This window comes from Geotrypetes seraphini, chromosome 8 (genome assembly GCF_902459505.1).
Source record: "Geotrypetes seraphini chromosome 8, aGeoSer1.1, whole genome shotgun sequence".
Taxonomy (NCBI): Eukaryota; Metazoa; Chordata; class Amphibia; order Gymnophiona; family Dermophiidae; genus Geotrypetes; species Geotrypetes seraphini.
Genome location: NC_047091.1, coordinates 83,406,551 through 83,550,729, shown reverse-complemented (window position 1 = coordinate 83,550,729; position 144,179 = coordinate 83,406,551). Strand labels below are relative to the sequence as shown.

The following is a 144,179-nucleotide window of genomic DNA, read 5'->3' as shown; positions in this document are numbered from 1 at the left end:
TTAGAGCAGTGTATCTCAAACTTTGCCGCGGCACACTGGGGAGGAGAGGCACCAGTACCAGCTGAATGCCTACAGGATGTGCCTCTGATGGTGAGAGGCACATTCTGTAGGCAATCAGCAGATGCTAGCACCTCTCCTCTCCAGCCCTCTACCCTGCTAGCAACCCCCACTGGCATATCAGGGCCCTTCTATAGGGCCTTCATGCATGCACGGCTATCGAAGTGATGAAGTCGCACATGCACGTGATGTCATCACGGCAACATCTGCGCACTTCCAGGTGCCTCAAGCCACAGCCACTAGCTTTAGTGTGTCGCAGCTTGAGAAAGTTTGCGGGACATTGGGTTAGAGGGATGTATGGCGGCAGCATACCTTGACCTAAGAACATAAGAGGCCAAACTAGATCAGAACACAGCATCCTATCCCTAAGGATGGCCAGTTATATAGTTATTTATACAAATTAGGCCCTGTACTTGGGCCCGCATTTTATTCTTCCCCCCTCCCTATCTATGCCAGGTGGTTTCTATCTTTCTCTTTACAACTCTAGAGCCTCTGAACTCTGGTACTCTCTTTGCCTCCAGTAGAATATAGGCCCACTTGTGCATCAGTCTGTCCATTGATTATACCTTCTGCTCTTCTTCTAACAAGAGGTTCAAGGGGATTTAAAAATGTCCTTCCACAAGAAGAGGTTGCTTTGCATAACTTATTTAAATATACTACAATAATCCTCTTCCCCCAATCTTTTTAACCCATGCATATTTAAAGGACCTCAAGTCTCATCTTTGTCATACTGTATTTCCCTTAAGGTGATAGTCAACATTCAAAAACAAAGTCTGCAGAAATCCTTGATGTACCAGGAGTGAACCCGAAAAGTTTTTCGTATTGTACTTGGCTGGCCTTAAGTGACCTCTTCTGCAGTTTAGAGCACAGTTGGTCCTTCAAGTCTTATTGTTCATCAATTCCTGCTAACAATTGCCCTTGTCTCCCAGCATGCAACCAGTCCTTGGATTGACCAACATCCCACTTCTTGAGTCTAGAACTTTTTCAAACTTTCATATCCTCAGGCTATTAAGATCATATCAACCCAAAGGATACACTTTATTTAGCCCCCTTCAGTCCTAGCACAAGGGGCTCTCGGTTCAGAAAGCACCAGGTTAATAGAACTCCTCTGGGCTGTCTAATGCTTAGAGCAGGGGTGCCCAATAGGTCGATCGCGATCGACCGGTAGTTCGCCAAGGCAAAGTGAGTTGATCAACCATCAATTCTGCCATTGGAGAGGAAGTTTGGGCCAGCCAATCGCTGCCTGGCTAGGCGGAACTTCCTCTCCGACGGCAGAATTGATGTCGGGGAGAGGAATGCTGGTCGGCCCAAAGCAGGGAGAGCTTGGGGCGGCGGCGGCTTTGGGGCCTGTTATCCATTGGTGGCGGTTTGGGTCCTGTTCCCCGATGGCAGCGGCTTGGGGAAGGGCAGGGAGAAAGAAAGAAAGAGGGCAGGCAGGGAGACAGAAGGAAAGAAGAAAAACAGAAAAAAAGAAAGGGAGCATGAAAAGAGAAAGAAAGAAAGGTCAGGGAGAGAGGAAGAAAAAGTTGGGGGAGGGAATGAGGTGTGGAGGAGAGGAAGCATACAGGCTGAAAGAAGGGAAGAAAGATTGGATGCACAGTCAGAAGAAGAAAGTGCAACCAGACTCGTGAAATCACCAGACAAGGTAGGAAAAATGATTTTATTTTAAATTTAGTGATGAAAATGTGTCTGAATTTATATCTGCTGTCTATATTTTACAATATGGTCCCCTTTTACTAAACCGCAATAGTGGTATTTAGCGCAAGGAGCCTATGAGCGTCGAGAGCAGCGCTGGGCATTCAGCGCAGCTCCCTGCGCTAAAAACTGCTATTGTGGTTTAGTAAAAAGGGAGGGGATATATTTGTCTATTTTTGTATGGTTGTTACTGAGGTGACAGTGCATAGAGTCATCTGCTTTGACCTCTTTGAAAAAACCCCGGAATAGGAATGATAATTAACATTTTCTATGCGTACAATGTGCGTTGTGTTTTTTTAAAATTTTATTGTTAGTAGATCATTTTGACTTGGTCATTTTAAAAGTAGCTCTCGAGTCAAAAAAGTGTGGGCACCCCTGGCTTAGAGCAATGGGTGATAACCTAGGGAGACCTGGGTTCAAACCTCACTTTTTCCTCAGATACTTTTTGGGACCCTGAACAAGTTCCATTGCCTCATGTGCCCATTTATTTTTAAGCTCTATGGGGAAGGGACATTGTACTTGGGTTACTATTATAAGCCACCATTAGCTTAAAGTAGAAAGGCAGTCCTCAAAACTACAATAAGCTTCAAGAATTACAGCACATTTCAGATGAGGCCATACTACTGTTAGGAGGTTTAACCTTTCCCAACTTCAACAAGGAACAAGTCAGCAGATCTGAACCAGAACAAGTATCTTAGTCATAGGGAACCCCTCCCCCCCCAACACACGCACACAGATCAGAATCAGCCACACTGGGTTTCAACCTAAATGGTTTGCAATCACCACCATGGTATCACAGAACAGATTATGAACCAGCCTGTACTGGTCACAGGACCAAAACGGATCAGAACCAATCATTCTGGTTCTCATAAATGGCTCTAAGTAGTATTTGCCAAGGCACACATATTAGAAGGAAAGCAGGAAACAAATGAGTCAGATTTTCTGAAGGGCAGGAGAGAGAGCAGAAAACAGATGGGCATTATTAAAACTGCCCAACTTCCCAGTGTCTAACTCAAGCTCACACAAATCAGCCTCTGTGAAAAACAAAAGGCTTTTCGATCAAAAGGACGATATAAAACCTACAACTACGGAAGGCACTTAATACTAGCCTTGGACTTGACTGTCATGAGTTCAAACTGTGCAACCTCTCCCCTCTTAGGCTGAGGCATACATGCAAAGGTTAATGTGTTCCCTTCTCTGCCTATGCTCATTGCTAGGGGGCATGGTACTGTGTTAAGGTTAATCATTTTAGGGAAAAACCATGATTTATCATAAGGAGAAATTAGGTTCTTAACTGCTAATTTACTTTCTTTTAGCTTCTCCAGACCAGTAGAGGTTAATCTTTACGAATGGGTATATATCCAATCATGACCAGCAGGTGGAGACTGAAAACAAAACTGTGGGACAGTATATAATATACTCCTTTCTCTATTTACATCAGTCTGCCGAATAGCCAAGCAGAACTAAGAACTGGAAAACAGAAAGAAAACAATACTCCGAACAGGAGTAACAAATAACATACCCAAATGCTGTTGGAAAATGCAGAGGAGAAATACCAGAAGGAAAATGTCCCCACAGTTCGCCAGCTAAGCCAGCCGAGCCACAGCCGCTGTTCTTTAATTCTCCCCGGCCCTAGAAAAATACTAGAACCCGCAGCAAAAAACAAAAACTGCCCACGAAACAGCCCCAAGCACAACAACAATAGACAGGGTGGGGACCTCTACTGGTCTGGAGAAGCTAAAAGAAAGTAAATTAGCAGGTAAGAACCTAATTTCTCCTTCTTTAGCACTCTCCAGACCAGTAGAGGTTAATCTTTACGAATGGGACGTACCAAAGCAGTCCCTCACACGGGCGGGACCCCCGAAGGGCCGACACCAGAACACACACACCGAATACCGCGTCCTAACGCGCCAGAACATCTACCCGAAAGAGTCTGACAAAGGAATACAAGGAAGACCAAACCGCAGCCGTACAAATGTCCACTGGAGGCACGAGCGAAGACTCAGCCCAAGAAGCCACCTGACCCCGAGTAGAATGAGCTGTGAGAAACTCCGGAAAGGGCTGCTGCCCCAGAAGAGAAGCAGAAGCAAAAGTCTCCTTGATCTAGCATGCAATAGTAGCCCTAGAAGCGCCAGCCCCCCTAAGAGGACCAGTCAGAAGGACAAAGAGATGATTTTATTTCCTGATCTCCTGGGTCCGGTGCACATAAGAGCGAAGGACCCGACCAACATCCAACATGCTCAGCTGACTTTGCTCAGAAGAGCCCTCCCAACTACCCAAGACCGGGAGGACCACAGATTGATTGACATGAAAAGGAAAAACTACTATTGGCAGAAAAGGAAGGAACAGGCCTCAAGACAACCTGCTCCCTAGAAAACTCCAAGAAGGGAGCCCTACAAGAGAAAGCATGTAGCTCAGAAACACGCCTAGCGGAAGAAATGTCCACCAAAAAGACCGTCTTCAGAGGAAGGTCCTTCAAAGAGCAGCCGCCCAACGGTTCGAAGGGCGGGTGCATCAGAATAGAGAGAACCAGACTGAGATTCCAAGAGGGAATAGAGGACCGCACGGGAGACCTGAGCACCTTGGCCGCCCGCAAAAAGCGAATCACATCAGGAATGGCTGTCAAACGCTGACCCGTCACAAACCCCCGAAAGGCTGACAAGGCCACAAGCTGAACCCGGAGAGAAGCCGAAGCCAGGCCTCTATCCATGCCATCTTGCAAGAACTCTAAGAAGTTAGGCACAGAAACGCGAAGAGATACCACTCCCCGCACCTGGCACCACCCCTCAAAGAAGTGCCAAATCCACACAGAAGCCTGAGAGGTAGAAAGCCTCCAGGACCCCAAGAGTGTAGAAATCACCCTATCTGAATACCCCTTCTTACCAAGGCGACCCCTTTCAAAAGCCAAGCCGCAAGACAGAAGGGAGACGGGTCGAACATGGGAATGGGACCCTGCGTCAGAAGGTCGCCCAAGGGAGGCAGAGGAAGAGGATCCGCCACCAGAGTGTCACCAGATCTGCGTATCACGGATGTCGAGGCCAATCTGGAGCCACCAGAACCCCCAGACCCGGATGGCGAACAATGCGGAGAAGAACTCTGCCCACTAATGGCCACGGAGGGAACCTGCACAACAGCCCCTCTGTTGGCCATGGTTGAACCAGAGCATCCAGACCCTCGGCCAGTCCATCCCTGCGACGACTGAAGAAGCGGAACACCTTGGCCTTGCCACTCGAGGCCGACAGGTCCATCAGGGACTGACCCCAAGCCGGCATATCAACTGAAGAGCCACAGGGCTGAGACACCACTCTCTGTGATCTAAGATGTGACTGAGGAAGTTCGCCTGAACAACCTCTACCCCGGCCATGTGAGAGGCCGAGAGGTCCAGAAGGCGTGACTCCGCCCCAAAGCATGAGCCGAGCTGCCTCCTCCGCCACCTGAGCGCTCTTGGTGCCTCAACGATTGACATAAGCCACCGCTGTGGCATTATCAGACCGGACTCTGACCGACTTGCCCCTCAAGCGGGAGCAGAAGGCTAATAGCGCCAGAGGGACGGCTCTGGTCTCCAACATGTTGATTGACCAGGATGCCTCCTCCATGGACCAGGTGCCCCTAGACACTGAGCCCCCCCATCCGAGGAGATTGGCATCCGAGAGAAGCACCGTCCACTGCGAAAGGTCCAGACTCATCCTCTGGACCAGATGAGAGGTCTGGAGCCACCAAAGAAGACTGCAGCGCGTCAAGCCTCACAGAGGGACAGGGACCTCCAAACTGAGCCACTGGGGTGACCATCTACGGAGCCGAGCATACTGAAGAGACATGTGGGCCCACCACACAACATCCAGGAACGCTGCCATCGACCCCAAGACTTGGAGGAAATCCTGCGCCCAAGGACACCGGGACGCCAAAAGAAGGCGAATCTGAGATTGCAATTTGCTTACCCGGGCCTCTGGAAGGAAGACCTTCCCCAAGGAGGTGTCGAACAGAACTCCAAGGTACTCCAGATACTGAGCGGGGACCAACCGACTCTTGGAAAGGTTGACCACCCAGCCCAGCGACCGGAGAAACTCAACCACCCGAGCCGTAACTCGGGCGCTCTCCTGCAACGGCTTCGCCCGAAACAACCAGTCATCCCAGAAGGGGTGCACCAGAATGCCCTCTGACTGCAATGCCACCGTGACGACCACCATCAACTTGGCGAACGTCCGGGGAGTCGTGGCCAGGCCCAAGGGAAGCACCCAGAACTGATAGTGCAGACCCAATATCGCCAAGCAAAGAAAGAGCTGAGGAGCGGCCCGAATGGAAACAGGCAAGTAGGCCTCCGCCAGAGCGAGAGAAGTCAGGAACTCCCCCGGCTGAACCGCCAGAAGGACAGACTGCAGTGTGTCCATGCGAATAAAAGGGAATTCTGAGAGTCCTGTTGACCTCAGTTTAAACCAAGGATGGGCCGAAAGGTCCCCTCCCTTTAGATCCCCATAAAGGAAATGGCGTACCAGCCGATACCGCACTCCTGAGGGGACACTGGACAACTGCTTAGAGATCTAGCAAGCGCTGAAGTGTCTGGCGAAAGGCTAGCGTCTCCCATGCCACCTGACATGGAAAGGCTAGATATGATCCGGCAGAGAGTGGATAAAATTCAAGTACATAACCGTCCCGCACCACCACCAGGACCCACTGATCGGACGTGATCTTGGCCCACTTTGGAAACAAGTTGCGAAGCCGGGCACCCCCGGGAACCAAAGGGGGCGCCGGCAAAGAGACATCGCGCAGGACGGGCAGCAGGGGAACCGGGGGGGAACTCCCAGCCCCCCGATGGGCCCCCTGAAAAAGACTGCATGCGCTAAGCCAACCGACCCCGGGGAAAAACCGGAAGCCTGGAAAGAAGCAGTCCCATGCCCCAGGCGAAACTTGCGAAATTCCCGCAGATGCCCCCGGGCAATGCCAACCCGAGAAGCCAGGCGGGCACGGTCCTCAGGCAGACGGGGCACCTCCGGGTCCGTCAAAGACTGAACCACCGGATCTAAGACCTCTCTAAACAAAAAACAACCCCCGAAAGGGAAATTTTGGGAAGTTCAGTTTTGGACGCGGCAACCGCCAACCAAGCGCGAAGCCACAAGGTACAGCGTGCGGCCACCAAAAGACCCAGACTTAGCAGCACCAAGTCACAAAGAACAACCGAGAGGAACGAGGCAGTCATCTCAAACTTCACCACCTCCAGATCCACTAAGGACCAGTCATCAGACTCACGATCCAGGACATGCTCAGACCACCGAAACACGGTGCGAGCCACCAGCCCCACACAAATAGCTGCCGGGACCCCCAAGGCAGAGACATCAAAATTATACTTAAGAAGTGTCTCTAACGTACGCTCCTCAGAGACCCTAAAAACAGATCCGTCCATAACAGGCACGGTATGCCGCTTAGGAAGTGCCGAGACCACCGCGTCCCCCAATGGCGTAATTAAGGTAGCCCTATCCCCCTCCGGGATGGGATATCCATGAGCCAAGGCGCACACCAAACGAAACGGCGCCCGTAGGCCACTGCGCCAACACAAAATCCCGAAAATCCTGATGCACAGGAAAAGAGCGGGAAACAGGACAGACCCCCTGAAGCAGAGGGGCCCCCATACGCGGGGTCTCCGGTAGCGCAACTTCGAAAATGCAGCACCAAGGAGACCTGCTACATCAGGTCTAAAAGCTCATCCCTCTGAATAAAAAGCGCACCACGGACGCATCTGCTCTGGAAGACGGGAAAACCGCCGCCCCGCTGCCAGCGGGCGTCCCCTCTAGAGGATCCTGGAAGCCCGCCAAAGCAGCCAGGTCCTCAACCATGCCAACACGCTCATCCGACCACCAATTCGCAATCCAAGCCCCCCCGCGGTCGCTTGGATGAGGGAGGAGGAAGAGGGGACGCCAAACGAAAAGAGGGAGGCAAGCCATAGGGGGCGCGGAGGGAAAACCACCCCCGAAACCCCCCAGGTGCACGTGGGACCCCCAATTGTCTGCACAAAGATAGAAATTAAATTGGGGACAAAAAACCCCTGGGGATCCCCAGGGACTCCCTGCCCCAGCAGGGGTCCCTGCTGAAACCTGCCCCTGTGTTTGCAATACAGGGGGAAGATCACCTGAGGTTGCAGACAAAATGGAGGGGCCAGACAGAGAAAATGGCGAAGTTCCCGCAAAAATGCTCCCTCCATGGCCTGTAGCGGCTGAGAAGGCTGAACAGTCCCAGCCGCTAAAACAGGCAAGTCGGCATAAGCTGTCAAAAAATCAGCTGAGGGAATCCTTCGGCGAATCCCTCCGTGGGCGGTTGGGGAAGACCGGGCTTCCCCACTGCTCCCAGCCGACTCGCAAGGCACCATCGGCGGGGAGCTCTGGGCGCCTGCAGCCGCTGCCGACGGAGCTCCACCACCTCACCGACCCAAACCGCCGAGTTCAGGCCGGCCGCGAGTGACTCGCAGCTTGACCTAATTGTGTCCCACTCCCCCAGAGAAGGGCACAATTGCTCCATACGCGACCTAGCTAGAAAAAAGTGCCGGTTAGATGAAAAAATACAGTAAAATACAGTTTTCTTAAAGGGAAACAACCCTTCAGACCGGCACTACCTCATGATTTTTTTTTTTTTTTTTTACAGAACAGACTCCACAGGCTCTCGAAGCAATATGCCTTGCTTGATTTAGGGGGCAAGGCTTACTGCTGAGGCTCCTCTAAAAAAATGTGGGGAGGTGGAGGAAGTGGGGGGAGGGACCCCGCTCGAGACCCGCCGGGTTTGACACCCCCGAGGTCGGACGGACCCCCAAACAGGGCCCGCCCAAGCTCTGTCCGGCCAAAAACAGGGACTAGAAACCCCCTAAACAAATTCCAACAGCCCTACCAAGGGAGATGGGTACAGATCACTCAACACCTGCTGGAGACTGAAAGAAAACTGATGTAAATAGAGAAGGGAGTATATTATATACTGTCCCACAGTTTTGTTTTCAGTCTCCACCTGCTGGTCATGATTGGATATATACCCATTCGTAAAGATTAACCTCTACTGGTCTGGAGAGTGCTAAAGAATAGTGTATTGTCACTTTAAAAACCTGGACACTGCCATACCACCCTCAGCAATGCCAGCTCACGGGACCTTCAGTTCAGTAACAAAGCTAAGAAGTCAACTAGTAAGAGTGCCTCAGGGATCGGTACTGGGACTGATTCTGTTTAATATGTTTGTGAGCGACATTGCTGAAGGGTTAGGTTAAGGTTAGCCTTTTTGTGGATGATACCAAGATTTGTAACAGAGTGGACACCCCAGAGGGACTGGAAAACATGAAAAAGGATCTGCAAAAGTTAGAATAGTCTAATGTCTGGCACCTAAAATTCTATGCAAAGAAATGCAGAGTGATACATTTGGAGGAGTAGAAATAATATGTGCTGGGAGGTGAGAGGCTAATAAGCATTAAAGGAGAGAGGGACCTTGGGGTGATTATGTCTGAGGATCTAAAGGCATCTAAACAGTGTGACAAGGCGGCGGCTGTAGCCAGAAGGATGCTAGGCTGTATAGAAAGAAGAATAACCAGCAGAAGAAGGGTGTTGATGCCCCTGTATAGGTTGTTGGAGACACTGCACTTGGAGTATTATGTTCAATTTTGGAGGTCATATCTGATGAAGGATATAAAAAGAAGTGGTCCAGAGGAAGGCGACGAAAATGGTAAAGGGCTTGAACCAAAAGAAGTATGAGAAGAGACTGGAAGACCTAAAATATGTATACTCTGTAGGAGAGCCAGGACAGGGGAGATGTGATACAAGTGTTTAAATACTTGAAAGGTATTAATATAGAATCAAATCTTTTACAGAGAAGAGAAAATGGTAAAACTAGAGGGCATAATTTGAGGTTGCAGAGAGGAAGACTCAGGAGCAATGTTAGGAAATTATTTTTCACAGAGATGGTGGTAGATGCCTGGAATGCCCTCCTGAGAGAAATGATGGAGAGGAAAACAGTGATGTGGGATAAACAAAGGATCTCAAATTAGAAAATGAAGGACGTAAATTAAAGAACTAAGGCCGGTACTAGAAGGACTTGCACGGTCTGTGTCCTATATGTGGTGATTTGGTGTAGAATGGGCTGGGGATGGTATCAATGGGAACTCCACTAATTTGGAACATAAGGATGTTACTGGCCAGACTTATGGTAGATATTCTGCAAACAAGATGGTGGATGGTTGGATAGGCTGGAGAGAGCTTGGACAGCAACTTCAGCATTTGGAACCTAGGACAATACCAGGTGGACTTTACAGTCTATGACCCAGAAATATCAAAGAAGAGACAAGTTAATTTAATCATTAATTTTTAATGGATATAACTAATGGGCAGACTGGATGGTCCGTTCAGGTCTTAATCTGCCATCATTTATTATGTTACTACGTAACTAGGAAAAGTGCAATGGTTGTGAGAATATCTTTCTACTGCCCTCAGATAACATCTGCTACAAGTAGCTATGCTTTATCTGAGGAAAAGCAGGCAACATATTCTCACATGTGGGACTCCCTAGGTTCCAGGATCATGCCTCCAAGAAGAGGGTTACTGATAACTACCCTAAGTCTAGCAAAACCAAACAGGTTAGAGCAGGGGTGGGCAACTCCGGTCCTCAAGGGCCGGAATCCAGTCGGGTTTTCAGGATTTCCCCAATGAATATGCATTGAAAGCAGTGCATGCAAATAAATCTCATGCATATTCATTGGGGAAATCCTGAAAACTCAATTGGATTCCGGCCCTCGAGGACTATAGTAGCCTCCCCTGGGTTAGAGGGATGTTGGTCTCTAAACCGAAAATAAATTTGTAGAACTGATTGGCTGAACTGGCTATCCTATCTGTAATGATTCTCCAAACAGTTGGATGTGAAGGTATGAATTGAAGACCAGATATATCCTCAATGGGAGTGGAATGTAGATGAGCTACTGAAGTTGCCATTGCTCAAACTTTATGTGCTGAGACACGATCTTCAAGTGTCAGCCCAGCCCGAGCATAGCTAAAAGGAGATATGGTTCACCAGTCATGTGGGGATGGTTCTCTTGATGACTGGAGCTCCAAGTCTGTTAAGATCAAATGACAGGAACAGTTTAATAGAAGTTCTGTGAGGTTTAGTCCAATCCAAGTAATAAACCAATGCACGTTTACAGTCTAATGTATGGCATGAAGATTCACCCGGGTGAAAATGTGGTCTTGGAAAGACAGGGAGTACTATAGACTGATTCAGATGAAATTCCGATATGATCTTCAGGAGGAACTTTGTGAAGAAACACCCTATCATGGTAGAATGTTGTATAAAGTGGATCTGACACAAGTGCTTAAAATTCACTGATGCAATGTGCAGAAGTGAGAGATATGAGGAACATTACTCTCCAAGTGAGATGCTCGAGAGATGAAGTCGAGAGTGGTTCAAAGGGAGGTTTTATCAGAGTAGAAAGTACAATATTAAGGTCCCAAGTCACCAGAGGAGGCTTGGTATGATAAAGACCCTTCCTAAATTTGGAAACAAAGGGATGTGCAGAGGTTTTTTGTCCAATGTTGAATGAACTCTTAACTGAAGTTTTGAGACCAGAGTTAGAGAGGTGCAGAAGACAGTCCAGAACCAATGGGAGAGGACAAGTGATTGGATGCAGTGAGTTGAGATTGCACCAGATTGTGAAATGAGTCCACTTGAAACAACAGCAATGTTGTGTGGAAGGTTTTCTAGAAGCTTCAATAATGGCCGAAACTGCTGCTCGGTGGGAGAGAGAAACCATGCTGCGAGAGCTAAGGAACTTATATTGGGATGAAGAATAGAACCCTCGTTTTGTGAGATCAACATAGGGAAAGGGAATGGGGGGCTTGTATACCACCTTTTTGTTGCTTTGGCATTACAAAGCTGACATTCAAAGCAGTGGGCACTGGAGGATTAAGTGACTTGCCCAGGGTCACAAGGGAAAGCACTGGGGATTTGAACTCACAACCTCTGGGTGCACAGCCAGCAGCTCGACCAGTAAGCCACACGAAGTGTAACGGGTTCCCGTACATTGAGTTGAAGGAGAAGAGGGAACCATGTCTCACACGACCACCAAAATGCTATAAGAATCATGGTGGCTTGTTCTTGGCGAAGTTTGAGTAAGCATAAAGAAACTTGTTTCACCAATCAAGCAGGAAAGCATCCGACTCCAAACAACTAGGAGTATAGATCCTGAAACAAAAGCCTGGAAGTTTGTAATGGTTGGGGGGTGGCAGAGAGATCCCCTTCTGGAGTTCCTCAGTCCATAATATCTGATGCAAAATAGTTGTATTGAATGATCACCCGTGAGTATGCTAAGATATTCTGAGTCCCTGCTAGGTAGACTTGTCTTCAGGAATATGATGTGTGGAATCGCCCAGGACCAGATTCAAATTGTTTCTTGGCAAAGTGGGCAAGAGGCTGTACTTCCTTGTTTGTATACATAGTACATAGTGTTTATCAGGCTTGAAATACCACCTTTGTTGCAAAGCAAACCAAAGCAGTTTACAGTTAAAAATCTCAATAGAATTAGTATTCCATTAAAATAGGATAGAGACAAAATCACACAAGAAACACACATTTAAAACAAGCTGCTGCAAAGATGAACTCTCATGCCTCTTCTAGTTAAAAGTTAACTGGTTAATTCTTTTTAAAGAGAGAAGTTAAGGCAACATGAAATTTGGCAAACGAATGTTCTAAACGTAAATGAGAGGGCAAGTAGTTCCACAAAGTTGGGACAATTGCAAAAAACAAAAACAAACAAAAAACTTAATTTCTTGTTTTCGGTCAATAAAAAAAAAAACTGTGGAGAAGATGATGTTCAAGATGCAGGCTTTATTAAAAATACAATTCAATAAGCCACATAAAAATATCTAGGACCCAGAACATTGCTGTCTTCCTCAGGGGTCCCTGGAGGTCCTGAAACAGAGGTGCAGAGTTACGTCCAAGATTGTTTTTAGTCTGTAATCCACGAGCCTCTGTATCAGGACCTCCAGGGCCCCCTGAGGAAGACAGCATCATCGAAACATGGACTGTGTTGGGTCCATAGTCCCCAACATTCAGGGTCCTAGATATTTTAATGTGGATTATTGAATTGTATTTTTAATAAAGCCTGCATCTTGAACATCACCTTCTCCGCAGAGTTTTTTTTATTCTTGCCAGCCTTCATTTTTGTGGAGCACCAAGGGTCAACCTTTTGTTTGAATTTCTTGTTTTCCACTTGGTTTTGGAAGGATGAAGAATGACACGCCTATTATCCATCAAAGAACAGAGTATACAAGTCAGTGAATAAGATATGATCATAGCAGCCAAATAACTTGGAGTTCCTGAGTGTAATACTTTCTAAGTCATTGCTAAGATCTTGAACTGGATATGGCAGCAAACAGGTAGCCAGTGTAATTGTCTTAGAAGTGGTGTTACATGATCATACCATCTAGCATTATATAGAATTCTTGCTGCTGTATTTTGGAGTGATTGAAGGAGTTTCAGTTGGAATTCAGCTACTTGATTGTCTCCTCAGATAAGTACAACTTGATTGAGAAGGCGATCTTGAAATGTGTATAGAGCATTATAGATTGCTCTGATCTCTAGAAGATTGATATGGAGAGTTTTCTCTTGAGGACTCCAGATTCCTTGGATATGGAGGCCGTTGAGGTGGGCTCCCCAGCTGAGTATGGAAGCATTGGTGTATGTGGTGGCTTATGGAACAGGAGGCCTCTGGAGAGACAGGCCAATGATCACCACCAATGAAGAGACTGGCGAAGAGCTGGGGTTACTTGTAAGTGTTGAGAAATTTTTCTGGTGGATTGAGACCATTGGGTCAAGAATTCTATGAGATGTAAACGGACACAAAGAGTCAAATGAACCATAGATGCCATGTGGCCAAGAAGTCAAATCATTTGGCGTGCAGTGATGTTTTGAAGAGTTAGGGCTTTCTGGCAGATATGTATCAGAATATGGATCCTCTGATGTGGCAGAAAGGCACAAGCCTGAGTTGTGTCTAAGAGTGCTCCAATGAATTCTAGAATTTGAGTGGGTTGGTGATTAAGACTTTTTGTGATTCATTGCAAATCCAAGAAGTTCTAAGAGACACATTGTTGAATTCATGGCCCAATGATCTTCTTGATGTATTGGGACCTTGTAGCAACCAGTCGCCTGGATAAGGGAATACATGAAAACCGCATGACTGGAGGATTACAGCCACTATTACTAAGAATTCATGAATACTGGGGGTACTGATGCCAGTACAAACTTTGTGCTGGAAGTGGCGTGTTCACACTCAAAAGCAAAGTTATTTCCTGTGGACTGGAAGGATGGTAATGTGAGTGTAGGCTCCTTTGAGATACAGAAAGCAGAGCGTCGTTCCCAGAGCAATAGGGCTCCCAGAGAGACCATTCAAAATTTCTTTTTCACCAGGTATTTGTTGAGAGCACAAAGGTCCAGAATTTGACAGAGACTTTTGGTCTTCTTTGGCATGAGAAAGTACTTTGAGTAGAACCCTTGTCCCCTCTCCTGCAAAGGTACATATTCTATTGCATTGAGTTGGAGGAGGACTGAGAGCTGAAGCATTTGAGGAAAACATGCCTATGCTTCTTAGCTTTCTTACGAGGTTCTTCAAAAGCAGATAGCACCGACAAAGTAGAAGTGAATGGATTATTGATACAGTCTGTGTCATCGGTGCCAGCGTTGATGCTGGAGTTGCTGGATGTTGAGCAGTGGCGGTGGAGTCTTCAGCCATCTTCGATGTAGATGAACTTGACCCGAAAAGTTTATCATTCTGCAACTTCCTGGCTCTTCTGCAATTTTGAGCAGAGTTTGCAAGATGTATCTCGGTGTTCAGGATCAAGGCACTGGATACACTAATTATGTGGTTCTGTGCCTGATATGTTCCTTTGGCACTGGGTGCATTACTTAAAGCTGCTAGGTGCCTTGGACATCAAAGAAAAACTGCCCGACATGAGGTCAAAGGACTCTATGGTCCAGGGAGATAAAAGTAGATGGTAAACTGAAAAAAGTTTGATGCTCCTGGCCTAAAAATAGGCTGCAAAGAGATCAAAAACCAAACTAAAAAATTTGACAATGAGAAGGAATAGAATGAAAGTTTGACATACTTAGAGAAACTCTAAAAAGCATCTTCTCAGCTCCGTGGAAAATTGAGAACTGAAGGTCCCGCAAGCAGAAAGGCACTCACACATGTGCAGTAAGGGCAATCTTAAGATTTTTAAAGTGACAGTACACTTTTACACTGTCCGTACCAGGCTCTGTGGATGACGTCATCTATATGGGAGAATATGCTGCCTGTTTGTCCTTGGATAACACCAAGACCTCTTCACTGGATAACTGTACACTAGGTGGCAGCAGGCTGCTAAGAGTGGAAAGACAGCCGGCATATGGATGCCAAGGTTCTGATGATGTCACAGGCAGCATGGACAAGGAAAGCAGGCTCAGGAAAACAATCATGAGTGTGGGCAGGTAAGAACCTTAACACTTGCAATTTGACAGAAAAGAATCATATAATCCCACCACCCAAGAGGACGTGATTTATACTACTCACAGAAGCCTAAGGTAGACCAGTAAATGCATTCCACCAAGGATGGCATAGAAGAGAAATCTATATGTCCCCCACACTCCCCAATCGTATTACAGACAGTGATAGTTCCATTGTCATTAACCTGCTTTATTTTTCATATGCTCACTTAATTTATAAAAGTAACAGTCTGATGTTTCTCCCATCATAAACGATTCTTAGCTGGTGGCTTTCTGATTTGGCTATGGCGTGCTTGCTGCCAACAGGTCAGTTTGTGCATACTGTTGAAGGCCAGCCAATTACTTGAAGATCTTTCCTTGGTTGAAGGGTTTACCGATGTGTTTGAAGTCCCCTTCCCATAGGAAATATTCCTTCACTAGTGTCTTACACTCTTCACTGTCTGCATCCAGTTTTCGCCAGGTATATGATTCATAGTCTATCTGCCAGTCCTCACACAGCTGTAAGAAACAGAAGAGATTCAAATGGAGAGGAGACTTGAGAAACCAAGAGCTTGGGACAATCTAATAACTAGTGAATGGTACTCCACACTCACACAGCCCCCACATTTCTTCGATTTGTGTATCCAGAAAACGTACATCACATCTTACAGTTATCTAGAACAGGGTTGGAGAGTGTCCCAGTGATCCTGAGCAGATGCTGCTCAGCAGAAGACAAAATATCTGGTAGGTAACATATTCACACTGTAGACCAGACTCCATGCTCCTTGCAGCCAGTTGACTAACACTGAAACAAATCTTAAAAGATAGGAACCCCTCCCTTACTTACTGTGAAGGCCAAATCATGGCCACGGAAGACCCAGATCCCAGAGATAATGCTGTCATTATTGTTGCCAGAGAGAATAACACTGGCAAAGGCAGTCTTCCGTAGCTTATCCAAGCGCTGGAACATTCCTGAAGGGAAGGAAGGGAGAAAGGACATGATGTCAAATCTCCAACTTCCAGGGAAAACAGAAAGCTGAAGGGCTTTCTGACCCAAAAAGATAGCAATCATAATAATGTACACACCCCTTGAAGAGCAGTCCCCTCCCCAGTAATCCTCTCCGAGTCCCCTGCTATTCAAGAATACACACCAAAAGAACATACATAAAACCACGAGAAAACAGAAATATTGAAACTGCATGAGAGAACATAGGGAAGAGAATAAGTCAGATACAGCCAAGTCTAGTGAACTTTTTATACTGTACAGTCAAAAAGGGAGCTGCTAGCCAGGTACCTGTGATGAGGTTACAGCTCATGAATGTCTGAGTCAGCTCCTCAGGGAAACGGTACTCGGCATACCAGATGGACCAGCCCTCTTTATCAAAGTGCTCCCAGAAATAGGGCAATGCCACCGTCAGTGTGTCCTCATTCGAGTATTTACGCTTAAACTCATCCATGATAAAAGAGCTGGTGCGAGCCAGAACAAGACCATATCAGTTAAAGGCAGCAGCTACATCAACAGCATTTGGCTTAAGGCATTATCAGGTTTGATTGAAAACTGTACAGAAGGGACACAATCCCCCCCTCCTCCCTACTAAAATAATAAAGCATCTTTCTCTAAGCAGGCAGTCAAAATCAGAATGGAGGAAGGAGCTCACACGACAGAGGTCAGAAGGGGTGCCACAGGATTGGAGTAGGAAGGGGTATGACTATCCAACCTAGGGGGTGGTAGAGCAAGGCAACTGTTGTATCCCATCCTGATAATTTTCCTCTTGTGATTAGACTACCAGAACAGGACCACATACACAAAGATGAAAGAGCAAACTGAGGGATGAGGCTAAAAGCCATCCATGTATATTCAAATATCTTGTCTCCACTCAATACTAGCAGCTTCTGTTGCCTTATAGAACTGCCTCCTCCCCTGCCTCTCAAAATCTTTTCATCCTGCTGCTATACCCCTAGGAATGTATGCTACTGAAATTTTGTTATGGTATTATTCATTTTCTTGAGACAAGCTCTGCCATAAGAGCAGGATTTAAATTTTAAAAAATAATAAGTTGAGAGGTAAAGAGAGAGTGAGCATCCCCTCAAATCTCTGCAACACTGGAGCCCTCGGGGAGAACCCTGCTCTCCCTGTCCTGCACACCAGACCCTGGTCCTGTCCTATCTGCTCCCAACTGTTCCCATCTCTCTCAGCTTCATACAGTCCCCTTTGTCACTCCTAACTCTGCACTAAAGTCCCAGGAGAATAACAGGCAGCTTTTGCCAACAGAAAACAAACAATGTGAGCTCCCTAGCTTAGTACTTTCAGAGAAATATTTGAGGCATGCAAAAGGGCGTTGGACAGCTTATTCTGCCTATTGAAGATGTAACTAGTGCCCCCTTAGGGTCAAAAATGATATTGACCAATATTAAAAATGGCTGTTGCTCATAACTCCAGTTCAACAACTAGGTCCTCCATTTGCCCAGAATTTCAACAAATAGTCCCACCACTGGTTTGCAAAAGGTATTCTGTACCTCTTAGGTAGATGGGCGAAAGGATCCTTTGACTTAGGCTCTGCAGCTAGAACCTCCTCACATTCATCAAGGTCCTCATCAGGGGCCTCTTTCTCCTCTTTCTTTTTTTCTTGTTTCTTTTCCTCTTTCTTTAACTCTTTAGGTGTTTTCTCCTTTTTAGATACTTCTTTCTTGGGCTGGGACTCTGCAAATTTCTTAGCTGTAAGAACAAAGAATGAAACCTAGGCTACCTCATCCAAAGAATGTTCCTCGCTGCAAAGTGTAACATGCTTACCCTTCCTCTATAGGGGTAGTGAGCTCTCTACTGCATAGATCACATGTGTACCCCCTCCTTCATAGGAAAAGATCAATTTTTTTCTATTTACTGTATGTTGACTGCCAGTCCGCTAGAGAGCTGCTGCTTTGTCTGAAAGCCACAGATTTGAGCTGCTAGAAGAACAGACACCCTATTACCCCCCTTTTCCAACCCCGAGTCCCTTACCATCAAACTGTGCCATCTTCTCACAAAGTTTAAACTCCCCAAGGACACTCTGAAACTGTGGCTGATTCACACAGGTCACAAACCAGCGGGTGACATTGCCATAGGGCTGACGAAAAGCGGGCTCCAGGACCTTGCGGAGAAAACCAACAAAACATGAAAGACTCCCCTATCTTCTCAGATCACCAGCATTAACTTTAAACAGCACACACAGACCCATCCCTTCTACTTGGGAAGCAGTCCTAGAACAACATAACTGCATCCAAGCACAGACTGAGTTAGGAAGCTGAAAACAATACAGGACCTCCCTCCCTCCCTTCCTATAAACATGTACATCTCAACTAATAAGTAACTAACAGTCAAAAGCTATGTAAGAAACAGAGGAAGGTAGATATCCATCATCATCAACTTTGATATTTTGTCTTGGGGTAAAAGTGGTTTACAAGGTCAATTTATTCCAATACGCTGCAAAGTTAGCACTATATTAAGAAAAGAGAGGTGATACCAGGAAGGAGGGTGAGAATCACAGACTCCTGTAATTAAAATAAGGATAGCCAAGAGCAAAGTCTACCATAAGGCAGTCCACTTCCTGTCTGGAGAGATGTCCCAGCTCTAGCTGTAAGACAAGGTGGGAATGAATAAATCAAGAGGAGACACCAGAGGATGGCAAGACAGAGCCTGTGCCTTACCTGTTTATAAAGCCAGAGCAGAGAACAAACCACAGCAATGTCTGCCAGGGTGACCCTCTCACCCACCAGGAAGGTGCGCGTCTTGAGATGGGCATCCAGGACACTCAACACTCTCTTAACCTCTTCCTTTGCTTGTTCTGTGGCCTGGGAATTCATAAGCCAAATGGATGGAGATCTTTAAATTATTCACCTTTTCAAATCCATGAACAGCCAAAGATAGCAGATATCCCAGTGGGAGAAGAGATGGAGATGCTGTAGACCTCCCTAAACAACCTACTGGAGGTAGCTGAGATCAGAACACTAACATAGAACTACAGAGCCATTAGCAGACAGAGCACTGTTCCAAGATACACAGTACCCAACATTATTTTTTATTTTTACAAAAGATCACTCTTGTCCCATTCTGTCTTGCAATGGCTTTATGCCAAGGACATTCACTATTTCCAAACAAAGCGGGGGGGGAGGGGGGGAAGGCAGTGGAGAATATCTTAATTTTAAGTCAGACCAGCAGCAAACAAACTTTCCAGTATCCTAGGCTAGGGGTTGTACCCTTCAATGATGTGAAGGCCGAGTTTCCCTGTGCACATTCCATTTCACAGCCCATTCCACCCTTCTCGCATTATACACATTCCCCCAGTCTTATCCCAACTTGTCTCAACTCCCCACCCGTCTCCTTCCCCAGTTTATTAATCCACTTGCCTTTTCCAGATGTTCGATGCCAACACTCTATCAGGGACAGCATTATATGTTTCTCAGTAATGGAGCTGTGCAAAATCCAAACTCCTGCCCTACTCTTAAGTACTGAGAAGTATGAAAATTCAGGCACTGCACTGCTCAAACTCACTCAGAGCTGTGCAGTGCTGGAAGCAAAATAGTTGATTTAGAGTGAGCGCTGGCAGCAAGCCATTAGGGACTGGGTATTGAGGAAACAGATCCAGAAAGTTAGCATCGATTCAGTTCATCTCTAACTTCCAGGTGATGCAATGAAAAGCAAACTACGGTTACCCACCTGCTTGTTGTACTGCATGATGCCCAGTGTGGGGAAGACCCAGGTGCTGGCAGGTGGCATAATCTCACTATCAGCAAAGCTCACCCACTGGAGGACTTGGGCAGCTGCCTCCACAGTGTTGCCTCGAAGGTCTTCGTTAGCAACTAGAAAGAAATTGCCCATTAATAGACCAGAAATCAGAACTAATGACAATCGCTAGAAGACACAGAGGATGGGGCTAAGGCAGGGCTTGTCAAACCCCAGGTAGGTCACCAAAACAACTAAAAATTGCATTCAACAGATAGCTGGCCATATTTTCAGGCTGCAAAATCTGAGTTAGCCTGTGGCCAAGAATAGCAACAGGCTCTTTGCTCCTCTATCCCTACCTCCAGTGCAGACATGCTCCTCCCGCCCCAAGTGGTACTCAATAGAAGTAGAAGGAAAGAAGAGCAACTGCATATCAGGGCACAGACTCCTCTTCTGCCACCTGGTATCGAATATACAAATTGAACCATGTGATTTAATTTTTGCATTTAGTGCCAAAATGGCAAAGAGGATACTGCCTGAAGTGCAGCCGGCTCTTTCCGTCTGCTTCTGATCCATGCTGGGCTGGAGCTGCAACCCATATGCTTGAGGGGGGGGGGGGGCACTGGATGTCTATGTTACAGGGAGGGGAGGGAAAGGGAGATTTCTGTACTGCCTCAGTAGTGCTCCATGGTAAAGCCATTCCTCGAGTATTGAGTATTACTTAGGTCACTGCATCTCAAAAAGATATATAGTAGAACTGGAAAAGGTAGAGAGAAGGGCAATCAAAATAATTAAGGGAATGGAAGGACTCTCATATGAGTAAAGGCTAAAGGAGGTTAGGGATATTCATCTTGGAGAAGAGATGGCTGAAAGGAGATATTTACTCCAATAATTAAGATTCCACAAAAGCGCTGAAAATACAATTTCTAAAGTACTATAGGGGAGTTCAGACTTCCACCCGAATCAAATAGTTCCAGGTGGTGGTATTCTTCATTATTCCCAGTACTTATTCTTTTTTATTTCATTTTTTATCCTTATTTCTTTTTTAATTCTTTAAGGCTAAAAATGAATTTAAAAAGAATTAAAAAGAAATAAGGATAGCTCTTGGAGATATAAGCAAAACAATCTAGAATATCTGAAGTAGTAAGGGTTAAACCAATATCCCTTCACCAGCTCTGAGCTAGGGAATCTAGATAGTGCAACCCCTTTTCCCCCTGCCCCACTTTATACCACAGCAACATCAACGTCTGAGCTGGAAATATGTGAAAAAGGGAATGTGTGAAATATTTCAACTCCTTTGCAATACTTCATGATTAAGAAAGGATCCCTGTCCCGCTACCTCACACTCAGGGCCGCTATCAGGGCAGTACTACCAGTCCTGCATTCAGGGGCCCGGAGGTGACAGGGGGCCCGGGCTCCCCCAGGGTCCTAGGCAGTGTTCCCTCTAAGGCAGCGGTCTCAAACACGCGGCCCGCGTGTGGCTCTCCAGGTTTTATTTGTGGCCCGCGGTCTGGAGGCGATCATTCTCTTCCTTTTGGAGCAGCAACCGGCTCGTTTGTTCAAAGCCGCGGGTTGGCGGCTCCTTGCGCTATCCACTCCTGCATCGGAAGCCTCTCTGATGTCACACCATCAGAGAGGCTTCAGACGCAGGCGCGGATCTCGCAAGGAGCCGCCATCCGCGGCTTTGAACGAATGAGCCGGCCAGACACGCTGCTGCTCCAGTGGCGTACCAAGGGGGGGGCGGTCAACTGTTCTCCTTAGCGTGTGGCTCGCGGCTCGTCTAGAGCAGTGGTGCCCAACCTGCTTCCCTTCCCTTTTCACTGCTGCCATCGGGGATCAGGCCGGCACCGTGTCTTTGATCTCCCTGCTGGGCCGACCAACTCTCGCGGCGGCCCGATGTCTATTCTGACGTCCAGAGGACGTTCTGGCTAGCCAATCGCTGCCTGGCTGCCCGGAACGTCCTTTCCGACGTTAGAATTGACATCCGGCGGCGAGAGTTGATCGGCCCCGTGCAGAAGAGAAGCAGGGAGATTTCGGCCTGTTCCCGATTGCGGCAGCAGCCTATTCCGCGGCGGTGGTGGCATGGGGAGGCAGGAAGGAAGAAAGAAAGAAGGTGTGTGTGTGGGAGGGGAGGGGGGACAGGGAGCCAGAAAAAAACAACAAAAAATGGGGCACGGAGGAAGGAAGGAAGAAAGAAAGAAGGGGGGACAGGAAACCAGAAACAAAGCAAAAAAATGGGGCACAGAATCAGAGAAAGACAGACATAGAGAAAGAAAGAAAAAGTTGGGGGAGGGAATGAGGTCTGGAGGAGAGGAAGCATACAGGAGGCTGAAAGAAGGGAAGAAATATTGGATGCACAGTCAGAAGAATAAAGTGCAACCAGATGAAATTACCAAACAAAGGTAGGAAAATGATTTTATTTTCAATTTAGTGATCGAAATGTGTCTGAATTTATATATGCTGTCTATATTTTGCACTATGGCCCCCTTTTACTAAATCGCAATAGTGTTTTTTAGTGCAGGGAGCCTATGAGCGTCGAGAGCAGCGCTGGGCATTTAGCGCAGTTCCCTGCACTAAAAACTGCTATTGTGGTTTAATAAAAAGGATGGGGGGTATATTTGTCTATTTTTGTATGGTTGTTACTGAGGTGACAATGCATAGAGTCATTTGCCTTGACCTCTTTGAAAAAACCCAGAATAGGAATGATAATTAACATTTTCTCAGCGTATAGTGTGCTTTGTGTTTTTTAATTTTATTTTTGGTAGATCATTTTGACTTGGTCATTTTAAAGTAGCTCGCAAGCCCAAAAAATTTGGGCATCTCTGAGCTAGAGCGTTGAAACTGTGTATTTCTATTTTATCCCCCCTTTTACAAAACTGTGGAGCGTTTTTTAGCACCAGCCGTGGTGGTAGCAGCTCTGATGCTCAGAATTCTATGAGCGTCAGGGCTGTTACCACCGTGGCTAAAATCCACACTACAGTCTTGTAAAAGGGTGAGGGGTTAGTTTGTGATGACATATTCCATTCTAGGCGAAGGTGTTTTCTGTGTTCTGTGTGTTTGAAAGATATGGTTTTCTGTTAGGATTGACGATGTAGGATTGATCTGTGCTGGTCTGGCTTGTTTCGTTTTACAATGGGTATATTGATGTACTGCTCACTGCAATATGTAAGATGCTGCCTTTTCCTAGGTACTCATGTGTGACGTGTGGTTTGTTACTAAAAATCATGTTTTTCTTACAGATGGGGGGGGTGCCAAAAAATGATGGGCCCCGGGTGTTACATATGCTAGGTACGCCACTGTATGTAAAGATACCAGAAAGCTGGCGTAGCAAAAACTTTAAGTAAATTGTTATTCTTCTAAGTTTTGAGTATTTAACCCTCCCACAATCTCACGGGCACTCGTTTCAAGTTTATTGAGATTTTGATTTAAACGCAATATCAAATATTTTCAATGCGTATAACAAAAATAAATTTGGGGAAATAAATAGAACCATTTGAACAATAAACATACAAACATATCCATAGATGATTAAAAATACATAAGGAGTACAAGGATAAACTACATTTGTTTAAAAATGTGTCCTCCGTGCCTGCTCATAAATTTGTGGAGTATGTAACTTGTCGCTCATGCATATTTTTTTTTGCACACACCTCATCAATCCTTAGAGGAAACATTGGTCCTAGTAGAGAGCTGCACGGGAACGGGGACGACGGGAATCCCGCGGGACCCGCGGGCATCCCGCGGGTTCCCCCTTTGGGTCACGGGGATCCCGTGGGGACGCCCCTAGGGTCGCGGGGATCCCGTGGGGACGCCCCCTAGGGTCGCGGGGATCCCGTGGGGACGCCTCCGAGGGTCGCGGGGTTCCTGCGGGGCTGGATGTACTCAGTCGCGCGGCTCTTCTCCCTACCTTCTCTGCTTGCAGCACAGAGCCGAACGGAAGTCTTCCCGACGTCAGCGCTGACGTCGGAGGGGAGGGAGGGCTTAAACAAAGCCCTCCCTCCCTCCGACGTCAGCGCTGTCGTCGGGAAGACTTCCGTTTGGCTCTGTGCTGCAGGCAGTGCAGGTAAGGAGGAGAGTAGCCTCGCGGTTCGAGTGGCTACCAAGGGAGGGGGCGGTCCGCCCCGCCACACCCCGCCCCGGTTGCAGCACAGCCGGCCAGGTCCCCTTACTTTTGTGGCACTTCCCCGACTGACCGACCAACAGCCCCGATCCGACAATCCTCCCTGCCCTGTAGCCGCGAATCTAAATTATCTTCTTACAGCAGCTGTAATAAGGTAATTTAGATTCGCAGTTAAGGGCAGGGAGGTTTGTCGGACCGGGGCTGTTGTCAGTCGGTCGGGGAAGTGCCACAAAAGTAAGGGGACCTGGCCGGCTGTACTGCACCCGGGGCGGTAGAGAAGGAGTGGGGAGAAGGACGCTGAAAGGCCATGGGGAAGACGGGAGGAGGGGGGGAAGGACTCTGAAAGCACTTGAAGACAGAGGAGGGAGAAGGATGCTGAAAGCACATGGGGAATACAAAGGGGTGGAGAAGGACGCTGAAAGGCCATGGGAAGGGTGGGGGGGGTGAAGGAATCTGAAAGCACTTGTGGAAGACAGAGGGGGGAGAAGGATGCTGAAAGCACTTGTGGAAGACAGAGGAGGGAGAAGGATGCTGAAAGCACATGGGGAAGACAAAGGGGTGGAGAAGGACGCTGAAAGGACATGGGGAAGACGGGGGTGGGTGGAGAAGGACGCTGAAAGGCCATGGGGAAGACAGAGAGGGAGAAGGACGCTGAAAGGACATGGGGAAGCAGAGGGGGGAGAAGGACACTGAAAGCACATGTGGAAGACAGAGGGGGGAGAAGGACGCTGACAGGACATGGGGAAGATGGGGGGGAGAAGGACGCTGAAAGGAAATGGGGAAGAGAGAGTAGGGAGAAGACACTGGCAGGGAAGAAGACAGATGCCAGACTATGGGGGAGCGGAGAGAAGAAGATGGGTGCCAGACCAATTTGGAAGGGGGAAGAAAGGGAGAGGCACAGTAACAGAGCAAATGGAAGATGCAGAAGGAAGAGAGACAGTGGATGGAAGGAATTGAATGAGAACATGAGGAAAGCAGAAACCAGGCAACAAAGGTAGGAAAAGAATTATATTTCTTTTTTTTTATTTTGCTTCAGGATAAAGTAGTATATTAGTTGTGTTGATAAAAATTTATAAACATTAGAGGCTCTGGTAGAAACCCATTTGCAAAGTATGTATTCTTCCCAATTAATATTTTCAAATTAATAAAGTCTTTTTGCTTATTTGTAAATGGGTTTCTACCAGAGCCTTTAATTCAGAAGCATAATTAAATGAAATAACTATTTCTGAAGTTTATATGGACGGGCGGGGACGGAGGGGATTCCTCGCGGGGACGGGTGGGGACGGAGGGGATTCCTCGCGGGGACGGGTGGGGACGGAGGGATTCCTCACGGGGACGGAGGGATTCCTCACGGGGATGGGTGGGGACGGGTGGGACTTTGGCGGGGACGGGTGGGATTTCTGTCCCCGCGCAACTCTCTAGGTCCTAGGCCACCATAGCACAAATTCCTGTATTATGCTTCTGCTGTGCACAACAATAAACAATAAACAATAAACACTGCTGTCATACTTTTTTTTGTCCCCTGCCGATTTCCTGATAGCACCCCCCCGGACAAAAGGGGGGGGAAGGGGTGCGTGGGGGGGCCCAATAGGATTGCTCAGTAAGGGGCCCAGAAATTTCTGATGGCGGCCCTGCTCACACTGACCCATGTATACTCCCGTTCCAATCTGCGGAGTTCTCCTATGGACTACCCCACCTCCTGGCGGAAAATCCAGGTTATCATAAAGGGGTAAAAAACAAAAAAAAACCAATTGTTACAATTGCCTTCAACAGATCGCCTCTACCACTTCCACGCCTTTCTCACGGCCTCAAGGAAAGGAATGGATGTCTGAGAGCACCACAATCTCAATGACACACAAGCCAAGAGATGGAGGAGATATCCAATGAGCAGTAAGTACTTGTGGTGCATAAGTCCTTGTAGTGCTTATTAGAGAATGATACGGTGAGAAAATTCATCACTGTTCCTGTCCCCGCGGATAACCGCGGGGAACCATCTCCATGTCATTCTTTAAGGAGAGAGGGAAGAATCAGAGTATGAATGGGCCCAGCCACTGGCCCTCAAGCCTTGCATTGAAGAACGCTGGTGTAGAAGGACTGAGTTTGAGATGGATACTAAAGAATGGCACGGAATGCTTTCCCACGGTTAGCCGCGGGGACGGGAACGGTGATGAATTTTCTCACCGTGTCATTCTCTAGTGCTTATCTCGAGCCACCTGCATGAAGCTCATGCAGCCATCACAAGAGCTGCCATGTTGTATAAGTGAAGGTCAGCCACCTTGCATACTCATGCATACTCTGAACCAATTTCCTAAAACTGATTCTAACCCATTTGAATGCCCACACAAAAAAGAGCCCACCAGAGACCTAAAAGCTTTCTCCTCCCCATTCCGTATCCACAGAGGAATCATCTGCAAAAAAATAAATAATTTAAGAAAGACCATTTAAGTTTGCGCAACATGGCCCAAGAGTGACAAAGATAGATCTCTCCATCTTGTACAAAAAGTTTTAAGGACTTCCAGCTTATCCAAGATATTTCGCTTATACACTGTGGACTAGTTCGCACTTAGATAAATCCCAAGGTATTTCATCTCAGAAGAGGACCACCACAAAGGGAATTCAGGCTCCAACCGAGATGAACAAAGGCTAGTCACCAGCATAGCTTCCAATTTACTGAAATTGATACACAAACTGGAGAAGGACTCAAAGCGGGTGATCAAAGAGATAAGTTTTGGAATCGTGCAATGAGCATCCCTAAAAACAAGAGCTTATCATCAGCAAAAAGTGATTTTACACTCCGCCATGCCAACCTACAACCTGGGGAGATCTGGAGTAGAGCGAATCTTGATTGTCACCGGGTCAAGTGAAAGCAGGAAAAGCAGCGGGGACAGCGGGCAGCCTTGATGGGTCTCTTTATTTAATGTGAAGGGCTCCGTGCAGCATCTATTTATCAAGATTTGGGCCATAGGCGTTTTATATAGATTAAGTACCTACTGTCTGAAGGACCCTACGATGCCATACTGTGAGAGTATAACTCACAATACTGAGATGTAGAGATCTACATATAAAATATAACCAGCACCAACAAATGATCTCAAACAAAGTCCGAAATACAAAAATAACAGAGAGGGAAAGGTCTCAGTAACCCAGAAAATGATCCAATCAGGATAAATTAGTTTGCATTAGTAGGGTTCCGGTATCTTTCATTGACCTTGAAAAACCTCTCAGAGAAGAAGTATTTAAGCTTCCATCTTATTTAAAAGATTCTTCCAATTTAATTAACATCTTAAACAACATTCCACAAGAAGATTTTCCATTCATCTTGGTATGTCTTGATGTAAAGGCGCTCTACACTTCAATACCATAAGATGAAGCTTTTAATGTGGTAAAATATTTAGAGAAAAGTACAAGACCATGTTTTATACCAACAAAATTCTTGATGAGTTTAAGATGTTTGGCAATAAAAGAAAATTTCTTCAATTTTGATCACCAACTTTATTTACAATGATATAGGCATGGCTCTGCTCTGTGAGCAGAGACTCCCCCCTTTTCCTTGAAAATCTGCACTGCCAGCGTCAGCCCAGCATGTTCTCACAGTATTTTGTAAAATTCTGGACCCATACCTTCCGGGCCAGGTGCCTTGGCCAATTTCAGCTTGCCTATGGTCTGATTAATTTGTTTAACAGTGATAGGAGCATTCAGAAGGGCCAGCTGATCCAGTGATACCTGAGGGAGAGTAATATCGCTAAAGAACTGGTCTCGTTAGGCTTCATCGTAGGGACCTCTGTCACAGAGATCTTTAAAAAAACCTGTACAAAACGATGCCTAATGGAATGCTCACAAGTGATACAATCACACACACTCATCTGCAACCAAGTAATATGGGAGACCAGTCTTCTAGGCTTCACCAAGGTAGCAAGAAACTTACCTGCCCTATTCCCCCAAAAGTGAAATTTGTACATATAGGTATCTATATGGATTAAGTGTTCTAGTAGTCAAGATGGGATTTGTTTATGGGTGTTAAGGTACCGCTCCCCTATCTGACGCCTATGAATCTCCAATTGTTAAGTAAGCTCAAGCAGAGTAGCCACTGCTCGCTTCCGTTTGCCAACATAGAAACATAGAAGATGACGGCAGAAAAGGGCTACAGCCCATCAAGTCTGCCCACTCTGCTTACCCACCCCCTGTCTATGCCCTAATGACCCAATTTCCTTATCTTGACCCTCGTAGGGATCCCACATGGGTATCCCATTTATTCTTAAAGTCTGGCACGCTGTCTGCCTCGATCACTTGCACTGGAAGCTTGTTCCAATGATCAACCACTCTCTATGTGAAGAAATACTTTCTGGTGTCGCCATGAAATTTTCCGCCCCTGAGTTTGAGCGGGTGCCCTCTTGTGGCCGAGGGTCCCTTGAGAAAGAAAATATCATCTTCCACTTCGACACGTCCCGTGAGGTACTTAAATGTTTCGATCATGTCTCCCCTCTCCCTACGTTCCTCAAGAGTGTAGAGCTGCAATTTGTTCAGTCTCTCTTCGTACGAGAGACCCTTGAGCCCCGAGATCATCCTGGTGGCCGTCCGTTGAACCGATTCAATTCTGCGCACATCTTTACTGTAATGTGGCCTCCAGAATTGCACACAGTACTCCAGATGAGGTCTCACCATGGCCCTGTACAACAGCATTATGACTTCAGGCTTTCGGCTGACGAAACTTCTATTGATACAACCCAATATCTGCCTTGCCTTAAATGAAGCCTTCTCCACTTGATTGGCAGTTTTCATGTCTGCACTGATGATTACTCCTAAATCTCGTTCTGCTGAAGTCCTAGTTAAAGTTTCTCCGTTCAAGAAGTATGTCCTGCATGGATTTCCGCTTCCGAGGTGCATGACCTTACATTTCTTAGCATTGAAGCCTAGCTGCCAGGTTGAGGACCAACTTTCCAATGTAAGCAGGTCCTGCGCCATATAATTCTGTAAACTGCATTCACTTACTATATTACATAGTTTGGCGTCATCGGCGAATAGTGTTATTTTATCTTGAAGCCCTTGAGTCAGATCCCCTATGAATATGTTGAAAGGAGTGGACCCAGGACCGAGCCCTGCGGCACTCCACTGGTCACCTCCGATGTTTTAGAGAGGGTACCATTAACCACCACCCTCTGAAGTCTGCCACTCAGCCAATCATTGACCCATGCAGTTAGTGTCTCTCCTAACCCCATCGATTCCATCTTGCTTAGCAGCCTGCGGTGTGGGACACTGACAAAAGCTTTCCTGAAGTCCAGGTACACGACGTCCAAAGACTCTCCCAAGTCCAACTTTCTTGTTACCCAGTCAAAGAAACTGATGAGATTGGATTGGCAGGACCTACCCTTGGTGAATCCATGCTGACTGTGATCCCTCTCAAAAACCACTCTATTCACACCTAATCCAGACATCACCCATTCCAGCAGCACAAGTACAAGCAACCCACCCCACGCACTACTCCCCCATCTCCCCTTATACAATCACTCCATATGCCCACATCCATAACCCAAACAACAATTCTGGAGATCACAAATGGCCACAACAGCTCCAGTGGCACGAAGCAACTCCTGCAAGCAAGGGCCAGCCTGCAGGCAGCAAAATAACAGGAATGACATTAGTCCAGCACTGTAGTCATCCAAAAAGTGGCAAGGTGGAGCAATTATATGTCAGGTGGAATTGTCAGGTTTTCACCGTCTGCCAACCTGGTACCCCCAGTGAAAAAGAAAGCCAGACCATCGCTGTCAATGCAGGTGAAAACTGCACTCCAACCCACAAGGTGTCCCGTGCACATTCTCGCAGGGCCTCAAGTGATTCTAAAGACCTTGCTCCGTCAGTCGCAAAAACACAAACCCTGGTGTGAAACTACAGAGAACTTGATCCTCCTATTTTTCAGCTCCAAGCAATACAGTGCCAGTGCCCTACAACTTGTAGCCACAGCTGCAGAATAGTAATTGAACAGAAGAACTTTGTTTATTTTTTAAATTTCTATTCTGCCTATCAACTAGGCGGATTACAAATGAACGTACATAAAATGAGACTTACAAAAAATACAAATTCAACTAAAAACATACTAAAATACAAACTCAGTAAAAAAATTAATTCAGCAAATAAAAAGATACTAGGAAAAGTACATTAAAGCAGAAATTCCTTATTCTTAGAAGGCTTTTACAAATAAGTGGTTTTTCAATAGTTTTTTGAATGACACACAAAGTTGGAACATAATCTTAATGATCCATTTAATGCATTCCACAATTTTGGGCCAGATAAAGAAATAGCTGATAATCCAGGTCTTTTTATAATGCACATCCCAGACACATTCGAGTGACAGTTTCATTGCCAATTGTAAACGCAACTTACGGGTTGGAATATGTTTTTTTTCAGGGCCTAGATCAAGTATTGTGGTGCTTTCCCATAAAGTGCATAGTGTATGACTGTCAATATTTTATACTCAATGCGATATTCAATAGGCAACCAATGGGAGAAATGTGCTCATGAGTCACCCCTGTGATCATACTTGCAGCTGTATTTTGCACAACCTGCAAGGTATGTACCCTTGTTTTTGAAATACCCAAAAATAAAGCATTACAAAAACCTAATTTTGTAATTACAAGACTTTGGATCACTATCTGGAAATCCAACATTGAAAGCATTGGTCTTAATCTGGATAGTGTTCATAATTCCATTGTTAAATGACTATCCAGATATACACCTAGCATTCTTATTGAGGGGAAACTGAAAGTTGTACCTCTGGTAATCTGATCTCACATGACCTCTATTTTGTCTAGGTTTAACACCAACATACTTCTATCCATCCACACAGACCATCAATCTAGTCTTTGCTTGATTAACTCCATTTTCAACTGGGAAGAAAAAGCAGATATCATCGGCATAAATTCGATAGTGGACATTTAATTCTGTCAAGATTTGTACTAGTGAGGCAATGTATATATTGAAAAGCAGTGCAGACAATGCTGATCCTTGCGGCATAGTACAACTACATAGTGGAAGAAGTGTTTCCACCACTTTGCACTACAAACATCCATTCAGTCAAAAACAACTTGAACCATTGCATCACCATACCCCCAATACCTCCTATCTGCAGTTTCTGTAACAGAATCAAAGGATCCACTGTATGGAATGCTGCCGAAATATCCAAGGAAATAACACAAAATGTTTTTCCAATGTCTATGCTCTTCGTAGCACATCTAAAGTTGACGGCAATACGCAACCTTAGAATTTTACATGGTTCTAAGTGACAAAGCACAGTTACTTACCGTAACAGGTGTTATCCAGGGACAGCAGGCATATATTCTCACATGTGGGTGACGTCATCTACGGAGCCCCGATGCGGAAGCATTTTCAAGCAAACTTGATTGAAGATTTAAGTTTGCTCTGCTGCTCCACGCATGCGTGCCTTCCTGCTCCACTAGGGGGTGCATCCCCTCGTGGTCTCCAGTTCACTTAACTAGCAAAGAAGCCAACCTCGGGGAGGTGGGCGGGTTGTGAGAATATATGCCTGCTGTCCCTGGATAACACCTGTTACGGTAAGTAACTGTGCTTTATCCCAGGACAAGCAGGCATGATATTCTCACATGTGGGTGACCTCCAAGCTAACTGAAAAGGGATGGAGGGAAGTTGGCAATTTAAGCAAATAGATTTCGCAATACCGATTGGCCGAACCGGCCATCGCTTCTGGACAGTGAGTCCAGACAGTAGTGGGAGGTGAAGGTATGAACCGAAGACCACGTGGCAGCCTTGCAGATTTCCTCAATAGGTGTGGACCTGAGGAATGCTACGGAGGCTGCCATCACTCGGACCTTGTGTCCCGTTACTCGACCATGCAGCGCGAGACCAGCCTGAGCGTAGCAAAAGGAGATGCAATCGGCCAACCAGTTGGACAAGGTGCATTTGGAAACTGGGTGACCTAACCGGTTTGGGTCGAAGGACAAAAACAGTTGTGGGACTTTCCGGTGTGACTGAGTGCGTTGGAGGTAAAAGGCCAACGCTCTCTTGCAGTCAAGAGTGTGGAGCGCCACTTCTCCAGGGTGAGAGTGGGGCTTGGGAAAAAACACAGGCAAGACAATGGACTGATTGAGATGAAAATCAGACACTACTTTAGGTAAGAACTTTGGATGGGTGTGGAGTACCACCTTGTCGTGATGGAATACCGTGAAGGGTGGGTCCGCTACAAGAGCTTGTAACTCACTAACCCGCCGGGCGGAAGTGAGCGCGAGCAGGAAAATCACCTTCCAAGTGAGGAATTTTGGATGGCATTTGTCTAGGGGCTCAAATGGAGGTTTCATTAGTTGAGCCAGAACCACGTTAAGGTCCCAAACCACCGGGGGGGGGGGGGTTTGAGAGGAGGGTGGACGTTCAGAAGACCCTTCATGAAGCGAGAGACTAAGGGATGGAGCGAGAGGGCTTTCCCTTCCAGGGGCTGATGAAAGGCTGCAATCGCACTGAGGTGTACTCGAATGGAGTTGGTCTTTAGGCCGGAATGAGATAATTGAAGTAAATAGTCAAGGACCAGAGGGACGGGGACCGACACCGGGTCCTGGCTGTGGGAGGAGCACCAGGTTGAGAATCTGGTCCACTTTTGGGAGTAGCAGGTTCTCGTCGAGGTCTTTCTAGAGGCCTCCAATATCTCCTTGACTGATTGAGACACGGGGAGAGCAGTCAGGGGGAGAGAAACCAAGCATTCAGATGAAGAGATTGAAGATTGGGATGTAACAGCGAACCCTGACCCTGTGATAGTAGAGAGGGAAACAGAGGCAGAGGCAGTGGATCTCTGACACTGAGTTGAAGTAGAAGGGAAAACCACGGCTGGCGTGGCCAGCGAGGGGCAATCAGGATCAGGGTGGCTTATACTGTTTTCAGGTGGACAAGCGTCCGCAGTATCAGAGGAAACGGCGGGAATGCGTACAGGAACCTTCCCTCCCAGTCGAGGAGGAAGGAGTCGGCCTCGAGCCGATCCGGGGAGTACATCCGGGAGCAGAAGAGAGGCAGCTTGTGGTTGTGGGGGGATGCGAATAGATCTATTTGAGGCGTCCCCCACTTTTCGAACACCTGTCGTAGGATCTGAGAGTGCAGTGACCACTCGTGTGGCTGGAGGAGGCGGCTGAGTCTGTCCGCCAGACAGTTTTGTTCTCCTTGTATGTAAACCGCTCGAAGGAAGGTGTTGTTGGAGATTGCCCATTTCCAGAGGCGCAGGGCTTCCCGGCAAAGGGACCAAGACCGTGTTCCCCCTTGTTTGTTTACGTAGTACATTGCTACTTGGTTGTCAGTTCGGATGAGAACCACTCGGTCGTGGAGCAGATGTTGAAAAGCTACAGCTGCGAGATAGATGGCCCGAAGCTCTAGCACGTTGATGTGGCAGCGACGGTCTTCTGCTGACCACATCCCTTGAGTGCGTAGGCCGTCTAGATGGGCTCCCCAAGCGTACTCCGACGAGTCCGTGGTGAGTATCTTGCTGTGAGGTGGGGTGAGGAAGAGAAAACCTTTGGAAAGATTTGAAGAGTCGGCCCACCAGCGGAGCGATTGTTGCAAAGAAGGCGTCACTGTCACGGGGCGGTCGATCGGGTCCCGGTCTTGACGCCATTGAGAGGCCAAGGTCCATTGAGGAATTCTCAGATGGAGGCGGGCGAAGGATGTGACGTGGACGGTGGAGGCCATGTGGCCTAGAAGAGTCATCATCTGCCGAGCTGATACCGAGGTCAGCAGGGAAAACCTTCGACTCAGACTTACTAACGCCTCTAGACGCAGAGGGGGGAGGAAGGAACGGAGGCGAACCGTGTCCAGCGTGGCCCCGATGAACTGCAGGGACTGGGAGGGGTGTAGTTGGGATTTTGGGAAGTTTATCTCGAACCCCAGACTTTGTAGGTAGGTAATAGTCTGTTGGGTCGCTGAGATAACCGCTTCCCTGGACGGGGCTTTGATCAGCCAGTCGTCCAGGTAGGGGAATACCTGGAGGCCCTGGGAGCGTAAGCTTGCTGCGACTACCACGAGGCACTTGGTGAAGACCCGAGGTGACGATGCTAGGCCGAAGGGGAGGACACGGTATTGTAGGTGCCAGTCCCCTACCTGAAAACGCAAGAACTTGCGGTGAGTGGGGTGCACTGGGACATGCGTGTACGCCTCCTTCAAATCGAGGGAGCAGAGCCAGTCGCCCTCGTCGATCAGGGGGTAGAGGGTTGGTAGGGAAAGCATCCGAAATTTTTCCCGTACCAGAAATTTGTTGAGGCGTCTCAAGTCTGGTATTGGGCATAGGTCTCCCGTTTTTTTCGGTACCAGGAAGTAACGGGAGTAGAAGCCCTTCCCCCGTTGGTCGGGGGAAACCTCCTCCACTGCTCTCAGGTGAAGCAAGTCTCGAGCTTCGGAGAGGAGTAGGGGTAGCTGCGTCCGGTTGGGAGGGCAATTCCTTGGGGGGTTGTCCGGAGGAATGGCCCGAAAGTTGAGAAAGTATCCTGATGAGATCACGCCAAGGACTCATGCGTCCGACGTGACTTGTTCCCAGCGAGGGTAAAAGGCTTTGAGGCGACCCCCGATGGGAAGGAGACCTGGGACTATGGCGGAGGGGGCCCGCCCCCTTCCGCGTATCCCGTCAAAAGGACGGGGATGGTTTGGTAGTCGCAGGCGGTTGGGACTTGGGCATGGCCCGGTGGTGGGCTTGCGGACGCCTGGGTGGAGGCCGCGAGAAGGCAGGGGTGGATTTTTGTGGGTAGCGGCGCAGAGGGGCCCTGTACGGCCTGGACGCGGGCGGTTTAGGCTTTTGCCGGACGAGGGAGGCAAACGAGCGTTCGTGTTCGGAGAGGCGTTTTGTAGCCGCCTCGATAGTGTCATCGAACAGTTCTTTTCCCACGCAGGGGAGGTTAGCCAACCGGTCCTGCAAGTTGGGGTCCATGTCGACCAGGCGCAGCCAAGCTAGTCGGCGCATGGCGATAGCAAAGGCTGCCTCTCTGGAGGAGAGTTCGAAGCCATCGTATGCCGCGTGGAATAGATGGAGGCGCAGGTTGGAGAGGGACTCTAAAAGCAGGCCAAACGCTCCTTGCCGGGAGGCCGGTAGGTCAGTCTCAAAGGCTCTCAATAGTCCAATGAGGTGTTTGAGGTAGGATGTGAAGGTGAAAGTGTAGCTTTGCACCCTAGAGGCCATCATTGCATTTTGATATAGTCTCCTGCCGAACTTGTCCAGGGTTCGGCCTTCTCGGCCTGGGAGGAACGCAGCTGAGACCCGGGATGGGTGAGCCTTTTTCAAGGAGGATTCTACTAGCAGCGACTGGTGGGAGAGCTGTGGTTGTTCGAATCCCGGGTAGGGTACTGTGCGGTACTTGGCCTCCATTTTGGAGGGTACGGCTGTGACCATGTAGGGGGTCTCCAGGTTCCTGAAGAAGGCCTGTTGGAGTACCGGGTTAGGTGGTAAGCGAAGGGACTCTCTGGGCAGTGATGGTATATCCAGCTCCGCTAGGTACTCCTTAGAGTATCTGGAGTCGGACTGGAGGTCTAAGTCCAAAGCGTGGCCCATGTCCTGGAGAAAGCGAGTGAAGGATGGGCGGGATGTTCCCGGGGCCCCGTGCGGAGTCGGTGAACGAGACCTCCGTCGGGTGGAGAAGGATGGGGAGGCTTCCCTCGAGTATCGAGGTTCCTGCTCCGATCCACGCTCCGAGACCGGGGAAGCACTGTGAGAGTGTTCCGGGGTCGTCGATCTTTGGCGTCTCGAGGAGCCCCTCGGAGACGATGCCGGGGTTCGGGGTACCGATCGATGTCGAATCGGTGACCTCGACCCGGACTCCCTCGGAGAATACCTGCAACCTCGGGTCGGGGTCCCGGTCCGAGAGGGAGTTCGGAGGATGCGCGGGTTGGAGAGTGATAACTCAGCCACCCTTAGTGGTCCCGTACGAGGTGTAGGAGAACGGCCTCGTAGAGTTGGTGAACCTCGGGCCTTCTTGGAGGTACGGCGGTTCGAGGTTTCTGTCGTTTTAGCACGACTTTTTGCCCCGCGGCGGTCTGCGGAGGGAGAGCGTCTCGGGCGCCTCGGCGAGGAGTCCGAGGAGGATGGGATGCGGCGAAGCTTGCGCACTTTTTCCCGAGGTTGCTCGATGCGAGGCTCAGGCTGGTCTGGCACCTGCGGGGTCGAGGTCGAGACCGATTGTAACTGGGCCATTGCAGCGGACAGCTCCGACGAGATCATCGCTCGGAGTAGGTCCTGGAAGACCGGCACGGACAGCATCGAAGGCATGTCTACTGCCTCGGTGCACTCCACCGGGAGCGACCTCGTATCAGAGTATTCCCGTGTGGTGGAGGCACGGCCCGAAGGCTTGGAGGGCTTAGCCGAGGCTGTAAGCATGGGGCTTCCGCCATGCATCGACGGTGTCCCCAAGGCTGGCTTCTTCGATGTTACGGAACCTGAAGAAGGAAGAGGGGACTTACCCAGGGCCGAGGCTTTCTGCTGTCCCGAGGGCTTCGGATTCGGGTCTCGGGGCGATGCCGAGGTATTCGGGGCCGAGGTCAAGGCCGGGGCCGAGGCCGACCTCGAGGCCAAGGGTTGGTCCGGAGCAAAAATGTCCGCCATGCGGGCTTTTCTTCGACGGAGGGCCCGGTTCTGGAAAGTAGCGCACTGGGGGCAGGAGTCGGTTGGATGAGCCGCCCCCAGGCAGAGGATGCACCGGCGATGCGGGTCTGTGATGGAAAGAAGCCGCTCACACCGGGTGCACTTTTTAAAGCCGGTCAAAGGCCGGGACATAGAATCGAAAGTAGACGCGGCTCGAGTAGCCACGCGGCCACGGGGACCCGGAAGCCTCCAGGTCGTCAAAAACGAAGCAGGAATCAAGTTGAAAAGTAAAGAATTCGCGCACAGCGACTTAATCGAGAAAAAACAAGAAAAAATCGCGGTGCTAGAAGGCAGTTGGGGCAGAGCCTGAAAAACACGACTTCTAGGCTCAGCGGAAAATTTTGAACTGGAGACCACGAGGGGATGCACCCCCTAGTGGAGCAGAAGGCACGTATGCGTGGAGCAGCAGAGCAAACTTAAATCTTCAATCAAGTTTGCTTGAAAATGCTTCCGCATCGGGGCTCCATAGATGACGTCACCCACATGTGAGAATATCATGCCTGCTTGTCCTGGGATAATTTTTAGTATTTTTAACTCCAATGACTTCCGAGTTCTATTTGACATGTAGATGTTACAACACTCACAAGGATTTATTACAACTTAACCGTTCCTTCATTTCATAAGAAATTGCATGGTTCTATGTACAGAAATTAGTCTATGCATGGGATTACAAGGTTCTAACAGCGAGAATGACTTTCGGTAGTTAGAACCATGTAATTCTAAGGTCGCAAATAAGGTCTTCACCCCATGTCCTTTCCTAAACCCATATTGATGGTCATCTAACCAGTCATTTTTATCTAAAAGTTCTTCTAATACTTCTAGCACTATCTGTTCAATTACAGGCATCACTGAAATTGGTCTATAGCTTCCTAAATTTCCTGGGTCACTATTCTGTTTTTTAAATACAGGTTTAACTGTGGTGGTCTTACAACAGGTCGGAACCTTTTCAGTTTACAAAGATTTATTAACAATCTTAGTCAACATCATAACGATGTTGACTATAACTGCTTTTATTAGCGCAGAACATGGATCAAATAGGGAGTTAATCCCATAACAACTCTCCTATCCCTTTCCTCAGATAGACTGTCAAATTGGCTGGAATTTGAAGATGTTTCTCCATTTACAGTATTATCCTGAGGTATCCCATGATCTTCCTGGAAATGTTTTAATTTATCAACTTTCTCAATCATATATTTGCCATAATCATTAGGGTCAATGCTTACACTCTCAGTCCCTTCATAACCTTTTACTAAGTAATTTACTGTATGAAAAGGTTCTCTTGGATTATGCTGAGCCGCCTGGAGTTTCTTTTTATAGAATTTATTTCTCTCTTCATTACAAAACGTTATATATTCATGCAGTTTTATCTTACAGCTTTTATGATCATCCTCACTACCAGATTTTCTCCAAACTATCTCTGTCTGTCTTAATTCTTGCCTCAATTTTATAATTGGTTCTGATATCCATGGCCTTGGTTTATAACCTGGCCTCACCATTATTTCTCTTATATGTGCAACTTTATCCATTGCCTTTTGCAATCTTACATACAATTCTGTTAGCATATCCTCCAAGTCAGATTCCTTATCTATTTGCAAATTCTCTCCAACTTCATTTCTAAAGTCTCCTATTTTCAAAGTTCGATCTAATCTTAATCTTGGTACCTGGTTTCTCTCCTCAAGTTAAGCCCTCAGAGTTCTGTATAACAAGGCTAATGATCATATGGTCAGATCAACTCACTAATTGCCCTACAGGAGACTATGTAACCTTTACATTAATTCTTTCCTCAAAAAGACCAAATCTAATATATTTCCTGCTTTGTGTGTCGCAAAATTAACTATCTGCTTCAAATCACAATTTGCTAGTACCTGACTAAACAATGAGTCTTTATCTTGTTCAGAATCATATTCATATGGTATATTAAAATCTACAAAGTTTTTCTAAGTCAACAGAGTCCTAAAATAAATTCTAAAAAAGATGAACAATCTAATTTTAAAGCACTTGACATACACAAAGATGTTCACCAGCTAAAACAGCCCCATAATCTTATCTTTGGCCGCATAATTCAGGATCCGAGTGATGGTGGGATATGGTCGATCCACTCCTTCACGCCACAGCCCCACTCGATGTACCCTCTCCACCGTAAGGCTCATGCTGAGACCCACCGCCTCCGGAAGCCAAGTCTCCACTAGGGGCCACAGCTTCGCATCCGATACTGTCTTGGGGATTACAATTAGACAGATTTCTGCGACCCCGATTTTTCTGATCCTCCAGCTGGGATTGCAGGTGCTGACATTTGGTTTCCAGCTCGCGTAGTTGCGTCACCATAAACTCATAAGGTTTTCCTGGCCCAAAACCTGATTTTCTACTTGCTGGAGACGCTGTGCTGTGTTTGCCCCTCCATGCTGTTACGAAGATCATCAATGGAGACTTGTAATTTGGCAAGCTTGTCATCCAGCATGACAGAAAGATGTTTCACGAGTTCTCGAATAGCATAATCATTGGTAAGGGTGAAGCCTCTGGCGACATCATCTTGGATGTGTGATCCCGCTTCTCTTTTGCAAGCCGCTGTGTTTTTATGGGCATAACTCTGCACTCGTGAAAGCGAAAACTCTGCAGATTGCACAGTTCACAAGTCACTATGTTTTAGGAGCGATATTTGTGACCCAGGCTTAGCTCAGTAGTCTTAATCCGTGGGTAACTAAGATTTGAAGCAGTGTGGGACACAGCCAAGGTTAAGAGCCATCGCTCAGCCCTGCGTCATCACGTGACCCTCAAATCGAGGGATTTTGAGGCAGAAATAAAATGTTAAAAAAAAAAAAAAAGATCGTTCAAAATCCAAGATGGTCGCTACCTGCAAATTTATGCCAAAACCAGCAAAAATAAACAAAACCCAAAAATAAAAAATAGCAATTTGGGGTCTGGAGAAGTAGGGGACCTGAACCCTACCCTCAGAAACTGTGAAAAACAACTTCTTTTAAATCATTTAACAAGACACCCCCAACGTTCCCATAGGAAATAACGGAAGCTTACTCACAGTTCTGCAATTTCAACAGCAGTGGAGGAGAAAAAAAAAATTTTCTGCCTCAGAAACTGCTCCAAATGGACCAGCTTGAAGATGTTCGGTTTACCAGTTGGTCAGACACTGACTGTGACCTCCGCCCCCATGGATCCTCGCCATGCAGTCAGGAGCGGGAAAAGCAGCCTATGCCTTGAAATCCAGGGGTTTTCGCTCCAGACACATACATCCCATACTTAAAACCCATGACAAGATCAGCGGGCAAGCAATCTCCCAGGGGAAGGAACCCCGAGTCTAAGAAGGGTCGCACATCGCAGGCTGGCTCCACAGATTCACCAGAGTTTCTCTGTGACGCAGCAATCCGGCTCTGCAGGACTGCGTCTTTTCTTCCAACAGGGGACCACTGGAAGGGGTCTCAAGGCACTGAAGCAACCAAACTTGAAGCGAAAAAAAAAAAAAAAGAAAAGAAAAGAAACAGTAACTGCAAAAGACTTCTGGACGGATTGCTTGCAGAAATTGAAAACTGGACATGTTTCTAGCTTTCAGTCTAAGGAGGAGGAGAATGCTCAGAAAAATGTTGGATTTCTGCAACTCCCAGATTACAGGTTGGGACTGAACACTTAGCCTATGAAATCCAGAAGGGACGTAACAGAATTTGTAATTTTTCTTTAAAATCCAGCATACTACCAGAAAATCAGAGGGTGGCCATTGTGATTCTGATTTTTAAAAAGGGTTCCAGTGGCGATTTGGGAAATTATAGACCAGCGAGTTTGACATCAGTGCTGGGCAAAATGGGAGAAACTACCATAAAGAACAAAATGACAGAACATATACACAAGCATGGATTAATGATAGAAAGTCAACCATAGTCAAGGGAAATTTTGCCTCACCAATCTACTGCATTTCTTTGAAGGGGCGAATGAATATGTGAATAAAGGTGAGACCGTTGATATTATGTATTTGGATTTTCAAAGGGCATTTGACAGCATCTTATGAAAGATTTTTGAGAAAATTAGAAAGTGATGGGATAGGAAGTAATGTCCTACTAAGGATTAAGAACAGGGTGAAAGACAGAAAGCAGAGAGTAGGTTTAAATGGTCAATATTCTCAAAGGAGAAGGGTAACTCTGGAATTATTTGCCGGATAATGTGGTGAAATCAGTTAGCTTAGCAGGGTTTTAAAAAAGTCTGGATTATTTCCTAAAAGAGATGTCCATGAGTCATTATTGAGATGACTTTGGGGCAATCCACTGCTTATTCCTAGGATAAGCAACATAAAATCTGTTTTACTATTTGGGATCTAGCTAGGTACTTAGGACCTGGATTGGCCACTGTTGGAAACAGGATACTGGGCTTGATGGACCTTCGGTCTGTCCCCATATGGCAATTCTTATGTGCTTATGACACTACATGAAGTTAGATAATGGTACATTTAACAGGAGAAAATATTTCACTCAGCGCATAAAGTTATGGAACTCTTTGCCGGAGTGTGGTAAAAACAGTTATGTATCTGTAAAGCACAGTTATTTACCGTAACAGGTGTTATCCGGGGATAGCAGGCAGATATTCCCCACATGTGGGTGATGTCATCCACAGCTTTTCAAGCAAACTTGATTGAAGATCTTAAAGTTTGCTAGTGCTGTACCGCGCATGTGTGTGCCTTCCCGCTCAGCTAGAGGGCGCGTCTCCTCAACGTGGTCCTCAGTTCAGATAGCTAGCAAAGAAGCCAACCCGGGGAGGTGGGAGGGTTGCGAGAATATCTGCCTGCTGTCCCTGGATAACACCTGTTATGGTAAGTAACTGTGCTTTATCCCAGGACAAGCAGGCAGCATATTCTCTACATATGTGTGACCTCCAAGCTAACCAGGATGGGACGGAGGGAGAGTTGGCAATTTAGGAGAACAGATTATGTAAAACCGACTGGCTGAACTGGCCGTCGCGCCTGGAGAAAGTATCCAGACAATAGTTAGAGGTGAAGGTATGAACCGAGGACCAAGTGGCGGCCTTGCAGATCTCAATAGGCGTGGACCTGAGGAAAGCGACACACGCCGCTATCGCTCGGACTTTATGCCCCATGACCCAACCCTGCAGCGGGAGACTAGCCTGAGCGTAGCAGAAGGAAATACAAGCAGCCAACCAGTTGGACAAGGTATGCTTGGAAACAGGACGCCCCAACCGATTAGGATCAAAAGATTTGATGAGTTGAGGAGCCGTCCGATGAGACTGGGTGCATTGGAGGTAAAAACCAACGCCCTCTTACAGTCAAGAGTGTGAAGCGCCACCTCTCCAGGATGAGAATGGGGCTTGAGAAAAAACACCGGAAGAACAATGGACTGGTTGAGGTGGAAATCCGAAACAACCTTAGGCAAGAACTTAGGATGAGTACGAAGGACCACCTTGTCATGATGAAAAACAGTAAAAGGCGGGTCCGCAACTAGAGCTTGCAGCTCACTGACTCTGCGAGCGGATGTGAGGGTAATCAGAAACACCACCTTCCAAGTGAGATACTTCAGATGAGCCTTATAAATGGGTTCAAACGGAGGTTTCATCAATTGAGCCAGAACCACATTAAGATCCCAAACCACCGGGGGGGGGGGGGAGGGGGCTTGAGTGGAGCATGGACATTGAAAAGGCCCCTCATAAATCAGGAAACCACCGGATGGACCGAGAGCGAATTCCCATCAATCGGCTGATGAAAGGCAGCAATCGCACTGAGATGGACTCAAACAGAAGTCGATTTGAGACCAGACCGAGACAAGTGCAGCAGATAATCCAGCACGGAGGACAAGGAGGCAGACAGTGGCTCCACGCGATGCGTAGCACACCACGCAGCAAATCTAGTCCATTTTCTGGGAGTAGCACTGTCTAGTGGAACTCTTCCGAGAGGCCTCAATGACATCCCACACCGACTGAGAAAAACCGAAGGAGGGAGTTAGATGGAAAGGAACCACCCTGTTAAGTGTAGAGACTGTAGATTGGGATGCAGCCCCGAACCCTGGCTCTGAGACAGCAGAGAAGGAAATACAGGCAGAAGCAGAGGCTCCCTGGCACTGAGTCGGAGGAGAAGGGAGAACCACGGCTGTCTGGGCCACCGAGGAGCTATCAAAATCATGGTGGCGTGGACCGACTTGAGTTGAACGGGAGTCTTCAGAATCAGAGGAAATGGAGGGAACGCGTAGAGGAACCATCCCGTCCACAGGGTACACACATTACCGAGTCTGGGATAGGAGCACACTGCAGTCATGTGGAGTCAGGGACAGGTACACGCTGTAGCGCTCGGTCTAGGGAGTGTAAGAGACACGCGAATAATGCTCATGGTGTCCTGGCTGATAAAGAGGGATTGTCCCCACTGACATACAACAAACACACAACATGGAGGGCTATGTACGTCAATGCCCACAGTCTGGGAAACAAGATCCTAGACTTGGAAAAAGAAATGAGGAATGCCGACCTGGATGTGGTGGCGATATCTGAGACCTGGCTAACTGACTCCCAAGGGTGGGACATGGTCATCCCAGGTTACAACTTGCTTCGTCGGGACAGGGAGGGTAAAATGGGGGGTGGTGTAGCATTATATACTAAAGATAACATTAAGGTCACCAGAATCACAGATGTACAGTACACTGGGGAATCCCTTTGGATAAATTTGGCCAGAGGGAAGGACAAATGCCTGTATCTTGGCATAGTGTACAGATCCCCAAAACATCAAGATGACCTAGATATGGAACTAATTGGAGATATAGAGAATATCACCTTGCGGGGGGACACAGTATTGGTAGGTGACTTCAACATGCCTGATGTGGATTGGGTCACACTTTCCTTTGCTTCCGGCAGCAGCAGGAAGCTATTAAACTCTTTGAATGGAGCAAGACTCAGGCAACTGGTAATTGAACCAACAAGGGATCAGGCAATTCTGGACCTGGTACTTACCAATGGAGAAAGTATCACAGAGGTCTCAGTGGGTGAAACTTTGGCCTCCAGTGACCACAATATGATATGGTTCAATCTCAGGAAAGGATTCATGAAATCTACCACACTGACCAAGGTTCTCAAATTCAAGGACACAAACTTCCAAGACATGGGAGACTTCGTTCACCAGGCACTACAAAGCCAAGCAGACACCGACAGCGTGGAAGAAATGTGGTCAACTTTGAAAGCCACCATACAGGAAGCAACAAACCGCTATGTTAAATCAGTGAGCAAACGGAGTAGGAACAACAAGCCACAGTGGTTCTCTACGGAGATCTCGGACCTCATCAAAGAGAAGAAAAAAGCATTCGTCTCTTACAAACAATCAGGGACACAGGACTCTAGAGTAGAATATCTGGCCAAGTCAAGAGCCGTCAAAGCAGCAGTTAGGGAGGCCAAATTCCGCATGGAGGAGTCTCTAGCAAAGAAAATCCAGAAAGGGGATAAATCTTTCTTCAGGTATATCAGTGACAGAAATAAGAACTTGGGCGGGATAGTACATCTCAGAAAACCAGACAGAGACTATGTGGAGACGGACTCGGATAAAGTCCAACTGTTAAATAAATACTTCTGCTCAGTCTTCACCCGCGAGGCGCCGGGAATCGGCCCTCATCCACAAACAAGGGTTAAACCAGTTGACCCGTTTAGTAATTTCAAGTTTACACCCAGCAGCGTCTACTGCGAGCTGTCAAAAATCAAGGTCAACAAAGCAATGGGGCCTGACAACTTACACCCTAGGGTGCTCAGGGAGTTGAGTGATGTCTTGGCGGAACCGCTATCCACACTCTTCAATCTCTCCCTTAGTACAGGTAACGTCCCGATGGACTGGAAGACGGCTAACGTCATTCCACTCCACAAAAAAGGCTCCAGGATGGAGATGGGAAATTACAGACCAGTGAGCCTCACATCAATAGTGAGCAAACTAATGGAAACCCTAATCAAACGCCAATTGGACAGGATCATGGACGAGGAGAATCTACAGGATCCCCGCCAACATGGATTTACTAAAGGGAGATCCTGCCAATCCAACCTGATCAGCTTCTTTGACTGGGTGACGAAGAAGCTGTATGCTGGTGAGTCCCTGGACATCGTTTACCTGGATTTCAGCAAAGCATTTGACAGCGTACCACACCGTAGGTTGCTGAGCAAGATGAGTTCTTTAGGATTGGGCAACACATTGACCAAATGGGTTGGGAACTGGCTTGGAAGTAGGCTTCAGAGGGTAGTGGTGAATGGCACCCTCTCCAAAATGTCAGAGGTGATAAGTAGAGTGCCACAGGGCTCCGTCCTTGGCCCGATCTTGTTCAACATCTATATAAGAGACTTGACAGAAGGGCTCCGAGGTAGAATAACATTATTCGCCGATGATGCCAAACTAAGCAATGTAGTGAGCAAAAGCACAACAGACAAAAATTCAATGGCAGACGATATGATGCATGACCTACTTCTACTGGAGCTCTGGTCTAGGTCCTGGCAACTCAGTTTCAATGCCAAAAAATGCAAAGTCATGCACCTGGGGAGCCGAAATCCATGCAAGGTTTTCACCCTAAATGGCGAGATCCTGACAAGAACTGAAGCGGAAAGAGACTTAGGGGTGATTGTCAGGGAAGACATGAAATCTGCAAACCAAGTGGAGCAAGCTTCATCCAAAGCAAGGCAAATCATAGGCTGCATACGCAGAAGTTTCGTCAGCCGCAAACCGGAAGTCATTATGCCACTGTATAGATCCATGGTGAGACCGCACCTGGAGTACTGTGTGCAATTCTGGAGGCCGCATTACCGCAAGGATGTGCTGAGACTGGAATCGGTCCAGAGAATGGCCACCAGGATGGTCTCGGGACTCAAGGAGCTCCCATACGAGGAGCGGTTAGGGAAGTTGCAGCTCTACTCACTCGAGGAACGTAGAGAGAGGGGAGATATGATCGAGACATTCAAGTATCTCACGGGCCACATCGAGGTGGAAGAGGATATCTTCTTTTTCAAGGGTCCCGCGACAACAAGGGGGCATCCGTGGAAAATCAGGGGCGGGAACTGCACGGTGACACTAGGAAGTTCTTCTTCACTGAAAGGGTAGTTGATCACTGGAATAGTCTTCCAATCCAGGTTATTGAGGCCAGCAGCGTGCCAGATTTTAAGGCCAGATGGGATAGACATGTGGGATCTATCCGCAAAGATAAATAGGGAGGGTCATTAGAGTGGGCAGACTTGATGGGCCGTGGCCCTTATCTGCAGTCTATTTCTATGTTTCTATGTAATCTAAAAGGAAAGCATCCGCTTCGAGGCGATCCGGGGAGTAAATCCTGGAGCAGAAGCGGGCCGCCACCACCACCACAAGGCACTTTGTGAAGACCCGTGGGGACAAAGCGAGCCCGAACGGGAGGACCCGATACTGCAGACGAAGGTCTCCCACCTGAAAGCAAAGGAACCTGCGAAAGGCCGGGTGGATCGGGATATGAGTGTAGACCTCTTTCAGGTCCAGGAAGCACAACCAGTCCCCTTTGTCCATCAGGGGATACAACGTGGGAAGAGAGAGCATATGGAACTTTTCCTTGACCAGGAACTTGTTCAACACCCAGAGGTCCAGGATAGGGTGCAGGTTCCCGGTCTTTTTGAGGACTAGAAAGTACCGGGAGTATAACACGGTGCCCTGCTGACCTCCTCCACTGCCCGAAGGCAAAGGAGGGCATGAGCAACCGGTTGGAATGACACTCTCTTGGGGGCAGGTTCGGAGGCGGTGTCCGGAAATGAAGGGAATACCACTCTCTGATGACAGAGAGGACCCAGTTGTCCGAAGTAATCAGTTCCCAGCGGCGACAAAAGGCGCTGAGGCGGCCCCCGATAGGCAGAGGAGAAGGCTTGAGGACGGAGGGGGACGGCCCGCTCCGACAGGGATAGTCAAAAAGACGGCGCAGGCTTTGCCGCTGCAGGGGTCTGAGGCTTCTGAGGGGACCTCTGCTGCTGCTGACGCCAAGATGGCAGCCTGGAAACAGCCGGCGTGGACTTCTGGGGGTAGCGCCAGGAGGGCAACTTGTACGACTTAGGAGGAGCGGGCTTCACCTTGGGTCTGACCAAAGAGGCGAAGGAGCGTTCATGCTCAGAGAGGCGTTTGGTGGCTGCCTCGATGGAGTCGTCAAAGAGCTCGTTGCCCAAGCACGGGAGATTCGCCAGACGGTCCTGTAGATTTGGGTCCATGTCAACTATGTGGAGCCAAGCTAGGCGGCACATGGCTACCGCAAAGGCGGAGACCCTCGAGGAGAGTTCAAAGGCATCATAGGTCGCCTGAAACATATAAAGGCGAATCTGCGACAGCGTATCCAGCAGCCGGTGAAATTTAGTCCGGCAATGGATAGCCAAATCATCCTGAAAAGAGGGCATGGATTTGATGCAATGTTTGAGATAGGATGTAAAGGTAAAATTGTAATTCAGAACTCTGTTTGCCATCATCGAATTTTGGTACAGGCGCCTGCCAAACTTATCCATAGTCCGGCCTTTCGGGCCCGGCAGAACAGCCGCGTAGACCTTGGAGGGATTAGACTTCTTTAAAGAGGACTCCACCACCAAGGACTGGTGGGAAAGCTGAGCCTTTTCAAACCCCTTACATGGGACCGTCCAGTAGCTTGATTCCATCTTGGACGGAATGGCGTAAGGTGTCTCCAAATTCCGGAAGAAAGTCTGCTGCAAGACCGGATTCAGGGGAAGGCAAAGGGATTCCTTCGGTGGATAAGGAAGCTCCATCTCCTCCAAATATTCCCGGGTATACCTGGATTCGGACTGGAGGTCCAGTTGCAGCGCCTTGCCCGTGTCCAGCACGAACCTGGTGAAGGAGGAAGGCTTTCCCGCAGAACGCCCTTCAAGGGGCGAAGCCGAGCGGGACTTCGGGGCAGCCGATAATGAGGGGAAGCTTCCCTCGAGTACTGCAACGGCAAGTCAGTGTCCATAAGCAGGGACGTCGATGAGGCCCCGCTGAGAGAACGAGTGGGAGTCAACGACAGCTTGCGTTTAGAGAGCCTGGAAGGCGAGGACCCGGGGGTCCGAGTGACGGAGACCAGGGAGCCCGCCTCGGTGAGCCCCAGGAAGAGACCTTCCGATGCGGCAGGGAGGTTGGAGTCTTCGACCTCGAAGCCCCTTGGCTCGGAGACCGAGACGGCACGGGAGATCGGCGAAGACGAGGGTCAGACAGTAGAAGGTCCGACGGCTGGATGGACCCCGTTGTGCGAGGACCTGGCGACCTACCCTGCCTCGGGGGAGAATCCCTGGGCCACTTGGCGGACTGCTGCCTTGAAGAAGTACGTTTAGGCCAGTGCTTCGAACGAGGTCGGAGGGCGGGGGAAGTCCGCCTCGATGGAGTAGGCGAGGAGTCACTCGAGGACAAGCGGCGGGACTGGTGCACCTTGCCTCGAGAGCCCTCAGCACGATGCTCATGCTGGTCAACAACGAGCGATGTCGAGGCTGGGGCAAGCTAAGCCAAAGCAGAGATCTGCGAGGTTAGGATAGCCTTAAGCATATCCTCAAACATCGGCACCAAGACCAAAGGATTTGGACGAACTGGCACAGCAGTGCACTCCAACGAGGGTAACCTCGATGTAGAGTATTCCCGTAATGTGGAGGCAAGCTTAGGAGGATGTCTCGCAGAGGTCGGCAGGACTACACTCACTGCCTGGGTGGCCAGAGACTCCGAGGACAGCTTCTTTGGTGGCTGAGCTGAACCTGAAGGAGGAAGAGGAGACTTACCCGAGGCCTTCGAAGCTGAAGCAGCCGAGGAGACATGCTCAGGCCCAAGGTCTTCGAGGCCGATGTCGAGACCGAGGCTTTATCCATGGAGAAGAGTTCCAAAATCTTGGCCCATCGTCGACAAAGAGCACGAGATTGGAGAGTGGCACAACGAGGGCAAGAGTCTGTAGGGTGATCAACACCAAGACAAAGTATACACCAACGGTGCGGATTTGTGATCGAGATCACCTGACCATACTGCGTGCACTTCTTGAAACCGGTAAGAGGCCAGGACATAAGGCAGGAAAAAAAGGCCGCGGCCAAGGAAAAAACCGGGACCCCCCGGTCGCGATCGAGGTAATGAAGTTAGTTTTTTTTTTAAATAAAACAGAAAAGACGCGGGGCACAGTGACTTCCGATGAAAACAATAAAAGAAGCCGCAGTGCAAGAAAGGCACTTAGATTCGCAGAGAAGAGAGACAGGGCTTTCTGGCTCTGCGGAAAACTAAGAACTGAGGACCATATTGAGGAGACGCACCCTCTAGCTGAGCGGGAAGGCACACGCATGCGCGGTGCAGCACTTGCAAACTTTAAGATCTTCAATCAAGTTTGCTTGAAAAGCTGTCCGCGACGGGGCTCTTTGGATGACGTCACCCACATGTAGAGAATATGCTGCCTGCTTGTCCTGGGATAATTATTATTTTATTTTTCCAAATCTTTATTTTCAAAACATACAGTTAAGTGTAACCATAAATACCACATTTTATACATCAATAACACACACTTAATATTCCATTAATATCCATTATAGAATTAGTCCCCCCTCCCTCCTGAACAATCACAATACAATCACATAAAATTTCTATAATGAACCCCAATATATCTAAATTTATTAATCTAACAGACCCCCATCCTCCCCCCTCCCGGATGTGCATGACATAGGGAAAAACATTAATTAAACATTACATTATTTTGCTAATGGCTCCAAATCTCTGTATTTAAAAAAGGTTTGGACAAATCCCTGGAAGAAAAGTCCAGAAACCCTTATTAAGGTGGACCTGTGAAAAGCCATTGCTTATCTGTCATCCTTCAGACTAACATGCTTTCTTGCCACCTTTTAGGACTCTTTGTCAGTTATTTGTAATTTGGATGGGTCACTGATGAAAACAGGGTACTAGGCTTGATGGACCCTTGGTTTAATCCAGTGGTAAGGGAAGGAAATAGCAAGCCAGCCAATTGACAGTAAGCTGGGGGTACAGCAGTTGGACAGGTGTATGGAGGTGGAGGAAAGAGAAAGCTGAAGAGCAGTTGTTTTTGGAAGACAGATATTGGGTGGGAGGTCGTGCACAGAGCAGAGTACTGTATATACTCGAATATAAGTCGAGATATTTGGGCCAAAAATGGGGGGGAAGGGCTACCTTGACTTATAGTCGGGTTGGCTTATATTCAAGTATATATGTGGCATGCTGATTGAGATCAAACTATGGGGAGTTTGAGGCATTTAAGAGCACAAAGGGATGTATATGCATGCAAAGAGAGACGAGGGGTTGAGCTAGACGAGGGAAGAAATTTGGGGGAATCCATTCTGGAAAGGCAGCTCACTTGAACCCACCTTAAATCAGGATATATGAAGCACTAGCAACTGCAGAAAAGAGCATTATTTCTGTTCAGGTGAACCACTAGCAGTTATGTTGATAAGATGGATTTAAACAGTATAGCTCTTATTGTTGAGGGGGGGGAAGGGGAGATAGATGGACGGACGGAAGATGATAGATTCTGAGAGGCTACTTGCTGGGGGCAGGAATATGACACCAACATTGCTGTTGGGATGGTTTTAGCCTGTGGTTTCTGAAAGCAAGTGGACTAGTAGTAAAGGATTAAAACTTCAGCTGCTGGGGCAGATGAACAATGGAGAGAAGTTTAAGCTGCAGCTTCAGGAGGTAGGTGAGTGGGAACAACACTCCACCCACTCTTAGCATCTGCAGCTTTAGCTTCTCTCTCATTGCCCCAGCAACCACAGCCTAAAGCCTTTTTCTACTGCCAGATATGCTGCAGATGGGTGATGGGCAGAGTAGTTGCCTCTTATCCACTCTTTTCCTGCTTCTGTGTTTAATAACTTGCTGTGCATCGCTTTGAGCACATTATGAAAATGCAATTTATACATGTGCATAAATAAATAAAAATTCCAGTTGTTCCAAGTCTGGCACCAAGATCTTTGTGGAGCCTTGGTCTATAACCAGTGTTTCTCAACACATGGTACGTGGGCCGCTTGTCAGGGGTATGCAGCATGGCCACCGCAGAGAATATTCCCTAACTGCCCATCCGTCGAAGCTGCGCTGCTGCCAGGGATCCTTCCTTTCTACCCGCCTCACCCACAAACTGCTGCCAGAGATCCCTGCCCACCCCCCTCCTTCCCAAAGCTGACCCATAGGGCTTCCCTCTGATGTCAGAGCAAAGCCTTCCAGGTCAGCCGGGGGGGGGGAGTTTACCAATTACCTCCTTGCCACATTTGCTCCCTCTGCCTTCAGCAAATTGTCGGGGGAATGCACAGCCGGCAGCAGTTCACACACTGCACATAGCTGACCCAGAAACCTTTTCTCCGACGTCGGAGGGAAAGCTTACGGGTCAGCCACATGCAGCGTGTGAATTACTGCCTGAGCATCCCCCCCAACAAGCCACTGAAGGCAGATGGAGCGAATGCGGCTTGAACAAGTAAGGGGACGTGACCTTTCTGGGAGAAAGGAGGGGGGAAGGAGTGCATTGGGGCACGAACTCAACTCAGAAGGGAGGTGGCATGAACATTGGACACAGAAGGGAGGGAGGTAGAAGGCTCTAACTTGGGACATAGGAGGGAGGAAATAGAAAAGGAGAAGTGTTGGGCATGAGTGTGTGAGAGAGAGGGAACGAGATGGTGGCACATGAGGAAAGGAAGAAAAGAGGAAAATTGGGCATAAAGAGAGAGGAGAAAGGTAGAGATGCATGGGAAGTGAAGGATAAGAGGGAGAAATGTTGAAGTGGTGGAGAGGGAACAGATGGACAGATTGAAGGGGATGCAAGGGGGAGGAATATTGGACATAGTTGATAGAGGGAGAGATGTGGCATGGTGCTGGAGAGGGGTGATAGAAGGAGAAATGGGCATGGAGCTGGTGGGCAGTGGTGAAAAATGCTGCACATGAGAGAGGGAGAAAAGTTGGACTCATGGAGGGACAGAGAGATGATGGTTGAGGAAGGGAATGAGGTGAGGAGGGGAGTAAGCGTGCAAGAGGCAGAAAGAAAGAAATATTGGATGCACAGTCAGAAGGAAGTGCAACCAAAGACTCATGAAATCATCAGCCAACAAAGGTAGGAAAAATTATTTTATTTTCAATTTAGTGATCGAAATGTGTCTTGTTTTGAGAATTTGTGTCTGCTGTCTATATTTTCAACTAATTTTTCTCTTTTTCTATAGTTGTTACTGAGATGACATTGCATATTTTAAATTCATCTGCCTTGACTTCTTTGAAAAAATCCTGAATATAAATGATGTGCGGATCGCCGTACTTGATAGACCGAAGGTCTGATCTGGAGATGGAAGTTCTTTTGTTTTCTCTGCATACAGTGTACTTTGGTTTAAAAAAAAAAAAATTTGTGCTTACCAGTATGTATTAATAAGATTATATTATGTGAATATGAAAAATGGATGGAAGAAATTGCATTACAATTAATACTATTATGGGGTGGGGTCAGGGGTGAAGCCTGGGCAGGTCTGGGGCAGAGCTTGGGTGGGGGGTATTCAGTTGATATTTGTTAGACTTGGGGGGGGGGGGGTACTTGGCTTATAGAAGTTGAGAAACACTGGTCTATACCATTAATACAACCCAAAATGTATATAAAATTACCAGAAAAGACAAATCAGCAACAATAAGGGGGACCCCCTCCCCTAGATAGACATTCCTCCTCCTGCCTCCCATTAAAAAACTCACCATAGTAAGCAATGGCATTACTCTCGAACACACAGAATCCATCAGCTCCCTCAAAGGCTGGCACCTGTGAAACAAGGACAACCCAGCTGAGAATTGGAGAGCAAAGAAAAGGTGAGGTTACTGCATTCCACCCTGGACAGGACAATCTAGAGTATCTTATAACTTAAAAAAGTTATTTCATAAATCCAAATTAGAAAAGTAAATTAAATAACTTGCCAGCACCTCTGTTCTTTCCAGCCCTGACTTGCAACCTTTTCCCCTATACCACATTAGTCAGCACAGCCTGCATCCATGCCACACACTACTCTTTCAGGAACACAACTGTTGCATCTTTGCACAGGTTTGAGCTTGACCTCTCTCCAGTTCCACTACTCACCTGCAGCCTGTGTGAATCTCCCTGCAGCTAATCAACCAAAGGGCGAAGGCAAGGTGATGGTAGTGGAGACACAGCTTGCCCACCTTCCTTAACTACTCAGTGAACTCAGGCAATTGGGGGGGGGGGGGGCACCAGTTGTTTGAATGATCTCATTACCTCCCGCTTTTACATTTGGAATGGATACGGGGAAGGGGATAGAGGCAGGAGGGAAAAATGTGGAGTATAAGAAATGTAGGGGCACAGAATAGGAGACATATGGTTTGAGAATGGAAATGGAAGGAATGAAAAATAAAAAAGATGGATCATACAGGTATTTTACCTGTCAACATTTACTATGTTAATATGTTATGTTTAGTTTCACTTATCATATATACTCAAATATAAACCAAGATTTTGGGGGCCAAAAAAAATCCCCAAAACAGGGGTTTCAAATTAAAAATTTGAGACTCTCTTGTCAACCTCATAAAGTTACCAATATTTCTCTCCTTCCCCCCACCGCTCCGCAGTTACAAAATTTCACTTGCAGTTCCTACCTCTTTGGCTGATGCCAACAAAGCTATGTGCTGGGCTAGTGCAGGGCCTCAAGTATTAGCACATGCTTAAGGTTTACCAGCTCATATCTTCTTCAAAAATGGGGTGGGGGTAGATTAAGAAATGGCAGTAACTGCAGGGAGTGTGGAGTAAGAAATGGCCATCATCAGGGAACTCACCATACACTTAAATATAATCCCCCTAGTTTATATTTGAGCTGTTTTCCTCCTTTTGGCAAGGAAGATGGGAGAGAAGGGAGGGAATTCTCAGTTTATACTTGAACAGGTTTATATTCAAATATAAACAGTAGTCGTTTGATTGGCTGCCTTTTGTTTGATACAGGATCAAAACAAGGACAAAAGAAAAAAGTGCTACACAGTATTTGTCTTCTGTAATTTACCAATGACAATTTGACAGTCACAGGTAAGGAACATATCAAGGCATAAAGACACAGTGCTTATTAATTTCCATGCACAAAGCACAGAATATACATCAAAAGAGGAACCAAATGAATTTGGGCAAGGTCTGAATACTGGTAGACAACAGAACTATATTTCTCTGTTTATTAAAAACTTGATATAACGCACAGAGGTTTACAAAATCCTATAACATCTAAGTAAGAAAAGAAATAGGATACATGTATTTTCTTTTCTAAGTAAGAAAACAACTCACTAACACACATACAAGCTTAACATCTAAAAAACAAACATATTAATATGAATAAAACAACAAAATAACGAGATAGCCAGCCTTGACCCTGGTCACTTACACAAAGATGACATATTGCCAACATATATACCCTTATTAAGTAAAGGCATCTTCAGATAAAAATATCTCACATTGCACCAGGCTAGCACCTAAGAGTTGCCAGTAGTTTATCCCAAAGGCGCATTACATTTTAGTACAATTATTGGAAGACATGAGTATAAAATTAGATTTTCAGTATGGGTCTGAATTTTATGCAGGCTGCTTTCTGGCCAATAATCTAGAAGACTATAGGATAGTAACTAGAGACAGTAATGGGCTGTCACAAATAACCACCTACTGGGTGGAGGAACAAGCAAAAGATCATTACGTAATGAGCGTAAATTAAGTGTAGGGAGCAAGCAGCTCAGACTAGATTTTGTTCATGCCTCAATCAGTGTAACATATCTTAACAAATATAAAGCATATTGTTGCCCATACCCAAGTATGTATGCAGAGCCCAACTTCCCTGTATACCGTTTCTCTCATCACCAGTACTGCACTCACCTTTCCTACAGGAAATTTTTTCAGAAATTCTGGAGTCTTGTTAGTTTGTCCGAATTGAAAATGTGGGGGGACCGAATGAACTGTGATCCGTGCCCCACTGTACTGGGCAGCAATCAGGGCTTTGAATGCCCTCCAGTTTTCAGAGTAGGTGTAGAGTGTCTGAAAAAGATAAGTTAAAAATTGTTGCAGGAGCAACAATTATTTTTTTTTAAAAGTGTTCTAAAGAAGTTAAAATAAATCAAATAAAAATATATGAACCAGCAGCAACTGATTACTATCCAAGCTACCACGCCCCACCTTCACCTCCCCACCGGCGCTACACTATACCTTGTTTCCACCTGTTATCATCCAGCTGTCCCCTTACGTGCCAAAAAAACATAACTTACCCTTCAATAAACTTAATCCCAATTCCTCTTCTCCCTCAGCCCGAATCTCCTTTCATGCTCCTCTCCCTTCATCCTCTCCCAGCTTTATTCGACTCTCTCTCCCCCGATACAGAGTACAAAGAGGCCAACCCAGGTCCCACCGTTCCCTCCGGAGCTTCTCCAAGCACAACTCGACCCGATGTCTACGGATTTTCGTGCTTAGCACCAGAACCCTCCATACTTACCCCAACAGCCATCTTTCGCGCAAAGAAAGGACGGGACGCGACCACTGCTGCCGTAAAGACAGAGGGAGATCGTAAAGCAATACGGAGTGTCGCAAAGCGAGGGACGTGCCGGGGCGGAGCTTACAACGTATAAGGGAGACGGGATCGGGGAAGAAACTATGAGTTAGGAAGGTTATTCAGTTCTGTACTTTGATGTACGGCAAAAGCCCACTGATTTATTAATATGTGTGTAATAGTCTTTGGGAAGAAAACAAATCGCCTTAAATATCTTTTCAAATATATGCAGTTCTTGAATAAGGCTAATTTTTGTAGCTGGTAAGAGGGTGGTCCTGTTAAACACTTCTGTGACTCCCAAAGTCGATTTATTTAGAGAGATAGAAATAGAATTGCCTAACTTGGCAGGCCTACTACCTTACCAGCTTCAAAATTTAGTTTTATTCAGAACTGCAGCTATTCTACAATAACCCCCACAATTCTCAGGTCCTCGAGTAGGACTTAATTTGTGCAGGACACACAACCAGTTAAAAGACTGACAATTTGTCCAAGCTTTGTGATCTCTCTCTGAAGGAGATGCAACTTTTCCTGTCATGTTGTGTGGTGATTAAGGGAGGGACAGATTACTCCTGAAATAATTCTGTGCACTTGTGCAATGCAGAGTTTGTGAAGAATTCTGGCAGGCAGTGGCGTACCTAGGGTATGTGGCACCCGGGGCCCATCATTTTTTGACACCCCCCCCCCCCCCCCATGTAAAAAAATATTTTTTGTAATGACCATGAAACGGAATAAATGGTCAGAATAGAAATAGGCAGTGAAAATTTTCTTATATTCCAAACATAACATAACATAAATTATGTCTGAATTGTCATGACATCAGAAATACATATGGAGTAGTTGCAGGTGATGCTTGGGACAGTTCTGATTGTGTTAGTTCGGTTTTATGTGTTTTTTGAATAGAAGGGTTTTTATTTCTTTTTGAAGGTTTTGCAGTCTGTGGTCGATGTCAATTGGTTGTAGAGTTGGGGGTCGAGTGTTGCAGCTCGAATGGCTAGGAGGTTGTCGAACAGTTTTTTTTCTTTTGACGTTTTTGGTTGGAGGGTGTGTGAATGGTGCGTGAGTCTGTTTGAAGTGGATTGAATTATTTAGCTGAAGAAATTAGTTACCCCCTCATCCCACACACATTAATTCTCTTCCATTTTTGTTCCCATTATAAAAAACACTGATAAGTTCCCAGAAAAAAAATACATTAAAATAAGAAGTGAAAACAAAGGCCCCTACAGATGAGAACATAACATAAGAATAGCCTAACTGGGTCAGACCAATGGTCCATCATGCCCAGTAGCCCATTCTCATGGTAGCCAATCCAGGACACTAATACCTGGTCAAAACCCAAAGAGTAGCAACATTCCATGCTACCGATCCAGGGCAAGCAGACTCTTCCCCCATGTCTTAATAACAGATTATGGACTTTTTCTCCAAGAATTTGTCCAAATCTTTCTTAAAACCAGCTACACTATCTGCTTTTACCATAACTTCTGGCCACTTCATTTTTAAGTTTAGATCTTTCCTTTCAAACAGAGACCTTGCTAGATGTCAAATACAGCACAAGGTAACTTCACATGGACTTAGCTGTGCAGGAAATGTGAATCTCCTCATACACCCACCATATAGTGCAAAAATGTGCAAAGGTCTGTTTTTTTCTTTCGATCACTACATAGCCTAATGCCACACAAGCAGCGCTGTTACAAACATATTCTGTAGGTCAATGCTAAGGATAACAAAGTTTCCTTCCTTGGACCAGAAGGAGATATTGATAAACCACTGGAAGAGATCCCAAAACAACACCCAAAGACCCACTCAGTGTGTGAACCAGTTGAGTGGAGTGGACTAACTGGGGGGTGGAAATGGGCCCGGAGTTTGCTCAGCAGAATTTCCCAGACCACCTCTTCCTCTCAACACATTGACACGCTGCCACCATCACCACTAGGAACACCTCACTGGTGTTCACAGTTATGGGACCACAATGGTGGAACGCCCTCCCTCAATACATTCGAACTGAAAAAGACATTGTAACTTTTAAAAAACTTTTAAAATCTTATTTATATATCGATGCTTTTAATAACTAAAACTTTTATAAGCTTCTAAGATGCTTTGAACTGTGCTTTGGATTTTAGCCCCATACCTTTTGGTCTTTACCTTTTTCTACCAAATTTAGATTGTAAACGTTAATCCTTCCCTACCCCCTCATGTTTGTATTTTATGTATTTATACTGTTAATTGATAGTTTCGTTGTATTACTTTCTACATGGATTTTGTACATCGCCTAGCAATTTTAATAGGCGATTCATCAAATGAATAAATAAACTTGAAACTTGAAACTTTATAAAACACATTATTATATTTTCTTATAAAGCACATATTTTAACTGAACTCTCTGACATCCTCAGCCTTTCCATTCACAAAAATAGAAGGAAGAAAAGTTCCCATTTCCTGCTGTCTCATGTCCCCGGCCTATACAATATTTTTTTTCTGCAGACCCTTCAAAAGTCTGACCAAATTCTCGTTTCACTTGCATTATAAAGTACTGAGGATGCCATCTCTCCCCAATCCCAGGTCCTACAGTCTAAGACAGTAGCGCAAACTAATGCTGCCAGATTCAGGAAAAAAAAATTTCGATTCGATTCAGCCTATTGAATTGGTTTTTCAATTCGATTTCCTGCCCAGTTGGGTGATTTTTTTCAAAACTCCTGGTGGGTTTTATAGCTTTTTCACCCCCTTTGGCTTCTCCTAACCACACTGGCGCTGTGGTGTAAATAAAATAAAGAAACAAAAAGGACTTTTCCTCTCTCTGTTAAATCCTAGCTCACGTTTGCAGTCCAACACTAGCTCTGGCAGGATACACATTTCAAATCTGACATATTATAATCACAAAACAGAAAATAAAATTAATTTTTCTACCTTTTGTTGTCTGGTTATATTTCAAATCTTGTTGGTCCAAGGCTCTGGTTTTCTTCTGATAACTTGCTTGCCAGGGTCTCCTTCGTTCTGCATGCTAACCATCCATCTGCCAACTCTGTCCTCCCTTTCCATTTCCCTTCCCTTCCCAGGAAGTCTGGTATCTTTCCTTTTTTTCATCTCCCTCCACAGATCCACCTTTTCTTAACTACCCTTTCATCCGGCATCTCTCCCTCCTTCCCCACCACCCCAGAGTCCACCATCTCTCCCTTTCTTTTCCTAATTACCCTCCTATCCAGTATCTCTATCCCTCCTCCACACCATCCCTTGTGTCCAATTTCTCTCCCTTTCTGTTCCTTCCCTCCCTAAATCCCATGGTCCATCATCTCTCTCCCTCTCCTCTATTTTCAGACCCATTATTTCTTCCCCCCCCCCCAAAGTTTGGCATATGCACGTCTCTTTGAACACCCCCTTCCCTCCGTATACTTCTAAACCAGGGTCCCCCCCAAAGGCCTGTCCCCCCTTAAAGGTCTGCCTGTCCCCCCTTGAAGGCCTGCACCCCCTTGAAGGCCTGTCCCCACCCCCTTGTAGGCCTGTCCCCCCCTTGAAGGCCTGCACCCCCCCCGAAGGCCTGCACCCCCCGAAGGCCTGTCCCCCCCTTGAAGGCCTGTCCCACCCCCTTGTAGCTTGTCCCCCCCCCCTTGTAGACCTGTCCCCCCCTTGAAGGCCTGCCTGCCTGTCCCCCCCTTGAAGGCCTGTCCCCCCTTGAAGGTCTGCCCCCCCCCCGAAGGCCTGTCTCCTCCTTGAAGGTCTGCACCCCCCCCGAAGGCCTGCACCCCCCCCGAAGGCCTGTCCCCCCCCCTTGTAGGCCTGTCCCCCCCCCCTTGTAGGCCTGCCTGCCTTCCCCCCCTTGAAGGCCTGCACCCCCCCCGAAGGCCTGCATCCCCCCCGAAGGCCCTGTCCCCCCCTTGAAGGCCTGTCCCACCCCTTGTAGGCCTGTCCCCCCCTTGAAGGCCTGCCTGTCCCTCCCCCTTGAAGGCCTGCACCCCTTGAAGGTCTGCACACACCCCCGAAGGCCTGTCCCCCCCTTGAAGGCCTGTCCCCCCTTGAAGGCCTGCCTGCCTGTCCCCCCCCCTCACACTTGAAAGCCTGCCTGCCTGCCCGCCCGCCCCACCCTGAAGGCCTGATGCCCCGACCCACACCGAAGGACCGCTCGCCCCCCTGGCCTCCCCGCACCACCTATGAAGCAGCCACAGCAGGATTGTGACATCAGCAATCTCTGCGCTGCTTAGGCGCTGCTTCCTGCGCCGCGGTCCCGTCCCTCCTCTGACGTCAGAGGAGTGGCGGGACCGCGGCGCAGGAAGCAGCGCCCAAGCAGCTCAGGGATCGCCGACGTCGCGATCCTGCTTCACAGGTGGTGCAGGGTCAGTGGGGCGAGCGGTCCTTCGGGGGTGGGGGTGACTGAACGGCAAGGCCGGGAGCACCCCCTCAGGGCTGGCACCCGGGGCACACCGCCCCCCCCCCCTTGGTACGCCACTGCTGGCAGGTACCAGTATCAGCTGCCCTCCTCAATCTTTCTCCTCCTCCACCAGCGATCGCCTGGCAAAAGGAGGGGATAATGAATGTCAGCATATTGGGCCATTTCCGTCTATGCCGGCTTAGACCCGACTGTTTATTTCAACTGTGGGGGTTGTATAGAGGCCCGATGTGCAATCTCTGTGGGAAAGGGGTGAAAGGTTGAAAAGCTGATTCTGGGGCTAAATGTGTACCATGGGGGTGAGAGGAGCAGAGCAAGGTGAGTGTGCTATGGGGATTTTGGGGAGGGAGGGAGGGGTAGAACAAGCTGAGATTAACAGGTGGGTCAGAGCAAACTGAGTGTGCCATGGGTGTGTGCATGGGGGGGGGGGGGATATTTTATGCTTGAGGGAATTATTCAAAAAACGGTGCTTTGTTAATAATAAGAAAAAAAAAAATAATAGGGAACAAACAACAAATAATAAACATAGACCTTCCAAGACTAACATTCTTGATTGGGGTTGTGATATGAGAACAATAGGAAAAAAGGAAGGAACTACAATTTATTAAGAAAAAGCACATAAAAGGGAGGAACAGTATGGAAGATATGACAGGACAAGTGATAATGAAGCAAATAAATATACAGTCAAACCTCAGTTTGCAAGTGTTTTGCAAGATGAGCAAAACATTCTCGCAAATCATGACTCGCAAACTGAGCGTTGACTCGATTTGCGAGCACCCCCCCCCTCCCCGAGAACCGCTCGCGAACATTCCCCCTGCCCGCCTGAACAGCTTTACCCCCCATCTGGCACTGGCACGCAGCCCACAGGACTTGCCGATGAACGAAGATCCTTCCTGTTGCCTGGGCCTTGAGCATCTGCACATGCTCAAGGCCTTCTGGCTCTCGCTCTCTCCGAGATCTTCGTTCACTGGCATGTCCTGTGGGCTGCTTTCCAGTGCCAGATGGGGTAAGGCTTCTGTTCGGGTGGGGGGTTCGGTGCCGGGGGGAGCGATGCCGGTTCTTGGGGGGGGGGGGAGCAGCGCCGGTGGCCTCGGGGGCGACACCAATCAAGTGAGTTTCCCTTACTTCCTATGGGGAAACTCACTTTGATAGGTTTACAAGCATGATTCTGGAACAAATTATGCTCATAAACCAAGGTTCCACTGCATGTGATAAATCAATTGTAGAGTTTTGAAAGTTAAAAGAGCAATTTTATAGGTTATCCGGTGTAGGATAGGCAACCAATGAGCTTTCTTTAACAAAGGGGTGACATGATCAAATTTTTTGGAGCCTGAGATGATTTTGATGGCCATATTTTGCATGAGCTGAAGGTGCCTAATATCTTTTTGACACAACCCTTTATATAATGAGTTGCAATAATCGATTTAGGATATTATAAGGGAGTGAATTATGATATTAAGAGAATTTGAGTCAAGAAGAGGGACCAAAGATCTTATCATCCTAAGTTTGTAGAAGCAGTTTTTAACCAAAGCACTGATTTGAGAACGAAAGTTTATTATCAGTGATGACACCTAATATTTTGGTTGTTGGAGTAATTTGAGAGGGATATTGTCAATGGAAACCGGTGTGACTAGCTGTAAACCTTCTTTCCATGGGAAAAGAACAGTACTTTATTCATTGTAATTCTGTCCTTAAACTAACCTTTTGTAATCCGCCTTGAACCGCAAGGTAATGGCGGAATAGAAATCCCTAATGTAATGTAATGTAATGTACTTGTTTTTGGGATGCTTAAAGAAAGCATATTTAAATTTAGCCAATTGTGAATTTTAGCTAATTTAAGATTAATGGTGGCAATATCATTTAAATTAGTGGGGGTCAATGGTTTGAAGTTGGAGGTCATTGTCATAAGCATAGACAGAAAAACCTATTGATTGACTGAGGGTTATTAGAGGGGGCCGGATAAATATTGAAGAGTAGAGGGGACAATATGGAACCTTGTGGCATACCAAAATTGGTATTAAAAGATTTAGAGATTGAGTTATTGAAATGAAAAGTGGAAACCCTGTCAGAAAAGTAGGAATTAAAAAACCATTTGAGAACCTGATTTGAGACTCCAATAGAGGCAAGTCTTTGAAGTAGGAGCTGGTGATCTATAGTATCGAATGCTGCAGCAAGGTCTAAGAGATAAGAAGCACAGAGTTATTGTTGGTCAAGATAGTAATGAATGGTTGTAGTGAGGCCTAAAAGAGAGTGCTCTATTGAGTGATTTTTACAGAAGCCTATTTGATTAGAGTGCAGAATTTGAGTTTTATCAATAAAATCAGAAACTGGTGAACTGTATTTTAAATCAGAGCCAGTGCATTCAGCAAACTGCAAAAACAGCAGAAAAATAATAATAAGTACTTATCTGAATGCTGTTGTGTTAAGACAATCTCAGACTGTGTAAGTGGGTTCTGAATGCAGATCCGTCCCAAAGTATTTATCCAGGATCATAGGTGAGCATCTACCCCAGTGTAATTCAAATAGTGTTCACAAAACAATCCAAATCATATGAACAATCATGTGAGTTTAAAATAGCAAAGTCTCCACTCCTCGACTCAGGCTGAGTTTCAAAGTTTTCTTCAGGAGGAGAGACCATCAAGAAGATAAAGACTCCTGCACACAACGGAGCTACGGCAGGCAGCCAAGCATTTCACCAAGCTGGAGCGGCAAAAAAATGCCAATCCATCCCGGAATTACTGGAATAGACTCAAGCTTTCATAGCCCTGCCTGACTCCTCTCACTTATCTGTGGACTCGCTTAAGGAATCTCAGGATAAAGGGAAAGATTCAGCTTCAGAATTCAGCTTAAGGTTTGTGGAACCTTTGATACTGGACAGTTGTGGCCACTCCAATGTTAACAGCACAATAAGGGGTCTGGATAAGGAGAAATTAGGTTCTTACCTGCTAATTTTCTTTCTTTTAGACTTTCCAGACCGGCCCAGTTCACAGATGGGTAATAGCTCACCATGACCAGCAGGTGGAGACTGAGACAAAACCTTTTGGCTGTAATATAAGTAACTGTGCTTCCCCCTAATATATTCAGTCTGCCGAATAGCTAAGCAGAACTAAGAAGTACTAAGTATAACAGTAAGAACACACCTAACAGGAGTAACAACTAACATAGAACAAAACTGTTGAAAATTGAAGGGAAAAAGCCCCTTAAGCAAGCCCCCACAGCTTGCCAGCTGGCCAAAGCCGATGTTCTTTTTAACGTCCCCGACCCTAGAAAAATACTAGAACCCGCAGAAAAAAACCACACTCTTCATGCGAAGACCGAAAGAACAACAGACAGGATGGGGTCTGGTCTGGAGAGTCTAAAATAAAGAAAATTAGCAGGTAATAACCTAATTTCTCCTTCTTTAGCAACTCTCTAGACCGGCCCAGTTCACTAATGGCACGTCCCATCGTGGGTGGGACCCTCGGAGGGCTGCCACCAGAACACGCTCACCGAACACTGCATCCAGACGCATCTGAATGTACACATGGTAGTGTCGTACAAAGGAATGGAGAGAAGACCAAACTGCAGCTTTACTGGAGGCACAAGAGAAGACTCAGCCCAAGAAGCTGCCTGACCCCAAGTGGAATGAGCCTTGAGAAATTCTGGAACAGATTTCTTCTGAAGAAGGTATGCAGAAGCGACAGTCTCCTTGATCCAGCGTGCAATGGTAGCCTTAGAAGCGCCATCCCCCTTACAAGGACCCGCCAAGAGGACAAAAAGATGATCCGATTTCCAGAACTTCTGGGTCCGCGGTGGCAAAGTTCAGTTGTGGATTAGAAATTGGTTATCGGATAGAAAACAGAGGGTAGAGTTAAATGGTCATTTTTCTCAATGGAGGAGAGTAAACAGTGGAGTGCCGCAGGGGTCTGTACTGGGTCCGGTGCTATTTAACGTATTTATAACTGATCTGGAAATTGGAACGACGAGTGAGGTAATTAAATTTGCAGATGACACTAAACTGTTCAAAGTTGTTAAAACGCATGTGGATTGTGAAAAATTGCAGGCGGACCTTAGAAAATTGGAAGACTGGGTGTCCAAATGGCAGATGAAATTTAATGTGGACAAATGCAAAGTGATGCACATTGGGAAGAATAACCTGAATCACAGTTACAGGACGTTAGGGTCCACCTTGGGGGTTAGCACCCAAGAAAAGGATCTGGGTGTCTTCATAGACAATAAGATGAAATCTTCCGCCCAGTGTGCGGTATCGGTTAACAATAAAAAATCAATTACAGGTTTCACTTCAGACCGGCACTACCTCAGGATTTTTTTTTGTCAGAACAGACTCCACTGGCTCTCTAAGCCATATGCCTTGCCAGTATTGGCAAGGCTTACAGCTGAGGCACTTCTACAAAATTTTTGGGAGGTGGAGGAAATGGAGGGAGGGACTCAACTCGTGACCCATTGAGTGTGACACCCCCTAAGTTGGACGGACCACCAAAAGGGTCCCCCCAAGCTCAGTCCGGCACCAGTCGGGGACAAGAAAGCCACTAAACAACTTCCAACAGGCCTACACTAACCCAGGGAAGACTGGCAACAGCTTACTACACCTGCTTGGAGACTGAGAACAGACTGAATATATTAGGGGAAAGCACAGCTACTTGTATTAGAGCCAAAAAGTTTTGTCTCAGTCTCCACCTGCTGGTCATGGTGAGTTATTACCCCCATCAGTGAACTGGCCCGGTCTGGAGAGTTGCTAAAGAAAATAGCTTTGATTGATACAGGGGCTAGACTCAGTTTTACAAATAGAGCTTCTCCTACTGCAGACCAGACAAATTTAAGACATTCAGGGTATTAATGACACAAAGTGTGTGGCTATCCCAGTTTAATGGGGTTTCCTGCTGCAAAGTGAACAGATATATATTAGAAATTACTGACTCCACTATATATATATATATTTTTTTTCTTGATGTGATTTTATTAGTTTATATTATATGTTTCATATTATTTTTATTATTTTTAACTTGTCATGACTCAATAGACTACACAAATGCATAGATGCCAAAACACTATCATCGTCGAGTTCTCGCAGTGCTACTATCAATTAAGTGAACTTTGAACGTTACACCCGTGGCTGAATTATTGACATCTCATCTTCACAACTCCTTTGTTGTGCAAAATGAACAGAACAATGACATATTGAAAATTACTGACTCCGCTATAGTGAGTACATACAAAGAATAATTGATATTGATGTCCTCAATCAGTTAAACCTTGTCGTGGACATGGCTAATTTTACATTGTGGCAGGATATAGGAATTCCAAATACTTCTAAAACTTTAGTTTATGAGGTCATTCCCATGTAGTTAGCCACTCAGGGCTAGATTCTCAAAACTTTGTGTTAAAGACTGATGAGCCGCTGTCACAGCCGTTATTGTAGTTATTTAAAAAAGGCAAGTCATTCTCCAAAAATGTGCATGCAAACGAGGTTGACAGAAAGTAGCGAAGGTTTGCTAAATTTGCAAGTGCCCATCACTGGTGATAGCGATCAGAATAAGCACACACACAAAAAATACAAACCGAAGTTCGGCAGGAAGGATGTCCATTCCCTCCCACTGCTAGTCATGCAACTCCTCGCCCACAGCAGCGGGAGAGATGCCCACTCCCTCCCACCACCATCAAGCAACCCCCCCCCCCCCCGGCAGCGGGAGAATGTCCACTTCCTCCTGCTGCCAAGCAATACCCTCCCTGACACCCCACAGCAGCAGAATATCAGATGTTGGGAGTGGGCATCTCTCCCGCTAACGTGGGAGGGGTTTGGGGAGCATCTCTCTCACTGCCAGCAGGAGGTGTCAAGGGGTTGCTTGATGACAGCAAAATTTTCTGACAGGTCTGAGCTGTCAAGCCTTACTTTCCAGTTAGTGCCTGAGCCAATCAGCGCTCAGGCACTGATCAGAAAGGCAACAACAGCTCAGATCTGTCAGGGAATTTTGTCCTCAAATGTGGCAACAACGAGGTTAGAGAATCACTCGACAATTGTAGAGAATCGCTCGAATATTGATGTCCTCATTGTACTACATTTGCATAGCAGTATCGGAGACTGCTAGAAAACTCAGAAAAGACCATGGTAAGCTGTTTTAATAATCCAGTGCTAAAATACATGCACGCTAAACCGGTTTAGCAAGCATGTTAAAGACAGATTTTAGTTTTGAGAATCTGCCCCTCAGTGCACTAAGGCATCCCAGTAGCATGATTTTAGTATGATTCCCTCAGAGGTTGCAGATATTCCAGTCTGGGCACAAGACAAGCTAGATTGTGGGAAAATGCACGCTTAAATTCTGCTAGTAGAAGATCCTCCACCAAAAAAAACAATACTCAGTACCTCATCAGATTACAGAACCAGTAACTAAGATCAGTGGCGTACCTAGGGTATGTGGCACCCGGGGCCCATCATTTTTTGACACCCCCCCCCCCCCATGTAAAAATTTTTTTTTTTTTTTTTTGCAATAACCATGAAATGGAATAAATGGTCAGAATAGAAACAGGCAGTGAAAATTTTCTTTTATTGAACCTCATATATGTAACCATTATTCCCAACATAACATAACATAAATTATGTCTAAATTGTCATGACATTAGAAGTACATATGGAGTAGTTGCAGGTGATGCTTGGGACAGTTCTGATTGTGTTAGTTCGGTTTTATGTGTTTTTTGAATAGAAGGGTTTTTATTTCTTTTTGAAGGTTTTGCAGTCTGTGGTTGATATCAATTGGTTGTAGAGTTGGGGGTCGAGTGTTGCAGCTCGAATGGCTAGGAGGTTGTCGAACAGTTTTTTTCTTTTGACATTTTTGGTACCCTCCAACCAAAAACGTTAAAAGAAAAAAACTGTTCGACAACCTCCTAGCCATTCGAGCTGCAACACTGCAACACTGATAAGTTCCCAGAAAAAAAATACATTAAAATAAGAAGTACTGAGGATGCCATCTCTCCCCAATCCCAGGTCCTAAAGTCTAAGACAGTAGCGCAAACTAATGCTGCCAGATACAGGAAAAAAAAATTTTGATTCGATTCAGCCCTATTGAATTGGTTTTTCAATTCGATTTTCCTGCCCAGTTGGGTGATTTTTTTCAAAACTCCTGGTGGGTTTTATAGCTTTTTCACCCCCTTTGGCTTCTCCTAACCACACTGGCGCTGTGGTGTAAATAAAATAAAGAAACAAAAAGGACTTTTCCTCTTTCTGTTAAATCCTAGCTCACGTTTGCAGTCCAACACCAGCTCTGGCAGGATACACATTTCAAATCTGACATGTTATAATCACAAAACAGAAAATAAAATTAATTTTTCTACCTTTTGTTGTCTGGTTATATTTCAAATCTTGTTGGTCCAAGGCTCTGGTTTTCTTCTGATAACTTGCTTGCCAGGGTCTCCTTCTTTCTGCATGCTAACCATCCATCTGCCAACTCTGTCCTCCCTTTCCATTTCCCTTCCCTTCCCAGGAAGTCTGGTATCTTTCCTTTTTTTCATCTCCCTCCACAGATCCACCTTTTCTTAAATACCCTTTCATCCGGCATCTCTCCCTCCTTCCCCACCATCCCAGAGTCCACCATCTCTCCGTTTCTTTTCCTAATTACCCTCCTATCCAGTATCTCTATCCCTCCTCCACACCATCCCTTGTGTCCAATTTCTCTCCCTTTCTGTTCCTTCCCTCCCTAAATCCCATGGTCCATCATCTCTCTCCCTCTCCTCTATTTTCAGACCCATTATTTCTTCCCCCCCCCCAAAGTTTGGCATATGCATGTCTCTTTGAACACCCCCTTCCCTCCGTGTACTTCTAAATCATGGTCCCCCCCCAAAGGCCTGTCCCCCCTTAAAGGTCTGCCTGTCCCACCTTGAAGGCCTGCACCCCCCTTGAAGGCCTGTCCCCTCCCCTTGTAGGCCTGTCCCCCCCTTGAAGGCCTGCCTGCCTGTCCCCCCCTTGAAGGTCTGCACCCCCCGAAGGCCTGCACCCCCCCGAAGGCCTGTCCCCCACTTGAAGGCCTGTCCCCCCTTTAAGGCCTGCCTGCCTGCCTTTCCCCCCCCTTGAAGGCCTGTCTCCCCCTTGAAGGCCTGCACCCCCCCTTGAAGGCCTGCACCCCCCCTCGAAGGCCTGTCCCCCCCCCCTTGTAGGCCTGTCCCCCCCCTTGTAGGCCTGTCCCCCCCCCTTGTAGGCCTGTCCCCCCCCTTGTAGGCCTGTCCCCCCCCTTGAAGGCCTGCCTGCCTTTCCCCCCTTGAAGGCCTGTCTCCCCCTTGAAGGCCTGCACCCCCCCTTGAAGGCCTGCCCCCCCCCTTGAAGGCCTGTCCCCCCCCCTTGTAGGCCTGTCCCCCCCCTTGAAGGCCTGCCTGCCTTTCCCCCCTTGAAGGCCTGCACCCCCTTGAAGGTCTGCACCCCCCCAAAGGCCTACACCCCCCCCCCGAAGGCCTGCACCCCCCTGAAGGCCTGCCTGCCCCCCTTGAAGGCCTGCACCCCTTGAAGGTCTGCACCCCCCCCCCGAAGGCCTGTCCCCCCTTGAAGGCCTGCCTGCCTGCCTGTCACCCCCCTCCCCCTTGAAAGCCTGCTTGCCTGCCCGCCCGCCCCACCCTGAAGGCCTGATGCCCCGACCCACCCCGAAGGACCGCTCGCCCCCCTGGCCTCCCCGCACCACCTATGAACAGCCGCAGCAGGATCGCGAAGTCAGCGTCAGCGATCCCTGCGCTGCTTCCTGCGCCACGGTCCCGCCCCTCCTCTGACGTCAGAGGAGGGGCGGGATCGCGGCGCAGGAAGCAGCGCAGGGATGCTGACGCTGACTTCGCGATCCTGCTGCGGCTGTTCATAGGTGGTGCGGGGAGGCCAGGGGGGCGAGCGGTCCTTCGGGGGTGGCGGGGGACTGAACGGCAAGGCCGGGAACACCCCCTTAGGGCTGGTACCCGGGGCGGCCCGCCCCCCACGCCCCCCCCTAGGTACGCCACTGACTAAGATTGCACAGGTACTAGAGGAGTGGGGCCTGTTTAGACCTCTCTCTTCAACATTCCAGTTGCCAAACCAGGGGGTCCTTCAGGCTCATTATTGGCTTTTGGGCCTTAAATCAAGATTCAAAGTCCATAGCACCAATGGTAGCCTCATATCCTGAAATGATTTCTAAATTGAACCCCAAATGTAAAATTTTCTGTCTTAGACATATTTAATGGCTTTTGGAGTCTGCCTCTGGTCCCTGAATGCCAGTACAAGACAGCTTTTCATGACTAAATAAACAATATGCATGGACTGTATTGCCTCAAGACTACAAAGATTCCCTGGCTATTTTTCATAAATATGAGCACAATGTCCTGGCACGTATGTCCTGCAGGGAAAATATGATACAATATGTTGACATTTTAATTTCGTATATTTTAATTCCGTACGAGAATGAGTCTGCACACTGGGCACATGTAAGAGAGATTTTGGATTGCATTGGATTTATTACATTTGATATACCGCTAGTATGTGAGTATTTAACAACTCTTAGAAGCTGGTCTTAAGGTTTATCCTGCCAAGGCTCAGCAATGTATATCACAGGTTTCCTTTCTAGGGGTTACCTTTGGCTAGGATGATAAGTCTGTAAATTCTCAGAGGATAGAGCTGATACAGAACTTACCACTTCCTACAGATCAGAAATCATTCCAATCATTTCTAGGGCTCACAGGGTTCTGCCGTGAATTTATGCTCAACTGTGCTTAGGTAGAAGCTCTACTTTACTCTTTGCTGAAAAGTAAAGATTATATTTGGAAGGAAGAACATACAGATGCTGTCACTAAAGTAAAGCACATTTTAATCTTGGCTCCTGTCCTTGCCAAACCAGATATCACACAAACTTTTATTGTATCCTGTTGGGGAGAATAGTATAGGTGCAGCACTAATACAGCACCTAGACGGAGTTAATTACATAAGAATTGCCATACTGGGACAAACCAAAGGTCCATCAAGCCCAATATCCTGTTTCCAACAGTGGCCAACCCAGGTCTCAAGTACCTAGCTAGATCCCAAATAGTAAAACAAATTTTATGCTGCTTATTCTAGGAATAAGCAGTGGATTTCCCAATGCCATCTCAATAATGTCCTATGGACTTCTCTTTTAGGACGCACGATTGGAGAAAGGTTTCAACATCAAAAATATGATATAAAAAAGATTTTGAATCAGAAGGGATTTCATACCACATGTAGTAGATGCCAGTGGTGTTCACAAATAATAGAAGTGGAACATTGGATTATTCCGGAGACAGGGCAATGTATAACTGCTAAGTTTACAACAGACTATAATAGCATTAATGTAATATATTTAATTAAAAGCTCATGTAATTTACTTTATGTCGGAAGAACGGGCCATCCAGTAAAGATCCATTTAAATAAGCATAAGTCCAGGATTGTTAAACAAAATGTGCAAGCACCTTTAGTAGAACATTGGGTGGAGAAAGGTCATGCGATTGATGAATTACAGTGGCAAATTATAGATCAAGTACAAGCTGGGAGGGTGGGTGGTAACCTGAAGGAACAAAGATGGATCCATTTGCTAAAGATAGTGACACCAAGTGGTCTAAATGCAGAATTAGAATAGTCATCTTTGATTTAAAAGTCCAGATCTCTGATTAAGGAAGAAGTCAGCTGATAATATTTAAAAGGGATAAACACACTGGCACCATTTTTATCCTGAAAATATGCGGGTATGAATGGAGTCTGTGACAGAAAGATAAAATAAACTATTTGGAGAATTGGATGGGTTCCATGAGAGTGACAGCCTGTTTTATTCCATAGGGGGGAGATCCTTGACACTGCAAGTTTGCGAAACATGTTGGATATATAGTACTCCGGTGATTTAAATGCACAGCTGAACATTAAGCTAAGTGTATTGTTTTGTCTCTAATATAAGAGAACATATATTGAAAATGTTTAAGTGAAGAAAGTTATATATGAGAAGACCAATACCAAGAGAACACAAATTATTGAGTTTTGAATGTGAAAGTCTTTTGAGTCTCAAATGGTATTGCTGAGTTTTCAGGGATATAAGACAGATAAATTTTTGATAATAACTGTCCAGCAGGAATATAGAATGTGGGATATTATCTATAGCACTGGAGTTGAGTTTATGCCGGAATTAATGTGGACAGAAATGAAACATGACATACAAGATTATGTTTCCTTCTGTATAATCTGTGCCTCAGTTGGGAGACAACCTAAAAAGAGAAGGGGGCAGTTAATGAGATCGCCTCCACATGGCCCATTTGAGAGACTACAGATAGATCATATGAGTCCTTTTTCCTTAACAGCTAGGAAAAACAGATATTCACTCACTGTGGTTGATTTCCTTTTCACTTTGGGAGCATTCCCAGTACCTGATCAGATGGCCAGAACCACAGCTGAAGTTCTCACTATGCAATTTTTTACACCCTGGAGGATTCCAAAAACCATTGATTACGATTAATGGTCCTGCTTTTGTTCCTCAGCTTATCAAGGAATTGTTTGAGTTTCTAGGCACAGAACAGCAACTGCACTTCCCATACTATCCACAGACAGCAGGGCAGGTAGAAAGAATGAACCAAACTATTAAGGCCCATCTGAACCCTATGTTGAATCCAACTGGAAAAAACTGGGACCAGATACTCCCTTTGGTCCTTATGCGTATCAGAGCTAATGTTTTTAAGTCCACAAGTTTTGCACCTTATGAAGGCCAATGCCACAGTGGAAAAATCTGCTGTATCCTTTTCTTCCAGAGGACCAGACAGTAGTTCTTGCCAATGAGTAGATGAAATCCCGCAAGAACATGCTATTTCCAACATTGGCCATTCCGGGTACCAAAATTTATGCTGCTTATCCTAGGAATAAACAGTGGATTTTCTCGCCATCTCAATAATGGTCTATGGACTTCTCTTTTAGGAAATTATCTAAGCCTTTTTTAAACCCCACTAAGCTGATTTCACCACATTCTCTGGCAATGAATTCCAGTGTAGGTTATACAACAGCATGCAGCAGAGATCTGTGCGTAACTTCCATTAAGTACCAAGTGGCCAACTGGTGCTCATTTCCTAATTAAGCTGCAGAACTGCATGCAAATTCTGGCATCCAACTTTGGGCAACTTATATAGAATGTGTGTGTGGGGGGGGTTGGAGGGGTGAGAGATGAATGCATACCAAGTGAGAGAATGTGGTGTGAGTGTGGGGATTAGGGATATAAAGAAGGAGGGAAGAAAAGCATTGGCTAGAGGCACATCCGACTCCTCTTTGGATAAGAGTGTACCAGGAGGGAGGGAAATGTTGAGTTCTTTTTCTTCTTGGCTGGTGTTTCTGCAGTCATTGAAGCATCTAGAAAACCATCCACTCAGAGCTATTACTGCTTCAAAAGGGCAAGATTTTATTCCTGGTGTATTCTGCATTCTCTGGAACTCATCACCTGTGCACTACCATCCATACCAGACTACCTTCTCCATCTCTTTGAACTTGTTTAAAAACAAATTTGGTTTGCGTACATCTCAGTGAGTTTCATTCTCCCTTGGACAAAAAACCTCTCTGTTCACCCCTTGGTAGCCCATTTCATGAAAGGCTTATTCCACATAAAACCACCTAGCAAGCTTGGGATTTTTACGATCATACTATCTCCTCTCATGAAGTCTCCCTTTGAGCCGTTACATCTTGCTCTCTCAAAACTTCTCAATTGGAAAGTTGTTTTCCTCATTATTTTCACCTCTGCACACCGTGCAAGTGAACTTCAAGCTCTTGCATCAGATCCTCCTTACACAAGATTCTACCATGACAAAGTAGTGCTTTGAACTCATCCAAAATTCTTACCTAAAGTCCCATCAGAATTCCATCTCAACCAATCCATAATTCTGTCAGTTTTCTTTCCAAAACCGCATATGCATCCTGGACTGCAAATGAGCTCTGGCATGCTACCTGCATCGAATTAAACCTTGCAGAAGATCCTCCCAGTATTTTGTAGCTTTTGATCCTAATATATTCAGAGTTCCTGTTACCAAACAAACCATCTCCACCTACCTAGCGGACTGTACCTCATTCATGTATACTCAAGCTGGGACGACACTTCAGGGCCATGTAACAACCCACAATGTCCAAGCTATGGCTACTTCAGTAGTTCATTTCCGCTCTGCATCTATTGAGGACATCAGCAAAGCGGCTACTTGGTCCTCAATCCATACGTTTACTTAAGCAGATCTGCAAAATCTGTTTACTTCCTGAGCACCACCTCTTCCAGTCCGAGAAGGGCCACTACTCGGACTGGAAGAGGGTCACAAGTGGTGTTCCGCAGGGCTCGGGCCACTACTATTTAATATATTCATAAATGATCTAGAAATAGGGACGACGTGTGAGATAATAAAATTTGCAGATGACACCAAACTATTCAGTGGAGCTCGGACTAAAGAGGACTGCGAAGAATTGCAAAGGGACCTGAACAAACTAGGGGAATGGGCAACGAGATGGCAGATGAAGTTCAACGTTGAGAAATGTAAAGTACTGCATGTGGGAAGCAGAAACCTGAGGTACAACTATACGATGGGAGGGATGTTATTGAATGAGAGTACCCAGGAAAGGGACTTGGGGGTAATGGTGGACATGACAATGAAGCCGACGGCACAGTGCGCAGCGGCTGCTAAGAAAGCAAATAGAATGCTAGGTATAATCAAGAAGGGTATCACAACCAGGACGAAAGAAGTTATCCTGCCGTTGTATCGGGCGATGGTGCGCCCGCATCTGGAATACTGCGTCCAATATTGGTCGCCGTACCTTAAGAAGGATATGGCGATACTCGAGAGGGTTCAGAGGAGAGCGACACGTCTGATAAAAGGGATGGAAAACCTTACATACGCTGAGAGATTGGAGAAACTGGGTCTCTTCCCTGGAGAAGAGGAGACTTAGAGGGGATATGATAGAGACTTATAAGATCATGAAGGGCATAGAGAGAGTAGAGAAGGAAAGGTTCTTCAAACTGTTAAATAATAAAAGAACAAGAGGGCATCCGGAAAAGTTGAAAGGGGACAGATTCAAAACAAATGCTAGGAAGTTCTTCTTTACCCAACGTGTGGTGGACACCTGGAATGCGCTTCCAGAGAATGTAATAGGGCAGAGTACGGTATTGGGATTTAAGAAAGGATTGGACAGTTTCCTGCTGGAAAAGAGGATAGAAGGGTATAAATGGAGGATTTCTGCATAGGTCCTGGACCTGTTGGGCCGCCGCATGAGTGGACTGCTGGGCATGATGGACCTCAGGTCTGACCCAGCAGAGGCATTGCTTATGTTCTTAACTTTCCCTCCAACCTTTTTCTGTTTCACCAGGCTTATGTTTATATATCCATTATCCTTCGCCAAAGTTATGATCCTGGCAGCTTGGGAGTCCCACATGTGAGGATATATGCCTGCTTGTCCTCAGAGAAAGCAAAGATACTTATCTGTAAGCAGGTGTTCCAAGAGGACAGAAGGCATATATTCTCACAACCCATCCACCTCCATGGTTGGTTTCTTAGATTTGTTATTTGTCATGTGCACCAGTGTTGGGTAAGAAGGCACTAGCATGTGCACAGTATGAGAATTACCTAAAGATTTAAAGTGACTGTGTACTTGGTAGTGTCCGTACCAGGTTCCGTTGATGACGTCACCCACGTGAGAATATATGCCTGCTATCCTCGGAGAACATCTGCTATAGGTAAAAAGCAAGCCCGAGAGCTAGTCTCGACGGGCGACCCTAACGCGGGGCTGGGTGGCCCGCTGAGTCGCTCGTCGGGCTAGTTAGTTGTGAGGGAGTCGGGGATAGGCAGGAAATGAGAGAGCGGGGGGGGGGGCGGAAGGGGGGGCGGTCCGTGGTCGCGAGATCTCTTCCCCTCCTCTCCTCGGGGCGTCGCAGCCGAGGGGGATTGTGGGTGGGAGGGGTTATAAGGGGAGCATGCTCGGAGGACTTAAACGGTTTGGTCCTCCGAGACAGCATTACAGCGTTGCTCACCTCGTGTCGGGTTTTGTCTGGAGGCGCGCGGCCTGCTGATCCGGGTGGAGACGGATTCCTCGAGTGCTTGGTGGTACTGTATCCTGACTGCCTGATGGAGCGCCAGCCTTCCGATGCAGCCGCGGACCAAGCCGAGTTGTCCCTGCTAGCGGGGGACTCTTTTGATGAAGGAGACTTAGCCCCGGTGAGTGTAGCTGAGGGTGTGGGTAGGGCGTTGCCTCCCAGGCGGTCCCGTTCGGCCGCCCGAGCAGCGATCGCGCTGGAAGTGGCGGGGGAAGTGCCGGCAGTGCAGGATTGCACGGGTTCGACCCGCAGGGGCAGGGGCCGACTTACGGGGTCGCGTCCACGTGGCAGGGCCTTGGCAGGGAGAGGGGCGGTTGTAGCCGTGCCTGATGTGGCTTCGGAGTCCCGGGGGGTGTCTCAGGGGGCTGGGAAAGTGTTTGCTGCGCCAAGGGAAGTCCGGCCAGGTTTGGGGGCTTCACATCTTATGGGGAGTGTGAGCTCTGCCAGCGGGTTGCAAGGGGATTCCGTTCTTCCATCTACCTCGGGGGCCGCTAGTGGGCCGCAGGGGGGTATGCCGGGTGGTTGGTCTCCGTGGGGTATATGGGGTTCACCATGGGCGATGGGCCCGTGGGCTTCGGTTCCCCCTTCTTTTCCGGCGGTGGGCCCTCCGTCGCCTTGGGGAACGGGTTTTATGGGAGGTTTTAGAGGGGGTGAGTTCCCTGGTGGGGCTGCTAACTTACCCTCCTGCTGTTCAGGTTGCTGGCCCCTGTCCGGATTTCTCCCCACAGGATGTCGCCGCGGGACGTGATGCTATGGCCGGAACTTCTGCTGCTGGACCGGTTCCCGAGGGACCTGCTGGAGCCGTGCGGATGAGCGTGGAGGCTGCTGCTCGGACTACTCAGCATCCTGCTATGGTGGTAGCTGCGGATGGCGCCGCTTCGGAAGCTGTGGATGGCGGATGCGGACCTGGAGCAGAACGGACTACGGGTAACAAGGCCCTAGGGGCTGGGGCTGAGAACCGGGGTAAGCGGGGGAGGAAGAAGGGTAAGGGTAAGAAGCGCCGTAGGGGCAGGGATTCTTCCTCGTCCTCTTCATTGACATCCTCTTCCTCGTCTTCCTCTTCTGGGTCCCAGCGGCGGGTAGCGAGTGGGGGTCCTGCGTAGGAGGGTGGCGATCGGGGGGCGCCTGCCCTGGTAGCGTTATCGGAATTGTGGGAGAAGGTCCCGCGGTCCTTGCGTCGGAAAATTAGGAGGCGGACCTGTGTAGACGTCTTCGCGCTTATGGAAGGTCGAGTTCGCGGTAGAAAGAAGAAGGGCAAGAAGGAGGGTGAAAAACCCAAGGTGGGTGCGGTTTCGCGTAATATTGTCAATTGGACGCGCGCGTTTTTGCGGTTGGCCAGTGTCTGGGGGAGAGAGAGACCTCAGGATTATGGCCTTCTCTTGGCGTACGCGGACTCTGTATTGGATGCATACCAACGCTTCGGGGGCTGGGCGTGGTTAAATTACAACGAAGCGTTCCGTGATAAGATGGAGGAGAATCGGCACATGTCCTGGGGTACGCAGGACATTAATCTCTGGCTCACCCATATGGTGAAGCCGGGAAGCTCGGGTCCTGGGACTTCGGGCAAACAGGTTCCGCAAACGCCGGTCGGGGGTCGTTCCTTTCGTCCGCCCGGGAGCGCGGGTGCCGGGGGAGGTCCGGGCCTCTGCTGGCAGTTTAATAAATCAGCTTGCTCCTTTACCGATTGCTGTTTTCGACACGCTTGTTCCCTGTGCGGCCAGGGACATCCGGCTACCAAGTGCCCCAAGAGGGGAGTCGGCTTGCCTCCGCCCCCGGCCAAATGAGTCGGAGTCCCGTGGCTTGCCCACTCCAGTTATGGTGGGTGCCATGCGTCCGTGGCTGGTTCAGTATCGGGATTTGAGGGCTGCGGACGTTCTGCTGAGGGGGTTTAGCGAAGGATTTGTGATACCGTGTGTTTTGCCTTTAGCTAATGTTCAGGCTTCTAACGCTTCCTCCGTGTGTCACCTTCGGGGAGAGGTTCGCCGGAAATTGACGGAGGAAATCGAGCTGGGCCGGGTAGCGGGGCCTTTCCATGCTTGTCCGTTTCCGGTGATGGTGCTGTCTCCTCTAGCGATCATTCCAAAAAAGGAGCCGGGAAAATATCGCTTAATTCACAACTTGTCCAGACCGGCGGGGCTTTCGGTGAACGACGGTATTCCGCGTGATATCTGCTCAGTACGTTATGCGTCCTTTGACAGTGCCCTCGGTCTTATTCGCCGGGTTGGCCCTTCGGCTCTGTTGGCTAAGGTGGACATTGAATCGGCTTTTCGGTTGTTGCCGGTTCATCCGTCCTCGTACCCGTTGTTGGGCTTTAAGTTTGAGGGTGCCTTTTATTTTGATAGATGCCTACCGATGGGGTGCTCCGTTTCTTGTGCCTTTTTTGAATTGTTCAGTTCCTTCTTGCACTGGGTCACGGTACGGCGCGCGGGGAGGGACTCGGTGGTGCACTACTTGGATGATTTTCTTTTCGTAGGGGGAGCGGCTTCCGATGATTGCTTGCTATTGAAAACTACTTTCGAGACCATGGCTGCTGAGTTTGGTGTTCCGTTGTCGGTTGAGAAGTCTGAGGGTCCTTCTATGTGTATCACGTTCCTGGGTATAGAGATCGACACGGAAGCAATGGTTACCCGGCTTCCGCAGAGCAAGGTGCGGCAGTTGTTGGATTTGATATCGCTAGTAGGGGGTGCTAGTAAGCCTACTTTGCGCTTGGTGCAGTCTTTATTAGGGTCTCTGAATTTTGCTTGTCGGGTGTTACCTATGGGTCGCCCCTTCTCCCGTCGCTTGGCTGCATCGACAGCGGGTGTTCGTGATCGCAGACACTTTGTAAGGCTTTCGGCTGGGATTCGGGCCGATTTGCGGATGTGGTCTCTGTTTCTTGAGTGCTTCAACGGTTCGCTTCCCATTCAACAGCTGGAGGTTTCTAATTTGGATCTCGAACTGCAATCTGAAGCAGCGGGGGGTGTTGGTTTCGGTCTTTACTTCCAGGGCGATTGGTGCGCGGCGGCTTGGCCTGAGACTTGGCGGCTGGCGGGAATTACCCGTAATGTCACTCTGCTGGAGCTTTTTCCGTTGTTGGTGGCTTGTGAGTTGTGGCCGGACAGGTTACGAAACAGGCGGGTAGTGTTTTGGTGTGACAATATGGGGGTCGTGGAAGTAGTCAACAGGCAGTCAGCTAAATGCTTGCAGATAACTGCGTTGATGCGCGAGCTTGTCGTACGTTGTTTGCGACTTAACCTGTTCATTCGGGCGCAGCACGTTCCTGGGGTACATAACAGACTTGCTGATGCTCTTTCTCGTTTTCGCTTTTTGCAGTTTCGACAGCTGGCGCCGGATGCGCAGCAGGAGGGATTGCTGATGCCAGAACATTTGTGGGGCCTGGTGGGGATCGGATCTGGTTCTTCTTGCAACGCTCGGTAGCTCCAACTATGTGGGTACGGTACAACAGGAGCTTTGTAACGGTATCCGGTTTTCTGCGGTCTCGGGGTTGGGCCCCGGGACCTGTGTCGGAGATCCAGCTGGCAGACTTCTTGGCATCGTCCCAGCTTCAGGGCTGCTCTCGAGGCGCGGCAGCGGGTCATCTCGCGGGCTTCGCTTTCTTTTGCAGGGCCTTTGGGTGGTCTTGCCCTTCGGCAGGGTTTCTGCCTCGTCGGATGCTGGCGGCTTGGGACAGGATGGCTCCGCGTGTGCCTGACTCGCGTCTGCCTATTACCCATGATCTGTTGGTTGATCTCGTCAATGTGTTGCACCAGGTGACGAGATCGGGTTTTGAGGCCTGCTTGTTTCGGGCTGCTTTCTCCTTATCTTTTTTTGGAGCGCTACGGGTGGGCGAGCTGCTGGTACACCCGTCGGATGTACGGGGACTGCGCGGCCTGCTGCGCAGCCATGTGTGTATCTCCGGTCCCACGTTACGAGTGTTCATTGCTCGTTCTAAGGCGGATCAGCTGGGCAGGGGGCGTACGTTGATTTTACATCAGGTGGAGGGTAGTACGTCATGCCCCGTCCGCTCGCTGGCTGCCTACATGGCGATCCGCCCTTCCTCGGCATCGGTGTTGCTGGTGCATGAAGATGGTGCTCCCCTATCACGATATCAGTTCCTGGCGGTGTTGCGTTTGGCTTTAGGTGTGTGTGGTGAGGACCCGGCCAGTTACGGCACTCACTCATTTCGCATCGGGGCGGCTACCAGCGCGTTCGCGGCGGGTATGCCAGCCGCGGCCATTCGTCGGCTGGGTAGGTGGTCATCGAACGCATATCGTGGCTATATTCGCCCGTCGAGTTCTACTCGTCATGATTTGCGGTTGGGGGAATTAGACTAGCGGGTGGCTGGTGTGGGCTGCTGGTCGGGACAGTGGTCTTATTGTGGGGGATGGGGTAAAGGTGGGGGGGAGCCTCAGCATGATCCTCTTTTACTAACTATAAATGTTTAGTGGTCGGTGCCTTACTTCCGGGGTTTGCTTTGCAGGTGCTGTGCAGCGGGTCCTATCGGTTTGGATTTTCGGGCATTCCTTCATCCATTGGGCTGGGGAGCGTGCAGCGGTCCGGCCCGGCGGTCAACATTTGGGTCTCGGGCATCGCGGCGTCTTTGTCTCCTGGTGGGGGCAGAGGGGCATGCGCTGGCACCAGCTGCTCCCACTGCTGAACGATCTTCGTCGGCGTCCTCAGCGTCCAGATCTATTGATTCTACACCTGGGGGGCAATGATGTTGATGCTCTTAGTGGCAAGCATCTTATTGACTTGGTCATTGGGGATTTGGGAGTGGTTCAGGGCTGGTTTCCCAGGGCGCGGGTGGTCTGGTCCGATATCATTCCTCGACCCAGCCGCTTGGCGTCTCGGCGATGGACCCGGGGGCTTGTTAAGGTTAACAGGCAGATAGGTCGATGGGTGGAGTCTCGAGGAGGTATACAGGTTAGGCATGACTGGGTAGATGTGGCTTGCGGGGGGTTGTTTTATAGGGATCAGGTCCATCTGTCCGATATAGGTTGGGATTTGTTATTGGATGACTTTGCCTCCTGCTGTGAGCGAGTGTTGGTCTCCTAGCCGCAGCTCTGTTCCTTGTGGGTGGGGCCTGTAACTGGTTACAGGCCTGTGGCGGTATCCCGAGCTACTGGCTACTGGGGCTCATCAAGGGATGAGCGGTGGGCCGGCTGGGAGCCGTGCATGGTGGGTCGGTTGACCCTGGATAATGGGGCATGTGTGGGACATGCCACCCCTCAGACCCTAGCTTGGATGGCGGGGTCGGGGGCCAATTACTTCGGAGGGTAGCTCGGGATCAGGTAACAATGGTGATACCATTGTTAGGGGGGTTTTGTTAATGTTTTGGTTTTGCTGTTAACTTATGTGTATTTAATTGTGTTGCATTTCTTGAATATGTTATTATTCAATAAACAGGGCTGCGGCCAGGCATTTACCAACCAAGGTGTGTTTGTCTTCTTGGGATTGGTAAGAGGTATACAGGGATGGGGAGGGGGTGTCGTGTAACAGGAAGCGGGCCACTCCAGGTGCCGCTGTTAGTATCTTTGCTTCCACTCTTTCAAAAAGAACAAAGACCAGAGGACATTCAATGAAATTACATGAAAATACTTTTAAACCAAATTTATTTATTAAAAAAAAATTTATATACAGCATATTAACTATGCGGTTTACAAATTACATACAAATCAACTTAAGCTCCATATTCAAACAATAGTAAAACAGATAACAACATGTAAAACACAGGAAGTCATTAATAGTCAGATGATTTTTAACATGTTCTTTCAATGCATCCTCCCCACACTGTATCAAGAAATTCCAGGAAAGCATGAACAAACAATAGCAGGTCAGGTTTCAACTGGATTAGAACAGGAAGACATTAAAAGTCAGATGCGTATTCAATATATTCTTGAGGAGGAAATATATTTTACTCAAAGAATAGTTGAGCTCTGGCACTTGTTGCCAGAGGATGTGGAAACAGCAGATAGCATAGCTGGGTTTAAAAAAGGTTTGGACAAATTTCTAGAATAAAACAAACATGGGGGAAGCTACTACTCGCTCTGGGATTGGTAGCAAGGAATGTTGCTACTATTTGGGTTTCTGCCAAGTACTTGTGACCTGGATTTGCCATTGTTGGAAACAGGATACTGGGCTAGATGGACCATTGGTCTGACCCAGTATGGCTATTCTTATGTTCTTTCTGCTCTAGTTGCCACTCTATACCTCGTCCTCACCATTTGGGCAAAACTTATGCTCCAATCCCTGGAATACATTTCTTGCTCTACATTTCCTTCTGTCACCCTTTTTCACAAATGCAAATCTAAGCAATCTGACTTGTTTTCAATATAAATATAATTGGCAGAAAAGACTTTTTACATTTCAAGAAAACAAAATACAAGCAGAGAACAAATCATAGACATATATCAAGAAAAAAATTTCCATTCAGAAAATCCCTCCAGGAGCATGAAATCCTCTAGGAAAGGCCAAGTAACATCTCAGCTGACAAGACCTAAGAAAAGAGAGAAAGAATCTTTAGATTAAAGTTATACAGGGATGGAGACCCTCCTGCACTAGGACAGCAGAAAAATGATAATATTCAGCACATTTCTTCAAAAAATGTCACATTTATGAGTGGTGGAAGACCATGCACAACAGATCTAATCATGACTCCAGAATAAAATCTTTACTGAATAAGAGCCTCAACTGGGATCCAAGTTTCGGCAAAAACAGTTGCCTTCATCAGAGGACTAAAAATACAGTATCTGGTAATATTAGGAACATATACTGCCAATAATGGAAATCATTATTTATCATATCCTAGACCTCTATGACAGCTGCAGATATTTCTTAAAATTGTTTGCCGACAAATTTTTTTCTTTAGCTGATGGTACTGGTAAGTCTGTTTTGCAGAATGAATTCAATTTGTCAGTTTTGTCAGCAATTGAGTCATCTAACTTGGGCAGGTTCAGAAATTTAAAAGTTTGTGATGAGTTTGAAACTGTTCTCTTGAGTGGAGTAGAACAAATTGGTCAGTCTATCAGTTAATCTTCAGTTCAGCTGGATGATATTCCCTGTCGTATTCTCTCACTTTATAAAACACAGTTGCTCCCTTTGTCTGTCACATTTGAATTCTTCTTTTAGTGGAATCATACCAGATTCTTTGAAGGAGGCTATAACACATTAGTTCTAGGGAAACAGGCTTCTTCGCAGAGCTTCTGTGCCGTATGAGCAGCCAATGTTAGTCCTTGTATCTATGTGTGACTAGTTAGTCAGTTGCTTTATCCATTAAAGGCTTAGAAGAGTCCCTGGAAGGTTGTTCCATGCAATCACAACCCTTTCTATAGAGAACGGAAGATTAGATTCTTACCTCGATAATCTTCTTTCTGGTAGATGTGTCTAGGAGTCCTGACTATAGATAATTTCTCGTATTTGCGAGTTGATTGCTGAAGGATGAAATTTACATTATTCAGCTCCATCTCCTTCTCCAGTGGCTGTTGTGCTCCCTTCAGTTTGTACCAAAGCAATCGATTATTACTGCAACATAAGAAATAAGGAGTACAAGGAATATCCCTGATGACACATTTCTGTTCTGCTCTGAAAAACAAAAATTGGAACATGTTAATCAATACATTACGTTAACTCCAGGTGGAACAAACCTCCACCTCTCCAAGTGTAACTAACACTAACACTTATGGAGCTCTAAAAGACTCATACTTTTTTTAAAACATTTGATATTTTAATCTTCATATCAGACTGGCAGGAGAAGATCTCCAGCTGTGGATATACACTCTGTCCAAGGCAATAAGCAGGTAAATTCCAACTGACAATGAAGAGTGTCAAGACTCCTAGACACATCTACCAGAAAGATGATTATCGAGGTAAGAACATAATCTTTCGTTCTGGTGCAATGTGTCTAGGATTAATCTTAACATGCTAATGTAATTTTGAAGGTTTTTTTGTAATATCGCTGTCTGTATACAGTCTCTTCTTCTGTAAACTGCTCTGAACTGTTTGTGGTATTGCGGTATCTAATATGATAAAATCCTAATCCGCGCATGCGCACTTCCACCTGCGTGCTCCCGTTTTCTGTGCGCTGTAGGGCACCGCAGGTAAGAGTGCGCATGCGTGCGAATATCTCTCTCTTTCTCTCTTCCCCCGAGGCGGATGTCGGCGGAGGCAGCTGTGGGCCGTGGTGGCTGTTGGCGGCTGCAGGCCGCGGCGGGCGAGCATGGAGCACGGAGCCACCAGCAGCGGGTGGCGGTCAGCCCGAGAAACCCCTGACCTACAGGCCGGGCCGAAGTTTCTGTTTTAGCTTAAAAGACGCTGCAGCGGCTCCTCTCACGAGCCGCTCCTGCGTCGGAGAAGGCGGCGATCGTGAGAGGAGCCGCCAGAAAGTTACACTGGTCGGGGCTCGGGCTGTTCGGTCCATGCAGGCTCCTCTCGTGATAAATGGAGGGAGAGGGAATGCTGCGGCTGCTGCACAGGGAAATAGGGAAGGAGATAGGAAGAAAGACACAGGGACAGGGGCAGGGAGAGAGACAGAAAGACAGACAGGGCCAGGGATGGAGAGAGACAGAAAGAAAGATAGCGGGAGGAAGAGAGACAGAAAGAAAGACAGACATATATTCTACCACCAGCGGGAGGAAGGGAGACAGAAAGAAAAGAAGAAAGACACAGGGACAGGGAGAGACACAGAAAGACAGACAGACAAAGGGGGCCAGGGAGAGAGACAGACAGAAAGAAAGACAGCGGGACAGAGAGAGAGACAGAAATAAAGACAAAGACCCGTTAATGTAACAGGCTAAAATACTAGTATAAAAATAAAGTTATTATTATATGACATACAAAGCAGTCTCCTGAGACTAGGGTGGGACAGATGAGCCTGCCCTTAAAACTGAGGACCCAAGACGGGAGTGATTCTGGTATGGACTGTCGTGCTCATTTTGCATACTTGTATTGTACTTTGCGCGTCTTGTTTTGTTTGGAAAATTAATAAAATATATTTCACAAAAAAAACAACAACTGAGGACCCAAAAGTGGAATCCTCTCATGCTGCCACATTCACCCTATAAAACTTTGTAAATGAATGGAGAGTGGACCGTGTAACTGCTATACAAATTTATTCAGGAAGAATTGCCCTCGATTCTGCCACACTCCTAGTGGAGTGTGCTCTCAAAGAAATTGGAAGCTGTTTCCCACAGCCAATGTGCACTGATGAAATCACCATTCAAATCCATCTGGAAATGCTCACTTTAGATGCAGACTTGCCCAGCCTAGCAGCATTGGTGAAGACAAACAAATGTTCTGAAAGACAAAATTCATTGGTTACTCTGAGGTTCCGGAGATGAGGTTCCGGAGATGAACTCTCTGTACATCCACAAAACTTTGTCCCTCTTTTTGGAACCCGTGATCTGAAAAGCAGGTAACCTGATTTCCTGATTGACATGGAATGACAAAACCACCTTCGACAGAAACAAAGGAACAGTGCGAAGAGAAACACTCACTTCTGTAAATCTGAGGAATGGCGTTCTGCATGACAGTGCCTATATCTCTGACACTCTTCTCACAGATACAATGGTTGATTCAGCTATGATACCTCCTACAAAGGCTCAAAAGGAACCTTGCTGAGTCCAATCAAAATGATGTTAAGGTTTCACGAGGGAAAAGGTTGTCTTACAGGAGGCCTCAACTTGAGCACTCCCTTCAAAAATCTGTTGTTTTATAAATTCTTTATTCATTTGTATAACTTACATCAAGTGTAATACAGAATAATAGCATTTTAACTTAACAACATCACTTGAAATTCTATAATTATTCATATACAATATAATTTATCCCAATCCCTCCCTACACTTCAATATATCATAATATATAAATCGTATAATAAAAGATTATCCTATCAAAAGGTAATAATACAGAATACAACTATCAAGAATAACAGACTTCGAAAGTTGCAAAAGAAAAAAACCGACAGTCAATATCCAGAAAGGGTAGGGCTCTGGATTCATCTGCTGCATCTAAAGGAAAGAAAATTAACAGGTAAGAACATAATTTTTCCTTCCTTAGCAACAGCAGCAGATGAATCCAGAGACCAATGGGATGTAGCAAAGCAATCCTCAATCTGGGTGGGAAGCAAACACCGCCTCCGCAACAACCGAAGCACTAAACGCTGCCTCCACATATGCCCCCACATCCAACCGGTAATGCCGAGATAAAGTATTCTTGGAAGACCAAGTAGCCACATGACAAAACTCCTCCAAGGAAAAAAACCTGTGGACTATGTCCAAGTAGCTGTCATTGCTCTGGCTGAATGGTCATGAAGTTCTTCCACCAAGTAAGCATAAAGAATGTCCTCCTGGACCCTTCAAGCGATGGAGGCTTTGGATGCTGCCATACGTTTGTCGCATCCCTTGAAAAAGAGGTGATCTAAATGACTAAAAGTCGTTAGAAACCTACAGATTGCGGAGAATGCTACACACTTTTAAAAAATGCAGTGCTGAAAAGCTTGCCTTCCCATTCCTCCTCTCAGGAGAAGGAAGGAAAAGTGAGAACGGCATAAAAGAAAGGATGACACCACCTTAGAAAGAAATTGTGGTACTGTCCGAACTGACACCCCAGAATCTGTAAATCAGAAATAAGAATCCCCGCCATACAAGGCCTGCAACTCAGAAAACCGCTGAGCTCCCCTTCAAAAATCTGACATCAGGATGCGAAGCTAAGGACCCCTTGCCCAACTGGGCTCTGAAACATGAGAGACATGCTACTTGCACTCTAAGGGATCCAACTGCAAGTCCCTTTTCAAGGCCGGCCTGCAGAAAAACCAAAACCACCAACACCGAGCAGGAGCTACAAAAATTACTCCAAGTAGACCCTTGTGAATGCCAGGGTCTGCTATTTGGAAGGATCTTTGGCCAAAGATTGTTCACAATGACCATAATATCGTCCAAACTCTTTCCAAACAGCATCTGACCCTTAAAGGGGAGCCTACTTAAAGTGGCTTTGGAAGCCAAATCTCCCACCCATTGCCTAATCCAGAGCATTCTGCAGATGGAGATGGAACAAGCAGAGACCTTGCTACCTTGCACAATACTCTGATAATGTCATACAGAGCATCTACCACATAGTCAATCCCTGCCATGACCATCTGAAGGCATACCTCATCGTCCAGCCTGAAATCCAGCAGACTCTGGTGTAATAGGCGCATGCCACAAAAGAAGCACTGAGCAGCCAAAGTCTGCGGAGATTCCAGGTTTAACTCCTGTAATGATTCTGGAATAAGTTCCAGCAATGCAGCTGCTTTAAAAAGGCAGCGGATAGTTGAGTCCTCCCTCTGCTCAAGAGGGACTGTCTCCTGAACTCCAACAGAGACCCCGAATCCCCCAGAAAGGATGAGTCACTCTGGGAAAGCAAAGGCATAGAATCCGACTTCCAGTCCCCAAGTATCTGACTGGTCCTCTGGCTGCTGTTCAGGATTCTCTGCTGGAGAATGTGCAATTGGAATAAGCCAAATCTCTTTGCGCAGTCCCCAGTGCTCCCTCGGCCAAGGAAGGAGACTCTTGATAATTTAAATAGGACTGACAAAATCTGGGGTAAAACTCAGTCCAGAGGGTCCTGAAGCACCCTTCAGGGACTCACTTTGCCTTTTCCTGTGCTCTGCAGGGTTCACACACCCTGTGCTTCACTTAGTCTCCATCTAAAGGCTTGGGGTGGGAGGTGTTCTCTTCCCAGTCCAGGAAACTTTCTCCAGCCTTAGGGACACCAGAGAGGGCACAGACCAAGCCTCCCGCAGGGCCGCTGTTCAGCCGACCTACCATCAGTAATCTGGCATGATATAGGGGTAACTCCAGCAGAGGAGTCCATCCCTTTTGTTTTTAAGGCAAAACGATTAGATTTGATGCAGATGAAGGCTTTTTAAACAAAATTGAGAAATCCAAGATGGATGCTGCAGCAGCGTGGTTGTGCTAGAAATGGCTCAGGAAATCTGACTAAAGGGTCAAAAAATCCAAGGAAAGGGATTTTAAGTGTGGGATACCCTGAATACAGCCCCAGGTATGCTCAAAACTTGCAAATTTAGACCCCCCCACCTTGATTTCCCCATAGACTACAATAGGCAGTACTCACTGTGCTGTGCTGGTGCTAGCCTGCTTCAGTCCTCATAGAAACTGGAAATGGAGAAGACACAGATTCAATCCTCCAGATCAGGTCCACAAGCCGGGTTCTTCTGGCTGCCAGTCAGACTAAAGCCCAACCGAGGCCTAAACCCCCGCGGATCCATGCAGCTGGCACCTGCTAATCCCTGCTGGACTGACACTGGGGCCAAATAGCCTGTGCTCAAGCACCTGATAAATCAGGATGCAAGCTAGCATCAAGGGGAACAGATCCTGAGTTCCCTAAGTCTCAATGCAGGTTGACAGGAACCCAGAGAGCTGTCTTGTCATCTGCAGACCTCTTTCACAGAGTCTGTCTCTTCTCCCAGGCACATCTGCCCCAGGGTCACTGGGAACTTCTCCAGCACCGAAAAGACGCGAAGTCAGAGAAAAAAAATAATAAGAAAATTATCAGAGCAGATCACCTTCTCAACTCGCTTTCAGAAGGAAAAACTGAAGGGGATACTACAGCCACTGAAGAAGGAGGCGGAGCTGAAGAATGTAAATTTCATCCTTCAGCAATCAACTCACGAGTATGGGAAATCATCTACAGTCAGGTCTTCTAGACACATTGCATCAGAACTATTTTTAGATGTTGCTCTAAAGTCTACCTCTCATCTAATTATTCAGCACTGCTTGTAATACGCACCCCTCAAACACTTAGAATTCTGCCAAGCACTGCTCATCCCCCACCTTTACCTGGTCACATGCCCCTACACTAGCAATCACCCTCAGTATCCCATCCTGCAAACTATTTCTTCATGGTTTCTAGAAGTTTAGTTTGTCTAGAAGCTGCACACTCTGCTTGTCTCAATCTGCTGGAGAGAAAGAAATACTAATGACCTAAGGCTACATAGTGCCCTTACAAGGCAAATCTCACAAATATCGTCTCTCTCTCTCCATTTGCTGGTCAATGGGCATAACCCTCAGGTTACTACTACTACATTTTGACATTTAATAGATGGCCCCTGCTCTAAAGAGCTTACAATCTAACTTGGACAGACATACATGACATATAGGGTTAAAGATGCACAACCCAAAGGTGAGAAGAGTAAGGGTTTTAAGGTTATGGACTGGTCTGGTAAGGAATCTACAGAAGAACCTGATCAAGTTGATTAAATACCCCAGAATCTGTAATTAATTCACAGCAGCAGTAACTTACCGAGATAATCATCCATCAAGGAACCAATGGCAAACTAGAAAACAAAAAGGAGAATGTGAGCTAAAAACAACAACTGCAAAAAGTCAGTAAAGCACAAATTGTCTTAACCATATTCCTACAGCAGCTCCTGTTGGGAAAGGCTTAGACTGCAGGAATTGCAAGTTCTCCACAAAAGGTGATTTGGTTGTAAGGCATTTATGTTATGTTACAGAAACTTTTCTATGCCAACTTTTTCTATGCCAACTTTTCTATGCCACAATTCAAGGACAGATTGCATAATTTAAGAGACCAGGTCTCTTTTACCTGGCTTTACAAGTGGCAAGGAATCTACAGACTAATCTGATAGATTTTTATTTATTTATTTTTTTTTAAATCTTTATTCATTTTCATATATTACAACAAGTGTATAATAAACAATCAGAAAAATTTTAACTAATCACTTGACAATCTTACTTATATTCCTCCAAATATATAGATATAAAAGAGTCCCATCCCACCCACCCATACATTAATAACAAACAGTTATCAATTATTACCTTTCACAATCCCACCCCCCTATATCTTATCTAATACTAAGGTGTTTAAAATGTCTGATCATTAGAATAAATAATCAATGGCCCCCAAATCTTTTTAAACTTATTATAATTTTCTTGTTGCATGGCAAGCACCCTTTCCATTTTATATATAATGCATACTGAATTCCACCAAAAAGTATAATTAAGTTTAGTGTAATCTTTCCAATTTCCAGTAATCTGCTGAATGGCAACCCCTGTCAATATCAATAGAAGTTTATTGCAGAAATTGGGCTTTTAAATCTCATTGATGTACCAAATAATATAGTGTCATATGAAAGGGCAACATCTTGCGCGTCTCCCATATCCAACTGTTTGGTCACCCAGTCAAAAAAAAAAAAATCAATCAGTATATTTTATCCTGATTGATTTTTTTGACTGGGTGACCAAACAGTTGGATATGGGAGACGTGCAAGATGTAGTGTACTTGGACTTTAACAAAGCTTTCGACATGGTGCCACACAGGAGATTGATAAACTGAATGCATGTGGTATGGACTCTAAAGTGACAAACTGGATTAAAAGCTGGTTAAGTGGAAGGAGACAAAGGGTAGTGGTAAATGGAGTTTGCTCGGAAGATAAGGATGATGTTAGTGAAATGCCACAGAGATATGTCCTTGGGCCAGCACTATTTAACATCTTTGTGAGTGCTATTGTGGAAGGACTGTCTAGCAAAGTTTGCCTTTTTATAGATGATACCAAGCTCTGTAATAGGGTAGACATCCCTGAAGGTGCGGATAACATGAGGAGGGATCTGACGAAGCTCAAAGAATGGTCAAGCAATTGGCAACTAAGATTTATTGCTAAAAAATGCAGTATAGTATAGGAGGCAAGGAACAAGAGCAAGAATTGGGGGTGAGCAGATAGCATAGCTGGGTTTACAAAAGGTTTGGACAATGTCCTGGAGGAAAAGTCTGTGGCTCAATCTGTTATTGAGCCACTGCTTGCTCTGATCGGTAGAATGGAATGTTGCTACTCTTTCGACTTTTGCCAGGTACTAGTGACCTGGATTGGCCACCATGATGAGCTACTGGGATTAATGCACCATTGATCTGACCCAGTGTGGCACAGTGGTTGGAACTACAGCCTCAGTACCCTGAGGTTGTGGGTTCAAACCCCACACTGCTCCTTGTGACCCTGGGCAAGTCACTCAATTCTTCATAGCCCCAGGTATGTAAGATAGATTGTGAGCCCACCGGGACAGATAGAGAAAATGCTTGAGTACCTGATTGTTAAAACCGCTTAGATAACCCTTGAAAGGCAGTATATAAAATCCAAATAAAACTTTAAACTCTTGTGATCTCAAGATGGCAAAACAAGAAGAAAAGGCGACAGTCAAAGCAAGGAAAATATTTGGCTGCATAAGGAGAAGAATGGCCAGTAGAAAAGGGAGATGATAATGCCATTGTGTAAATCTTTGGTGAGGCCCCATTTGGAATACTGTGTGCAATTTTGGTGACTGCATCTTCAAAAAGATATAAATAGGATGGAATCTGTCCAAAGGGCTGCTACAGAACTGGTTGATGCCTTTGTCATAAATCGTATGGGAACAGACTTAGAGAACTTAATATGTATACTCTGTAGGAAAAATGGGAGATGAGAAATGATAGAGATGTTTAAATATCTCTGTGGCATTAATGTACAGGAGGTGAGTCTTTCAAATTAAGGAAAATTCCGGAAGGAGAGGGCATAGGATAAAGTTAAGAGGTGATTGGCTCAGGAGTAATGTAAGAAAATACTTCTTTACAGAAAGGGTGGAACTGTAAATGTGTGGAACAGTCTACCGGTGGAATTGATGGAGATGAAGACTATCTGAATTCAAGATAGTGTGGGCTGGGCATGTGGGAGAAGAGAAGATAATGGATGGTGGGAAAGGGCAGACTGGATGGGCCATTATCTGCCATCATGTTTCTAGGTCAATTTTCCCAGGAATTAGTGAAAACTTAAGTAAAATTTATAACAATCTTGGTCCTGGGGAAGGGGGTACCACAAGCAGTTAGGTACTTCACATATCCACAGTGAATATGCATGAGATAAATCTGCCTACTAGGAGTTTGCAAGGCCCCTAAAAGGTTTGGTTTGGGCTCATTTTAAAGCAATGTTACTTACCGTAACAGTTGTTATCCAGGGACAGCAGGCAGCTATTCTCACTAGTGGGTGATGTCATCCGACAGAGCCCCGATACGGACATCTTGCAAGCATGTCTTGCTTGAAGAAACTCAGAAGTTTCGAGATGCCCGCACCGCGCATGCGCCAGTGCCTTCCCGCCCGATGTACCGGGCGTGTCTCCTCAGTTCAGGTAGCTAGCCTGAGAAGCCAACCCAGGGGAGGTGGGTGGGACGTGAGAATAGCTGCCTGCTGTCCCTGGATAACAACTGTTACGGTAAGTAACATTGCTTTATCCCAGGACAAGCAGGCAGGTATTCTCACTAGTGGGTGACCTCCAAGCTAACCCCAATGGGATGGTGGGAGAGTTGGCAACTTAAGAGAACAAATTTTGTAACACTGTTTGGCCAAACTGTCCATCCCGTCTGGAGAAAGTATCCAGACAATAATGAGAGGTGAATGTATGAACCGAGGACCAAGTGGCAGCCTTACAAATCTCCTCAATCGGTGTCGATCTGAGGAAGGCAACAGAGGCTGCCATTGCTCTGACCTTATGGGCTGTGACCTTACAGGGAAGGGATAATCCAGCCTTGGCATAGCAGGAAGAGATACAAGCCGCCATCCAGTTGGAGATGGTGCGCTTCGATACAGGTCGTCCCAACTTGTTTGGATCAAAGGAGACGAAAAGTTGAGGAGCAGTTCTGTGTGGCTTTGTGCGATCCAAGTAGAAAGCTAAAGCACGTTTACAGTCCAGAGTGTGTAAAGCAGATTCTCCAAGGTGAGAATGAGGCTTTGGAAAGAACACTGGAAGCACGATGGATTGGTTGAGGTGAAATTCAGAGACCACGTTAGGCAAGAATTTTGGATGAGTACGAAGAACCACCTTGTCATGATGGAATACTGTAAATGGTGGATCCGCCACTAGGGCCTGAAGCTCACTGACCCTGCGAGCAGACATGAGGGCCACCAGAAAAACCACCTTCCAGGTGAGATACTTAAGTGGAGCCTTGTTGAGAGGTTCAAACGGAGGCTTCATGAGATGAGACAGGACAACATTGAGATCCCAAACCACAGGAGGAGGTTTGATAGGAGGGTTGACATGAAAAAGTCCTTTCATAAATCTGGAAACCACAGGATGAGCAGACAAAGGTTTCCCCTGTAGAGGCTGATGGAAAGCCGCAATAGCACTCAGGTGGACTCGTATAGAGGTAGACTTGAGACCAGACTGAGACAGGTGTAGAAGATAGTCCAACACAGAGGATAGGGAAGCTCGCTGAGGCTCCGTGGCATTGGAAAAACACCAGGAAGAGAATCTAGTCCATTTTTGGGAATAGCATTGTCGAGTAGCAGGCTTCCTGGAAGCCTCCAAGACCTCCCTCACTGCTTGAGAGAACTGGTGAGGAGTTACGTTGAGAGGAACCAAGCTGTCAGGTGGAGAGACTGCAGGTTGGGATGAAGCAGTGATCCCTGATGTTGAGTAAGCAGAGAAGGAAACACTGGAAGAAGGACTGGTGTCCTGCTGCTGAGTTGAAGCAGAAGGGAGAACCAGGGTTGTCTGGGCTACCGAGGAGCTATCAGAATCATGGTGGCGTGGTCCGATTTCAATTTGACCAGGGTCTTCTGAATGAGAGGAAATGGAGGAAATGCGTACAGAAATTGATTCCTCCAATCCAGCAGAAAAGCATCTGCCTCGAGGCGATGAGGAGTGTAGATCCTGGAGCAAAACTGAGGCAGCTTGAAGTTGTGGGGGGCAGCAAAGAGGTCTATCTGAGGCGTCCCCCACTGAGCAAAGATCTGATGAAGGGGGTCGGAATGGAGCGTCCACTCGTGAGGCTGCAAGAGACGACTCAAGTTGTCTGCCAAGACGTTGTCCTTCCCCTGAATGTAGACAGCTTTGAGGAAGGAGTTGTGGCGAACAGCCCAATCCCAGACCCGAAGAGCTTCCTGGCAAAGAGGGGCTGAGCCCATGCCCCTTTGCTTGTTGACATAATACATGGCGACCTGATTGTCTGTGCGAATAAGGACCACCATGTCATGAAGCAGATGTTGAAAAGCTTGGAGAGCATTGAAGATGGCTCTGAGCTCCAGAAGATTGATTTGATGGAGTCGCTCCGCACAGGTCCAGAACCCCTGAGTGCAAAGACCATCCAGATGAGCCCCCCAGGCATAGTTCGAAGAATCGGTCGTGAGAACTTTCTGGTGGGGAGGAGAGTGAAACAGCAAACCTCTGGATAGATTCGAAGAGGTCATCCACCAGAGAAGAGACTGCCGTAGAGCAGGAGTGACTACAATGTGACGGGATAACGGGTCGGACACCTGAGTCCACTGAGATGCCAGGGTCCATTGAGGAATTCTGAGATGTAGTCTGGCAAAAGGCGTCACATGAACTGTAGATGCCATGTGGCCCAAGAGGACCATCATGTGTCTCGCTGAGATGGATTGGCGAGAAGACACCGACTGGCAGAGTAGAAGGAGAGCATCCATGCGTTGAGGAGGAAGGAATGCTCGAAGTTGAATGGTATCCAGGACCGCCCCGATAAAGGGGAGAGACTGGGTGGGCTGAAGATGTGACTTGGGAAAGTTGATCTCGAAGCCCAAGCTTTGCAGGAAACAAATGGTAGTCAAGGTCGCCGAAATGACCTCTGGAGCTGACGGGGCCTTGATGAGCCAGTCGTCGAGGTATGGAAACACCTGAAGACCCATGTTCCGGAGTGCAGCAGCCACCATTACCAGACACTTCGTGAAGACTCTGGGAGACGAGGAGAGGCCGAATGGAAGCACTCGATACTGCAGATGTAGATGTCCCACCCGAAATCTGAGGAACTTTCGGGAGGCCGGATGAATGGGGATGTGAGTGTAGGCCTCCTTGAGATCCAGAGAGCATAACCAATCGTTCTGCTCGAGGAGGGGGTAGAGAGAAGCAAGGGTCAGCATACGGAACCGCTCCTTGACCAAAAACTTGTTGAGGACTCGAAGGTCCAAAATGGGACGCAGATCGCCCGTCTTCTTTGGGACGAGAAAGTACCGGGAGTAAAACCCCCGGTTTTGCTGATCTAACGGAACCGGCTCGACAGCCCGAAGCCGAAGCAGAGCCCGAGCTTCCTGAAGGAGAAGAGCGGTCTGCGTCAAGTTTGAAGGATACTCTCTTGGCGGGTGGTCCGGGGGGACCCGTTGGAAATGAAGAGAGTAACCTTCTCTTACGATGGTAAGGACCCAAAGGTCCGTGGTAATGGTCTCCCATCGATGACAAAAATGATGGAGACGACCCCCAATGGGAAAAACCGGGGGAGACAGAACGAGGTCGGTTATGCTCCCTGGAAGAGAGTCAAAAAGGCTGAGTAGCCTTGGGTGCAGCCGGCATCTGAGGCTTCTGCTGAGGCTTCTGGGGGGGCTGTCTCTTCGCAGGTTGTCTCGCTGGAGGAGTTTGGCGAGGAGTATAACGCCGCTGGTAAATCAAAGGCGGCCTAGTAGGTCGAGACTGTTGAGGCTTGGGCTTAGGCCGTAGGATAGACTGGAAGGACTTCTCATGATCCGAAAGCTTCTTAGTAACGGTCTCGATAGACTCATCGAACAGATCCGCCCCCGCACAAGGCACATTTGCAAGTCTGTCTTGGAGGTTTGGATCCATATCAATCGTACGAAGCCATGCCAGGCGACGCATGGCTACCGAACAGGCAGCAGCACGTGCCGAGAGCTCGAAGGCATCGTAGGAGGATTGCATCAGCTGAAGGCGTAACTGGGAAAGGGTCGCCACCACCTCTTCGAACTCGTATCGAGCCTGAGCATCAATAAAAGGGATAAACTTGCGGAGCACCGGCAAGAAAAACTCCAAATATGAAGAAAAGAAGAAATTGTAATTGAGCACTCGAGACGCCATCATAGAGTTCTGGTAGATACGTCTACCAAACTTATCCATCGTCCTCCCTTCACAGCCCGGTGGTACTGAGGCATAAACCTGGGAGGGATGAGATCGCTTGAGAGAGGACTCGACCAGGAGGGACTGATGAGAGAGTTGAGCTCCCTCAAACCCTTTGTGGTGGACGATGCGGTATCGAGCATCCAACTTGCTGGGAACTGCAGGGATGGAGTATGGTGTCTCAAAACAGCGCATGAAAGTCTGGTCAAGCAGTTTATGCAGAAGAAGCCGGAGCGACTCCGCCGGAGGGTGAGGCAAGTGCATGGTGTCTAGATACTCCTTGGAATATCGAGAACCAGTGTCCAAAGTTACATCCAAGTCATCCGCCATTTGTCGGAGGAAGGAACAAAAGGATAGTTGTTCCGCCAGTGCCGGCCGGCGGGACGGACTAGAAGAAGTAGAAGCCTCCGGGTCCAGAGAGAACTGGGAGCGGCAAGGAGAATAGGAGGTAGATGGTTCCTCATACTCCGGTCCCTCAGGCGGAGATAAATCCGACGAGGAGTATCCCATACGCTGCATCTTCTTTTGCGGGGACACCTCCGAATGATGCGAGGAGTGCCGAGACGAGTGTCGGGATCGATGCCCCTCCCGGTGTCGGGATGGAGAACGGGAACGCCTATGCATCGCACGGTCCCCCAAAGCCTCCACGGAATGGATGGGACTAGATGCAGTGGATCGTAGAGGTGGCAAGGATGCGGACTCACACGCTGCCACCCAGGCCTGGTATGGAGTGCGGAAGAACTCTTCCTGCGAGGTATGCCCAGGGCTCCGATTATCAGAGGCTGGTATAGTACTCTGATGGCGAGGAGGCGTGATGGGCTCCAGAGGCGGCATATCACTAAAGGAAGCCCGCCGCGAGGCCCCCGCCGCCCTCCGCCGATCCTCCTCGTCGAGCAGTGAGATCGAACGACGAGGAGGAGGGGGAGGAGGCGGCCCGCCCCCCGGGACCGGGAGGTCACCCTGGATAGAGGCGATAAGCCGGGGTCCCATAGTCTGCATAAGCTCAACAAACTGAGCTTCCAGCAGGGATCGCAGCGAAGCCGATATGGAGGGATCCGCACCGAAAGGGGGTCCTCCAGCACGGTCATCGCGCTCCTTTGCGGCCAAGTGCTTCTGCTTGCTAGCCTTAGGCACTTTGATGACCACCGGAGGGACAGTGGAAGGCGGTACCTGAGCCGAGGAGACTTGGACAGGCACCGGTGTCGAACTCGAGGCTGAAGTCGGTGTGAACGATGCCGGCTTCAAAAGGCCAGATGCAGGAGTTGACGATGCAGGTTTCGCATGGACCGGCGAAACATCAGCAGAAGTGGAAGCAGACGGCTCCTTAGCAGTCTCCATCTTAAACATCGACTCCCACAGCAAGCAGCGCCGTTTAAACGAGCGCGCAGTAAGCGTGGAACAAGGCCGGCACGATTTCGGTATGTGTTCTGGACCAAGACACTGAAGACAGCGTCGATGCGGGTCCGTCAACGAAATCGCGCGCTGGCACTTGCTGCACTTTTTAAAACCGGTGATTGGCCGGGACATAGGCCGGAAAATCGTTGCCGCAAGGTCGAAGGCGCTGGGCCTAAGCCACGAGGCCGGCCCGGCCGAACCGCCGGAAGAAATAATTTTAACTTTTTTTTTTTTTTTAAAAAGAAACACGAAGTTAAAGTAGAAATAAACAAAATAACCAAAAAACGCGGTACAAAGAAGGCAAATTTTACTGAAATTCAGTCAGCGCAGAATGAAGTGAAACTTCTCAGCTCCGCGGAAAGAAAAGAACTGAGGAGACACGCCCGGTACATCGGGCGGGAAGGCACTGGCGCATGCGCGGTGCGGGCATCTCGAAACTTCTGAGTTTCTTCAAGCAAGACATGCTTGCAAGATGTCCGTATCGGGGCTCTGTCGGATGACATCACCCACTAGTGAGAATACCTGCCTGCTTGTCCTGGGATAAACTAATGTTTCCTGATTCTTTACCATATGTTCATCTCACTTATTCTTTGCGTACCCACTGTAAAGCATGAATTCGTAGATATAAGTGAGTAGTAATGATTTGCATGCACTTTAAATTTTTAGGTGCCCAAATCAACTAAATGAATGCTCACAAATGCACATCCCTTTTGTATCCACTGGAGATCCATAATATGTAGAATTATCTCATTCATATTCATTGTGTATATCCTGAAAACCTGACTGGCTGTGGGGTCCCCAGGACAGGCTTTGAAAGGACTGTATTACTACAGCTTGATATATTTTCAGTGGGGTATGTAATATGAGCTCACATAAAAAAGCCCCAAAGGTACTCACAATGTCATTCTTATCGACCCTTGTTCCCACAATTTTCAGACGAATTTCATCATCCTGCTGAATCACAATATCCTAAATCCAGAGAGAGAGAGAAAACAAATTATATATATATATATATATATATATATATATATATATATATATATATATATATATATATATATATATATATATATATATGAAACCTTCCTGATAGCTTGGCCTATCTTCCTGTACAGTTCCTGTTATTTTGCTGATTATACTCGTTTATCAGGGCTGTTTGCCATTCTCAATAAAAAATTAAAAAAACAAAAAAACAAAACATACATTCCACCCCTTCTAGGCCACCCTCTTTTTGCTGCACACCCAGTGTTTACAGAGTACAAGGCTGTGCAGTGATAGCGGGTGGGGTAAGCATAGCACACTGAATTCTGCAGAGCAGTATGCCTGGAGAGCAACTTTACCATACAAAATGAAGAAGCATGATCAATTATACCTATTTAAAATGTTGAGTCTTCTACTACTCATTATATATTTATATCCTTTACAAAAATATTGGACAAAATGAGTTACAACATCTCAAATTGCAATTAAAACAAAATTGAAATTTACATCTCAAGTTCAACAATAAAATCGGAACGTTTCTAATGAAAATGCCTCCCCTTCTAAACCGTGCAGCATCAAAGTATCTAAATTAGCTACCTCACCAAAGATATTAGTGAAAAGTTCCATCTGAAATGACAGGTTGAAACAGCCACCACACAAACACCTTGCTCTCAGACCTCTACATCTCTATTATGCAGTGCTGTATGGACCTCCTTCCCTCTGCTGAGACCCACCCATTCCCTCCTGTTGCATAGTCACCTGTCCCATCCTCCTAGCCTCTCTCTTTACTGCATATCCTCTGTGGCCTCCTTCTGTCATCACTTCATGTTTCCTCTGTGACCCAGCACCTCTGCTTCACTTTCACCTTCATGTCAATTTTAATTAGTCTTTCCCTTTTGTTCATATATATCACAGAATTCTTAACCACATACAGAAAACTCACCTCATCCACCGTTTTATAGCAGGGGGGATTTGAGTTTGGATCAAACTCCATTTCAGAGGGAATAGACTGAAAAAAGAAAATAGATTAAAGAGCTGTTCACTTTCTAAAGCTGCTAAACACTTAGTTCACAAACGTTTTTTAAATATATGGAGCCATTACCTTAAGACTTGCCACACTAACTCCCTGATACTGAATCCATAGCAGTCAATTATTTTTTAAATGCCAGCCAAGTCCATATAATCTGGATTCTGTTAAGATACACAGAAAAGTCGTATTTTAGCTGCCGATTCCCACTTCCCGTGAAACTGCAGAAGGGTATCACTTTAAGATCTTGAACTCCTCCCCTTCTGCAGTGGAGAACAGCTCCTTCTTCAGCTGGTACTAAAGCAATCAAACTCCACTGAAACAGAAAAAGAGAGGACGGGCATAGGGAGCTTACTCGGCAACAAACATATTTTGCTCTGAAACTTAGGAAATACTGTAGAACAACTGTCAATAAACATTTAACAAGCAGTGAACAATACATTGTATACACGAGTAGCTAGGAGCCAACCTGCTAAATGCAATTAGTAGGGGCTAGGGAACCCTCCAAAGCAGTGGTCTCAAACTCAACCCTTTGCAGGGTCACATTTTGGATTTGTAGGTACTTGGAGGGCCGCAGGAAAAAATAGTTAATGTCTTATTAAAGAAACTAGTCTTTAAGCCCGTTACATTAACGGGTGCTAGAATATATGTCTGTCTGTCTTTCTGTCTCTCTCCTTAGCCCTGTCTCTTTCTTTCTGTCTCTCTCCCTCCCGCTTTTTTCTTTCTTTCTTTCTGTCTGTCTGTCTCCCTGGCCCCCTTTGTCTGTCTCTCTCCCTGTCCCTGTGCCTTTCTTCTTTTCTTTCTGTCTCCCTCCTGCTGTCTGTCTTTCTATCTGTCTCTCTCCCTGCCCCCTATGCATCAGCAGCATTTCCCTCCCCCACACTTCCCTGTGCAGCAGCTGCAGCAGCATTCCCTCCCCCTCCATTTCCCTGTGCAGCCATTTCTCCCCACCCCACTTCCCTGTGCAGCAGCAGCAGCATTTCCCTCCCTCCCACTTCCCTGTGCAGCAGGCACAGCAGCATTCCTTCCCCTTCAATTTCCCTGTGCAGCAGCACTTCCCTCCCTCACCCCACTTCCCTGTGCATCAGCATCAGTATTTCCCTCCCCCCACTTCCTTGTGCAGCAGCCACAACAGCAGCATTCCCTCCCCCTCCATTTCCCTGTGCAGCAGCATTTCCCTCCCCCACCCCACTTCCCTGTGCAGCAGCAGCATTTCACTCCCCCACACTTCCCTGTGCAGAAGCCACAGCAGCAGCATTCCCTCCCCCTCCATTTCCCTGTGCAGCAGTATTTCCCTCCCCCCTACTTCCCTGTGCAGAAGCTGCAGCAGCATTCCCTCCCCCTCCACTTCTTTGTGCAGCAGCTGCAGCAGCGGTATTTCCCTCCCCCTCCATGTCCCTGTGCAGTAGCAGCAGCATTTCCCCTTCCTGTGGTCTGGCCGGCTCCCTTAGTCCCTTGCTGGAGTTATTTTTAAGTTTAAAGGTGCCACGGCTGCTCCTCTCACGATCCCCGCCTGCATCAGAAGCCTTCTCCAACGCAGGTGCGGCTCGTGAGAGGAGCCGCCGCTGCGGCTTTGAACTTAAAAATAAACTTCGGGCATAGAATGTAAGGGAGCCGGCCAGACCGCACATTACCTTGAGGTCCGCGAGTGTGGGGCCGTTGTAAGCGAGCATGCGCACTCTTGCCAGCCACAGACCTACGGATCACGCAGGTAGGAGTGTGCATGCGCGCTTAGCATTTTATTATTATAGATGACAATTTTGCATGAGGTAAAACTCTTTATAGTGTAGGGATGTCACACAAGAAACACACACATGCAGTCTTAGAGTCGGGATGGAGGCGCTCCCTAATGGATGGTCTCTCACCCTTTTATTGAGAATCTTAGCTCCATTAATTACTTAGCTAATGCTCTACAAGGTTATAATTTCATCATGCATTTACAGTGAGGATTACAGCAAGATAACTCATTTGTTTACATATTTCATGTGCTTCTCAAAGCTACTATCTCACATGACATAAGAATCCATCATAACAGTTACAATAAAGTGATTTCCTTTGTGTACACTTCTGATACGTCTAAAATCTTACTATAGCATGTGACAATCCAAAGGTTATAATGCATGCTCCTTAAGCCTCTCGGGATTAGCCTTAAACTCTGGGCCTGCTTTTGTACTTAGGCAGGGTCTGATCTTAAACAAGATAAGGGATAAGATAAAGGTAGACTTGGGTCAGGTTAATATGTGACAAAAAGGGAGGGGGGAATGCCTCAGCATTGTCACAAGGTGCATTTTCCTTGCTTTTAGAATGTTGACGTGGCAGGAGGGGAGAGGGAATGAGAAAGGATTCATACTTCCACAGGGCCTCAGATCCTCACACAAGGCCTAAGATCCTCACACAGGGCCTAGATCAGTGTGCTGACCTGGCCTGTGTTTGGACCTTGCCCTGGATCAGAACTTATCAGACCTCCATCCCTACATTATAGTCTATAAATCTTTCCTTTATCTGTTAAAGGAAAGATTTATAAACTATAAAGAGTTTTACCTGATGGAAAATTGCCATTTCTTTAATAAGACATTAACTATTTTTTCTGCGGCCCTCCAAGTACCCTATTTTTTTTGCGGCCCTCACAGTTAAAGTTTACTCTCTCGAAGAACGTAGGGAGAGGGGAGACATGATTGAGACGTTTAAGTATATCACTGGTCGTATTGAGGTAGAAGATGATATTTTCTTTCTTAGAGGACCCTCGGCCACAAGAGGGCACCTGCTGAAAATAAAGGGCGGGAAGTTTCATGGCGACACCAGGAAGTACTTCTTCACTGAAAGAGTGGTTGACAATTGGAATGAGCTTCCAGCACAGGTGATCGAGCCAGTAGCATGCCAGATTTTAAGAACAGATGGGATACTCATGTCAGATCTCTAAGAGGGAATGGGACATCAGAGTGCGATCTCTCAAAGGGTAGCTAGGAGGGTGGGTGGGTCAATAGAGTGGGCAGATTTGATGGGCCTTGGCCCTTTTCTGCCGTCACTTTTCTATGTTTCCTTTCTCAGAACTGAAACATTTTAATTCTCTATATTGAAAATAAAATCATTTTCCCAACCTTTGTTGTCTGGTGACTTTATTTTTCTGTGCTTTTAACTATGTTTCCAGGGCCTTCTTGTCCATTGACTGTTTTTCTCTCCGTCTTCACTTTCTGCCTTGCATCCATCTTTATAAGATACTCGTCTTTCTATATTGAAATGATGTGTTATTCTTTTTCCTTTTCTTTAGAGGTAACAACCTAATACCTTTCTTTAAACTACCTCCGAAAAACACCTTTCTATCAAATTTTTATTACTTAATTCATTAATTATATGAGCCTCAGCCCCACCACTCCACCGCCTCAATATATTTCATCCATCTTTGGCATTAACTTAACATTCAATTTTTCTGCTTTCTTCTCAAAATCTACGTTTCCATGTCTTACCTTCCCTTATCTCTCTCTCCTTCCCTCCCTATTTCCATGGTCTGACACTCTCTCCTTTCCCCCCAGTGTAACATTTCTCTTTCCCTTCCTCTTTTCTGCCTCCTGCAGTCCATCTTCCTTCCCTTCCTCCTTACTGGCCTCCTCCAAGTCCAACATTTCTCTCTCCTTTCTACCAGTCCAACATTTTTTTCTCTCTTCCTCCTACATGCTTCTCCTCCGATCCTTCTTCCCTCAACCAAACAACCTCTCTCTCTCTCTCCATGAGTCCAACTTTTCACTCTCTTCCCCAGTGTAACATTTCTCCTTCCCTCCCTCCCTCCTCTAATGATTCTTATTTTTTGACTTATTTTAAGTCTACCGCTTTTACCCTTCCTGGTGTTTTTTCTCTTATTTGTCTCATTTACTGTCAACAATTTGTTTTTCTTGCCCCATTTTTTTCCTTCTGTTTAATGAGTTTTGTCGGGTTAGTTATATTCGTTTGTTTTGTCTCCCTCAGAAATTTGTAATTTTACTTTTTTACATCGCTTAGAATTTTGAATAAGCAATTAATCAAATTTTTAATAAACCTGAAACTTGTCCTCCCCCCATCCATCTTTCCCTCTCCATGAGTCCAACAATTTCTGCCTCCTGAACGCTTTCTCTCTCTGTTCTTGCCTCTTCCCTCAGTGGCATCCATCCTTCATACCCCCCAACCCAACATGCTCTCACCCCATGCACCATCTCACCCTCCCCTCCAGTGTGTAGAACCTTTCCATTCCCTCCCTTTCTGCCAGGTTCAGCAGCATCTCTTCTCTCTTCCTTTTACCTCCCTCTTGTCTAGCAGTACCCCTTCTCCCTTCTTTCCTCCCCTCGTCCAGCAGTACCTGGTCTTGTACACGATCTTGTACACTGGGCAGGAAGAGAGGCTCCGGCGTCAGTGTCAGCTGACTTGCAACTTCCTGCAGCCATCGCGTATGCCGGGACTCCTGCCTTCGTGTATCCAGCAATACGGCAGCAGGCAGTTGCAAGTCAGCTGATGCCGATGCCGGAGCTTCTCTTCCTGCCCAGTGTGCGAGATCGCGTCAGCGTCAGCTGACTTGCAACTGCCTGCTGCCGTCGTGTATGCCGGGACACCTGCCTTCGTGTATCCAGCAGATACGCGAAGGCAGGAGTCCCAGCATAGGCGATGGCAGCAGGCAGTTGCAAGTCAGCTGACGCCGGCGCCTCTCTTCCTACCCAGAGTGCGGGATCGGGTACTAGACCTCGGGCCACAAAATAGCACCTGGGGGGGGGGGGACCGCATGTGGCCCATGGGCCGCAAGTTTGAGACCAATGCTCCAAAGGGAAAGAGAATAGGAAGCCCCCTGTTCCTGTAACAACATCTCTGCTTAATCTTAGGAACAGAAGAATAGGTCCCAAGACAGACACTAGCAACATCCGAAGCAGAAATCAGGTGAATCAAAAGTCCGCACAGGGTGTTCCCGCTAAGCTGCGCTGGCGTGCGCTGGCGCACAAAATATTACCTCGCAGCGCACAAGTTTATCGTCACAGCGCACACAGTGTAGAGCACAGTTCTTCAACCGCCGGTCTGCAAAAAAATCTTGCCGGTCCGCGAAGGATTCGGTCCCCGCCGCAACGAAAGGCCGGCGTCAGCTGACTTGCAACTTCCTGTTGCAGTCGCGGTGCCTGGACTCCTGCCTTCGCCGGGACTCCTGCCTTCCACCGCGTTTGCCTCCTGCCTTGTCTCCGCACCTCCAGACCAGCAGCGGCAGCTCTGTATATTTTTAACTTCGGCACAGAGCTGCCCCTAATCAATAGTTTAGCGCGGTTTCATGAGGCAGCTTCGGGGCCTTTGCTATGCCGGCCCGCTTCGATGATGCGATGTGGGCCGGCCTAGCAAAGGCCCCGAAGCTGCTTCATGAAACCGCGCTAAACTATTGATTAGGGGCAGCTCTGTGCCGAAGTTAAAAATATACAGAGCTGCCGCTGCTGGTCTGGATTCTTGGCCCACTGAAGGAGGGCAAAGAGCAGCTGTCCTGAAGGTTTCCCTTCCTCTCGCCTTTGCAGGTCCCTTTTTTCCACCTTTTTTTTTTTTCTTCTTCAAACGGCAACGGGCCCCAGCATCGACATCAATCAAGTAAGTTCCACTGTTCCTTGCAAGCGGTTCTGCTCGGCCAAAGCTTCCCCTCTGACATGAGCCACCTCAGGGGAAAGAAAGTGACCCGCAAAGGTAAGGGGAAGGGGGCAGATAATGGAAGTTGGAGGGGGGGAGAGAGAAGGAGCAGATGATGGAATGGAGGAGATGAGAGAGAGAAGGGGACAGATGATGGAAGTGAGAAGAAGGGAGAGAGAGCAGAAGGCAGATGGATGTCAGTTGAGAGGGGAGAGCAGATGCTGAATGGAAGTGGGGAAAGAACACATACTGGATGGAAGGAGATAAATAAAGGGGGAAGAAAATAGTAAGATAATGGAGGGGTGAGGGAAAGGGGTGACAAGCTTTCCCCACTCCCTTTGCAGCAAGGGAAGGAATGAGAGAGAGAGAGGAAGACATTGCACATGGGGGGTGGAGTAGAGAGGAAGAAATGCTGTGCAGTGGTGGGGAGAAAAAAAAGAGTGCACTTTGTGTAGTTTAATTTTGTGATTACCATTGTGTATTATTAATAAGATTATATTGTATGTCTATGAAAAATGAATGGAAGAAATGGTGTATACAATTAGTGCTATTATTATGGGGGTGAGGTCAAGGGAGGAGCTTGGACAGGTCTGGGGTAGGGGTCTAAGGTGCAGCTTTTGGGCCTCCCAAACAAAAAAGCGTTCCGCTGCCTATGTATACTGTGTTCTTCAGTGGAGTCTGGCTGGTACTTGACAACAGTTTGGGGCCAGATACTAATCGGGTTAAATAGGGAGGATAGCTCTACCAGCATTGGATCCTTGTATCTAAACAGTTAAGACAGGTTAAATGATTAGTAAAATAGCCCTTCCATCTGCAATGAAACCTACTCATGCTTGAAATAGAATAGTTAATATCACCTGGCCGAAAAGAGACAGGGCTGAAGTTTATGTGGCTGAGAATACATATCAGTTTCATAAGCAAATCCCATGTGTTCTTTATGCCTTAGAGAGTTTCCCTTTGTAAATTTTCCTGTTACACTATACGGACTAGAGTATGTCCCCATGAACCTACAAATCTTAAATTCAGTTCCATAACTGGCCTGGAACTTAAGCTGGCCTGATGCCTTGACAACATATTTATTTGGCTCATAACTTGCTGGCGCCCGATATTTTTAGCTCACAGTGAAAAAAGTTTGCTCACAACACCCGCCCGCTTAGAGGGAACACTGGCTGGGCAGTATGAACTCCTGTGTATCTTAACAGAACCCAGATTATTGAGATGAGAACTTAATCTTTTGTTCTGTTACATATACACAGGAGTCCATACTTTAGTTGACATACCAAAGCAGTGCCAGAAATCTAGGGAGGGACAGATGAGCCTGCCGGCAAAATCGAGGACCCAAAAGCGGCATCCTCTCAAGCCACTATAACCATTCTGCAGAACTTTGTAAAAGTGTGAAGAGTAACCCATGTAGCTGTCCTACAGATTTTAATCAGGCAAGGACTGGACCAGGAGTAGGCAATTCCGGTCCTCAAGAACCAGAGGTAGGTCAGGTTTTCACAATCCACAATAAAATGCATTAGATAGATTTGCATCTCAAGGAGGCAGTGCATTCAAATCCATCTCAAATGTATTCATTGTGGCTATCCTGAAAACCTGACCTGCCTGTGGCTCTCGAGGACCGGAATTGCCTACTCCTGGTTTCAGGTTTATTTTAATTTGATGAATCACTTAATTTAATTTTTACTAAGCGAGTTACAACATTGAAAAAAAAAATAAGGTCTAGTCTTTTGCCAAACAGCATCTGCCCCTTGAAGAGCAATCTGCTCAGAGTGGCCTTGGAAGCTGATCCAGAGCAGAGCATTTCTGAAGTAATCCGAAACCTTACTCAGGACTCTGATGATGCCATAGAACATCAGCCACATTATTCACTCCCTCCTCAAATATATGGGGACAGGAGTCCCCAAGTTCTGAGAAACTAGTCCTTAATCTGGTATGGCAAGCTTGCACCAGGCAGCTATCACAGCTTTGATATTCAAAGCCAGCACTTCAAATTGTCTTTTAAGGACCACATCCACCTTACAGTCCTGTGCGTCCTTTAGCATCACTTCACCTTCACTAAGAAGGGAGGTGCACTTGGTCACTTGCGCTACTGGGGAGTCCACCTTCGAATAAACAACCGCTGTTGGAAGTCCGGAGCCATAGGATATAGCCTAGACAAAGCTTTGGCCACCCTTAGAGAGCCTTCATGTGCCTCTTTGGTCACTAAGGAGGTGATATCTGGATGAGCAGGAAAAAAGTTTGTCTGTGCATTAATGCCACACATGACACAGCACTGCAAGTTGGAGGGCTTCAACATAGAGAAATGACATGGGAAATGGAAGCTGATCTGAAAAGGTGACACACTGAGGGATCATCACAGTGATCTGCTGCCATTCCTGCCTCCTGACTACAGGATCCCGTCAGCGATCCCAAATCATCCACCGACTCAGAAGAGTCCTGCGATAATCAAGGCATGGAAAGGGACTTTCAATCATCCCCGTTCTGCTCCAAAGGTTCACTGGCACTAGGAGCAGGCATGGTATAAGGCAGAGATACCTGCCTGGGAGGATTTCCCTGAGGCGGAGCCGGCAAGCCTGTAAGCAGTGTAGCACTTCCTGGTCTTATTAAGTAGGCTTTCCATAAAAGGCTGACAAAATCGGAGAAGCTTTGCATCAGAGAACTTGAGGCACCTTGCACAACCCCAGTCTGAGGAAGAGAAGATTCATCCGCCACCACGCACTTGTATTTCGCCCCATCACTGTTCGGCTCATCTGAGCAGGACCTCGTCCCCTTAAGACTAGGTTTTCCAGGATTTCAAAGCCTTAGAGAACTGAATGGGGGCAGAGCCCAGAGCTCCCGTCTTTTCCGCTCCCGTCCTGCACCACATGGAACACGGCTGCTCCTCAACTGGCAACTCTGTGCAAAAAATGCAGGATCCAAGGCAAGAATGGCCTGGGGCATCCATGAAAGATAGGCTCTAGTCAAATCGAGTGGTTTTGAGGCAGAAAAAAACAATGTTTAAAAATTACCTGAAAATAACAAGAAGCAGAGCAGATCAGAACACACATTCTGAGTTTGCTTGCAGAAGGAAAAACTGAAGGAGCTGGTCTCCCCTACAGAAGGGGAGAAGTTTAAGATCTTAATGTGATACCCTTCTGCAATTTCACTGAAAGTGGGAATCAAAAACTGTGCTGGTTGTTCTACCCACATGTTAGGGCAACTGTCCTAACTTTATCCGGATAGCTAGTCAGTTAGCAGGTCTGAATACTGCCCCAGTTCTACCTGCATAGTGCCAAGGCACTCAGAGGAAATATTCAGCAGCACTATCTGGTTAGTGCCGTTGAATATCCCTGTCACCAGCACTTATACTGGTAGGAGGTGCTCCTACCAAGATAAGGAATATTCAGTATTCAAATACACTTATGTATGTACTTTGCACTTAGGTTTCCAAAGAAGAAGGGTTTGAACCTTTAGCTTCCTGTGCTACTTCCCTCCTCTCCTCTTACCCTGATTTTCAGGGTAAGAAGCTTACAAGTCATGAGATGGAGCAGGAAAACAGGCCTGATCTCCCCACCCTCGCCAAAACCACCCAGATCTACAAGGTGCTTACATGGCGTGAAATGAAGCAAGACATGGGTCCAATTTCAGTGAAGAGTCCAACCTGCAAGGAGAGAGTTTGAATTAACTCCTCACATGTTTCAAGTTAGCAGGGAACATGGTAACAAAAAGAATCCTAGCCAGTCTATCCAAGCACATCAACTATTAGCTACCTTCTCCTCCCTCAAAAATCCTCTGTACTTGCCTCAACTCCACCACCACTGCCTGGAAGCAGTTCCAGGCATCTACCATCTTTTTCGTACATATAGGGAGCTTTGGACTAAGAGGTTATAAAATGATGCTGAAAGGGAATAGACTCAAGAGTAAATGGTAAAACCAGAGGGCATAGTTTTGAGGCTTGGGGGGGGGAGGGGTTAGTAAACTCAAGAGTAATGTTAGGAAACTCCACCACCAGTGCCCACCAGTGCTGGGAAGCAGTTCCAGGCATGTACAATTGTTTCCGTATATATAGGGATCCTAATCTAATATATATATACTAGTCTTATAGCCTGTTACATTATCGGGTGCTAGAATATATGTGTGTGTGTCTGTCTTTATTTCTTTCTCTCTCTCTCCTTAGCCGCTTTCTTTCTTTCTGTCTTTCTTTTTCCTTGGATGTCCATCACCACCCTTTGCCTGCTCCCCCTGTCCATTCTCCCTTCCTTTTACCTCCCCTGTGTCCACCACCACCCCTTCACTGCTCTCCTTATGCAGCAGCAGCCCTTCTCCCTTTGTTTTACCTCCCCCCTGTCCAGCAGCGCCTCTTTCCTTCTGCCCCTGTCCAACATTAGGCCTCCGTTCCTTTTTCTTCACCCCCCTGTCCATCAGCACCTGTTTCCTTCTCCCCCTGTCCAGCAGAAGGCGTCCCTTCCTTTTTCTCTCCCCTCCTCCTTCTTATCCCTATGATACACTTACCTTGCTCTGTCCCTGATCAGAGGTTCCCGACAGCCGCCCAGTTGCACCCATTGGAAAAGTTCCCTCTGCCGCATCCCGCACCCCTCCTGACGTGACTCCCGCTGTCTTTCTTTCTGTCTGTCTCTGTCCCTGGCCCCCTTTGTCTGTCTGTCTTTCTGTGTATCTCCCTGCCCCTGTGTCTTTCTTCTTTTCTGTCTCCCTTCCTCCCTCTGTCTGTCTGTCTGTCCAAAGTAGCATTCCCTCCCCCTCCATTTCCCTCCCCCACACCAGTTCCCTGTGCAGCAGCATTAGTGTTTCCTCTACCCCCCTTTCCCTTCCCGCGGTCCCGACTACAAACCTGGCGATTCCAGCAGCGTGTGCAGCAGTCTTCACACACTGCTTCGGGTCCTTCTACTTCCCTGATTTACTCTAGCACGTCCCTGATGACATCATCAGAGATGCGGCAGAGCAAATCAGGGCAGTAGAAGGGCCCGAAGCAGCGTGTGAAGACTGCTGCACACGTTGCTGGAATTGCCAGGTTTGTAGTCGGGCCCGCGGGAAGGGAAGGGAAGGGTGGGGCAGCAAAGGACTTGGGTCCCGGGCGGCGGGATCAGTTTAAGAGCCAGGGCGGAAAATTGCTGGGCTCCTCGGTGGGGGCGCTGAGCGGCAGCGATCCCTCTCCTCCGAGATCCCCCTGCTGGAGGAGCGGAGATCGGCGGCTGGCTGCAGTCCCGGCTTGTGGAGGCGATCGGTGGCTGGTGACGTAGTAAGCTCGCATGCGCACTCTTGTGGCCACATCCCAACGGAACAGGGAACACGGCTTTAGAGTGCGCATGCGCGCTTACCATTTTATTATATATATATATATATATATATTTAAAAAGAAAACCTCTGGTTTTACCATTTTCCTTTCTCTGGAAAAATTTTGCGAGTGTTATGCAAGATGAGCAAAATACTCCTTCAGACTTTGACTCGTAAACCGAGCGTTGACTCGATATGTGAGCCCTCACACCACCTCACACCCCAGGAACCGGCTTTGCTCCCCCCACAGCCCACCGCCAAACCCTTACCTGCAGCAGACACTGGCACGCGCCAACCCACAGGACATACGCATGCCAGTGCCGAAAAAGCCTGCCGCTGATCCATGCTGGGTTGCTGCGGGGCATTGTGCATCATAGAAACACAGAAATCGACGGCAGATAAGGGCCACGGGCCATCCAGTCTGCCCATCCTAATGACCCTCCCCTGCCTTTACTTTGCGAATAGAACCCACGTGTCGATCCCATTTGGCCTTAAAATCTGCGCATGCTCAAGGCCTTCTGGCTACCACCCTCTCCAAGATTCTCATGGCCTCGGATGGGGGTGCTGTTTTTGGGATGTGCCGCGGGAGGAGAGAAGCCAGCAACGCCAGTGGCCTCGGGAGGGTTTTTGGGGGGATGTGAAACGAATCATCTGAGTTTCCCTTATTTTCTATGGGGAAACTCGCTTTGATATACGAGCGCTTTGGTTTACGAGCATGCTTCTGGAACAAATTATGCTCGCAAACCAAGGTACCACTGTACCTTTTAAGTATTTGAATGTCTGAATCATATCTCCCCTGCCCCTCCTTTCCTCTAGGATATACATAATCAGAGCTTCTAAAGTATAAATGCAGAAAAAACAGGCGTCTTTCAGTTGAAAGGGACCTCTGGACTAAAGGGTTATAAAATGATGCTGAAAGGGAATAGACTCAGGAGTAATCTAATATGATTCTGAAAGAGAATAGACTCAGGAGTAATCTAATATATATATACTAGTCTTTAAGCCCGTTACATTAACGGGTGCTAGAATATATGTCTGTCTGTCTTTCTTTCTTTCTGTCTTTCTCTCTCTCTCTCCTTGGCTCCCTTTTTCTGTCTGTCTCCCTCCCTCCTGCTGTCTGTCTGTAATTCTTTACCTCCATTTCCCTGTGCAGCAGCATTTCCACCCCACTTCCCTGTGGAGCAGCAACAGCAACAGCATTTCCCTCCCCCCCCAACTTCCCTGTGCAGCAGCAGTGGTATTTGCCTTCCCCTCCAGGTCCCTGTGCAGCAGTTGCAGCATTTCCCCCCACCCCTTCTCTTCTCTTACCGTGATCTGGCCTGCTCCATTCGACCCCTCCCCCGCGTTGTGTCCTGCTGCGATCTGGCTGCTCCGTTCGGCTCCTCTCCCTTCCCTTCCCGTGGTCTAACCTGCTCCATGGCCCCCCCTTCCCTTATAGCGTTCCCCACAGGCAGGCAGGCCCAGCTTCTTCCTTGCGGCTCGAGTCCTCTTCTTTGTCGGCCCCCCCTTCCCTTCATGTCTGTCTGTCTGGGTATTTTTTTTCTTTGTCTCTCTCTCCTTGCATGCTGCCTGTCTGTCATTTTTCTGTCTGTGAATCTCCCTGTGCCCCTTCCTATGTCCATAGTGCCCCTTTCTATGTCCTTAGTGCCCCCAGTGCCTCCTTCTTCCCCCCTCCGATGCCAGCCTGCCTTCCAGTGAAAACCCCCCACCCCCTCCTTTGCCTCCCATCCCCCTTCCATTGAAACCCCCCATGCCAGCCTGCCTGCCTCCCATCCCCCTGAGCAGCATATTTCCATGGAAAACCCCCCCGATGCCATCCTGCGTGCCTGCCTTCCATTGAACCCCCACCCCGCTCCAATGCCAGCCTGCCTGCCTCCCATCCCCCTTCCACCGAACCCCCCCCCCCATGACAGTCTGCCTGCCTGCCTGCCTCCCATCCCCCTTAGCATGTTTCCATGGAACCCCCCATGCCATCCTGGCTGTCTGCCTTCCATTGAACCCCCCACCCACCTTCCGATGCCAGCCTGCCTGCCTCCCATTCCCCTTCCACTGAAACCCCCCACACCCCATGCCTGCCTGCTTGCTTGCCTCCCATCCCCCTGAGCAGCATGTTTCCATGGAACCCCCCATGCCATCCTGCCTGTCTACCTTCCGTTGAACCCCCCCACCCCTCCTCCGATGCCAGCCTGCCTGCCTCCCATTCCCCTTCCACTGAAACTCCCCCCCCACCCCGATGCCTGCCTGACTCCCCCCCCCCCCCTCCCCCGCCGACTCTACCCGGCACAACTGAACCCCCCGTTGACCCTCCCACCGCTACAGGGCTGACAAACCCGGCAGGAGCAGCAGCATCCTAGGCACACTAAACACTGCTTCAGATCTTCTACTGGCCTAATTTCCTCTACCGCGTCTCTGATGACGTCATCAGGGACGCGGCAGAGGAAATTAGGCCATTAGAAGACCCGAAGCAGCGTTTAGTGTGCCTGGGACGCTGCTGCTCCTGCCGGGTTTGTCAGCCTTGTAGCGGTGGGAGAGTCAACAGGGGTTTCAGTTGTGCCGGGTAGGGTCGTCGGGGGGGGTGTGTGGGGTGAGTCGCGGTGTGTTAGTGTTTAGCCAGGTGTGGCTGGTGACAGGAGCTGCGGCGGTACCTTTAAACAGAAAAAATAACTCTGGCAAGGGAGGCGGCCAACTGGCAGGGAGCAGGCCAGACGGAAAAACGGAACCCTAAGCAGCGCATGTGCACTCCTATCTGCAGGTCGCTACAGCTCACGGAAAACGGACGCACGCGATGGGAGTGTGCATGCGCGGCCTAGCGTTTTATTATATTAGATGATTATTCCCGAGTCTATTACCTTTCAGCATCATTTTATAACCCCTTAGTACAGAGCTCCCTTTCAACTGAAAGATGCCTGCTTTTTCTGCATTTATACTTTTTTTTTTTTTTTTATTATTTTATTTATAACATTTTACAATATTACCAAGCATATACATCTTGTACAGAAAAGTGAGATCAAACTACATATTAAACTTAAATTCCAAACATAATATTGCTACAAGGAAATATCAAATTAGCTGTTCTCACACTAGTCCTCAATATTATTGAATCCATTATTAAGAGCAGAACTTATATACTTCAAATTAATTAAATAAGAAAAAATCCTTGTCTAACTGAAGTGCAGGAAACTAATTTCACTTAGGCGTTTATTACGTTGTTATTCCTTTTTCAAGACGTTTCATTGAGAGAAAACTAACCAATTGAGATGGCTCTGTAAATATATACAGTGGTGCCTCGCATAACGGACGCCTCGCACAGCGAACGCTGCGCACAACGAACTTTATGTCTTGATTCGTACAACGAACTTCGTTTCACACAACGAAGTCGCCCGAGCTGCATCCTTCCGCGCAGGCACTGCGCTTAACTGCCCTCTCTCCGCCTGGCTCCCTCTTGCCCCCCCCCCGACTCCCCGACACGATCGGGGCAAGAGGGAGCCCAAGCCCTCTTGCCCCCCCCGACTCCCCGACACGATCGGGGCAAGAGGGAGCCCAAGCCCTCTTGCCCCCCCGACTCCCCGACACGATCGGGGCAAGAGGGAGCTCAAGCCCTCTTGCCCCCCCGACTCCCCGACACGATCGGGGCAAGAGGGAGCTCAAGCCCTCTTGCCCCCCCGACTCCCCGACACGATCGGGGCAAGAGGGAGCCCAAGCCCTCTTGCCCCCCCGACTCCCCGACACGATCGGGCCAGGAGGGAGCCCAAGTCCTCCTGGCCACGGCGACCCCCTAACCCCACCCTGCACTACATTACGGGCAGGAGGGATCCCAGGCCCTCCTGCCCTCGACGCAAACCCCCCCTCCCCCCAACGACCGCCCCCCCCAAGAACCTCCGACCGCCCCCCAGCCGACCCGCGACCCCCCTGGCCGACCCCACGACACCCCCAACCCCCTTCCCCGTACCTTTCTGTAGTTGGCCGGACAGACGGGAGCCAAACCCGCCTGTCCGGCAGGCAGCCAACGACGGAATGAGGCCGGATTGGCCCATCCGTCCCAAAGCTCCGCCTACTGGTGGGGCCTAAGGCGCCTGGGCCAATCAGAATAGGCCCGGGAGCCTTAGGTCCCTCCTGGGGGCGGGGCCTGAGGCACATGGGCCCAACCCGACCATGTGCCTCAGGCCCTGCCCCCAGGAGGGACCTAAGGCTCCCGGGTCTATTCTGATTGGCCCAGGCGCCTTAGGCCCCACCAGTAGGCGGAGCTTTGGGACGGATGGGCCAATCCGGCCTCATTCCGTCGTTGGCTGCCTGCCGGATAGGCGGGTTTGGCTCCCGTCTGTCCGGCCAACTACAGAAAGGTACGGGGAAGGGGGTTGGGGGTGTCGTGGGGGTCGGCCAGGGGGGTCGCGGGTCGGCTGGGGGGGCGGTCGGAGGTTATTGGGGGGGCGGTCGTTGGGGGGAGGGGGGGTTTGCGTCGAGGGCAGGAGGGCCTGGGATCCCTCCTGCCCGTAATGTAGTGCAGGGTGGGGTTAGGGGGTCGCCGTGGCCAGGAGGACTTGGGCTCCCTCCTGGCCCGATATTGTCGGGGAGTTGGGGAATCGGCGGGGCAAGAGGGCTTGGGCTCCCTCTTGCCCCGATCGTGTCGGGGAGTCGGGGGGGCAAGAGGGCTTGGGCTCCCTCTTGCCCCGATCGTGTCGGGGAGTCGGGGGGGCAAGAGGGCTTGGGCTCCCTCTTGCCCCGATCGTGTCGGGGAGTCGGGGGGCAAGAGGGCTTGGGCTCCCTCTTGCCCCGATCGTGTCGGGGAGTCGGGGGGGGGGCAAGAGGGCTTGGGCTCCCTCTTGCCCCGATCGTGTCGGGGAGTCAGGGGGGCAAGAGGGCTTGGGCTCCCTCTTGCCCCGATCGTGTCGGGGAGTCGGGGGGCAAGAGGGCTTGGGCTCCCTCTTGCCCCGATCGTGTCGGGGGTGCCAGGGACCACACGGAGTCACCCACCGTACCACCCGATTCGGGTAAGCGCAGGTATCGGTGGGTGGCTTATTTGCGGGGGGGTGCCTTATTTTACATTTTTTTCTAAAAAGGGGGGGCTGTCTTATTTGATGGCCCTGCCTTATCATCGGGGAAACACGGTAGAAAAAAAAAAAAAATGAACAGTTAAGTCCCAGTTTTTGCCGCTGAGACTGTGTTGTTTTAAAAAACAATTATGTTTTTAGATGTATCTAAATAAAAATAACCAAAAATTTATCTTTTTTTATGTCATCTTAGCATATTTTATGCTGCAGAACGAATTATTTTTTTTTACATGTATTCTTATGGAAAAACGCGTTTCACATAACGAACGTTTCGCATAACAAACTTGCTCCTGGAACCAATTAAGTTCGTTGTGTGAGGCACCACTGTATTTCAATGATAAGTATCTCACTACACATTTACATGGATATCTCAAGAAAAAATTACCCCCTATTTGAGTCACTCCAGGTTTTAAAATTAAAAATTCTTTTCTTCTTTTTTGAGTCTCTCTAGAGACATCAGGAAAAATCTGAATATGTTGCCCCAGGAAGTCTTTAGACCTATTTTTAAAGAAAAGTTTTAATATCCAATCCTTGTCTGGAGCCAAAGCCACAGACAACAAGAGAGTAGCTGGAACCGCCAACTCTCTATCTGATTGTTCCAATATTGCTGAAATGTCCAATGACCTCTCCCGGGGTTCCTCCATGTTTTCTTCTTTGAATTGGGGCTTAGGAGGTAAGTAATACACTCTTGTAAGAGGAGGTAAGGAATTTTCTGGAATTTCCAAAATTTCCATGAAATATCTTTTCACCATTTCTCTGGGAGAAGTTGACAGGATCTTTGGAAAATTTATAAATCTCAAATTATTTATTCGACCATTATTCTCCTGCATTTCCAACTTCTTCCTGAGTAATATATTATCTTTTACCAACATATCTTGATTTTGTTTTAGTAATATTAACTCCTTATTTGTATCTTGTGTCTCAGTTTTAAATTGTAACATATCTTTCTTTAAAACTTTTATTTCTTCCTTTTGTTCTTTTAATTCTTTATCCAAACTTTTTATTTGAGGATTTAATGAATTTCCCAAATTCACCACCAAGTCCCATAATGCTTCAAGTGTGACTGTAGGAGGTTTTGTAGGTGAGAAAAGTTGTAAAGGTGTAGTGACTACATGTTCTGAAATTAGCTTTACCTCAGTGACGTCTTGTATTCCCCCAACTTCTGTTGTCCCGGTCACAAGTCCTTGTGGAGAGATCAATCCTCTCTGCGTTGTTATATTCGGCAAGCTCTCCATACTAGCCTCTGTGGACAGAAAGGCACCCACCTCCTCAGGTGGGTTCTGGTCCCTTGGAGAGCTTGCAGCTTGTGGCGTCGGTTGAAGGGGTGGCGTCCTAACATCGGGGCTAAGAGTGACATCATGCTCAGGGGCACCCACCGCACCGCTCTCCGGCGGTGTGCCCAACGAGCTAGAACCCGACCCTTCTTGTTCCCGCTGTAGGCGTCGGAGAAAATCATCAATGGTAACCACTGGGGTTAAGGGTCGCCGGGAGGCTCCTCCGGTATTCCTTCCCCGTCTTTTCGGCATTGTTAAAATAAGAAAAATTCCAACGACGTCCTCACTGCAGTAGACATAGGATGAATTTCTTGGATCCAATAATAGGAAGCAGGGTCCAAGCTGGATCTATGCACCCCGAATAAAGGTTACCCACTATCGGCTCCTGGGCTCCACGTTGCTCCTAAGGGGCTCCCAAGGGGCCTTGCGTGCCCCTTCGGCCACGCCCTGCGGCCGCGCGGCTGCGGCCGCAACCACAGCAGCGGCTGCCTTTAGCGATGTTGGAGACGGACCCAGTGACGTCAGGGGTCCGTCTCTGTGAGTGCCTGTCTGCGCCGCCCAGCAGGAAGAAGAGCCGCCGCTGTGGGATCCAGGACCAGCCACGGGTCTCCTCACACTCTCCTCTAGCCGGTAACTGCTCCGAGTACTGCCACAGCAGCGGCTGCCTTTAGCGATGTTGGAGACGGACCCAGTGACGTCAGGGGTCCGTCTCTGTGAGTGCCTGTCTGCGCCGCCCAGCAGGAAGAAGAGCCGCCGCTGTGGGATCCAGGACCAGCCACGGGTCTCCTCACACTCTCCTCTAGCCGGTAACTGCTCCCTGCATTTATACTTTAAAAACTATTTAAATGTCTGTATCATATTGTCCCATGGTACTTTTTTCCCAGAATGTGCATAAAGTAGAATCCTGATTAACCAGTATTCAAGCAACCAGCATTCTAAACCAACCAGCAAAATAAAAAAAATTGTCCCAAAAGCAGCAGCAGTCCTGAGCCGCAAACCTTCCCCCTCCCTCCAGCCCCAAAGCAGCAGCAGTGGTCCTGAGCTGTGAACTCCCCTCCCTCCAGCCCCGAAGCAGCGGCAATGGTCCCAAGCTGCGATCCCCCCCCCCACTCCAATCCTGAAGCAACAGCAGTGGAGTTTTTTTTTATCCAACGCTGCCTCAACTGCAGCTGTCATTTTGGCAGTTATCTCTGCCATCCAAGCCGAGATGATGGTGTTTGTCGGGGGCAAAGATGGTTCTGTTGTTATCTGGTCCACCTGATGCTGTTTGTCTTTTTCTTTTTTTGTTGTTTTAGATGCCATACAGAGTAAATTTGCAACAGATATGCTGCATAAACGATGAGAAAGCAGTAGGGGTGTAGAATGAGAATTTATCGATTCAAAATCTGGTGATTAAAGCATATAATATGAAGGGCTGCCGGAGCTCCACTCAAACCCTGCTGCTCAGTAGCATGGCAACACATGACCCCTTGAATAAATCTTTAATAGGACCCGCCAGAACCTCTCTGAGCTCCCTCAATATTCTGGAAAGAATCCCGTCTGGTCCCATTGCTTTGTCCACCTTCAATTTGTTCTTAAACACTTTCTTCCATGAATGGCGCATGAATGGTACGGTATCTACTTCATTCTTGTATGAAACTTTTGACCGACAATCTTGGTCCTTTTCTCTAGGATTTACTTCCGTGAACACAGAAGTAATTGTTTGGCATGTTTGCCTCATCACTCTCCACGTATCGATACGTATCTTTTTAGTCTTGCAATTCCATTTTTTATCTTCCCCTTTCACTAATATATCTGAAAAAATTTTGTCTCCCTTTTTTACATTTCTAGCCATTTGCTCTTCTGCTTTCGCCAGATGTATCTTTCTCTTGGCTTCTTTCAGTTTCACCTGGTAGTCCTTTCTGTACTCCTTTTCTTGAGTTCTTTTATATTTCACGAATGCCAACTCTTTTGCCTTTATTTTCTCCGCCACTAGTTTAGAGAATCATATCAGTTTACTTTTTCTCTTGTTTTTATTTATTTTCCTCACATAAAGGTCAGTAGCCATTTTTATTGCTCCTTTCAGCTTAGAGCACTGTTTCTACTTCCCTAATATTATCCCATCCTAACAGCTCTTTCTTCAGGTGCTCTCCCATTTTACTAAACTCTATGTTTGAAATCTAGGACTTTGAGTTTTGTGTGGCCACCCTCCACTTTAGCTGTTATATCAAAACAAACCGTTTGATGATTGCTATTTCCCAGGTGGGCACCCACTTGAACATTAGATATATTATCCCCATTTGTGAGGACCAGATCTAGTATCGCTTTTTCCCTCATGGGCTCTGTCAACATTTATCTGAGCACAGCCTCCACAATCTCAACAAAGAAAAGCATCCACAATCTCCCAACTTCTTTCCAATTCCGCAGATGGAACTTTTCAGTCCACATCCGACAAATTGAAATCACCCGACAGCAGCACCTCCTCTTTTTTTCTGAACTTTTGGATATCTGCAATCAGATCTTTCTTGTACAATCCCACTTTATTCCAGGACCAGTGGGTTATTTCCATCTACCTGTCAGGACTTTGTAGGAAGCCTCAAACTTCAGAGGCTCAAACTTTTCCTCCTCTTACATCAGCACTGTCCCTGTGAACATCAGTTTTCCTTTCTACAAGCCAGGCTGTAGGAGGCACCGAGGCGTACACCTGGGACGGATGAGACCGCTTGAGGGACGATTCGACCAGCAGGGATTGGTGGGAAAGTTGAGGGCCCTCGAACCCCTTGTGATGGACCGTGCGATATCGGGCATCTAACTTGCCGGGGACCGCAGGAATGGAGTATGGCGTCTCAAAACATCTCATGAACGTTTGGTCGAGAAGTTTGTGGAGAGGCAGGCGAAGAGACTCCGCAGGAGGATGAGGCAAATGCATGGTGTCGAGGTATTCCTTGGAGTACCGCGAACCGGTGTCCAAGGTAATGTCCAGGTCATCCGCCATCTGCCGGAGGAAGGAAGAAAAAGACAATTGATCCGCCAGCACCGGCCTCCGAGAAGGACTAGACGAAGTCGAGGCCTCGGGATCCAAAGAGACCTGGGAGCGACAGGGAGAATAAGAGGTGGATGGTTCCTCATATTCCGGCCCCTGCGGAGGGGACATGTCTGATGAAGAATACCCCATGCATGGCTGCTTTTTCTGCGGCAAAACCTCCGAGTGCCTCGAGGAGTGTCACGAGGAATGCCTGGACCGATGCCCCTCCCAGTGTCTGGAGGGGGATCTAGAATGACGATGCTTAGCATGGTCCCCCGACGCCTCTAGCGAGCAGATGGGACTTGAGGCCGTGGAGCGAAGAGGCGGGAGCTGCGACGCCTCTCGAGACGCAGCCCAGGCCTGGTAGGGAGTGCGGAAGAACTCTTCCTGCGACTTGCGATGCCCAGGGCTTCGATTACCCGAAGAGGTATGCCAGGCCTCTTCGAACGGAGGCATGATGGGCTCTAAAGGGGGCATATCACTGAAGGAGGCCCGCCTCGAGGGACCGGCCGCCATACGTCGCTCCTCCTCGCCAAGCAGCGAGGTCGACCGGCAAGGAGGAGGGTGCGGTCCGCCTCCCGGGATCGGAACCGGGAGGTCACCCTGGATGGTGGCAATCAACCTGGGCCCCATGGTTTGCATGAGCTCGACAAATTGAGCCTCCAAAAGGGACCGCAACGAAGCCGATATGGAGGGATCCGCACCGAAAGGGGGTCCTCCAGCACGGTCTTCGCGCTCCTTCGTGGCCGAGTGCTTTTGCTTTGAAGCTTTCGGCACCTTGATAACCACGGGTGGAATTGTAGAAGGCGGTACCTGAACCTGAGAGGCGGAAGGCACCGGCGCCGAAGACGGAGTCGTAACCGGGACAAACGAAGCCGGTTTCAGGAGACCCGGAGCAGCAGGAGCGGCGGTGGGCTTCGCATGGGAGGGTGAAGCACCAGCCGAGGTCAAAGCTGAAGGTTCTTGCACAGCTTCCATCTTGAACATCGACTCCCACAAAAAACAGCGACGCTTAAACGCCCTCGCTGTGAGTGTGGAACAAGGCCGGCACGATTTCGGGAAATGTTCCTGACCAAGACACTGCAGGCAGCGTCGATGCGGGTCCGTCAGCGAAATCGCGCGCTGGCACTTGCTACACTTTTTAAAACCGGTGATTGGCCGGGACATAGGCCGAAAAAGCTCCGCTGCGAGATCGAAGGAGCGGGGCCTGAGCCACGCGGCCGACCCGGCCGAATCGCTGGAAGAAATGTTTTTGTTTTTTTTTTTGAAATTGAAATAAAGGAAAGAAAACACACGAAAAGAATAAAAGAAACTCAAAACCGCGGCTATGGAAGGCAAAAGAACAGGAGTTCAATCAGCGCAGGAACGAAGAAAGACTTCTCAGCTCCGCGGAAAGAAAAGAACTGAGGAGACACGCCCAGACCATCGGGCGGGAAGGCACTGGCGCATGCGCGGTGCGGGCATCTCGAAACTTCTGAGTTTCTTCAAGCAAGACATGCTTGTGAGACGTCCGTATCGGGGCTCTGTCGGATGACATCACCCACTAGTGATAATACCTGCCTGCTTGTCCTGGGATAACATCAGTTTTCCTTTCTACAAGCCAGGCTGTAGGAGCTTGTCTTTTCTGCTCGTGTTTTATTTTGAGTAATTTCAGTCTTTGCGTTCACGGTTTTTGCCCTTGTGCTGCAGAGGTTCCCTGCAGGGACAGCTCTGACTATGGGAGATCGCAAACCTTTGGGGGAAAGCCTGCTTCTGAAGGGTTCTCTGCTTGTCAGTAAGCCCTCTGGACAGCCTGCACATCAGATCAGGGCTCAGGGACCAGTCCTTTGGGAACTAGCTCACCCCAGGTTCGTCTGCTAGTGGGCAGAGCTCAGGCTGCATAGTTCCAGGATCGGGGCTAGACTGTGTTCCTCCGCCAGGCATGCTGAGTGGAATGTCCGAGGGTGGCGGAGGTGATCAGCCGTGGACGTCAGGCTGGTGGGGCAGTCAGAAAATTCACAGTCCAGCTTTCCAGCAAGTTGCGGAATATAATCTCCCTATGAACTGTTTCAGCTCTGTCTGCAGTGTTTTCTGCGAGTACAAGCTGACAGCTTAAATCAGCAATTCGGGGGGGGGGTGTCTTTAAAAGAGGTTTTTAGGTGATTTCCCTGCATGCCTTAATCCCTCCCCCATCCCTAAAATCCTAAATTGTAATTTTTGGGGGGGTTTTTGTGATTTTTCCCAGCTATTTCTAGTTAAAATTGGCACCCGCGGCAACCATCTTGGATTTTTTTCCGATTTGAATTTAAAATTATTTTTTACATTTAACAGCTTCATTTGCAGTAGATGGCTGTCATATGCGGCCCACAAATGGTGCGAAGCTAGCCTGGATTCGGTGTCTTTGACCTTCAAGGAGGGTCTTCTAGTGCCTTCTGTCTAGAAAGCTGCACGGGAACGGGGACGATGGGAATCCCACGGGGATACCGCGGGTTCCCCCTTCGGGTCGCGGGGATCCTGTGGGGATGCCCCCTAGGGTCGCGGGGATCCCATGGGGACGCCTCGGAGAGTCGCGGGGTTCCTGCGGGGCTGGATGTACTCAGCCGCGAGGCTCGTCTTCTCCCTACCTGCCTTGCCACAGCACACAGCCGAACGGAAGTCTTCCCGATGTCAGCGCTGACGTCGGAGGGAGGGCTTAAGCAAAGCCCTCCCTCCCTACGATGTCATTGCTGACATCAGGAAGACTTCCGGTCGGCTGTGTGCTGCGGCAGGGCAGGTAGGGAAAAGGCAGTGGCTTACCAAGGGGTGGGGGGGTGGGGAGGGCGGTCCACCCCCGGGTGCAGCACAGCTGGCCAGGTCCCCTTATCTTTGTGGCGCTTCCCCCAACCAACTGACAACAGGCCTGGTCCGACAAACCTCCCTGCCCTGTAGCCGCAAATCTAAATTACTTTCTTACAGCAGCTTCAATACTCCAGCTGCTGTAAGAAGGTAATTTAGATTTGCGGCTACAGAGCAGGGAGGTTTGTTGGACCGGGCCTGTTCTGTTGTCAGTCGGGCGGGGAAGCGCCACAAAGGTAAGGGGCAGGGAGTGGAGAGGAAAAGACACTTAAGGTAAAACTGAGGGGGGAGAAGGACGCTGAAAGCACTGGGGAAGACAAAGGGGTGGAGGACACTGAAAGGACAAGGGGAAGATGGGGCGGGGGAGAAGGACGCTGAAAGCACATGGAGAAGACAAAGGGGTGGAGAAGGACGCTGAAAGGACATGGGGAAGATGGGGGGAGGACGCTGAAAGGACATGGGGAAGACGGGGGAGAAGGACGCTGAAAGGACATGGGGAAGACGGGGGGAGAAGGACGCTGAAAGGACATGGGGAAGACGGGGGGAGAAGGACGCTGAAAGGACATGGGGAAGACGGGGGGAGGACACTGAAAGGACATGGGGAAGACGGGGGAGAAGGACGCTGAAAGGACATGGGGAAGGCAAAGGGGTGGAGAAGGATGCTGAAAGGACATGGGGAAGATGGGGGGAAGAAGGACGCTGAAAGGACATGGGGAAGATGGGGGGGGAGAAGGAAGCTGAAAGGAAATAGGGAAGAGAGAGTGGGGAGAAGACGCTGGCAGGGAAGAAGACAGAGATGCCAGACTATGGGGGGAGCGGAGGGAAGAAGATGGGTGACAGACCAATTTGGAAGGGGGGAGAAAGGGAGAGGCACAGTAACAGAGCAAATGGAAGACACAGAGAGACAGTGGATGGAAGGAATTGAATGAGAACATGAGGAAAGCAGAAACCAGGCAACAAAGGTAGGAAAAACATTATATTTCTTTTTTTTTTTTTTTGCTTTAGGATAAAGTAGTATATTAGTTGTGTTGATAAAAATTTATAAACATTAGAGGATCTGGTAGAAACCCGTTTTCAAAGTATGTATTCTTCCCAAGGTCTTTTTGCTTATTTGTAAATGGGTTTCTACCAGAGCCTTTAATTCAGTAGCATACGGTAATTAAATGAAATAACTATTTCTGTAGTTTATAGGGACGGTGGGGACGGAGGGGATTCCTCGCGGGGACGGAGGGGATTCCTCGCGGGGACGGGTGGGGACGGAGGGATTCCTCGCGGGGATGGGTGGGGACGGGTGGGGACGGGTGGGATTTCTGTCCCTGCACAACTCGTACTTCTGTCTCGATTCTCACAAAACTGGTATCGAGGTGCCCTGGGGAGTGCGAAGGTAACGTTTCGGTGAAATGCAAGTGTGTCTCAAAAGATAAACTTTGTATATCCTCCAAACAGTTCAAGCCTAGTGCACAGGGGTTTGCTCCCGCCGCAGAGGATGGGTGTTCCCTGGATTTTGTTAATATGCTTTATCAAGCACACTTGGTTAGAAAGTTTCTACCTGTTTCCCTTCCGCTGGATTCCGTGCCAGTAACAGGGACTCCTGCTCCTGTGGATCAGGGTCTTTTCTCCTGCCTCCCCTCAGGGGTGCCAGCAGTGCCCGCAGTTGCACCTGATACACTTTCCATGTCTCTGCTTTTGTAGGGAAGCACCACGGTGGCCGCAGATGTAGTAGATTTGGATCATTATTGAGCCCCTGATTTGGAGGAGGATCCTACTGTGCAAAATTTTTCAAGCACACACATATTGTGATTTGACCTCTGAATCTCTCCAGAAATTAAAGCTACAGTCTGAACAACCTGTCACTGCAGAATGTTCCCTCATGAGTGATCATAGGCTATAATCTGCTTCTTTTTCTGATCATCCTGACCTTGTTTGGATTCTTACAGACATCTGGGAAACTCCTGAGGGTCCCTTAAAATGTACTTGCACCATGGCACAGCTTTATCCCACGGTGGATGCCTTTAACAAGCGTTTTGCTTCCCTAAAGGTAGATTATTCGATAGAGCAGGTCACCAAGTGCACTTCTCTCCCCAATGACGGAGATGTAGTCCTGAAGGATGTTCAGGACTGAAGGGTGGATTTTGTCTTCAAGCGTCTGATTCGGTGGCCACTGGTTTTAAGGTGATTCAGCCTCTTCTATTGTGGCAAGGGCATGCCATTCCAAGCTGATCTATGATCCTGACACTGTGGTGCTTCGTGACTTGGATTTTATAATCTCGGGAGTGGATTATATGGCTGATACCTTGTATGACATCTTGAAAGTTATCATTCTCACCTATTCACGCAGGGTCTGATTGCAATGCAGGATCTGGATCGCTTTGGTCTTACGGCATGGCTCTTGAGCATGCAACTTTGACTAGCCGGGGCTATTCTTCAGCTACAATTGCCACATTAATACAAAGCAAATGGAAATTCAGTGGCTGCCTATGCGAAGGCTTGGAGATGTTATCAGGCCTGGTGTGGCCTGCAACAGGTGGACCCGTCTGTTCCATCAGTCCCTCGGGTCCTGGAGTTACTGCAGGATAGCTTGAAGAAGGGCCTAGTGGTAACTTCTCTCTGGGTGCAGATTGCTGGTCTTTCATGTATGGGTCCTCCTTCTCTTAGGGGCTCATTAGTAGTTCATCCAGATGTGGCTCATTTTCTGTGGGATGCTCTGCAGCATCAGCCTCCGTTACACCTTCCCTGTCCAACTTGGAATCTTAACCTGGTTCTCCGTTCTCTGGCTTGTCCACCGTATGAGCCTCTGGAGCAGGAGTCCCTTATGGATCTCACGATTAAGTCTTCCTGGTGGCTATTACCTCAGCATGTAGGGTTTCAGAGCTTCAGGCTCTCTTCTGCCGGGATCCTTTTCTGCATATTACAGGTTCTAGTGTGATGCTGCGCAATGTTCCTTCCTTTCTTCTCAAAGTGGTTTCCACTTTCCATATGAATCAGGAAGTCTGACTTTCCGCTTTTGCTTCCTCTGGTTCGAGGGAACAGAATTAGGTGTTGTGGTACTTGAAGGTCACCAATGAGTTTCACCTCTCTGACTACCTGTTTGTTCTGGCGGGTCCTGCCCGCAAGGGTAGGTCAGCTTCTAAGGCTACCAAGTGGATTTGTATGTCAATTTCTGTGGCTTATGTGACCGGAAAGAAGCCCCCCCCCCCCCTCATGGTGCAGGATCATTCTACCAGAGGTGCTTTGGCCTCTTGGGCAGAGTCATTGGCTGTTTCTCTGAATGAGATTTGCAGGGCCGCTACCTGGTCCTCCTTGCATACATTCACCAAGTTTTACAGAATCAATGTGGCAGCCAAGCAGGATGCTGCTTTTAGAAACATGATACCGGTAGCAGATAAAGACCAAATAGCCCATCCAGTTTGCCAATTCACAGTAACCATTATCTCTTCCTCTCTCTAAGAAATCCCATGTACCTATCCCGCACTCTCCTGAATTCAAACATAGTAACATATTAGATGACGGCAGATAAAGACCCGAATGGTCCATGTAGTATGCCCAACCTGATTCAATCTAAAAATTGTTGGAGGTTTTTTTAAAAAAAATCTTCTTCTTTCTGTCTCCATCACCTCTTCCGGGAGACTGTTCCACATATCTACCACCCATTCTATAAATAAGCCTATCTCCTCTTAACTTAATCCTATGTCCTCTCATTCCAAAGCTTCCTTTCAAATGAAAGACTTATATCTCCCCTCTCCCACCTTTTCTCCAAACTATACATATTGAGCAATCTTTAAGCCTGTCCCTATATGCCTTATGACGAAGACCACGCACCATTTTAGTAGACTTCCTCTGGACCGACTCCATCCTTTTTATATCTTTTTGAAGGTGCAGTCTGCAGAATTGTACACAATATTCTAAACAAGGTCTCACCAGAGTCTTATACAGAGGCATCAATGCTTCCTTTTTCCTACTGGCCATACCTCTTCCTATGCACTGTAGCATCCTTCTATAGCTTTTGCCTCTATTTTGGCAGTGGGCTCATCAGTCCCACCCTGAATTTTTGGGACTACTCTGTTATATCCCACTGGTCCCGGAATAAAGTGGGATTGTACAAGAATGAAAGATTATGTTCTTACTTTTGTTAATCTTCTTTCTTGTAAATACACACTTTATTCCGGGAACCCGTCCTATACCTTGCTGATTTGCCAATTATCTGCCTTTATATGTACTGGTAAGCTGGATTTCTGTTTTCTAAGCCTTTTATAAGAGTGCCATCAGAATAGATTTAGCACTTCGTTTTGGTGGGTCCCTCGGGTGCACCCTTCTGACAGTGCAGGCTGTGTCTTCTTGTAGCACTATTTTGTTGCTCAGGTTTCTAATATTTTATGACCTGTTCTCTCATTTTTCATTGTTGCTTTTGTTGATATGAGCAGAACTGACTTATTTGTTGGGCAGTGTCCCCGTTCCCCTTTTTCTCTTGTTTTTCTCTTCTATAGATGTTCCTGGCTGCTTTAAGACTAAATGATGTTCACAGGGACAGTGATGAGTAAGAAGGGGAGGGGTTTAAGCCTCTGAAGTTTAAGGCTTCCTACAAAGTTCTGGCAGATAGACGGAAATAACCCACTGGTCCTGGAATAAAGTGTGGATTTACAAGAAAGAAGATTAACAAAGGTAAGAAACTAATCTTTTGTTATCAATTTGCTGCGATTGAGGTAGTTTACAATAAAATATCATACGGAATTTGGATTTTTAGTACTTCCCTCTGGAACTAACTACCTAGAGACTTATGTATAGATCTCTCGTACCACAAATTCAGATCTGCTCTAGAAACACATCTGTTCAAACTAGCCTTCCCAGAATACTTATTGAGCCTCTTTCGCACTGTGGTGCAAACAGAACTCCTGTATTACAGTCCTTCCCCCTCCCTTTGTTGTCTATGTCTACTCTTCTATAATTAATTGGTGTTCCAAATATGATTTTTATGTATTTTACAATATTTTATTGTAAACTACCTTGGTGCTTGTGCAGGTGGCATGTCAAGCCCAATAAACCATAGTAGTTAGCAGAGAATTCCCCCATCTCTCTGATTTACTGGGTGCCAATACAGCATTTTACCTTGTTCACTTGGGTCACTACCGCATCCACCACTTCCCCTTTGAAAGGTCTGAAGACAATGGCTTTGTATTTCACTGGGTACAAGACAAAGCCACGGCCAGGCTGAATGACTCCAGCCCCGATGTTATCAATAGTGGTAACTGCGATCACGAAGCCATACCTGGAACATAGAAACCACAGGTCAGAAGTAGTCAGAAAATATGGTATTAGAGGAGACAAGATGGCGACTTGAGCAGACGTTAGTTTGAGAGCTTCTCTTCAAACGGCAATTTTTTCCGTGTTAAACTGTTTAAATACCTTTTTTTTTTTTTTTTCCGATGCCTAAAAGAAGGGGAAAACAGAGAGGTTTTCCTCCACCTTTCCCTGGCTCTTCAACCCCAAGACAGACTGCTATAACATCATACACAGTCCAAACCTACGTACCGGGCGTATCTGCTGCTGTGATTGGGGTGGATCACAGCTTGGACGGCGAACTTTTGCTGAGCCCACGAGGACCGTACGCACCCCCAATGCCCGGCAAAACTTCGGGAGAGCGGATGCAGTTGGAAGACATGCCGAATACATCGAGCATGATGCGCACTGCACCCGAGGTTGACCCGGATGTGATTTCAGCGATGCCGACTCTGGGACAGGAGTCGTTGCAACTTGGGAACGCTAAACCTGAGGGAACCAGCGGTGGGGAGGCTGAGGGAGCCCGGAGTTTGCTCTCTGGGGACATAGCCCATGGAAATCTGGCAATCATCTCCCCCCTCAAGCCACTGGAGAAACCACAGGCAGTGACCCTTGACTCTATATGATCTGCAATTGAAAACCTGCACTCGGTTTGTACAAACTTTATATCTATTACTTTAAACTCCTCTTCCAAGATAACCCTTTTGGAGACATCAGTTCAACAGCAGAAGATTGACTTTTCTAAATTAGAGAAACTAACAACTGAGAATAAAAATTTGCTGTCAAAACAAATGACTGATAAAATGATGTTTCTGAGGAAGATTGAAAATTTGGAAAATCAGCAAAAAAATTTGAATCTAAGGATTCTTAATTTACCTACCAAGGGAATCTGAAACGCGACTCCCCAGCCTTACTTGGCCAGCAAGAGTGCGGATGCGGCGGCAACACAAATCGGAAGACGCTGGACAGACAACCCCTGCCCTCTCCAAACCGGGACCACAGCCAGCCAACGATCGCCTCCACAGCCCGACGACTCCCCCCTCCCGCACCAAACGCTGCCGCTCCTGTTTGAAGCGGCCTGATGAGATTCGCGGCCGGCTGTATTGAACCTCGCAGGCCGCTCTCCACATGAAGCACGTTCCCTCTGATGTGATCACGTCTGAAGGAACATGCAACCATATGGAGAGCGGCCTGCGAGGTTCAATACAGCCGACCGCGAACCTCATCAGGCTGCTTTGAACAGGAACAGGAGCGGCAGCGGTGGCAGGAACCATGGATGGATGGACGGAGGTAAGAATGAGAGGGGAAGCCAAAAAAGGGCTATGGAGCAGGCAGAAAAGGGAGCTATTTTGGTGGGAGGGTTGTGCTGAGTGCACGAAGCAGCAGGCAGGCATTGCACAACAGGGGGAGAGGCAAAGGGGGCTGCTTTGGGGGGATGGTTGTGCTGGGGGCCGACAGCAATCATGGGGGGAACAGAAAAGGGCCACGGATCAGGCAGGCATGCCACAACAGGGGGCCAGAGGGAGAGGCAAAGGGGGCTGCTTTGGGGGGGATGGTTGTGCTGGGGGCCAACAGCAATCATGGGGGAACAGAAAAGGGCCACAGAGCAGGCAGGCATGGCACAACAGGGGGCCAGAGGGAGAGCGAAAGGGGGCTGCTTTGGGGGGAGGGGTGTGCTGGGGCAGACAGCAATCAGGGAGGGGGGAGGAACAGAAGGGGGGCCACGAAGCAGGCAGGCATTGCACAACAGGGGGAGAGGCAAAGGGGGCTGATTTGGGGGGATGGTTGTGCTGGGGGCAGAAAACAATCATGGGGGGGAGGAATAGAAGGGGGCCATGGAGCAAACAGGCATTGCACAACAGGGGGATAGGGGGCTGCTTTGGAAGGAGAGTTGTGCTGTGGGCAGACAGCAATTATGGGGGAGAACAGAAGGGGGCCACGGAGCAGGCAGACATTGCACAACAGGGGGAGAGGGAAAGGGGGCTGCTTTGGGGGGGGGGTTGTTCTGGGGGCAGAAAGCAATCATGGGGGGGAAATAAGGGGGCCACAGAGCAGGCAGGCATGGCACAACTGGGGGCCAGGGGGGGAGGGAAAGGGGGCTGTTTTGGGGGGATGGTTTTTCTGGGGCAGAGAGCAATCATGGGGGGAACAGAAGGGGGCCAAGAAGCAGGCAGGCATTGCACAACAGGGGGAGAGGGAAAGGAGGCTGCTTTGGCAAGCAGGGGGGCCGGGGAGACAGACAGAAAGAAAGACGCACAGACAGGGGACCAGGGAGAGACACAGACACAAAGAATGACAGACAGACAGCGTCCAGGGAGAGAGAGAGAGACAAATAAAAAACAAAAAAGACATACAGACATCTACTCTAGCACCCGTTATTGTAACAGGCTTAAACACTAGTAAATATATATTTTTTGAGCCTGCCCAATTAGGTTTTTTCTTAGAGAGTAAAGGGATGCCATTGCAGCCAGAATGAATCAAGTGTTTAGTGCGGAATTTAGTTTAAATAGTAGGTTAAATATCTAACTACTGCTCTTTTCTTTACGTTTTCATAATTGTATCCCTTCTCCCCAGGGGGTTTCTTGTATGTCTTGCCTACCTCCCCACTTGAGGACTATAATAATGAATATATTGCTTTGTACACTGTCTTTAGTCTGTATTGACTTAAATATATGTATTTCAGTATTTCTCTGTACCATTTTTATTGGTTGTATAGAAATTATAAATAAATAATTAAAAAAAAAAAAAGAAAAGAAAATATGGTATTATGCTGCCCCCTCGGCAGAGTGACACGACCATAGCAGAGATAGGGCATTTCCTAAGGAATACAGCAGAACCAGAGCATGTATACAGGAAACTCAGAAAGCATTGATGTGTCCTGAGGGGCTCTAAAAGCTACGATCACTTACTAAATCATGCATGAATTCTAACATAATACCTTTGCAGTACACACTGTACTTATTAAACACGCACATTCACAACTCTTGTATGAGGAAACTTATTTAGGGAATCTCTTGTTCTATTATGAAGATTTGTATCTCAAAGAAAAAGAAAAAAAGTGTTGTAGCTTTTACTGGCTTGCAATACTTCTCCTACAATCATAACCCAGGGTCAGGAAATGGTCAAAAAAGGTAAACTGTTTTAATACTTTGTGTTCAACGTGGTAAAACAAATACAACACAATACAATATCAATGCTTCTATAACTCAATCACTTGCCCCCTCTTTTACAAAGGTGTGCTATGCTTTTTAGCGCACACTAAATGCTAACGCGTGCATGTTATCCTATGGACGCATTAGCATTTAGCGCAATAAAACGCTTAGCACACCTTTGTAAAAGAGGGCCTACATCTTTGATTCATTGCAGATTCACAATCAAGTGTATCAGAATATTACAATTGTCACTAAAATCAGAGAATTAAATATTTAAAAACAATTTTTTTTTTAATGAAACTTCATAAACAGATTCAGATCTGATAGGTAATGATTTAGATCTTTTCATCTTGATAAGAATAAATATCTGTTCATATGGAAAGATTAGTTTCTTACCTTGGTAATCTTTCTGGTAGACAGACACTCCATTCCTGAACCTGTGGGTAGTCAATCCCTTATCGTGAGAATTATTTTAGGAAGCTTCATTAGCATTCTTTTGCTCTACCTCCCCATCTTTCTGGGCTGTCCTCAAATACCTCAATTCATACCAAAGCAGATGGTCAGCCCCGAAGAGGAAACAGAATAGAGAGGGATACATGGACACTCCCCAATAAAAACATGCCTGTTCTGCTCACATTATCTATAATAAGAAAATGCTAAGTGCGCAGGCGCACTCTTACTGCCGTGTTCCCTGATCTGTAGGGCTGTGGTCAGTGGGAATGCGCATGCGCGACACCAGGACTTCTCCTCCTGAGCCCCAGACACGCTGACCGGCGGGTCTCTCAAGCAGTGGTGGTGGCAGGGATGGTAGAATCGCTACCGAGGTGGCTGTCGGCTTCAGGCGCACACGGCAGCTGTCGGCGCCTGCAGGCCGCGGCGGCTTAAGGCGGATGTCGGCGGAGGGCAGACGCGAATGGAGGTAACGAGTGCTGCTGGACAGGGGAAGAGGTGCTGATGGAAAGGGGGGGACAGAAAAAGGAAGGGAGGCATACTGCTGGACAAGGGGAGCAGGAAAGAAGTGCTGATGGATAGAGGAAGAGGTACTGATGGACAGGGGGGGCAGGAAAAGGAAGGAGGCGTACTGCTGGACAGGGGGGAGCAGGAAAGAGATGCTGATGGACAGGGGAAGAGGTGCTGATGGACAGGGGGGGAAGAAAAAGGAAGGGAGGCCTACTGCTGGACAGGGGGGAGGTAAAACAAAGGGAGAAGGGCTGCTGCTGGATAAGGGGAGCAGTGAAGGGGTGGTGGTGGACACATGTGCAGATAGACCTCAGTCAAATCCAAGAAGACAAGAAACTCTCCTGGCGCCACTGATGCAATCACCGACCTCACCGCCTCCATTTGGAAATGTGGTATCTTGAAAGGCACATTCACTGCTTTGAAGTCTAGAATCAGCCTCCAATCTTCAGGGTCTCTCTTGGGCACAATGAAGTATAATGAGTATCTGCCGGAGCCCAAGACTTCCTCTGGTACAGGCTCTATGGTGTCCAGCAATCTTTGCACTGTCACTCTGACTTTGGCTACTTTTTCTGGCTTTCCTGCTGGGGAGTCTATAAAAAGGTCTGGGAGGGGATGAAAGAACTCGAGCTCCCTCCCGTATAATGTCCAGTACCCAGTGATCTGTGGTAATCTCTGCCCACACCCCCAAATAGGCCGACAATCTCTCACGATGTGTGGTGGTTCGGCTAACAGCCTGATGTCATAACTGTTTCTTTGAAGCTGTGGCAGAGTGGGATCCTGAAGATTCAGGGTGCCTGGCCCCTCTAAATCTTTGTCTTGAGGTCTGAAACAATCTCTTACCCAAAGGCTCTCTCAAGAACTGCTGGTAGCGCCTGAAGGTCTGAAAATTACCCCGACCAGACTCCCCTAGGGCAGGGGTCAGCAAACTTTTTAAAGCAAAGAGCCATTTTATCCTACCACCCTGCATTCAACCTCTTTCCTTTTCTCTTCTCTCCCTCCAGACCACTGCCTCTTTCCCAGGCCCCACAAGTTCTTCCCTTTCATCTCCCCCCACCCCTAGCCTGAATTCATTATGTCATATTTATAAAATGGAAAGATCAATTGCCATACAAAAAGGGAATTATAATAATTTTTAAAAAATTTGGGGGCCATTAACAAATTATTGCAATGAATAGACATCATTTTCCTAATGAAAGTACATTTACATGTAGGGGGAGGGTAAATAGTTCTTTTAAAGGTCTGATTAATAGATTGAAATATAATATATAAATTATATTTTGAATTAAATTACTTGTGGGAAGTGTGGATGTGGTGGGGGAATAAATTCATGTATGTAAAATCATAATTGTATGAATATCAAGTGATATGTAAAAGTTAATATGATGTAGTATTGTGCACTTGTTGTAAGATGGAAAAATGAATAAAGAATTAAAAAATAAATAAATAAACCCTTCTCCCATTCTACTTTTTTTTAAAAGCCAGCTGGTCCAGATGGCTTCCTTGGGCTGGTATGACTTTCCCCTTCTTTCGGTGCAACATCACTCTCGCCTTCCCCATCCTGCTGACAAACTGGCCATGGCAGTGATTCTGAAGCGATGCCTGCGGCCTCCTCCCAGCTTTTCTTTCTGTCACCGTTCATCCAAGAGAAACTTTGGGGGCAGATCGCAGCAGAAGGAAAGCAGGGAGGCCACAAGCAGCGCTTCAGAATCGCTGTCGCAGTCAGTTTGTCAGCGGGATGGGAAAGGTGAGGGTGACGTCAGACCAGCGCCAAAAAGAAGGGGGAAAGCATGCAAGTCCACAGGGGGCCTTCCCAGAGCTGTGGAACCCAGGGCGGTTGCCCTGTTTGCCCTCCCCCAATACTGGCTCTGTTTCCAGATTAGCAGCAGGCAGTTGTATGAATTGCTGCCATTAACCCTTTGAAGTAAAAGAAGAGCTGCAGCCATATGGTCAAAGAGTCGCATATGGCTTGCAAGCGTCAGGTTGCCAAATCTTGCCTAAGAGCTCAAGGACTGCTGTCCAGCAAGAATATTGGCTTACACAGTCCTGCACACTGGCCATAAGATCATCCAAGCCTTTCACAAAATATCTGTCCCTGGAATTGCAGTTTACTCAGGGTCGCCTTCGAGGATGAATTCCTCACCGTTTGATCCACAGCATCCTGTGGATGGAAATGGAGTAAGCTGACATCTTGTTCACGACTCTGAAAAGGTCAGAACCGAGCATCAGCCATGTAATCCACACAAGTCACTAAAAACTGGAAATCTTTGTCCACAATAGTGTCTGGATCGTGGCACAACTTTGAATTGCAAGCTAGGGTGACAAAAAGACGTTGCCGTGGTTGCTTTCAATCCTGAGGCTGAGGCCTCAAAGAGCCTTTTGTGCGCAAAATCTAATCTGTGGTCCTGGGCATCCTTTAATACCATGTTGCCTTCACTGGGAAGGGAGGTACGTTTGGTAACCTGTACTACCAGTGAATCCACCTTTGGGGGGACAAAAAGCTGGTTAAATGTGGCATTCATCAGATAGAGAATTGACTTAGCTTTGACCACCCAAAGGGACCCCTTAGAAACCTCCCAACGATCCATAAGCATTTTTGTAATGTTCTTATGTGAGTGACAGCAAGAGGTCTGTGCCTTAGTGCTGCTCATAAGCAAGCACTGCATGTCAGAGGACTGAGAAGCCTCTAGTTCAGGGGTGTACAACTTTGGCCCTCGCCAGCCCAGGTTTTCAAGATTTCCCCAGTGAATATGCATGAGATCAATATGCTTACAATGGAAGCAGTGCAGGCAAATAGATCTCAGGCATATTCACTAGTGAAATCCTGAAAACCCGACTGGATTCGGCCCTCGAGGGCCGGAGTTGTGTACCCTTGCTCTAGCTTCAATTCTAGGAGGGATTCTATGATCGTCCCCATAAGAACTGAAGGTTTAAACAGCCTGCACACAGCTGGACCCTTGACAAGGTCCAGAGCCTCCTCCAAACCTATATCCTGCCCTCCCTGGGATGCAGCAGCATCTTCTACTATAGAGGACCCTGACTGGGAGATGCAAAAGCATTAAAATAAAATCATTATCATGACTGAGTATTCCCGACTTGCACATGGCAGTTACTGGGGAACTGCGCTCTTGGGGAGAGAAATCCCTGGTGCTAGCAGGGCCACAATTCCAGAGTTTTCCACTCGGCCCTTAAGACTCATCTATTCGCTGAAAAAATACGACCACATCACAGAGGCATACCACGACTCTCATTGGCTCCCTATACAAGCAAGAGTACATTTCAAATTCCACTGCCTACTATTTAAAGCCATAAACGGAGACATCCCATCCTACTGGAACAACCGACTAACTTGATCCACCTCAACCAGACACAGGAGAACCCACACACCATTCATACACCTGCCAACCAAAAATGTCAAACGAAGAAAAATGTATGACAACCTACTGGCCACCAGAGCAGCAAAACTGAACAGACAGTTCACCAATCTGCTATTTTCAAACACAGACTACAAAACCTTCAAAAAAGAAACAAAAACCCTACTCTTCAAAAAACACATAAAACCTATATAACAAAAACAGATCCTCCCAAGCATCACCTACGTTACAATCTACTTCTTAGCAAATCAAAAATGTTCAAACCACTCCTTATCTATCTCCTAATATCTTGACAATTCTCATGGAATCCACTTTATGTATTCTGTATCATCTTGACAATTTTATGCAATCCGCCTTGAACCGCAAGGTAATGGCAGAATAGAAATCATTAATGTAATATGTAATCATATAAGTTTCCAAGTTTATTATAGGATTTGATTAATCGCCTATTCCAGATTCTAAGCGATGTACAGCTAAAAATTACAAAGTTAGGGTAAACATACATAACTAATAAAAATTAATATTAAACATATTAAAATATCATAAAAATAAATAACATAAAATAACATGACTAAACATAACCAACAAGACTATTTAACATACATGATCAGAAAAAGGTAAAGTTGTGGGAAGAAATACAATTCAATACAAAAGAAACAATTAAGGTAAAATAACATTGGGAAAAGGGGAAGAAATTTAATATAAAATATTAAAAATGAAAAGAATTCAATTAATCATTAAAAGCGTCTTTAAAAAGGAAGCCCTTAAGTTTGCTCTTAAATTTGTCAAGAATTCTTTCTTCTCTTAAATAAACTGGCAGGGCATTCCAGGCTAGGGGAGCCATAACTGAGAAAATAGAATGACGTCATGTACTAATAACTTTTAACGAAGGAACAACCAATAGATGTTGTTCGGTTGACCGTAATACTCTCGAAGTATTATAGGGGATTAAAAGTTTATAAATAAATGCTGGGGTTTGAAAATTATAGATTTGAGAGTGAGCAAACATAGTTTATACATTATTCGATAGGCGACCGGTAACCAATGTGCTTTCTCAAGTAAAGGCGTAATGTGATTGAATTTCTTAGCGTATATATAAGCCTCAATAGACCTAATAAACACTACCCACAGGTTTCAGAATAGCGTCGTACTAGAAAGGATATTTAGGAGGTTTGTAGGGGTTAACTTGATTCCACGTTGGAAACAGCTGACTCACTGGAGAGCAGAGCGTCAATGCTCCCTTCAGGAACCTGGAAACATCTGGATGAGAGGCTAGAGATGCCCAATCTACTCTGGCTCAGAAGCATGAAAGACTAGTTACTTAACTTTAAGAGATTCAACTGCGAAACCCTTCTCTATTCCTTCCTGCAGGAATGAGAGGACCTCAGGAATGGAAGCCTGGAAAGGATCCAACTGCTGTTTCAAATTACCACTGCATCACGGAATTCTGTTGCAGGGGCCCATAGTATTTAATCTGTAATGCTTTGCTCTTGTTGCATGACTATTGATCACATAACCTGGATTGCAATATAGTAGAGTACTGTGGAAAAATTGATCTTACTGAAGGATTTAAATGTTTATTGATTGTATAAATTTTGTTTTTTTGTATGTTTTTAATTATTTTATGAATGTTGCTATTTATAAGCCGCCTAGTAATAGGCGGTTGAGAAATTTGTTAAATAAATTAAATAAATAAACCTTAGCTTGGAAAGGATATTCGGAGTTGGTGATATCGACTTTCCTCAGATCTAGAAAGCTAGCAACAGTGGCGGCCTATGCTAAAGTGTGGAGAATTTTTCAGCTTTAATGCAAGGAAAAGCGAGAATTAGCAGGAGCCATTCAGGAAGCCGCTTAGCGCCAACCAGCAATGCCAAAGTGCGCTCCTGCTCAGTACGGCTCAGCGGTTGGAGGCCGTAACTCACAGCAGGCAGCGACCGACCGGATTAGCAGCGAGCAGGAGAGCAGAAAGCTCGCTCCTCCCTGCTATACCTCTGGACCACCAGGGATTCCAGCGGCAGAGGAAGTATGATAGACAGGGCATGGAGGGGGGACAGGGTGGAGAACCTTGGAGGGAGGCATGGAGGAAGGGGGCTGTGTGCAGTGCCTGGCAGGGAGGTTGCTGGGTGCAGAGCCTGACAGAGGAGGGAGGGAAGGGGGATGTGTGCAGAGCCTGACATGGGAGGGAGGGGGCACTGGGTGCAGATTCTGGCAGGGCATTTGAATATTAAGCCGCCTGACATATTTGAGTCAACCATTTTTCCTCCTTTTAGGGGGGGAAATGGGGTCTCGACTTATATTCGGATCGACTTATATTCAAGTATATGCCACATCTTGTTAAATTTTCTAATAATCCATCTTTGAACCTAAGAAACAATGATTTTTGGTATCCAGTCATTAGGAACATTAGATATGGGCAAATCAAGCAGCACATAAGTGGAAAGCATTACCAACTAATATTAACCAGCAATCTAATTTTAAATGTTTCAAAAAAGACCTATCTATTTCATGAATTTGTTACTAATAATTCCTACTGTAACACTAGTTTTTAATTTGTGTCACCAGAATTACTTATATAAACTGCTGTGAACTTCATGGAGGTATTAGCAGTATACAAATAAAAATTGTATTGTATACTGTCAACCACCTTTGTATCTTCGAGAGTCTTATTGTCAGTTTTACCTCTTTTGTAAATCGCATAGAACTGCATAAATAAAAATTTATGTTATGTTATATACTTTTCTGAAAGAATTGCCCTCCTGGCTGCAGACCCCAATGTCTACCGCTCCACTAGACAGAGCTGTCCCAGGACTACTGGGAACCTCTTAGCACAGGGGAACCTCAACAAAGATCTGATTCATATTTGAAAATAGCAAGCCTAGTGCAAAGCAGAGGAAAAGACACCTTCTCAACTGCTTGTAGAAGACTGGAGAGGGCACTGCTCAGAGCAACAAGGAGGTAGAGCTGAGAAAAATAACTGATGTCTTCTAAAATCCAACTAGCGAGTTGGGGGTACACAACCCATCTGTACAGGAACTTCCATTCAACATTAGCATGGTCCTACGGATTAAACTATGTTGTCCAATTAAGGCTTTAGAAGCTTCAATTACTAACTTGTATTACAGATTACAAATTATGCAGATATTTATGCTACTCCCCTGAGGAGCGCTTGCACAATCACTTACTTGCCGGTGCAGGTGCCTTCCACTTCAGTGAACAGCTTCTGTTTGACGGTGTTAAGAAGATTTGGCCCAAAGTAACGGGGATGGAGCAGGATTTCATGCTCTAGGGAAATCTGTGGAGGAAAAGAAGCGAGATCCTGACACGACACTCTTCGACTTCCCTTCTATCCCCTAGATCAGGTGTTTCCAAAGTATGGCCCAAGGACCACATCCAATCCATGGAAGAATTGTGTGGAAATGCCAGCACCCATCCGCCCCCTCTCAGACTTATTGCAGGCCTCCACCGGGCCGCAAGCTTTCCTCGCTCCTGCCCGCTACACCTCTGGACTACCAGGGATTCCAGCAGCAGAGGAGGAACGATGGACAGGACAGGGAGGGAGGACAGGGTGCAGAGCCTGAGAGGGAGGGAAGGGGACTGTGTGCAGTGCCTGGCAGGGAGGAGGCTGGATGCAGAAAAATGGGGGTCTCTACTTATATTCAAATATAAAAGGTAATGTTCCAATGAGAATCTGAAAAAAAAAAAAAAAGCAAAGCACAGGATGTTGATAAGATTTCAAATGCATTAATTAAAATTGTGTTCAAAATATATTGATATTCCATATTATGTTAATATTAATATTATTCACAACTTTATTTAATATTGAATCATAATTGTATACTTCTCGGTATTTCTTGTTTGGCCTCGATCAACAGTGCCAATTTGCTGCATTGTAGGTAGCTCATATGCTATACTGTGCAAAATTGCATAAAAAGGAAATTCTGCTTCACCCTTTCTCGTTCGCAAATTTAGGGGGTCTTTTACTAAGGCAAACTAGTCGATTTAGTGTGCGCTAAATGCTAACACATCCATTATATTCTACTAGTCTTTAAGCCCATTTCATTAACGGGTACTAGAACAGATGTGTGTCTGTCTTTCTTTCTCTCTCTCCTTGGCCGCTGTCTGTCTGTCTTTCTTTCTGTCTCTCTCTTTCCTTGGTTGTCCACCACCACCCCTTGCCTGCTCCCACTGTCCAGCAGTAGCCCTTCTCCCTTTCTTTTACCTCCCCCGTGTCCAGCAGCACCCCTTCCCTGCTCCCTCTGTCCAGCAACAGCCCTTCTCCTTTCGTTTTACCTCCCCCCCTGGCCAGCAGCACCTCTTCCCTGCTCCCCCTATCCATCAATACCTGTCCAGCAGCACCCCTTCCCTGCTCCCCCTGTCCAGCAGCAGCCCTTCTCCCTTTGTTTTACCTCCCCCCTGACCAGCAGTACCCCTTCACTGCTTCCCCTGTCCAGCAACAGCCCTTCACCCTTCATTTACCTCCCCCCTGTCCAGCAGCACCTCTTCCCTGCTCCCTCATTTACCCTGTTCAGCTCTTCCCTGCTCCCCCTGTCCAGCAGGCCTTCTCCCTTCCTTTTACCTCCCCCCTGTCCAGCAGCACCTCTTCCCTGCTCCCTCTTGTCCAGTAGTAGGCCTTCTCCCTTCCTTTTACCTCCCCCCCCGTCCAGCAGCACCACTTCCCCGCTCCCCCTGTCCAGCAGCACCCCCTCCTTTTACCTCCCCCCCTGTCCAGCAGCACCTCTTCCCTGCTCCCCCTTGTCCAGCAGTAGGCCTTCTCCCTTCCTTTTACCTCCCCCCCTTCAGCAGCACCACTTCCCTGCTCCCCCTGTCCAGCAGCACCCCTTCTCCCTTCCTTTTACCTCCCCTCTATCCAGCAGCACCTCTTCTCTGCTCCCCCTGTCCAGCAGTAGGCCTTCTCCCTTCCTTTTACCCTTACATCCAGCAATAGGCCTTCTCCTTTCCCTGCTCCCCCTATCCAGCATCCGCTAGCCCGGGCAGCCTCGGGGCTTTTGCTAGGCCGGCCCACTTCGCATTATTGAAGTGGGCCGGCCTAGCAAATGCCTTGCAGATGCTGCATTTGCTGGTCTGAGGGTGAGGTGTCCCGGCAGCACAGGAGTCAAACCACCACCGCCGCTCAAGCCGCCCCACGGGCCTCCAATCAAATTCGGCAGGAGGCACACATCACAGCGGCAGGAATCATAACCTCCTAAGTGAGCATGCGTGCTTAGGGATTTATTATAGAGGATGGACGCGTTTACGCTAAATCGGCTAATGCGCCTTAGCAAAAGACCCCCTTAGTTATTTCAGATCTTAAACAATAATTTCAGAAGCGATTTGCTGATTTGGATGCCAATGCTACGGAAAAATTAGATTGTTTCAAAATCCGTTTGACTGTGATGTTGCTGCTTTCAATAAAACTCATATATCTAGTTATTTATCTTTTTTTTCACTTTGGCCCGCTGAAAAGTGCTTAAGTACCGAGTGTGACACTCGTGCCGAAAAGTTTGGAGACCCCTGCCCTAGATTAATAACACCACAGCTTACGAGCTCTCGGGAGAACTGCCACTCAATGTAAACAGACGCAGCACCCGATGGCACTAAAGGGAGAGACGGATTTCAGGAAAGGAGTCAGAGCTTGGAATGGAGAAGATAAATCGGCGGGGCGGATTCAAGAAACGGGAAAAGGCAGAACGCAATATTCTGCGCCGAGGGATAAGGCGAACACTCACATGGTAAAACATAACGCCAATCACCACCCGGAAACGGAAGCATCCGACAAAAGAGGAGGACCTTGCTCGGCGTCACGTGACATTAAACTCCGCCCCCTCCTGGCTCGAGGCGCCTTTGTTGGTAAACTGCTTTGTTCCGTCTTAAGGACAAAGATGAACAAAGTTACTTTAAAGGGGAGGGTATTGCTATAATATTAGAAGAACCACATGTAGACGAGGCTGCTAGTCCCCGACTTTCCTCTGCGGTACCATGAGGTTATTTACGGAATGTTTTACTTTTGGGTGCCGATGCGGAAACGCATTAATGTAGGAGGAGAAAGAGAAAACAGCGGTTTCTACCACGGTGTGAAGCTGCCCTTGGACCCGGAAACGGGAATAAAAAAAATATTTGGGAGCAGCAGTGAGCCCTAATCATGGAAACGAATGGGAGACACCAACTGAAGAACCATCTTTGAGCCCCAATAATGAGAATGAGAGGGGTCGGCTAGATCGGGGAACATCAGATTTCGCGAGGAGAAAAGTGCCAGACCAAGTACAAGAGCATCACCAAGACCCATTAACGAGAATCAAAGCAAAATAGTATATACAAAGGCATCACCGAGCTCCAGTGGCAAGACACAAAGCAACATAATAGATATAGGAGCAGTTCTGGATCCCAGAGTAGATACAAAAGCAACATTGAACTCCATTGATAAAAATCAGAAGTACAGATCAACTACAGGAGCAGCATCACTTAGCCCCAGTGACAAAAACCTGAGGACATACTGGATACAGGAGCATCTTCGAGCCCCAGTGATGAGAGTCAGAGGGGCATATCAGATGGAGAGGAATCTGTGAGCTTCAGTGATGAGAGTCTGAGGAATGCACATGCTACAAAGTCAAGACCTTTAGACAGGCGAAAAATACAATATTGTGTACCATTAATTATCAATGTGGACGAATCATATTCTAGGGAATTACTTATCTCTAACAGTGAGAATCAAATGAACAAATCAGATTCTGTGGTATTACTTATCCTTAATGATGGGAAGCAAACGGACAAATCTATCTCTGTTGCATCCATAACCCCAAGTGACGGGAATCAAGCAGGCAAATCTATCTCTGTTGCATCCTTAACCCCAAGTGACAGGAATCAAGCAAACAAATCTATCTCTGTTGCATCCATAACCCCAAGTGACGGGAATCAAGCAGGCAAATCTATCTCTGTTGCATCCTTAACCCCAAGTGACGGGAATCAAGCAAACAAATCTATCTCTGTTGCATCCCTAACCCCAAGTGATGGGAATCAAGCAGACAAATCTATCTCTGTTGCATCCTTAACCCCAAGTGACAGGAATCAAGCAAACAAATCTGTCTCTTTTGCATCCCTAACCCCAAGTGACGGGAATCAAGCAAACAAATCTATCTCTGTTGCATCCCTAACCCCAAGTGACGGGAATCAAGCAGACAAATCTATCTCTGTTGCATCCTTAACCCCAAGTGACAGGAATCAAGCAAACAAATCTGTCTCTTTTGCATCCATAACCCCAAGTGACAGGAATCAAGCAAACAAATCTATCTCTGTTGCATCCTTAACCCCAAGTGACAGGAATCAAGCAAACAAATCTGTCTCTGTTGCATCCTTAACCCCAAGTGACAGGAATCAAGCAAACAAATCTATCTCTGTTGCATCCTTAACCCCAAGTGACAGGAATCAAGCAAACAAATCTATCTCTGTTGCATCCCTAACCCCAAGTGACGGGAATCAAGCAAACAAATCTGTCTCTGTTGCATCCTTAACCCCAAGTGACAGGAATCAAGCAAACAAATCTATCTCTGTTGCATCCTTAACCCCAAGTGACAGGAATCAAGCAAACAAATCTGTCTCTGTTGCATCCTTAACCCCAAGTGACAGGAATCAAGCAAACAAATCTATCTCTGTTGCATCCTTAACCCCAAGTGACAGGAATCAAGCAAACAAATCTGTCTCTGTTGCATCCTTAACTCCAAGTAATGTGAATCAAATGGATAAATCATATGATATCACGTCACTTACCCCTAGTGAAGAGAATGGAAAGAACAAATCAGATGATGTTGCGTCACTTACCCCTAGGGAAGAGAACGGAAAGGACGAATCAGATAGTGTCGCGTCACTTACCCTTAAGGAAGAGATCGGAAAGGTCAAATCAGATAGTGTTGCGTCACTTACCTCTAGGGAACAGAATAGAAAGGACAAATCAGATAGTGTTGCTTCATTTACCCTTAGTGAAGAGAATGTAAAGGACAAATCAGATGATGTTGTGTCACTTACCCACAGGGAAGAGAATGGAAAGGACAAATCAGATAGTGTCACTTCACTTACCCCTAGTGAAGTGAACGGAAAGAACAAATCAGAAAGTGTTGCATCGCTTACCCCTAGTGAAGAGAACCGTAGGGAAGATATTGGAAAGGACAAATCGGATTATGTCGTGTCGCTTACCTGTAGGGACGAGAACGGGAAAAACACATCAGATTATGTTGCATTGCTTACTTCTAGTGAAGAGAACGGAACGGACAAATCAGATTATGTTGTGTCACTTACCCCTAGTGAGGAGAATGGAAAAAACATATCAGATTATGTTGTGTCGCTTACCTTTAGTGAAGAGAATGAAAAGGACACAGAGTATGTCGTGTCGCTTACCCCTAGTGAGGAGAATGGAAAAGGCACATCAGATTATGTTGTGTCGCTTATCCCTAGAGAGGAGAATGAAAAGGACAAATCAGATTATGTTGTATCACTTATCCCTAGTGATCATCAAATGGAGGGATCACTCTGCTTCAGAGATGGAAATCAAAGGAAAAGATCCACCTGTAAGAATCAAAAGAGAAGATCAGAATGTGTAGCATTACACAACTCAGATAGTAGGACTCAAAGGGGCAAATTAGATTCTAGACCATCACTGAGCTCCGATGGGCAAAATCAAATAGGTAGATCAGACTCAAAAACTTCATCAAGCTCCAGGGAGTGGAATCAAATGGGCAGATCGGATTCAAAAACATCACTGATCTCCAGTGGTAGAAATCAGGGTAGATCAGATTCTAGAACATCATTGAATTCTGGTGGCAAGAAACATAGGAGCAAATTGGAATCTGTAGCATCGCTGAGCTTCAGTGATGGGAGTCAGAGGGGCAGATTTGATTCTATAGCATCAGTAAGTTTCTGTGGCAGGAGGAAGAAATCAGATTCTGGAACATCACTGATATGTATTAACAGCAGGGACAGATCAGATTCTGTGGCATCCTTCAGTACCAGTCACAAGAGTGGGACATCAGATTCTTCAGTATCACTGAGTTCCTCTAATAGTTGTCTAAGAGACAGATTAGATTCTACAGGGAGTTTCGGTGCTAACAAGGATAAATTAAATTTTCGCAGAGTGCCAGGCTCTAGTTTTGGAACAATAGGAGCCAGACTAGATCCTGTGAGAGTAACGCAGCCCAAGTATCAGAATAAGAAGGATGCAGCATATGCTTTATTGTCATTGATGTTTGGCAGTAAAAACAGGAAAATAATAGATTCTCTAATAGTACTCAGGCACCTTCTGGGAATGAAGACCAGACCAGACCAGTTGTACTTTAGCAGCCATAGGAAGAAGGATAAACCTCTGCCTTATGTAGCATTGAAGCAGAATTATGAGAAAATAGATAGAGCAAATATAGCAGTACGCCTGAGGCGCATTTATGGGCTAAAGGGACTCAAACCAGTTATTACAGAGATAATAAAGTACATTTATGGGAGGAAGAAGATCAGATCATCTAGTCCAGCAAGAGAGAGGTACAGTTATTGTAATGAAAGGATCAGACCAAGTACCCCAGGAGAAGAGGCATATTCATCTGAGATGGAAGACATAAGTGTGCCAGAGAGTAGTTCAAATCATCTGATACCAAAGGGGAAGCGTATATTTTGGGAAGATGATCCACAGACCAGCTACATAAACAGAGACATAGTTGTGGAACAGAAAGAGACAGAACAGCCTCAGCGACAGCCGCAGCCACAACCTCAGCGACAGCCGCAGCCACAACCTCAGCGACAGCCGCAGCCACAACCTCAGCGACAGCTGCAGCCACAACCTCAGCGACAGCCGCAGCCACAATCTCAGCCACAGCCACAACCTCAGCGACAACTGCAACCAGAACCTCAGCAACAGCCACAACCTCAACCTCAGCGACAGTCTCATAAGCGGCGTGTATCTTGGGACGATGCAGTATAGGCCAGAGGCTTCCCAAGAACCTTAGGTTTGGGAGAGAAAGGGATACATCAATTGGAGTCAAGAGGAAAAGATATCTATTGGAAAGATGATCAGACAACCAATGCCTCCCGAAGAGTATAAGAGAGCGGCAGCCTAGCTTCTAAAGGACCACCAAGGTGTGTTCATGGAAAATTCCTGTCTTATTTCAGAAGAACTCTTAAGAGTGCAGGAATATTTTACAAGAGTAGGACAGGACATATTATTCTGTAGCCAAACATGATGACTAATTGAAAGGGACATGTGGCCAACCAGTGACTTATACAAGCACCACATATTCTCTTCATTTTAAACCTTGCAGTAAAGCTACTGTTTAGTTTCTGTGGCTGGAAGCACTTTGTTTTGTCCCTTCTGCTAAACTTGCTAATCCAATCCAAATCAGATAGTGACTTTCCATTTATTCATTTTATGGTTAGTTAAATCTCTAAAGCAAGTGCATTAAAGAGTATAGAGCAGTAACATTAGAAAATCTCAGTTTGATCCTTCTCTCCTTTTACTCATTGTGTAATCAAGTATATCTTGTGTATCTTTTGTGTTCAAACAAGCACTGCAAGTATGTGTTCTTGTGCAATCCCCCTTATTC

The 144,179-nt window shown here is 47.4% G+C and overlaps 2 protein-coding genes across 3 annotated transcripts; both read right to left on the bottom strand.

Annotated features, from left to right (window-relative positions):
- Positions 1 to 15,406: 15,406 nt before the first annotated feature.
- Positions 15,407 to 55,235, bottom strand: EEF1G (eukaryotic translation elongation factor 1 gamma). Its single transcript, XM_033954869.1, has 10 exons — positions 55,084 to 55,235; positions 54,474 to 54,632; positions 52,316 to 52,379; positions 19,910 to 20,052; positions 18,901 to 19,044; positions 18,215 to 18,344; positions 17,734 to 17,932; positions 16,511 to 16,683; positions 16,064 to 16,188; positions 15,407 to 15,735 (listed from the first exon to the last, which is right to left on the bottom strand). The coding sequence occupies exons 1-10, from the start codon at positions 55,093 to 55,095 to the stop codon at positions 15,577 to 15,579; spliced, it is 1,308 nt and encodes a 435-aa protein (XP_033810760.1). The 5' UTR covers positions 55,096 to 55,235; the 3' UTR covers positions 15,407 to 15,576.
- Positions 55,236 to 80,124: 24,889 nt separating this feature from the next.
- Positions 80,125 to 139,466, bottom strand: POLR2G (RNA polymerase II subunit G). 2 transcript variants are annotated; one of them, XM_033956304.1, is made up of 8 exons: positions 139,335 to 139,466; positions 136,791 to 136,900; positions 125,955 to 126,114; positions 107,030 to 107,080; positions 97,738 to 97,803; positions 96,711 to 96,782; positions 87,826 to 87,859; positions 80,125 to 81,025 (listed from the first exon to the last, which is right to left on the bottom strand). In XM_033956304.1, exons 1-8 carry the CDS (start codon positions 139,344 to 139,346, stop codon positions 81,012 to 81,014), a joined length of 519 nt encoding a protein of 172 aa, XP_033812195.1. In that variant the 5' UTR covers positions 139,347 to 139,466; the 3' UTR covers positions 80,125 to 81,011. The 2 variants fall into 2 exon arrangements, with proteins under 2 accessions (XP_033812195.1, XP_033812196.1); XM_033956305.1 differs by lacking the exon at positions 107,030 to 107,080.
- Between the last annotated feature and the right edge of the window lie 4,713 nt (positions 139,467 to 144,179).

Bases quoted from the DNA above. Each gene is read 5' to 3' on its own strand.
- EEF1G (XM_033954869.1), bottom strand. The intron at 20,053-52,315 runs GTGAGTTTTTTA...ATTTCTTTCTAG, and splicing joins TAATGCCATTGCTTACTATG to TTGCTAACGAAGACCTTCGA. The intron at 19,045-19,909 runs GTGGGTAACCGT...ATGAATTCCCAG, and splicing joins TCATGCAGTACAACAAGCAG to GCCACAGAACAAGCAAAGGA.
- POLR2G (XM_033956304.1), bottom strand. The intron at 97,804-107,029 runs GTAAGCACCTTG...TTCTTTTTTCAG, and splicing joins CTTGCTTCATTTCACGCCAT to TCTATTCCCTCTGAAATGGA. The intron at 96,783-97,737 runs GTGAGTTTTCTG...CTCTGGATTTAG, and splicing joins GCTATAAAACGGTGGATGAG to GATATTGTGATTCAGCAGGA.